Source organism: Glycine soja, chromosome 5, assembly GCF_004193775.1.
Source record: "Glycine soja cultivar W05 chromosome 5, ASM419377v2, whole genome shotgun sequence".
Taxonomy (NCBI): Eukaryota; Viridiplantae; Streptophyta; class Magnoliopsida; order Fabales; family Fabaceae; genus Glycine; species Glycine soja.
The window spans coordinates 34,534,714-34,663,565 of NC_041006.1; the positions used below are offsets into that span (position 1 = coordinate 34,534,714).

At 33.0% G+C, this 128,852-nt stretch overlaps 17 protein-coding genes, 1 non-coding gene and 1 pseudogene across 27 annotated transcripts; 7 read left to right on the forward strand and 12 right to left on the reverse strand.

Moving 5' to 3' along the window:
• Positions 1-3,003: 3,003 nt before the first annotated feature.
• LOC114412694 (E3 ubiquitin-protein ligase UPL1-like) lies at positions 3,004-19,278 on the forward strand. Of its 2 annotated transcripts, none has more exons than XM_028376690.1 (15): positions 3,004-3,228; positions 5,060-5,155; positions 5,242-5,448; positions 5,676-13,610; positions 13,708-14,019; positions 14,234-14,435; positions 14,535-15,108; positions 15,261-16,392; positions 16,582-16,728; positions 17,170-17,250; positions 17,469-17,694; positions 17,775-17,914; positions 18,193-18,299; positions 18,417-18,590; positions 18,882-19,278. In XM_028376690.1, the coding sequence occupies exons 1-14, from the start codon at positions 3,196-3,198 to the stop codon at positions 18,517-18,519; spliced, it is 11,295 nt and encodes a 3,764-aa protein (XP_028232491.1). In that variant the 5' UTR covers positions 3,004-3,195; the 3' UTR covers positions 18,520-18,590; positions 18,882-19,278. The 2 variants fall into 2 exon arrangements, with proteins under 2 accessions (XP_028232491.1, XP_028232492.1); XM_028376691.1 differs by having other exon boundaries at positions 5,679-13,610.
• A 743-nt stretch (positions 19,279-20,021) lies between these two features.
• On the forward strand, positions 20,022-24,087 carry LOC114412695 (RNA N6-adenosine-methyltransferase mettl16-like). Of its 2 annotated transcripts, none has more exons than XM_028376692.1 (8): positions 20,022-20,472; positions 20,688-20,893; positions 21,128-21,563; positions 21,671-21,875; positions 22,821-22,928; positions 23,008-23,154; positions 23,241-23,310; positions 23,721-24,087. In XM_028376692.1, exons 1-8 carry the CDS (start codon positions 20,225-20,227, stop codon positions 23,789-23,791), a joined length of 1,491 nt encoding a protein of 496 aa, XP_028232493.1. In that variant the 5' UTR covers positions 20,022-20,224; the 3' UTR covers positions 23,792-24,087. The 2 variants fall into 2 exon arrangements, with proteins under 2 accessions (XP_028232493.1, XP_028232495.1); XM_028376694.1 differs by having other exon boundaries at positions 20,024-20,448.
• Positions 24,088-27,681: 3,594 nt separating this feature from the next.
• LOC114412696 (glycine-rich RNA-binding protein 4, mitochondrial-like) lies at positions 27,682-31,184 on the forward strand. 2 transcript variants are annotated; one of them, XM_028376695.1, is made up of 5 exons: positions 27,682-27,914; positions 30,341-30,415; positions 30,465-30,466; positions 30,541-30,639; positions 30,738-31,184. In XM_028376695.1, the coding sequence occupies exons 1-5, from the start codon at positions 27,773-27,775 to the stop codon at positions 30,873-30,875; spliced, it is 456 nt and encodes a 151-aa protein (XP_028232496.1). In that variant the 5' UTR covers positions 27,682-27,772; the 3' UTR covers positions 30,876-31,184. The 2 variants fall into 2 exon arrangements, 1 of the variants encoding a protein (XP_028232496.1); XR_003666811.1 differs by lacking the exon at positions 30,465-30,466 and having other exon boundaries at positions 30,341-30,409; positions 30,534-30,639.
• Positions 31,185-33,833: 2,649 nt separating this feature from the next.
• Positions 33,834-40,446, forward strand: LOC114412697 (polygalacturonase At1g48100-like). Its single transcript, XM_028376696.1, has 7 exons — positions 33,834-34,347; positions 37,181-37,717; positions 38,181-38,348; positions 38,624-38,668; positions 38,776-38,983; positions 39,085-39,166; positions 39,641-40,446. The coding sequence occupies exons 2-7, from the start codon at positions 37,253-37,255 to the stop codon at positions 40,143-40,145; spliced, it is 1,473 nt and encodes a 490-aa protein (XP_028232497.1). The 5' UTR covers positions 33,834-34,347; positions 37,181-37,252; the 3' UTR covers positions 40,146-40,446.
• A 2,988-nt stretch (positions 40,447-43,434) lies between these two features.
• On the reverse strand, positions 43,435-44,742 carry LOC114411530 (1-Cys peroxiredoxin). The gene is made up of 4 exons (XM_028375179.1): positions 44,567-44,742; positions 44,290-44,438; positions 44,009-44,152; positions 43,435-43,907 (listed from the first exon to the last, which is right to left on the reverse strand). Exons 1-4 carry the CDS (start codon positions 44,682-44,684, stop codon positions 43,662-43,664), a joined length of 657 nt encoding a protein of 218 aa, XP_028230980.1. The 5' UTR covers positions 44,685-44,742; the 3' UTR covers positions 43,435-43,661.
• Positions 44,743-48,977: 4,235 nt separating this feature from the next.
• LOC114411531 (probable E3 ubiquitin-protein ligase ATL44) lies at positions 48,978-49,874 on the reverse strand. Its single transcript, XM_028375180.1, has 2 exons — positions 49,314-49,874; positions 48,978-49,229 (listed from the first exon to the last, which is right to left on the reverse strand). The coding sequence occupies exons 1-2, from the start codon at positions 49,673-49,675 to the stop codon at positions 49,187-49,189; spliced, it is 405 nt and encodes a 134-aa protein (XP_028230981.1). The 5' UTR covers positions 49,676-49,874; the 3' UTR covers positions 48,978-49,186.
• Positions 49,875-54,543: 4,669 nt separating this feature from the next.
• LOC114412698 (lysM domain-containing GPI-anchored protein 2-like) lies at positions 54,544-57,771 on the forward strand. The gene is made up of 4 exons (XM_028376697.1): positions 54,544-55,401; positions 56,844-56,964; positions 57,073-57,260; positions 57,418-57,771. The coding sequence occupies exons 1-4, from the start codon at positions 54,720-54,722 to the stop codon at positions 57,552-57,554; spliced, it is 1,128 nt and encodes a 375-aa protein (XP_028232498.1). The 5' UTR covers positions 54,544-54,719; the 3' UTR covers positions 57,555-57,771.
• Positions 57,772-60,379: 2,608 nt separating this feature from the next.
• LOC114412699 (polygalacturonase QRT3-like) lies at positions 60,380-65,352 on the reverse strand. The gene is made up of 3 exons (XM_028376698.1): positions 64,882-65,352; positions 64,573-64,800; positions 60,380-61,498 (listed from the first exon to the last, which is right to left on the reverse strand). Exons 1-3 carry the CDS (start codon positions 65,095-65,097, stop codon positions 60,449-60,451), a joined length of 1,494 nt encoding a protein of 497 aa, XP_028232499.1. The 5' UTR covers positions 65,098-65,352; the 3' UTR covers positions 60,380-60,448.
• Positions 65,353-67,733: 2,381 nt separating this feature from the next.
• Positions 67,734-75,642, reverse strand: LOC114411338 (annotated as a pseudogene).
• TRNAG-UCC lies at positions 74,665-74,736 on the reverse strand. The gene has a single exon. It is a non-coding gene; the product is annotated as a tRNA-Gly (tRNA).
• Positions 75,643-75,917: 275 nt separating the features above from the next.
• LOC114412700 lies at positions 75,918-80,351 on the reverse strand. Its single transcript, XM_028376699.1, has 8 exons — positions 79,865-80,351; positions 79,338-79,510; positions 78,583-78,676; positions 78,199-78,309; positions 78,004-78,093; positions 76,699-76,784; positions 76,485-76,549; positions 75,918-76,343 (listed from the first exon to the last, which is right to left on the reverse strand). Exons 1-8 carry the CDS (start codon positions 80,195-80,197, stop codon positions 76,234-76,236), a joined length of 1,062 nt encoding a protein of 353 aa, XP_028232500.1. The 5' UTR covers positions 80,198-80,351; the 3' UTR covers positions 75,918-76,233.
• A 4,810-nt stretch (positions 80,352-85,161) lies between these two features.
• LOC114411532 (protein UNUSUAL FLORAL ORGANS-like) lies at positions 85,162-87,021 on the reverse strand. Its single transcript, XM_028375181.1, has one exon. The coding sequence runs from the start codon at positions 86,597-86,599 to the stop codon at positions 85,307-85,309; it is 1,293 nt and encodes a 430-aa protein (XP_028230982.1). The 5' UTR covers positions 86,600-87,021; the 3' UTR covers positions 85,162-85,306.
• A 7,044-nt stretch (positions 87,022-94,065) lies between these two features.
• On the reverse strand, positions 94,066-95,271 carry LOC114412701. Its single transcript, XM_028376700.1, has 3 exons — positions 95,129-95,271; positions 94,620-94,803; positions 94,066-94,514 (listed from the first exon to the last, which is right to left on the reverse strand). The coding sequence occupies exons 2-3, from the start codon at positions 94,788-94,790 to the stop codon at positions 94,443-94,445; spliced, it is 243 nt and encodes an 80-aa protein (XP_028232501.1). The 5' UTR covers positions 94,791-94,803; positions 95,129-95,271; the 3' UTR covers positions 94,066-94,442.
• A 3,398-nt stretch (positions 95,272-98,669) lies between these two features.
• LOC114412704 lies at positions 98,670-99,797 on the reverse strand. 2 transcript variants are annotated; one of them, XM_028376707.1, is made up of 4 exons: positions 99,666-99,797; positions 99,322-99,510; positions 99,157-99,220; positions 98,670-98,993 (listed from the first exon to the last, which is right to left on the reverse strand). In XM_028376707.1, coding segments are annotated over exons 1-4 (270 nt in total). In that variant the 5' UTR covers positions 99,668-99,797; the 3' UTR covers positions 98,670-98,978. The 2 variants fall into 2 exon arrangements, with proteins under 2 accessions (XP_028232508.1, XP_028232507.1); XM_028376706.1 differs by having other exon boundaries at positions 98,670-99,006.
• Positions 99,798-99,874: 77 nt separating this feature from the next.
• Positions 99,875-104,739, forward strand: LOC114412703 (phosphatidate cytidylyltransferase, mitochondrial-like). 4 transcript variants are annotated; one of them, XM_028376703.1, is made up of 11 exons: positions 99,875-99,969; positions 100,120-100,185; positions 100,327-100,383; positions 100,502-100,564; positions 100,673-100,741; positions 100,942-101,034; positions 101,825-101,929; positions 102,004-102,081; positions 102,587-102,715; positions 103,873-103,966; positions 104,225-104,739. In XM_028376703.1, the coding sequence occupies exons 3-11, from the start codon at positions 100,333-100,335 to the stop codon at positions 104,413-104,415; spliced, it is 873 nt and encodes a 290-aa protein (XP_028232504.1). In that variant the 5' UTR covers positions 99,875-99,969; positions 100,120-100,185; positions 100,327-100,332; the 3' UTR covers positions 104,416-104,739. The 4 variants fall into 4 exon arrangements, with proteins under 4 accessions (XP_028232504.1, XP_028232503.1, XP_028232505.1 ...); XM_028376702.1 differs by having other exon boundaries at positions 99,927-100,049; XM_028376704.1 differs by lacking the exon at positions 99,875-99,969 and having other exon boundaries at positions 100,043-100,185; positions 100,929-101,034.
• A 1,404-nt stretch (positions 104,740-106,143) lies between these two features.
• On the reverse strand, positions 106,144-109,143 carry LOC114412705 (transcription factor bHLH89-like). Its single transcript, XM_028376708.1, has 3 exons — positions 108,083-109,143; positions 106,744-107,136; positions 106,144-106,616 (listed from the first exon to the last, which is right to left on the reverse strand). The coding sequence occupies exons 1-3, from the start codon at positions 109,106-109,108 to the stop codon at positions 106,512-106,514; spliced, it is 1,524 nt and encodes a 507-aa protein (XP_028232509.1). The 5' UTR covers positions 109,109-109,143; the 3' UTR covers positions 106,144-106,511.
• A 5,302-nt stretch (positions 109,144-114,445) lies between these two features.
• LOC114412706 lies at positions 114,446-118,246 on the reverse strand. Of its 3 annotated transcripts, none has more exons than XM_028376710.1 (4): positions 118,136-118,246; positions 117,336-117,603; positions 116,662-116,820; positions 114,446-114,658 (listed from the first exon to the last, which is right to left on the reverse strand). In XM_028376710.1, exons 2-3 carry the CDS (start codon positions 117,532-117,534, stop codon positions 116,678-116,680), a joined length of 342 nt encoding a protein of 113 aa, XP_028232511.1. In that variant the 5' UTR covers positions 117,535-117,603; positions 118,136-118,246; the 3' UTR covers positions 114,446-114,658; positions 116,662-116,677. The 3 variants fall into 3 exon arrangements, with proteins under 3 accessions (XP_028232511.1, XP_028232512.1, XP_028232510.1); XM_028376711.1 differs by lacking the exon at positions 114,446-114,658 and adding an exon at positions 115,989-116,006; XM_028376709.1 differs by lacking the exon at positions 114,446-114,658 and having other exon boundaries at positions 116,425-116,820.
• Positions 118,247-118,766: 520 nt separating this feature from the next.
• LOC114411533 (peptidyl-prolyl cis-trans isomerase FKBP13, chloroplastic-like) lies at positions 118,767-120,576 on the forward strand. Its single transcript, XM_028375182.1, has 4 exons — positions 118,767-118,901; positions 119,226-119,286; positions 119,365-119,433; positions 120,348-120,576. The coding sequence occupies exons 1-4, from the start codon at positions 118,782-118,784 to the stop codon at positions 120,410-120,412; spliced, it is 315 nt and encodes a 104-aa protein (XP_028230983.1). The 5' UTR covers positions 118,767-118,781; the 3' UTR covers positions 120,413-120,576.
• A 51-nt stretch (positions 120,577-120,627) lies between these two features.
• On the reverse strand, positions 120,628-122,537 carry LOC114411339 (CLAVATA3/ESR (CLE)-related protein TDIF-like). Its single transcript, XM_028375047.1, has 2 exons — positions 122,200-122,537; positions 120,628-120,640 (listed from the first exon to the last, which is right to left on the reverse strand). Exons 1-2 carry the CDS (start codon positions 122,535-122,537, stop codon positions 120,628-120,630), a joined length of 351 nt encoding a protein of 116 aa, XP_028230848.1.
• Positions 122,538-128,852: the final 6,315 nt, after the last annotated feature.

Sequence of the window (128,852 nt, forward strand, 5' to 3'; positions counted from 1 at the left end):
TTACAACTCAACTTAAAAAGTGATAACGTTGAGATGCTTTTCAATATTTTAATTAGTTTGGATTTTTCTTCTTCTCGAAAACACTATAAAAGGATTATGGATTTATCTTAAAAGAATAAACCTCAAACATTTTAAAGATGTGGTATTATGTATTGGTTGATAATGTAGCCCTTTTTTATTTTCTAAACTTTTTAAAATTTATGCTTTTATTCTTTGACTTTTTTTGTCTGTTTTTACTTTTTAATTATTTATCTTTTTATTCTTATTTTTATAGTCTTTTAGTTTTTTTCATTATTATTTTTAGTCTTTTTTAAAAGATTAAAAGTATAAATGAAATAAAAATTTAAGAACTAAAAACAATTTTTTAAAAAAAGTTTAGAGACAAAAATAATAATTAATTTTTTTACATTGTTAGTGTATGTCAATTAAAATTATCTTATTTTATCCTTTCTAAAAACAACTTTAAGCTTTTATAGATTATATAAATTCTTTGTGCCAAAAAAAGATTATATAAATTCTTAGCAGGTTGAGGCCAATAAAATAAGGAAAGTAATCAATCAAATAATTTGTTGCCAAATGAATCGTAAAACTGCCTTTTCAGTAAAAGAGTTGAGATAAAGATAACTTTGCTTCCATTAAAGGATGTCATAACTTTCCAAAAACAAATTTATTATTATTTTTACATGTGATATATACACATGTTATTGCCAAAACAATATTGAAAAATATTTTCAACCAAAGAATAAACGGCTTATAAAATGAATAAAAATGCTTATAGAAAAAACGAATGCAAAAAAAAGAAGAAAGAATTGCATTAACGGTATGAAAATTCACTTGCAATAAATATATCTATATTTTTATACTTATTAAAAATATAAATGTAAACTCTTAAAATAAATAAATGTAAAATTCTAAACCGCCTTGAAATAATACAGAAACATTGTTTGGTTCGAGAAAATTAATAGTAGTGGTAATAAATAGTAATTAAGAAAAACTAGTCAACTCGGGTGTTGATGGTTATACATATGGTTGGATTCAAACTAAAAAAAATTATTAATAAAAAGTTATGCATCAGTTCCCACTTCCCACACTTTGGTAATATATTAATATTTTTCCTTTTTAGCTGTTCTGTAAATAATAAAACACCAAACACTAATATATGTTTTTAGTCTAGGCTGATATATTTTTAGTCTCATAATTTTTTTTTTATTTGCTCCTAGTTTTTTAACTTTTATTTTATCTTTATTTTCAGTCTTTTAATTTTTTTTTCTCATCTTTATTTGTAGTCTCTAAAAAGGACTGAAAATAAGGACAAACAAAAAGTTAAGGAAAAAAAAAACAATAAAAATTCTTAGAATTAAAAATAAATATCCTAAAAAATTTAGAAACTAAAAATATAATTAACCTTATATTTTTAAGAGCAAAACTATCTTTTATGGTACACAGTCGGCCCTGTTTAAATGGGTAAGATCACTTTAAATGAAAAAGACTTCAAATATTTAATCAAATGTATTTTCAAGTCTTTAACTTTAGTATATATTTTATTATTGAAAATCACAAACTAAAAACTTCGTAATAGTTAAAACTTTAGTTATTTAATCTTATAGTTTATCAAATAAACTTTTCTAAGGTAATCCATCTAAAAAGTGTTTCACCTGGTAAATTTTACAAAATACAAATATAAGACTTGTTCGTATCACAATCTTTATTTAATATAGAAAATCTTGATTTTATGGTTGCTTGATCAAAATTGTGATAACGAAAATAAATGGGGAAAAACTCTTCTTTATTTGACACTTAGAGTTTTTCTCTACATTATGTCTCAGAAAACTATTTAAAACACTAATTTTATAATTATTAATGTCATAATTGGTAGAAAGGAGATAAATAAAATAAAGAAAATACAAATTATGAATGAAAATAGGTAAAAAATCAAATAAAGCATAAATTAAAGAAGTTTTGTGGAAGAAAAATAAAAAATAGATAATGAGAAAGATATAAAATTATTACACACTAATAATATCCTCACATTAACAATGTAAGTCAAAACTAGATTCTTGTAGCATATACTTATAATTTTTACTAAGCAAATCAACCTTTGTTGTTTTTCTAGGTAGCTAATTTCATATTTGCGTGAGGGTATAGCCTTCTAGGTGAAAATAAAAAATACTTTTTCTAATATTTTATTTTTGATGTATATAATATTTCTCTTAATCTTATTAATACAAAATATCAATTCTCTTACAATATTTTCACACAAATGTATAATCAAAAAATAATTTCACAACAGAAAATATTTATAAAATCAGAAAAACAGGTGTTTTATCACGAAAAACACTAAAAAGGCCAAAAAAATATTGCTGAAAGCCTGGAATCTTAAAAATCATATTCACGATTTGATAGGGCAAATTTAAAAATCAAGCAGAAGAGACGATTTTTTTCTTCACGAAGTAAAAGAACCAACGCTTTGAATTTTATAATATTGTTTTATATAAAAAGTACTTGCAATTTTTTTTTGGTCTTCAGGATATATTCTGGAAACTTAAAAATTAAATACAATTATTTAATTTGCGGTGTCTACAAGATACATATTTAAGAAAAAGGAAAGAATCCACCGTAATAAGAAAAGAGATAACCAGGCAAGGAACATTTCTTAAACAAAATTATGTAATCAATAAATATTTTTCCTTTAAAGTCTTCATCTAATTTTTCAGTCTTAATCTAATAATATATATATATATATTTTCTGAGGTTGCTATTTCTATAAAACTATCAATTGTCCCAATGGAAAACTTGATATTGGTAGGCCGTTGGAAATAATAACTAACTTTGTCGGGATTGTGAGTATAAATAAATTGAATATTTATTTCATAATCAAGAATTAACCTAAATAATATATTATTATTAATCTATAAGTAATAATGATAATAATATTTAATTTAATTGAATTTGTGATAGTTTTTGTTGTGAATATATAGAAGGGTATTGGAATTGTAAACCACGTTATTGTGTGCAGCTTCTTCCCTCAGCTGGGTTTCTTCTCGCTTCCTCTAATCTTCTCTTTCTCTCTCTTCACTTTCACTTCAATTTTCTCATTTCCTTCCTGAATTGGGATCAATTCTCGATTATTGGTCGGGGATTGATCAAATTGTCGAATCTCTTTCTTTTCTTCCCTGCGATGCTCTCAGTTCCCAGATGAAGTTGAAGAGGAAGAGGGCACTTGAAGTGGTTAGTTTTTTTTGTTGATGCTGTTTTCCGATTGTTTATCTATGCCTCGATTTTTCTGTTTGTTGATTAATTTTATGGTTTTTAGTTCCTTCTTTTTAAATTCAGTTTTTTTCTTAATTTATTGTTGGGATTTACAGTGTTTTTTTTCCTTTGATTTTTTTGGGTTGCAACTGTTTTAGATAAATTTTTTATTTTCCATTTTTTGATTAATTTTGCACACTTATTAATGTGCAAATGCGATTTTTCTCGGTTCATTGATCGGGGGGGGGGGGGGGGGGGGTCTTTTGATTGTCACTATTGGGGTTGGGAGGGAAGTGAGGATTTTTTCGACATGAAATTTGACCCTTTTTAAGTTTCGTTGGCTGTGAAAATGTTGAGTACTTGTTGGAATCTTAATCACTTTTCCTTTCACGTTATGTATGATCTCACTTTAGTTGATCAAGTTTAACGGAAGAGTTTTTTCTCATAAAAGGAGATTTTTTTTGTTTGAAATTCGTAAGTGCAGAAAAAAAAAGTGATTGATACTATTACTTGCAATGTAAATATGGTGATGCTTTCGTTGGGTCTGAATTGCTTGATTCTTTTTGCATGGATTCATGGAATTTTGCTCTTGTTAAATTTTGCTTTGAAATTAAAGGGGGAATTGACTTGAAACCAGGAAATAGAATATCACGCAATAGGGATGTTTTAATTTGTATATAAACTATTCTTGTTAAAATGCAACCGTGCATAAACTTTGGGGTGTTGCTTTACTTGTTTTATTAAATGTACTACACTATGTTAACTGATGGCTTTAATATAAGCTAAGTTGCTGGTTGTAACTATTGATGGACCTACATATGCGCAATCATTTAGTTCTTGTTTGCTCAATTCCTGGTTTTCATGTTTTAATGTGAGATGTGATTTTTTTTCTCTTTATCTTTTGCTTCTTCCATCCATATCAAGTCCTTGTTTCACAGTTCCCAATTCATCATACTTGTAGATGTCCTTATTGCAACTTTATGTATATATTGCACATGCACCATTTGAGAAATTGACACTTTGAAAGGTGATCTTTTTGCTAATAAAAATAATCATATACGTTACACTTCCAAAAATAAATTATCTGAATTTTAAACCAAAATGTGTTTTAGAATGAAAGTTATCCTGTTATGCTGGAGTCAAGTCTATACAATAGATCTATTCCCCACATTTTTATGGAGATGGAAATCATAATTTTCTTAAATTTGATTGTAGATGACAATTTTGAAGATGCAACATGTGTTGTTATTACTTTTAAAGATTTTGATTATTTTATCTCAACTTTTGGTTTTGAATTTGGATAGATGCCAATGTCTTTGTTTGATTGATTCAGCTGGCTCTGACCATTGGGTAAGCCTTTGTTGTTGCTATGTGTTCTTATATTATTTTAGTTCATTTTGGCCATATTGACCAAAATTCATATTGTCAATGCAATACAACAATGCCAGTGGATTTAGTCTAATACTTTGAGAAGAGCCTTGCTTTGAGAACTAGAACTCTGCCTTCCATAAGTTTTCTTTATGTAACTTTGCATTTTCACAATTGGAAAAACATTTTGTGTGCGCTGGGTCTTATCACAGTTTTTATTTATCAGCTGCAAATCAGTTTGTGTTTAATATTAGAGTTATGTGCTTAATTCATTGCCATTTGTACTCTTTCATCTTTTACATGGTTATGAGTTTGAAGTTATGTTGTGCACTCTTTTTAAGCTATTTTAATAGTTGATTATGCTAATTTCAATATGAGGTGAACATATTGATAGATCAATTAAAATATTGTATCAACAACCTTTTTTGTTGACTGTTTGCAGCCTCCAAAAATTAGATGTTTCATCGATCGTGTTACTTCAGTTCCACTTGAGAAGATAGAAGAACCTTTAAAGGCTTTTGTTTGGGAGTTTGATAAGGTATCTTTATGGCCTTGTCTGACACAGACACAACACATATTTGTTTTGATGTGCTTGATTCATTGCTATTTCTTTTCTCTGTACAGGGAGATTTTCATCACTGGGTTGATCTTTTTAACCATTTTGATTCATTCTTTGAGAAGTATGTAAAACCAAGGAAGGATCTGCAGATTGATGATGATTTTCTGGACTTGGATCCTTTATTCCCTAGAGAATCTGTTCTTCAAATTCTTCGTGTTATCAGAATAATTTTGGATAATTGCACAAATAAGCATTTCTATAGTTCATATGAGGTATGATATATTTTCCTAAAATCATATTTTCCCACCTTGCTCAGCATAATAAGATAGCTGAGATAGACTTATTGCTTTTGTGTGTATCTAATTTTTGTTGTTCTCTTTTTTGTTGATGACCTGTAATATACTAACATTTATTTTATTCAACTTAATTTACTTTGAAATATGTTACCCTTTCATGCCTCTAGCATTGATATTTTTTTGTATGCTTTGTGTGTCTGCAGCAGCATCTTTCAGCATTGCTTGCTTCTACTGATCCTGATGTGGTTGAGGCTAGCCTGGACACTTTGGCTACCTTTTTGAAGAAAACAGTTGGAAAGTACTCCATAAGAGATGCTTCTTTGAATTCAAAATTGTATGCTCTTGCCCAAGGATGGGGTGGAAAGGAAGAGGGTCTTGGACTGATTGCTTCAGCTGTGCCTAATGGTTGTGACCCTATTGCTTGTGAATTGGGCCGTACCCTTCATTTTGAATTTTATGCAGTAAATGAGTCAGAAAGTGACATCAAAGTTACTGAACCCTTGGTCCAAGGCTTGCAAATTATTCACTTATCTGATGTCAACAAATGTGTGGAAACTGATCTTGAGCTTTTGCATAAGTTAGTTACAGAATATAAGGTACCTTCCAGTTTAAGATTTTCTTTATTGACAAGACTGCGGTTTGCTAGGGCTTTTGGTTCTTTGTCTTCTAGACAACAATATACATGCATTCGCTTGTATGCCTTCATAGTTCTAATTCAAGCAAGTGCTGATGCTGATGACCTGGTTTCGTTCTTCAATGTGGAGCCTGGATTCATCAATGAATTAGTATCATTGCTGAGCTATGAAGATGCAGTTTTGGAAAAAATTCGGATTTTATGTTTGCATTCGTTAGCTGCTCTTTGCCAAGATCGTTCCCGTCAACAGTCAGTACAGACTGCAGTTACATCTGGTGGGCACCGTGGCATTTTATCTAGCCTGATGCAAAAAGCCATTGACTCCGTTACTAGTAATACCTCAAAATGGTCAGTTCATTTTGCAGAAGCACTATTGTCTCTTGTCACTGTGTTGGTTTCGACATCGTCAGGGTGCTCTGCCATGCGGGAAGCAGGATTTATTCCTACTCTGCTACCTCTCCTTAAAGATACAAATCCACAGCACTTGCATTTGGTTGAAAAGGCTGTGCGCATTTTAGAAGCTTTTATGGATTACAGTAATCCGGCTGCTGCTCTGTTCAGAGATTTGGGAGGTTTGGATGATACCATCTCTCGCCTAAAGATTGAAGTCTCCAATGTAGAAAATAGTGGAAAGCAGCCAGATGATAATTCTGAGTCTAGTGCAAGTAGTGTAAATATGGTTAGAAGTTCTTCAACTGGGCCAGATGACACACAACCTTTGTATTCTGAACTGTTAATTTCTTATCACCGTCGGTTGCTGATGAAAGCTTTGTTGCGTGCTATATCCCTGGGAACTTATGCCCCTGGAAATACTGCTCGCATCTATGGATCTGAAGAGAATGTGCTGCCTCATTGCTTATGCATAATTTTTAGGAGAGCAAAAGATTTTGGTGGTGGAGTTTTTTCTCTTGCAGCTACTGTCATGAGTGACTTAATACAAAAGGATCCTACTTGTTTTCCTGTTTTAGATGCAGCTGGTCTTCCGTCTGCCTTCTTGGATGCTATAATGGTTGATGTTCTCAACTCTGCAGAAGCCATTACCTGCATCCCCCAGTGTTTGGATGCCTTATGCTTAAATAGTAATGGCCTGCAAGCTGTGAAAGATAGGAACTCTCTGAGGTGTTTTGTGAAAGTGTTTACTTCTAGAACATATTTGCGTGCTCTTGCAGGAGACACACCTGCATCTTTGTCTAGTGGACTGGATGAATTAATGCGCCATGCTTCCTCATTGCGTGGGCCTGGAGTGGAAATGTTAGTTGAAATTCTGGAAGCTATTTCAAAAATTGGTTCTGCAGTGGATTCCTCATCCTTGAGTCCTGATCCATGCTCTTCAACCTCTGTTCCTATGGAAATGGATGGTGAGGACAAGAATTTGATCTTGCCTAATAACAAGGAGTCATCCAATGCTAATGACACAGAGCAGATTACTGAGCCATCTCATGATGTGCCAATAGTAAATGTAGAGTCATTTCTTCCAGATTGTGTAAACAATATTGCTCGTCTACTTGAGACAATTCTTCAGAATGCCGATACATGTCGAATATTTGTCGAGAAAAAAGGAATTGAAGCTATTCTCCAGTTAGTTACCTTACCTTTAATGCCGCCTTCTGTTTCTGTTGGGCAGAGTATATCTGTTGCCTTCAAGAATTTCTCCCCACAGCATTATGTTTCTCTTGCCCGGGCTGTATGCTCCTTCTTGAGGGAACATCTGAAATCTATCAATGAACTTTTAGATTTGGTGGGAGGAACTCAACTTGCTCTAGTGGAATCTGCAAAGCAAACAAAGGTGTTGAAATATCTTGCCAGCCTTGAAGCTGTCTTAACTCTTTCTGTGTTTTTGTTGAAGGGTTCAACTACTGTTGTCTCTGAACTAAGTACTTTAGATGCTGATGTGTTGAAAGATCTTGGAAAAACATACAAGGAAGTAATTTGGCAAATATCATTGTGTAATGATTCTAAGGCCGAGGGAAAAAAGAATGCTGATCAAGAACCTGAGGTTGCACAGGTACCCCCATCTACTGCTGTTGAAAGAGAGAGTGATGATGATTCAAATATTCAGACAGTAAGATACACAAACCCAGTTTTTGCTAGGAATGGTTCACATTCCCTGTGGAGTGGGGAACGAGAATTCCTTTCTGTTGTTCGTGCTGGAGAAAGTATGCACCGTCGAAGTCGGCATGGGTTATCCCGCATACGAGGTGGAAGGACTGGTCGTCACTTGGAAGCTTTAAACATTGATTCAGAGGCATCTTCTAGTGCACTCGAAGCACCTTTATCCCAAGATCTGAAAAAGAAAAGCCCTGATGTTCTTGTTCTAGAGATTCTTAACAAACTGGCATCAACTTTGCGCTCTTTCTTCACTGCCCTTGTGAAGGGATTCACTTCACCAAATCGTCGCAGAGCTGACTCGGGGTCACTTAGTTCAGCTTCAAAGACTCTTGGAGCTGTTTTAGCTACAAATTTTTTTGAGGCTCTTAGTTTTTCTGGGCATTCTACTTATGCTGGACTTGAAATGTCACTTTCTGTTAAATGTAGATATCTTGGGAAGGTTGTGGATGATATGGCTGCTCTCACATTTGATAGCAGGCGCCGGAGTTGTTATACTGCCATGGTTAATAATTTTTATGTCCATGGAACATTTAAAGAGCTACTCACAACATTTGAAGCTACTAGTCAGTTGCTATGGACACTTCCGTGCTCTCTTCCATCATCAGATATTGATGTTGGAAAAAAAGGGGAAGGAGGTAAACTGTCCCATAACACATGGCTACTTGATACACTACAAAGCTACTGTCGTTTGCTTGAGTATTTTGTAAACTCGTCTCTTCTTTTGTCCCCAACCTCAGCATCTCAGGCAGAGCTTCTTGTTCAGCCAGTTGCAGTTGGTCTCTCAATTGGACTCTTTCCAGTTCCTAGAGACCCAGAAGTTTTTGTCTGTATGTTACAATCTCAGGTTCTGGATGTAATCCTACCAGTCTGGAATCATCCCATGTTTTGTAGTTGTAGTCCTGGTTTCATTGCATCTATTATTTCCCTTGTTACACACGTATATTCTGGTGTTGGAGATGTCAAGCGTAATCGTATTAACATTGTGGGAAGCACAAACCAACGTTTCATGCCCCCTCCACCTGATGAGGCAACCATTGCCACTATTGTTGAGATGGGCTTCTCAAGGGCAAGGGCTGAGGAAGCATTGAGAAGAGTTGAAACAAATAGTGTTGAAATGGCCATGGAGTGGCTGTTTAGTCATGCTGATGATCCTGTCCAGGAGGATGATGAACTTGCACGGGCACTTGCTCTGTCCCTAGGAAGTAGTTCTGAATCTACTAAAGCTGAGAGTGCTGAGAAGACTATAGATGTTCTAACTGAAGAGGGACATGTGAAGAAACCTCCAGTTGATGATATACTTGCTGCATCTGTAAAGTTGTTTCAGAGTAGTGATTCAGTGCCATTTCAGTTGACAGATTTGCTTGTAACACTTTGCAGTCAGAGCAAGGGTGATGATCGTCCAAAGGTAACATCTTATCTTCTGCAGCAGCTAAAACTTTGTCCGTTGGACTTTTCCCAGGATAACTGTGCATTGAGTGTGTTAGCACATATCTTGGCACTGCTTCTTTTTGAGGATGGAAGTACACGGGAAATTGCTGCTCAGAATGGCATTATATCTACCATTATAGATATCTTGACAAACTTCAAAAGTAGGCAGGAGTTGGGGAAAGAACTACCAGTCCCTAAATGCATTAGTGCTTTACTACTTATATTGGATCAAATGGTGCAGTCAAGACCCAAAGTTGAAAATATGGAAGGAACCCAGACTGGTTCCCTGCCTGATTCTTCTGGGGAGCAATTTTCTGATACAGTTTTACCAAAGGAAAAAAATTCAAATGGGATTGAGAAAGAACCTGCAATGGCTTTTGAGAATATACTGGGAAAATCTACTGGTTTTGCAACTATTGATGAGAGTCATAAATTGCTGGATATTGCATGTGATTTGATAAAACAGCATGTTCCTGCTGTTGTCATGCAGGCTGTTCTGCAATTATGTGCTCGGTTAACAAAAACACATGCTTTAGCTTTGCAGTTCCTTGAAAATGGAGGTCTGGCTGCTCTTTTTAATCTTCCAAGGACTTGCCTTTTCCCTGGCTATGACTCAGTTGTGTCAGCTATAGTCCGGCATCTCCTTGAAGATCCTCAAACACTACAAACAGCCATGGAGTTGGAGATACGACAAACTTTAAGTGGAAATCGCCATTCAGGGCGTGTCTCTCCTCGATCATTTTTGACATCATTGGCACCTGTTATCTCTAGGGATCCTATGGTTTTCATGAAAGCTGCAGCAGCAGTTTGTCAGATAGAAACATCAGGGGGAAGGACTGTTGTTGTGTTGTCAAAGGAGAAAGAAAAAGAAAAATCAAAATCATCAAGTGTTGAGGTTGGGTTATCTTCAAATGAATGTGTCCGGATACCTGAAATCAAGTCACATGATGGACTGGGGAAATTTTTGAAAAGCCACAAAAAGGTTCCCGTTAATCTCACTCAAGTAATTGATCAGCTTCTTGAGATTGTGCTTAAGTATCCACTTGTGAAAGGTCAGGAAGATTCTGAGTGTGACTCAACTTTCATGGACATAGATGAACCTACCATGAAGGTGAAGGGTAAATCTAAGGTTGAAGAGGCTGGGATATTAGAGCCTGAATCTGAAAGGTCTACTGGACTGGTGAAGGTGACTTTTGTCCTCAAGTTATTGAGTGACATTCTTCTAATGTATGGGCATGCAGTAGGTGTCATACTCAGACGTGACTCTGAAATGTGTCAATTCCGTGGATCTAATCAGCCATCTGGACATAGTGGTATTATTCATCATGTATTACATCGGTTGTTACCTCTCTCCGTTGATAAATCTGCAGGACCTGATGATTGGAGAGGTAAGTTGTCTGAAAAGGCTTCATGGTTTTTGGTAGTTTTGTGTGGTCGATCTGGTGAAGGGCGCAAACGAGTGACAAATGAACTTGTTAAAGAATTGATGTCTTTTTCACATCTGGAGAGCAATTCAATGAAAAGCAGCTTACTGCCAGATAAAAGGCTATTCACTTTTGTTGATCTAGTGTATTCTATTTTGTCAAAAAATTCGTCATCTGGTAGCCTACCTGGTTCTGGATATTCACCTGATATTGCAAAAAGCATGATAGATGGTGGAATCATTCTGTCTCTAACTAGTATTCTGCAAGTGGTTGATTTGGATCATCCTGATGCACCCAAAATTGTGAATCTTATACTCAAAGGGTTAGAAGGTCTTACAAGAGCTGCTAATGCAAGTGAGCAAATCTTTAAATCTGATGGAACTGAAAAGAAAAGATCCGCTGTTTTAAATGATAGATCTGATGATCAAATAACAGCACCATCTGCAGCTGAAGCAGTGGCACATGATCAGAATGCGGGCAGTCAAGAAGCAAGCAGAGATGCAATGGATAATGCACACAATCAAGGAACTTCTCAAGGTGATGATCGTGCGGATAATCCAGATCAATCAATGGAACATGATATTAGAGTAGAAGAAGGGGGGACAATGGCTCAAAACCAAACAATGGAACTTGGAATGGACTTCATGCGAGAAGAGATGGGAGAGGGTGGTGTCTTGCACAACCCAGATCAAATTGAGATGACTTTTCATGTTGAGAATAGGGCTGATGATGACATGGGTGATGAAGATGATGATATGGGTGGCGATGAGGATGAGGATGAGGATGATGATGAGGGAGAGGATGAGGATGAGGATATAGCAGAAGATGGTGGGGGCATGATGTCCTTGGCAGATACTGATGTGGAGGATCATGATGATGTTGGCTTTGGAGATGAATACAATGATGAGATGATTGACGAAGACGATGATGATTTTCATGAGAATCGGGTCATAGAGGTGAGGTGGAGGGAAGCTCTTGATGGCTTGGATCACTTGCAGATACTTGGCCAACCTGGATTTATAGATGTGGCTGCTGAGCCTTTTGAAGGTGTTAATGTGGATGACCTTTTTCGTCTTCAGAGTTTTGAACGCCGCCGTCAGACTGGTAGGTCTTCCTTTGAGAGATCTGCCACAGAAGTAAATGGTTTTCAACATCCTCTCCTTGTTAGACCACCACCATCTGGTGATTTTGTCTCAATGTGGTCATCGAGTGGTAATTCTGCATCCCGAGATTCAGAAACCCTGTCATCTGGGAATCTTGATGTGGCCCATTTCTACATGTTTGATGCACCTATTCTTCCATATGATCATGTGCCAAGTAGTCTGTTTGGAGACCGTTTGGGTGGTGCTGCACCTCCACCTCTGACAGATTATTCTGTGGGTATGGGCTCATTGCATCTACCTGGAAGAAGAGTGCTAGGTAATGGTAGGTGGACTGATGATGGTCAGCCACAAGGAAGTGCTCAAGCAGCTGCCATTGCACAAGCAGTAGAGGAACAATTCCTAGCTCAATTGTGCAGTGTAGCTCCTGCTAGCAGTCCTGTTGAACGACAGTTACAGAATTCTGGAGAACAAGAGAACAAGTCTGATGCTCTTGCATCACATGATGGTCCAATATTGACTGCAGGAACTGACTCTACTTCTCAGCAGATTGATAGTCAGGAGCAAGAAAATGGTAACGGAACCAGAGCTCAGCAAATCAACGATGGTGGTCATTGTGAGGAAGAGATAAATGTAGACTCTGGTGGTCGAGATACAGCTGAAGACCTGCAAGCTAATGAGCCTATGTCAGTTCAACCAGTTTCACTGAATATCATGCCAAATGGTTTTGATTGCACAGTGATTGAAGGAAATGTCACTCATGATGAGAATGTAGAAATAGCTCAGGCATTTGTCAATTCATCTATTAATTCTGATGCTGCTATACAATGTGAAAGCGGTGCTGATGTACCTACTAGCATCCACAATGTGCCAATTGAGTCCATGGAATTCAATGGATCATCAAATGCTGATGGGCAGCCTCCTAATATTGAGTTAGGGGGCTCTGGTTTTGAAACTCCCAATCCAGGTGATTCCCATGCATCGTCAATTTATGCTAGTGCTGATGTTGATATGGGTGGTACTGATGCCGAAGGAAATCAATCAGAGCAACCAACTGTTTTTGAAGACGGGAGGGGTGAGATGTTATCAACTCAGAACACTGAGGTTGCTCCAGATGCTACTCAGGCTGACCAAGTTAGTGCAAATAATGAAGCTTCTGGTGCTAATACCATTGACCCTACCTTTTTGGAGGCTCTGCCTGAAGATCTACGGGCAGAAGTTCTGGCATCCCAACAAGCTCAGTCTGTTCAACCTCCAGCTTATGCACCACCTTCTGCAGAAGATATTGATCCCGAGTTTTTAGCTGCTCTTCCTCCAGATATTCAAGCAGAAGTTTTGGCCCAACAAAGAGCTCAAATGGTTGCCCAGCAGGCTGAAGGACAGCCAGTTGACATGGATAATGCCTCTATAATTGCTACTTTTCCTGCTGAATTGCGTGAAGAGGTTTAAATCTTTATTTTGTGTTGTGCATTTATTGAGGAAGTTCTATTTTGTGAAAATATGACATGATTTTAATCCTTGTATTTTGCTCTGTACTTAGGTTCTTTTGACTTCTTCTGAAGCTGTTCTGTCAGCACTACCATCCCCATTGCTTGCAGAAGCTCAAATATTGAGGGATCGAGCAATGAGTCATTATCAAGCTCGGAGCCTTTTCGGGAGCAGCCACAGGCTTAACAATCGAAGAAATGGTCTTGGATTTGACCGGCGACCTGTGATGGATCGGGGTGTTGGAGTTACAATTGGGAGGAGATCTGCTCTTACAGATAGCTTGAAGGTGAAGGAGATTGAAGGTGAGCCACTACTTGATGGAAATGCATTAAAAGCTTTGATCCGGCTTCTACGACTGTCACAGGTAACTTGGATCTCTTCATGATGGTAGTAGTCTTAGTTACCAGTCTCATGCTGGATGTGAAAATGCATTCTTTTTTATTCCTAATATTGTGCCTGCTATTTATTCTGTAGACTTTTATTATAGGATTTTCAGTGTGTGGGCAGACATGTTTTAGTTTTGGATGTTTGTATGTGATTATAGTAACTTGCTGTTAATTTTTGTGTCATCTTGTCAGCCCCTTGGAAAAGGCCTTCTGCAGAGGCTCTTGTTAAACTTATGTGCACATAGTGTTACAAGGGCCACTCTTATTTATCTTTTGCTTGACATGATTAAACCTGAAGCTGAAGGCTCTGTAAGCAGACCAGCGACATTAAATTCCCAGAGGCTTTTTGGTTGTCACTCAAACACAGTTTATGGTCGATCTCAATTGTTGGATGGTAACATTTGTACTTTAGTCTGGGAAAGAATCTTTATGTGCTTATTTCAATATTATTGTTTATTTTTTTCTGATCATTCCCATCATGTCTTCATACCAGGTCTTCCTCCTCTTGTGTTCCGCCGAATTCTGGAGATTCTAACTTATTTGGCCACAAATCATTCTGCTGTTGCAAAATTGTTGTTTCACTTTGATCAACCAATTATTCCAGATTCTTCATGTCCAGTTAAGGTGCATATGAATGAGAAAGGGAAAGAGAAGGTTATTGAAGGGAGACCATCACCAAATTCCTCTGGAGCTCAGACAGGGGATGTTCCCCTAGTGCTCTTTTTGAAGCTCTTGAACCGACCCCTGTTTCTACGCAGCAATGCTCATCTTGAGCAGGTCATGGGTCTGATTCAAGTTGTAGTTGATACTGCAGCTTCAAAATTAGAAAGTCAATCACAGTCTGAAAAAGGAATGGCAGATACCCAAAATTTGTCAGCCAGTGAAGCCCCAAGTAATACTGAGAAGGATGCTCCTTCGGTGGAGTCGGACTCTAATCAACAAGATAAGCATGCAGATACAAATCCATGCCATTCTGAAGGGAAGAAGAATGTAGATATGTACAATATCTTCTTGCAGTTGCCACAATCTGATTTGCGAAATTTGTGCAGTCTTCTTGGTCGTGAAGGGTATTACTCATAACCTTTTCATATTTATGCTAATCAGACTATTTATTCTTTCTTTTTCATACTGTCTCACCTGTTGATTCACATTTCCCTCTCTGTTTTTCTAACCCTTTTTAGTTGTGATGAATAAAAGTGACTAATCTGACATTTTTTAGGCTTTCGGATAAAATGTATATGCTTGCTGGTGAGGTGCTGAAGAAGTTGGCTTTCATTGTTTCCTCCCATAGGAAGTTCTTTACTTTAGAGCTTTCAGAATCAGCTCATGCGTTGACAGGTTCAGCCATCAGTGAGCTTGTCACACTCCAGAAGACAAATATGCTTGGTTTGAGTGCTGGTTCTATGGCTGGTGCAGCCATTCTACGTGTGCTGCAAGCTCTTAGTTCACTCACTTCACTTAATACTTTGGGTGATTTGGATATGGAAAATGATGCGGATCAGCATGATGATCAAGCAACTATTTGGAATTTGAATACTGCACTCGAGCCATTGTGGCAAGAACTGAGTAATTGTATAAGTGCAGCTGAGATGCAGCTTGGACAGAGCTCTTTCTCTCCTAACATGTCAAACATAAATGTTGCCGAGAATCTGCAAGGTTCCTCTACTTCACCACCTCTTCCTCCTGGGACACAAAGACTCTTGCCTTTCATTGAGGCTTTCTTTGTTTTGTGTGAAAAGCTACAAGCAAATGAATCCTTCATGCAGCAAGACCATTGCAATGCAACTGCCAGAGAAGTTAAGGAGTCTGCTGGTTGTTCAGCTTCAACAAGTGTTAAAATTGGTGGAGATTCACTGCGGAAATTCGATGGTGCTATCACTTTCACAAGGTTTGCTGAGAAGCATCGCCGACTGTCAAATGCTTTCATTAGGCAGAATCCAGGTTTGTTGGAGAAATCACTTTCCATGATGCTCAAGGCACCAAGGCTGATAGACTTTGATAACAAGAGAGCCTATTTCCGCTCAAGAATAAGGCAACAACATGACCAACACTTGTCTGGGCCATTGCGTATAAGTGTAAGGCGGGCTTACATTTTGGAGGACTCTTATAATCAGCTAAGGATGCGTCCTACTCAGGATCTGAAGGGGCGATTAAATGTGCAATTTCAAGGTGAAGAGGGTATTGATGCTGGTGGTCTCACCAGAGAATGGTATCAGCTGTTGTCGAGGGTCATATTTGATAAAGGTGCTTTACTTTTCACAACAGTGGGCAACAATGCAACTTTCCAACCAAACCCTAATTCAGTATACCAGACTGAACATCTCTCATACTTCAAGTTTGTTGGCCGAGTGGTATGTTCTACAAACATTTTCTGTATGTGGTCTCAGGATAATACAGAACCCCCTTCCCCCCAATCTCCTTCCTTTATTTTGCTGGATTTTAGATGTATAATTAAAGCCACCTATGGCACTGGTGTTACACTCAGGGTTAAAGTTTTGGTAGTTCTGGTTCTTTGACACTTGTTATGATCTTTCATGCAGGTGGGGAAGGCTTTGTTTGATGGGCAACTGCTGGATGTTTACTTTACTCGATCTTTCTATAAGCATATACTTGGTGTTAAGGTTACATACCATGATATTGAAGCGGTTGATCCTGATTACTATAAGAATTTGAAATGGATGCTTGAGGTGAGTATTAATTTACAATTCCTACCACTTTATTGTCTTTTTTTCCTCTTAGACACCATACATCCATCTGTATATAGGGTAAGGCCATATAGGAGTGTCTTTGGGTAGGAAAAGACTGATTGCGGGTGTAGAGAGCGAGAACTATGGAGCTTGGTGTACAGCCTTGTCAGTGAGGTGAGAGGGATGGAAAGTGTTGGCAGTGAGAGCTGAGAGGGACAGAGGGACTTGGGGGAGGCGTGTGTGTTTTAGTAAAGATCCATCTATAAAATGGTGACTTCAGAAACTGTTGACTTATCTAGGGTGGAGACTAATCAATGGATGTAATTGGATAGGATACAAACTTATATGACTGGATGGTAAATGAGCATTCTATTTGTTTTCGAGATATACTTGTTTTCTGCATGTATATTGTCTAATTTTATTTTTGTATGTACTTAACAGAATGATGTGAGTGATATTCCTGACCTGACATTTAGCATGGATGCTGATGAGGAAAAGCACATACTTTACGAGAAGAATGAGGTAAAAGAGCATTTTATTTTGGTTTATTATGTCTTGCCTACGTACAAACTTAAAAGTAAAACAAATACATTTGTTCCATAAAATCTTGTTGAAACTTTAAAGTTTAATCGAAAATTATTTTAGGTAATTTAAAATTTTAAATATATTAACTCCAGACAAATTCTTATGAATTCTCCTTTCAATTGCTTTTGCCATCTCCCAAAATTCTTCTGAAATAGGTCACTGATTATGAGCTTAAACCTGGAGGAAGGAACATAAGGGTCACAGAAGAAACAAAGCATGAGTATGTTGATCTTGTTGCTGAACATCTTTTGACAAACGCCATCCGTCCTCAAATTAATTCCTTTCTAGAAGGTTTTAATGAATTGGTACCACGAGAACTTATATCCATATTTAATGACAAAGAGCTTGAGCTTCTCATAAGTGGTCTTCCAGAAATTGATTGTAAGTTGGTTTCATCATTAATTATGTAGTATATTTTTAATCTACAATGATGCATCTGAATGGTGTTATTCTCCTTAAAGTGGATGACTTGAAGGCCAACACCGAGTATACCGGCTATACAGTGGCATCAAATGTTGTTCAATGGTTCTGGGAGGTGGTCAAAACTTTCAACAAAGAAGACATGGCAAGATTACTGCAATTTGTGACTGGAACGTCAAAGGTGATGTAGTGGAAACATCGAATTTTTATCTAATAAATATAAATATTTCAATGACATGCTAAGGGCACCTGTCCCATATAATAAACGAAAGGCAGAAAAGGAATCACTCACGCAAACGCACACATATAGGGCAAATCAGGAAATCTCTTGAAAATAACAAATGTATTGTCAAAGATTAGTTCTTGTGTAATAGTTCTGATGTGCTCTTATACATGAACGTGCGCATTTAATCTCCTTTGAATTCACTTTGCTAACAGCCTTTCTAACTTATTTTTCAGGTTCCTTTGGAGGGTTTTAAGGCCTTGCAAGGCATCTCTGGTCCACAAAGGTTTCAGATTCACAAGGCATATGGAGCTCCTGATCGACTTCCATCAGCTCATACTTGGTGAGTAAATATTATATATAGTCTGTTCAGGTCCTTACGATTACTGCAAACTAAAATCTCTGCATATTGAGTTTCAGCCATCCTTATTCCTTATCTCTTCTTTCAATTGCTCTTCAGCTTCAATCAACTTGACCTTCCTGAGTATACCTCTAAGGAACAGCTTCAAGAACGTTTGTTACTTGCCATCCATGAGGCTAGTGAAGGGTTTGGTTTTGGTTGACCTGTATTTTGGTGCGATATTTTTTTTGCACTGCTGTTCCACCATTGGTGTCTCCAACTTGTCATTTGGAGGTCAGACATCTCTTTTCTCGTATGTCTGTGTGTATATGCGTGTATAAGTGTCTTCCATATGATAATCAGAGGAAAATTTTCATGTGCTTAATTAGTCAAAACTAATATTCTAATAAATCTCCGAACTTATGCTTTTGTTCAAATACCATTTAGATCCAGATAGAGAGTTTATATTTTTCATCCCCCAAAAAATAAGAGGGACTTCTAATTGTGGCTGTAGTTGTAGAAGATTTGATCAAATTTTTATTTCTTGAAAGAATAATCACTTATGCTTCCCTTCTCTTTGATCAGAAGGAGTTTGTGCTGCTATTCTGTTGTGGGCACTATTGGTAAGCATCCCAATGAGTCGATGAGGCATTCTGATGTTGGTGATCAATTTATTCTGATGTTCTCCCAGAAAAAAATGGCTAGAATGTTTTTTCCCAGATTCTGATGTTGGAGAATCTGCCATGCCTAGTTTGGGAGCTTTCTGACAGCCTTCATACTGTGTCAAGCTTTTGCAGTCTGGTCCAATCTTAATTTATATGTAGTTTCTATGGCCAAACAGCCTTTTATAGTTCTAGAATTTACTAATAAGATTGAGGATGTACATATTCTGGAATACATAATTGATGCTTTTGCTCCCGAAAGAAATTGTTCGAGTATTAGAAACTCTTTTTTAAGTAAAATGAGCATACTTGATATCTAATACTATTTTTTTAAAATTTTTAAAATAGTATTGGTACTTTTTTTTAACATATGAAAATAAATAAAATATCCACCTTAATCACAAAACAAATAATAGATCGTAAATTATTTAATACTTATTAATTATCATGACAAAAATGATGTATTACAATCTTATTTAAAAAAAAACTACACTATAAATACATACTACAATCATAAAAAAATTAAAATAATACTAGTAATGCTATATCCATCAAATAAAATTAACATATTATAATACGTGTTTTGGTTTGATTATATTTTAAGAATCGAAAACTACTGAATCAAATCGAGAAAAAAATATAATTTTGAGAATTTTTATATTTTGTGATCTTTGGTTTAATTGATTATGTAGTTTATAAATAGATTGGTTCAATTTTAAACATCTGTAGTATTATTTTTTTTTTCTTTTATTATCAAATCATATCACGTTTTTTTATAAACTCAATATCTTTTACAAGAAATCATTTTAAGAATCTTGTAGAATTATTATGGACATGCGATTGATTATTGTTTCCACTCTGTTAAATAACTTTTAGAGCTTGCTTGGATGTAGTAAACTACACAGGGTGAAATTACATAAAAGAATTAAAAAAATTATTAAAATAAATAAGAAGGTAAAATATTCAGATTTTTTTGGGGGATAAATTGTGTTTAATTTTTATTTGTATAGATTTATTTTTACAATTTCTTTCTTTCTACTGATCCAAAGACAATTTCTCCGGTTAGAGCTTATTTTGGTTGTTTTGCATCGTCCCATTAGCGTATGCTATTTTGGTTGTTATATCTTTCCTCGTCCCATTAGCGTATTTTTTTTTCCATCCGTGAAACAACAATTTACACCACCAACCTTGTACTTGAAAGTGGAGTTATGGGGTCTTAGTGTTTGAACTTTGGTGTCTTTGAAAGGGTTTGATTAATTTAGAGAGATGGGTGGGAGCAAGAAGAGGAAGAGAAACGAGGGGCAACGAGGAGGCACAGTGTATTCAGAAAACCCACCAGACTTTGCTCTTTTGGCTTCTCTCTACCCTGAATTCCACCCTTTCCTTCAATTCTCGCATCCTCACTCTCGCCCCACCATCGATTGGACCGACTTCAACGCCACTCGCCAACTCACGCGCGTCTTGCTCCATCATCGCCACGCTCTCACCTGGTTTTCTCTCTCTCTCATCACACAGTAATACTAACACTATAGTATTATTGAGTGTATTTGAATTTGATGCATGCCCATCTCCTTGCCAATTGTTTTTCTGTTGTTTGAGCCGTATGGGCACATACCCGGTTTAGAATAGCCACTTTTTATCCATTTTTCCTTGCAAAGCTGTAATTTTTATGCCAAACCTGTGTTATAAAATTTTCCACCCAAGATTACTGATGGAATGCATTTTGTAGGTGGATTCCTGATGGACACCTCTGTCCAACTGTGCCCAACAGGTGCAACTACATTCATTGGCTTCAACATCTTCTCTCATCAAACATCATTCGAAACACCGTTTCAAGTGATGGCAAGTTCAGGGGATTTGACATTGGAACTGGAGCCAGTTGCATTTACCCCCTTCTTGGTGCTTCTCTTCATGGATGGAGTTTTGTAGGATCAGGTATATTGTTTTTCAACAAAACTTAGATGCATCTCTTTGATTGATTCTGGTGTTATTCTCCTATAAGAATTAGAGTTTCTCATAGGTTATCGTTATCAAGATAAAATTTTAATTTTGATCAGAAAACAATATAGAAAAATAATTAAGAACTGTTTGGTAGGCTAATTAATTTCTGCAACTGCTGTTGAAATTGAGATATAGAATTGCTTACAAAATTACAATGACTGACTGCAGATGTGACTGATGTTGCAATTGAGTGGGCGGAGAGAAACGTTAATAGTAATCCACATATTTCTCAACTGATTGAAATCAGAAAGGTTCAAGACAATGCAAGTGCTCCCTGTGTGGAAGTTGAAGAGTCGGTGACTGGTGACAGGATTACTTTGTGCAGGAGTACTGATGTGGAGGTAGCTCCTTTGCCTCTTGATTTGCATTCTTGCAAGAATAGGAATTATCATGGACCTCCCATACTTGTTGGTGTGGTCAGGGGTGATGAGAATTTTGATTTCTGCATGTGCAATCCGCCATTTTTTGAAAGCTTGGAGGAAGCTGGACTCAATCCCAAAACTTCTTGTGGTGGGACTTCTCGGGAAATGGTTTGCCCTGGTGGTGAGAGGGCCTTCATTACTCGTATTATTGAAGATAGTACTCAACTGACGGAGCAATTTCGGTATTACTATTTGCATATCAAATATCATTCCTGTTTTCTTATATTTACATTTTATGTCCTCATTGCTTGCAATAAGTTTGGGCTCATTCATTTTAATTTGTTCATAGGTGGTTCACTTCAATGATAGGTAAAAAATCAAATCTCAAGTACCTTACATCAAAACTTTGGGAGGTTGGAGTTGCCATAGTGAAGACAACTGAATTTGTCCAAGGCAGGACATCCCGGTGGGGGCTTGCTTGGTCTTTCTTAACTCCCATTCAGAAGACACCAATTTCTTTGCCCAACAAGAAAAACACATCCTTCACGCTTGAGGTTAGTAACTTAGTATACTAGTATCTTTTTTTTTTTTTTAACTGTTCTAACAATTGTATTGTTTTTAAGTTGACACAAACACCTATGAACAATTAGGAGTATTCATAGTTCCTAATTCCTCAATTGGACATTATCTGGCATTCTAAGATATTAACCTAGGTAGAATTCTTGAGAACACGATTTATATATATTCTATGCTACAACTTAAAGTGTATTTGGAAAAACCCAAGTTTCACATCGGCTACAGATAGTGCCAAAATACCCCTCACCCTATGAACTCACTTTTGGGGTTGAGTTAGGCCAAACCCCCCATTCTAAGAAAGTCGATATCAGATTAGTAAGAACTAAGAACCTGAAATGCAAAATATGCTTTGAACAACAATCTAACTGACTGGCAACAAGGATAGGGATTCTGATCATCAATTTGTGAAAGGTGGGTTTGTTCTGGGATAATATGTATGGTAATTAACTTGAAGAGACTTCCTGCTAGATGGAAAGACAACTAATAAGTTCAGACTTCAGAAGCTTGTCAACTAATTTAGAACTGGAATGCAATCTTTCCAGCATGATATTTGGGGATATGTGACACCTTATAACGGGAACTATTTTCCCCAATGAGTGAATGTAATGGTTATCCTTTCTTTCCAATCATTAAGTACACAAGAAAATTTTCTGATTTCATGCATACTTGTGGTTGGGTGAGCATTCAGTTCTTGTTAGTGTATTGATCCTTTACAAGGTTGTCAGGTGGGAAACCCAATAGCTGTGTTTCCAATTGAGGCAAAAGCTTGTATTTGATTTCCAGTATGAAAGAGATCTACAATTATATTAATTGCATGTTAAATTGCCTAGAGATAGTCATCAATTGTACTGTAATGTATATTCTTGTATGTTGTCACTTTGGTTTTCTCCTGTTGTGATTTAGGGAACATATCTACTTTTCAGGGCCTTCAACGCCAACATGGTGCCATTAATTTGTTGGAAGCTGTCAATTCTTACTTCTCTTCACATGGCCTATTCTGTACATTGAATACCTCCTCTTTCACAGTGGATGTAAGAACAGTTACTCTAAGTCTCAGATTCTGATTTAATTTCCTTGTGGTGGCTATTAAGCATGATTTCATTATAATAGGTTGCAGCATCAAAAGATGATTGTGATTCAATCTTGAGGAATGAATTACACATCATCAACAAATCCATCAATTGCCAACCTACACAAAAGACATCTAATGGGTCGAGTTTGAATCTCTCTTCTGAGAGATTATGCTTTCGTATATCGGTATGCTTTCATTCTTTGCTGGAATGAAAATTGATTTTGGTTGGCAGAATTGACATTGATTTTGTGTTATTTATTCCATCCTACAGGTTTTTCAGCAAATTCCTGGGACACTGTTGGTGAAAGGTTCATTACAAGACAGGAATTGTGCAGTATCAGGTTTTTCTCCAACCCACTTTTCCAATTTCAATTTTCCTAAATGTCTTTTTTTTTTTTTTTAATTATTTTAGTAGCACTTTGTCTAGAAATAGCTTTGGAGGAATGCGTTCTTTGTCTGTGCTTCAGAGATATCCTTATTGGCTAAATGAAATGATAAACATTATTAATATGGGCTTATTGTGCAATATAAAATAAACACAATCAGTTTGATTAATTGCTGACCACTTTACTGGAAATTACTGTTTTTATTTTTAACTCATGAACGTTGACTCCCCCACATGTCATTGTTTGTACCTTACACATTGGTTCCTGTAGTTGATATGTTGATAATTGCAATGGTTAAGTTCAAGTGGCAGAACCACTGCTAACTAGTGGATAGCTTATTTAGTTATGGGTTGTTCTCTATGCAGGAGCATTCTCGGTGATTTTCCAAAAACTAGAGGAAGCTTTGCGGAATAATTTTTGTACTAAATCAGCGTAGGGGTTTGATTATTTGATTTATTGTTTGGGACAGTGACTGTATATGATATGGGATGTTGAGAAGTTCTTCAGTACTAATCTGTGGATTAATGATTTATACAAAGCAAGTAGTGATGGTGCTGTTTTGGCGTGAAAAGGAAATGAAGGGCAACATGCATTGTTGCTCTTTGGGAAATTTTGGGTAGATTATGTGCATTATTTTGTTCACCAAACCAACAAGAATCATTCAGTTGATTTGTAAATTGTACTTAATGGGGTCTGAATTTAAGAATGTCAGCAGTTTTAGTACTTGCTTGATTGCTCCTAGCCTCATCTGAATCATCTTGTAACACAGTAACCTCAGGTTGTTACGTGAACACATGTTATGGGAAATGTCAAATTTTCCTTCAAAGATCAATTTAAATCTTCATAATAGTCTAAAAAGGAAAGAAAACATTGAACAAAACCTTATTTGTTTTAAATAATTAGTTTAATTGCAGTTTTTATTGTTTTAACTTGTGGTTTAAGTCTCGTTATGTTTTTGAACTAATTAAGTTTTTCTTTTGAAAAGAAATTAAAATTGATCTTTCTCTCAATTTTCCTTTATAAACTCTCAAATTTTTATTTTCCATACAAATATTTTAAGGCTTACGATAGAGTAGGATTTGAAGAGGTTAAAATACAAGATTTCCCCCCCTTCAAATTTGAGTGATATTTGATGTTTTGATTGATGAATTTTGTATGAAAGAAGATTTAAAATGATTTTGATTTTTGAAAATTTTGAAAATAAGAGACTTAATTGCTAAAAAAAATTAAGTGACCAATGTTACATACAATCTAAATCAAACGAGTCAAAAGAATAATTAAGCATAAATAATTAGGATGATTCTATGATTAGGTTTTGTTTTGTTTCTGGTATTACTAGAATTTTCTGTCCTTTATTATTATTATTATTATTATTATATGCTTACAAATCTTCGACTTATCAATCTTGGAACGAAGGCTGATAAAACACGGATACCAATTACTTCCCGAGGTCTGTAGGATCATTGTTCTAAAGGAGTTAAATAGAATATACAATGACAGAATATAATAGTAAAATATTTAAAAATATAAAAATCATCAATATATTTTTAACGCTCAAATCTTGTTTTCCTAAAGAGCTGTGATGTCATCATGGTCATCCATCATCTATCCCTAAGTAACTTGAAAATTTTATAGGATTTTTACATATCTTTTATTGGATAAAGTAATAATTTAAAGACAGTTGCAATCTCGTTTAAATTATTTCATCCTTTAAAGAAAAAAGATAAAGATTTGATTAAATTAATCACTTTATCCAGAGAGGATTTCGAATTCTAATCTTTGAACCAATGTAAATTAGTAACTTAAACCCACAATTTCCAAATTCAGATTCAGATACATTATTTTTTTTTTTTCTAATTCCCATGGGCCATGAATCGTACTGTGATCCTGTGCCTGCTTTTGCTCTTGGTGTTTGCGTCCATGGTTGTTCTAGTTACTGGGTCCCACGTGGATATTTTTTTTTTCTATATTTTTGGGTCGCATGTTGGGAATTTTTTTCGTATGGCTTCTTCAGGTGGCAATGGAGAGGAGAGAATCTCAAAGTACACGAATTGAAGACATTGAGTATGATAACATACAAAATTCTCTACCAACATCTCAGTCTACATGAATTGGAGACATTGAGTCTAATGATACACAAAGTTCTCTCTCAATTACACGAATTAGAGACATTTAGTATGATGATACACAGTTCTCTCATAACGCCAAGGGCTGAAAGGGAACCTTGGTGATTGCAAGAAGTATAACTACTTTCTTTTGCCCCTAAAGCACATTTTGCTATGTGCTTGCTGGGGATGAAATTACAGGATCACAACGTGATTGTGCTATTTCTATAGAAGAATTGAAGAATGAGGAGTTAATTCAATCATTTGGAGTGTGTGTCCTTGAATTTCATTGGTTTTGTATTAATTCTTGATACTTGTCTGGTTTACCTTTACCGCAAGGAATTGTCAATTCCTATCAACTAGAATCACGTTATGGGGCTGGTTTATACAAGATTGATTGAGAAGAAAAATAAATGTTAATTGTTGTATTATTAGTTTTTGTTAGTGAGAGGACTTGACAAGGCATTAGGGCTTCATTTTTTTTACTGTTTGCTATACAAATAATAGAATACTAGCAATTGGCTTCATGGTTTGACATTACAAGTGTTTCCAACTTGCAATGATAATTCCACGTACAGTGTCTTTAATTTGTTGTGACTTACATTTTAACTGTTGGTCAAACTTTTATGCTTTATTGTTGTTGTATTTTTTTTAGGGAAAAAAGTATTAAACCCTTCTAAACTTTATTTCTTTTGTAAATAGACATTTTAAATTTTAATTTTTCCAAATTAATTTTTAAACTTTATATTTTTAGCAAATAGACCGTGAACTTTAAATTTATAATGGTTGATAGTTAAACTTTGATTTTCTTTCTTTTTTTTTAATAGACACTTTGAACTTTAATTGTAATTCAATTTATCTTTAAACGTTAATCATTCATTATTGTTTTTTGTTACAACTCATTTTTTATATTTAAAATATAACAAAGAGTATGAATTTAGGTGTCTATTTGCAAAAAGAGATGCATTTTAAAGATTAATTGAAACAATATTAAAGTTTGTGGTGCTACTTATAAAACAGATAATAAATTTTAAGGATCAATTCACACAAAATTAAAGTTTAGAATGTTAATTGAATACATGTTTTCTATTTCTTTACAAAGATTTTATTGCCTTTCTAAACTTAATGTTACTAGAGTGTTTGGTCCGTGCGATACACGGTTCGCTTTTATTTTTATTAACACAGTAAATTGACGATGACAAGTAAAACTAAAACTAAACGTTAATAAAATAAAATAAAAACGTGTCGTAACCGTGATAAACAGTTATACAAAAATGGTAATTAAAATCCAATAATTTCATAAATCATTCAACTTAAAAAACTGACATATTAAATCTAACGTTTTCAAATAGACTTTGAATTTTAGTTTTAGGTTCAAAATAATCTCAAAAAGAATTTAAATAAATTACAAAGTAAAAATATTGCAAAGTCTATTATTGCACGAGTAGGGAGGATACATGAGCAGATTTGAACTACTAGACATAAGTTCATGCACACAAGTGTTTGAGCCTTTCCAAAAAAAGAGTTCTCGAAAGATTTCTTAAATAAAGAAATTATTTTTTATAATTTCTTTTTTGTTGGAGTAAATTTATGTGACAATAAAAATTTCTTAAAATAAGATATGTATCTTTTATAAGAAATTGTTTCTTACCAATAAAAAATAATATTTATCTAGCACATAATAATATTATAATTAAATCATAATTAAATAAAAAAATTATAAAAGTGAGTTTTTTAAAAATTTTTAAAATTTTTTGCTATTGAAATAAAATTGTGTATGAATTTTTTTATGAGATTCTCGGAATCACAAAAATAATATGGAAAAAAAAACTTAAGAAACTCACTTAAAATTCTCATTAAAGATACTTTTAGTAATCATTTTAAAATCTTTTATCATAAGATAATATATATATATATATATATATATATATATATAACAAAGTGATTTTTAGACCATATGAACCTTTCCCTTACAAATATAACAATTAAGATAATCATGTTTATTTCTCCCAAAATAAGTGTGATTTTAGGTTATTTTACACGTGCAAATAAAAAAATTGTGAAGAGATGGAGTTTGAAAAATATTTTTGATAATATCAAATACTATATATTACAAAAATTTAAAGTTAACTAGAATTTTAGATTCTAAAACTTGATTTTCTTTTTCAAGAGAGGAATACTGCGCAAATAAATACTTTTGAGACTCATGACCCAAGATATTTAGATATTTAGATTTATTTGGAGTTTAGTTTAGAACAGGCTTGTCCTCTCTTAAACGAGGTCGTGTTTGCTTTTGAATTTGAAGTGATTTGATGACGATGGAGATGAATATGCTGGCTTCTTCGTTCACTGGTTATGCAAAACCCTTTGCAAGTGTAAACCCTTCTCTTCTTCCCTTCAGGGCTTCTTCTCTGCGCCATGACTACCCTCTTGCAAGCAAAATTGTTGTTAAAAGTAATATTCCTTTCTCTCCTTCTTACCCTTCAATTCTATTCAATGTAAACGTGTATTTGTGTATTTGTTGCATGCCCTTCTCGTTGTTAATTGTTCTAGTGTTGTTTGAGCCCTGTGAACACATACTCGGTTTAAAGTAGACACTTTTTCCTTGCAAAGTCGCAATTTTTATGCCAACCCTTGTTAATTTTCCACTCAATTTGCTGATATGGGTAATGTGTAGGAGAAAATATATAGAGATTGGTTTATTTGTTGCACTTGTTATATATCATCTCTTTATATAGCTTGTTTTACTTATGGATAAGAATCAATTTAGGTGTCAACAGCTATCTACCATTGCCAGCTTTAGGTAGTTTATGCTTTAAAAGAAATGTAGGCTGCTGAATTTTAGTTCCTTGGTGGGGATATCTAAGGTCAAGGGCATATGAAAATTGGAATATTAAGTGTTGAGTAAAACACCATTTTAGTCTCTAAAATATTTAAGGTCAGAGATGGTCAGTTAGTCCTAAATGATGAAAATCACCATTTTCATTCCTGCAAGATAAAAAAGTTGATCAATTTTCCTCCTTAAGCACAGTGATGGAAATGAAAAATTACATAATGATTGCTGGACGGTATGATAGTAGCCATAGGAAAGTAGTGTTATAATCTTTATAGCATTTAAAAGCCCTATATTGTTCCTAAGTCTGTTACTGTTATTGCCCGAAGTTTTATTATCTAAATGGGAAAAATACATTAGTGTTATACTGATATAAAATGGAGTACAATTCTGGTTGCCAGACATCTTCCTGCTTCTTCTCTCTATTCAATTTTGGGACTTTGGGGATTGAGATGGTCAGGGTTTAAGGTTTTAGGTGTAATTTATCTGCAGGATTGTGGCATCTTTAGATCGTGTAAAGTGTTATATGTTTCAGCATATATTTATGGTTTTCTTCCTAGCCTCTTTGCAAAGGTTCTTTAGTTGTCATGCTTAGGGACTAGAAGCACTATCAATCTGATTTCCATTTTGTTTATTTCTGTCATGAAAATCCTCATCTCCCAAATTTGTACTCTTCACTTTGTTCAGTATTCGTTAATTTACATTTATAAAATTGAACTATGTGCTGCAACATAGAGACAAATATTCATAAGATGTTGATGGGATTTTGACACATGTATATTAGATAAGAAAAAGGAAAAAGAAAAGTGGGCTGGAGAGGGTTTTGCCAAGGGAGTTCATATGCACATATTAGAGGAGAGGGAGGGGTCCTCTGATGAGTAAGAAGGAAATATTGGAGGGAAAGTGTAACAGAAATACAGAATCAGAAAGTACATGTGGCAGCAGGGTATTGGAGAGGGAAATTATGCAATGATGGGAAATAGTAAGAAACACATGAAGAGAAGGGTAAGAAAGGGGGGGTGGGGGATAAAAATACTTTAGGGATTACTTCAGGGGCCTAGGCCAACAGTGGCAGAGATTGTTTTCAGCTCTGATTTTATTTTCTTGCTTCCTTTTCTTCATTTTATTCTTTTTCTTCCCTTGTGATGGAGGTTTCTTCCTTGAGTACCATTTTACAGTGTTAGGAATCATAAGAAAGTGTGAAAATTGACAGTTATGTGAAAAGAGTAGCAACTACAAAGTAATCTATATCTCTCTCCTGTTACACAATCATCTGGAGGATAATAATTTATTCATCTATTCATCTGAGGTCTATCAAGTTAACACCATACTTTTTTTTTAATCGGCCAATGTTAGTTAGAATGCTAGTTTTGTTAGCAAAGGGGATTGAACCCGCGATCTTTTCCCTCTTCCCTTCTCCTTTAACCATCCAACCCACCTTATATCCCCAACACCATACTGATTTTCTGTTCAGAATAATTTTTTATTTAATTAGACGAATTTGACTTTACTTTAGCTGTTATATTATGTGCTTTTGACTTCTAAACATGAGTTCCAGTAACGTACAACATTTTTTTCCAAAGCACTAAGCATCTATCCAGATATCTATAAAAATTAAACGTGTCTTCTGGATTAAGTGATTGATTTAATGTACATCACCAAATTACTGAATGCCTCTTGCCCACATCCTGTCTATCAGGTATAATTTATGCAGCTGCACAGCACAGCAATAACTTTTTCCTGTCAATCTACCCATACTACCATTACATTGCAACAGTTTTCATCTACAGTACCATTTACTGATATTATTAGATGAACTTTAGATTTTGACTTTGCTTTCAATCTGCCTAATTCTGATCTATTGTTGGGTAGAGAATTTTCTTTACCATATGTAGTTCTTTAATTTTATTAGTGATCAATCTGCATGGTTGCACGTTCTTCTATTATTTTTCTCTTCTGATGTCTGCATGCCATGGAGGTGGATTTATATTAGTACCAGCTATTCCTTCATTTATATCAAGTTATACTTGCTCTTTTTTGGAAGCAGATTTACCATATTCTACCGGTGAGACTACTTTGCAGAAGGAATTTTCAAATTTTGGCAAGATAGCTGAAGGTAAATGCATGAATATTCACAATAAGTCACTATTCACTTTAGTATGAGACTTCAGTGGTTTACATAATGGATTTTAGTACCCTAACTCACGCCTCTTGGATCATGTATTTAATGCGTGATGCAGTTAGAAGGTTAAAGATATGAACACAAAAAGATCTAAGGGTATTGCTTTCATTCAATATACATGTCAAGATGATGCCATGCTTGCACTAGAAACCATGGATCAGAAGGTTCAAATTTCCATGATAAGCCTCATCCTTCTACTGTCAACCATGACATTGACAACTGAATGTTCCCTTTTAATTTTCTTTTTGTCCGTTTTGTACAGGATTTTTATGGTCGAACAATTGGCGTGGAAATTGCAAGACTGGGTTGGGATGATTTTGGTGCATCCCCAAGGGCCTCAGGACCCCCAAAGAAGTGGCATTTACCTGAGCAAGGGGAAGTGGTAGATTGCTGGTACTGATCAAATTCATTATTGAGTAAAGCTGTAGAAGAGAAAATGATGGAACAACAAATATCAAGTTATACAAGAATGGCTATACTATAGGATTGATGGAACATTATATTTTAGTAATAATATTGATGCAATACTGTAGTTCATGTGATCTCTCACGGTACTCTTCATTTTGGCACTAAATAAAATGTAGTCCTTCAGGAAATTAACTTTGATCAATCTGTAGAGCTCCTACAATTATAAATTTTACTATACTTGTAAGATTCCGATGATTTTCATTCATTAATTTTGAGTTACTACTCTACATTTGATGCTGTAGTTTGACAAATTGTCGTGTTTTCTTTGGTCTAGAACCTTAAACTAGATTTGCTTCTCGATCAAAAAATGTGACTTCTCATAGAGACGCAGGTAACAAATGGAGCCTCCATTCTCTAAACTTATCAATGCCCTAGGATTTGCATACTAAGCATCTGTAAGATTTGTTCTTTTAAACATAAGTTTGGTGATTTTTATAATAGAATTAAGAATAAGTTTAAAATTCTAAACTATAATTCCGATTATCAATTATAACTTCCTTAGAGTGATATATACTTAATTATTACTATTTTTACATTTTACATGAAAAACAAATTAAAGTATTAAAAAAAATAGCCTATTACCACATTTTACGTATCCATTTTACGTATCCATCTTTTATAATATTTTTTATTTACAATGAATTATTATCATTATGCAAACATGTAACTTTGAAAAATATCAATAGCATACTTTCTAATATGCTTTTTTTTTTATTATTAATTAGTTGAAATTGTATTCAGTATTACAATTTTGTTAGGATCACATGTATCCTCATGTATGGGACAATTCTGTTCAAGCTAGAAACATTCTCAACATGATGGAATTAAGTCTTCCAATGAAGTTTTTTCCTTATTCACATATACCTCAACTCTTAGCTACACCAATTACTTGGCTACACTTTGACTCAAGAATAAAGAAATAAGTATTTTTTTTAAAAGCAAAACACAATAGTGAATTTTTATTATAGATTACATGTATCCTCTATTGAAAATTTAGAGGTAATGTTATTTAAGTTGGATATCATCATTATGGATGACTCTCTCTTTGAGAATTTAATACAATTGTATATCTAAGATTTAAACTCAAAATTTCTAATTAAATTAGAACAATTTCACTCTAGTTACAGTTTGGTGGTTCATAAAAGGGTTATTATTGATTAAAATAGGCAAACTTTTTAATATCATAATTATTTTTTAAGTTTCTCTACTGTATGTCTTTTAATTTGGGTCAGCATAGATTAAATTGAGTACCATATGTCTTAATTAACCAAAGATCGAATGAGTAGGAAAAAGTAAATTAGGTGTGGTCAAATTTCAAAAAGAAATTGAAGTAGTAAAATATTTTGAAAGTGTTAGATTTAGTTTGTCAATATCCTCCATGTGCATGTATTTGTGCTTGAATTGGAATAGGTGCCTGTGAAGCTGGAACACCTAGCAGCTTTCCTTAAACTGGTCCGAGCCAATTCCGGCTGCATGCCTATGTTTGATTGCAACTATGATTAAGACAAATGCAGCAATTATTAAATCAGCTTAAAATAATGGGTTATGAACTATGTCACGGAACCAGACATCTGTTTTATTCCTCATAATTCAACTCATACATACGCTGTCCTCATCACTGTCTCGCTCACATAGAAAAGAATCCCCAAAACAAATTATTAAAAACCCAATTAACGTTTTTAATTATTCCTCTCCCATAGTCCGTGACACACACAAGAACAAGAGACACCAACACGTGAAAGGGTGAAAGAGAATTTTGAGCATCACTTGCCATTGGGGTTGGGGTGATAAATTAAATAAACTAAAAACCATTTTTAATGAGTATGAAAGGTACAACAAATTAATTTTAATCATACTTATATAGGAGATTAAAATTATTTTATTTAAATTTAATTTGTATAATTTATTTCAACTATATAATCAAAATTAATTTATCTCACATTTTTCTTTAATAATACATATGGAATATATCTTGGAGAAAATTTATTTTTACGTAAAATTGAAAATATACTATATTGATCATTAAGTCTTATAGTAAATTATCAAAATTAAAATACGTAATAAAAAGTTACAAGGCTTTTAAATAATAGTGTAACCTTAAATTTTTTTTAATCTTGACTACTTTTCATCATTGTATGGTTTATATTTACTCCTCTATCTAACTCTTACTCTTAGTTTTCTCATGTGTATTTGCTTTCGGTTAACAACGTGTCATGTCGAATAGATTAAAATGACGTATAAAATGCTTGTATCTACTTCAAGTTCCGCACATTTATTTTAAGATAGTGCTAAATCAAACACTCTTACATCACCACACACACATAAATGCACATATAAGACTGTATCAAGAGAGAAGAGAAGACTTGGTTAGATCATATTTAAATGATAAAAATTAAAAAATAAACACGTATATATATATATATATATATATATATATATATATATATATATATATATATATAATAGTTAGTTATTTGATCATTAAATAATTTTTAATTTTAACTATTCATTTAGAACTATATATGACTTATTTTATAATTCTTGTATTCTTAAAATATTAGACATGACACATACACTGACACACATCTCAAAAATACACTCAGAAATGCATGTGACGTGGAATAAATTTATATCATTTATATTTGTTTTTATATATAACACTTTCTAATATTTTTTTCTTTGTCTATCTTTGTTTCTTCATTTATTTCATTACACTTTTTTTTCCTTATTCTTCAAAAATAAAGACTAATAATTTTAATTTTTCTATATCTTCTTTCTCTTGCGATTATTTTTATTTTATTTTCTTTGTATAAAATAGTGTTGTAGCTTCCATAGTCCATACTAGTACATGAATCTCTCTCTAGCTATCTGTCATGATTCATGGTGACACTACTAGGGCCAGGGCTCATGAAGCAAAGAATCAGTAACTTCAAGAGTGAAGCGCGTGCACGTGTGCACATGCCACGTGTCAAATCTGAGAACCACACACTGGCAACTGCTACTGTATCTGTCAGGGCACAAAAGTGTTCACCTTTAGAATCTCTTTGATCACAAACTTTTTCTTCTGTTAAGCTATCCATTTGTGTTTATGTTTGATTTTGGAATTCTCCTTTTTTTCTCTTTATCACACCCGTGAGACTGCACAAGTGACAGGTAGTGACAAACATGGATGCATGCATGCTAACACAATTCCACTTTCTCTCTGTACAAATCTTACCCTCTATAAAACCGTCTTCACACACAACTCAAGTTTCACTGAGCTACTCGATCGATCATTCTTTTTGCACCACAATTTGCTTACATACACTAGTCACATATTGCACGTCAACTCCATTGCCTTTGCATGGTTAGAGAAACTTCCCGAACTCACAAAGTTTGAGGAAAAAACACACTCATATAATCAGGTGAAGTCACAAAGTCCATATTGCTCTTTCAATGTCTCTTAATTATTTTATTTGCTTGAGTTGTCATGCAAGTGATAGATATATAGAACCATAGAATTGAGTGATCATGATATCTAAAATGGGTCAATCCAAGTCATATTTTGGAATCTTTTAAAATTTTAACGTGGTAAAAAATACACACAAATGGAACTAATTATATGTAGTTGCAATTTTTTTACCATATACAGCTATATATAGGACCCTATAAACTAACCTTATCATTACAATTACTAATATAGTTACGTGCCACATGCAATATAATTCAAACCTTACTTTGTATATATCATTCTTTTTATTTGTATTTTCTTTGGACATTTAATCATATACATGACTTGATACCACCCGTGAATGGGTTAAATCGATTGTCGCCCACCTAATATATGCTGCCTACAATTCCTTGGCTACAAGGAGCTAAACAACAACAAAGAGTCACGGGATGGATTGCTTTTACATCAATACCATATTCACCCAATTTGGTACTTATTTTTAAATTCTTTTCTGTGCCAAACTATTAATGAATTATCGTTCTCTCAAACCCTTCTACGTGTTCACTTGTGAGTGGAACTTGATCATGCCACAACAGAACAAGCAAATATTACTATTATAGTATAACAATGTGAATGAGAGTGCAATAAGATAATCCAATTTGACGTGTGTGATGCCTGAATTGCCTTAACACTTCATAGAATGCCCTTAGGATGAGGTCATGTGTGACACATCTTTATTAATCCGCGGAGAGCAAGTTGATTAATTAATTTTGCAAGCAAGAGGAAGTTTCTATTTCATAATATGAAAAGATATGTTTAGTTCAAATTAGAAATTGGTGGTTTTGTGATGCACCAAGAAAAGTTTATAAGTTGTATCATATATATGTCCGTGATGCTTTGTTTTCTTGAATTGCTCACAATCTGCTACTGTGTACTGTAATTTACAGATCTGGTTCTATTAACTTATAGCTAGAATACAAGTGCAATATCTTGTTTACTATTGGTTTCTCAGAATCCGAAGGTGCGTGCAAGTGCAAACAATGGTTTCCTCTTCTCAGGAAAAACTCACAGAAAAACATCTTACATGATTGGACAAATAGATTCAAGACGTACACCGGCCATTTTTTAGAATGACCGGTTTTGCTTAGTTTCTTGGAAAATACAATACTAGGGACATTTGATTCTTTCTCACCTATATATATTATAATCTTACCAACCCAACTGCTCTTATTCCGCTAAAAGAGCAAAGAGAAAAGCCCTCTTATGCCAGAAATTTAATAAAGAATGACTTGTTATTTTTTGTTCAACTTAATGTGAGTTTAGCTTCACCTAAAAAATACGCCTTCTTTTAAAGGGTCAAATATATTTCTCGTCTCTTTATTATAAAATGACCTATCATTCTTTTGGTTTTTACCTATTAATATTCTGTTATGGACTAATTATAGCAGTATCATATCTAAGAATCATAAGAGACAGTTAATTAACTTTTACAAGCAGACAAAGACATCTTTCCACGTCTTTATTTTTGTTTTTATATTTCCTCATTAAAACATCTTTAGTGATAAATTTAAAATTAAAATTTTAGATCACTTTTTAACACACCTCATCATATGTATGTTAGTGTCATCAGGTATCATTGAAGATCTCATAAGATTTTCTTTTCCATTCCCCTTCCTCTTTCTTTTTTTCTTTTTTTCTTTCTCTCTCCAACTTCCCCTTCCTCTTCCTCTTCTCTTCTTTTCCTTTCTCTCTACCAGGTTCGAGTACCCCTTCCTCTTTTTTTTTTTTTTTTTTATTTCTCTCTTTCCTCTTCTCTTATTTTTTCCTTTCTCTCTCTCATGTTCCAGTTCCCCTTCTCCTTTTTTTTTTCTTTCTCCCATTTCTTCCTCTCTCTGTCGCACTTTATCTCTGGTCAGAGATCTTGTGAGTTCTTGTGGAAGAATGAATTGTCCACCTTGGAGATCTTCTTGTTTACTCTAGCCAAAGATCCTCGTTAAAGATGCCCTTCGTCCTCTTTCTACCTCCTAATTAGTGCATGCAACATGTCAGAACTGTCAGTCTATGTAAAAATATTTCATTTCTTTCTTTCACAGCTGAAGCGGGAGAAAATTTAGATGAAAAAATAAAAAAGGAAAAGAAATAGAAGTAAGTATAGTTTATTTTTATGGTTTTTTTAAAGTAAAATATTAAGTTAACATCCTATTATTTTTTTTATAAATATCATATAATTATCTCAAATTAAAAATTAAAAATTTATCCTCATTTCTTTTTTCTCTATACTAGACTAAAACTACTTTACCTAAAAAGTCCAATTTAATTGGTTAAACAAAATACATAAATTATTATAATTTTTTTATACATATTTTCGATTCTTAAGGAAAAAAATAACTCAGCAAAACTACTTTAACTTAATATCGAGATAAAATTTCTATTTTAAGTAAAGAAGAACACAAAAAAGTATATAAAATATTTAATTTATTTTTAAAATTTTATCAGACAAATAAACCCTGCCAGCGTTACTGGACCTCCAAAAGTACCTTTAAAACAGTTTCCTTGACACCCTGGCACTTTTAACCAACATGAACTCAACACGTGGCATCCTTATGCTTTGAGCATTCTCTTGTTCCATATCATACTAGTTTAATTTCCAGTATAAATAAGTGCTAGTCCTTGCTACACCAATTTGCTAAGACTCCTCTGGATATGCATTAGCCCTTACCCATAATATTCTTGCTTCTTCTATTCCACTCTCATCCATTTATCTCCAAAACTATAAATTCTGAACTTGAAGCTTTGTCTATTCACAGAAACAACTTAGAAGCATTTTGTGGTCATTGGCACATACACAAGAGTGAAAAATTCAAGAACTTTAAACCCTCATGGATCTCATTCGTGTCTTTTTCACTCTATGCATCACTGTGATACTTTTGAACCATAATTTTGGAAATGTGGTGGGAAGATACCACCATCATACTAAGCAGAAGAAAGTTTCCACTGCTCCTGCTGATTCTTCAACTGAGCCAGAGAAACCTTCAGTTCCACCCCCTTCTGATTCTCCAAGTGTTCCTTCTGACCCTTCGGCATCACCACCTTCTAATTCTCCAAGTGTTCCTTCTGACCCTTATCCGAAAGATAACCAAACTTCCTCTTCTGACTGTGTTTTCGATGTGAGATCCTTTGGGGCAGTTGGAGATGGCTGTGCTGATGACACACGTGCATTCAGGGCAGCATGGAAAGCAGCATGTGCTGTGGACTCCGGGGTTGTTCTTGCTCCAGAAAACTACATCTTTAAGATCTCTTCAACTATTTTTTCAGGTCCATGCAAACCAGGATTGGTATTCCAAGTAAGAATGTGTGCTTATTGAATGTCCATGTTGATCACATCACTTTAGTTATTTTGTTAGAGACATGAGAGAAGTTAATATTAACCATTCATCCTTATACATAAGGTTAATGGTATATTTGGGTAGATTTCTTATAAGGAAAGAAAATAAGAAGAAAAAGATCAAATGAATTTCTCATAAAATTAAAATTAACTCATGTATAAACTTTTTCATATAGTTTTTTAAAAGATTATTTTTATCTGATGCGCTTATTAAAAAACACATTGTATCTTTTTTTTCTTTTTTTCTCTTACAAGTATTTATGTATAAAAATTAAGATTATTTTTACTTAAATCGAATCTTGGCTGTCTATATACGATTGAATGGTCAAAATTAACTTTTCTCAGTCTGGCGTGGTCCTTGTATAGATATAGATAAAGATAAAATATATTTCACTTTACTAACAAGGTAGAGAAATAACCAGGTGGATGGAACACTAATGGCACCAGACGGGCCAAATTCGTGGCCAGAAGCAGATAGCCGCAATCAATGGCTTGTATTTTATCGACTTGACCAAATGACTCTTAATGGTACAGGAACCATAGAAGGGAATGGAGACAAATGGTGGGATCTCCCCTGCAAACCTCACAGGGTAACCATTTTGTCTTGTCGCTAATACAATCATTGGCACTATAAAAAAATTAAAATTAGTGATCGAATAATTTATATGTAATTTTTTAAAAATCCGTCACTGAAACTTCTGTCATATTAAATTTAGTGATGAAAAAGCAATTTTTGTTACTAAATTTGATCACTAATTCATTGTTTTTCTTTAGTGCATGCCATTTTTCTTTCAATTTTATTGTTTCAGTTATTCAAAGTTGAATGGAACCATACTAAATGCTACTTGAAATATGGCACTTTCAGGGTCCCAGTGGAAAAACTTTGTCAGGGCCATGTGGCAGTCCTGCTGTAAGTAAACTAAACCCAACTATTCTTGTGAACTCGGCTCATGCATTTAGTTATGTATTTATAAATGTCTTACCTTTCTTTTTTTCTTTTTTCTTTGTTGTTTATAGATGATACGGTTCTTCATGAGCTCCAATTTGAAGGTGAATGGGTTGAAAATTCAAAACAGTCCTCAGTTCCACATGATATTCAATGGCTGCCAAGGAGTACTGATCGATAAGCTCTCCATTTCTTCACCAAAACTCAGCCCCAACACCGATGGAATCCATGTAGAGAATTCCAAATATGTTGGGATATATAACTCCATGATAAGCAATGGTAATGACTATATTGCAATGTGCACTTTCCCTGTGTGGTATATTGGTTCTACATTTCACTATTTCTTACTTATGCCAGATATGTTCACATGATTTTAACAGGTGACGATTGCATTTCAATCGGACCCGGGTCCTCAAACGTGGACATTGCTGGTTTAACTTGTGGTCCTAGCCACGGGATTAGGTACATTGTAGAATCTTCTTTATTGATAATTCACAAAAATAACCACCAAGTGATACTTTTTAGTTAGCCATAGTATGAATTTAAAATTTATTTACAATGCAATTAGCTAATAAAAAATCATCATTAGTGTAATTTTTAAAAAATATTATAAAAACCAACAAATTTTATTGTCATGTAAACTTCATTACTATTATACTAAAACAATTTGAGAAGGCAGGTGAATGAAGAGAGAGTTTGAGACTAGTATGAATTTGAACTTACTCTAGTTTTCACTAGAACCATGAAAACATTTTCCATGATTTTCTCTAGTTTTTATTTTCACATGAGTCCAAAGGCTACAAGTTTTTTCCAACATGGTCAAATGCATATTTACAACACAATGAATTGTGAAACAATTGCAACACAAACTTTTCCCCTGATGCTACTAATTTCGGCATGTCTCACTAAGCTTAGTGCATTGTTTTCTTTCTACAGCATAGGAAGCCTTGGAGTGCACAATTCCCAGGCATGTGTGTCCAACTTAACAGTCCGTGACAGCATCATAAGGGAATCAGACAACGGGCTCAGAATCAAGACATGGCAAGGTGGAATGGGATCAGTGTCAAGTCTGAGATTCGAAAACATCCAGATGGAGAACGTTGGAAATTGCATCATAATAGACCAATACTACTGTATGTCAAAGGAATGTCTAAACCAGACTTCAGCTGTGCATGTGAATGATGTGTCCTACAGCAACATAAAGGGCACCTATGATGTGAGAACTGCTCCTATTCACTTTGCTTGCAGTGACACTGTTGCCTGCACAAACATAACACTCTCTGAGGTTGAGCTTTTGCCATTCGAAGGAGCATTGCTGGATGACCCTTTTTGCTGGAATGCTTATGGGACACAAGAGACCTTGACTATACCTCCAATTAATTGCTTAAGGGAAGGTGACCCTGAGACAGTGGGCGATCTTTCAGAATATCAATGCAGTTAATTAAACATCTTGCATTAAATTTGGTGCCATATAGATAGAAATAGAAGATATATTATATACTATCATATATACTACACGTATAGAGTCTAGATATGTATCCATTATTATGTGTTGATCATTGCGGTCCTCTATATTTATCTCTTAGGATTCGTCCCTATTTGGGTGTATTATTCCCATATTGTGCGATGAGATGCAGAAATCAGTCTCTTTTTTGGGCCTACACTGTAATAACTTGATTGAACATTTATATATTTATATGGCTAAAATTATATGCGATTTTTGTCGCTAAATTTCTTTTTTTGCTAAGGATTATAATTTCTACATGGTACCAACATTCACTTCTTAGCATTCGTGGTACATTAAAATGTGTTTTTAGTAACAACAATAATATTCACTCGTCTACACCTTATCGATCTCTTTTTATTTTTTTATTTTTCTTTATATGTTTTTCTTTTTGTCATATCACTAACACTTGTTATATTTTTTTACTTTTCTTTCTTCTTTTCCTATTTCTGGCTAAGTTTATACACCTCCTTTCATTCATGACCTGTGTAACCCATCCGTTCAATGTGGTATCTTGCATTGTTTGTTCTTTTGTTTATTTGTTTGTTTCTTTAAAGATAAGCAATTTTAGGTATTTGGTATTGCTACATATCTTGCGTTGAAGATTGCTCATCGCTTAACTGATTAACCTTACACTCATAATAACGTAACCCCAGCTGGCTCTAAACTATTTGATGGAGAAAAAAAAATAGTCCTGTCGAAATAGAAATGTAACCCACTCTTTGACGACTTGTCTTATCTTTTAATTTGTTCTTTGGCTTTGGTTCCGTTGGCCATCACATGATGTATACATCAGTTTAACTCATGTGGTGATGGAGCTAACTTGAGCCTAAAAGAATATTCATTAGCTATAGTTTATATCATCATATTTTTTTTTATACATTTGCATTTTAATAAAAAAAAATCAAATATTTAAAACAACAATGTTAATGCATTAGTGCCAATTAAATTTATGCATGTAAATTATTTGAAATCAGATTGTGTAAAATCAGAAGAAATTAAATATAAATTCAACATCTATAAAGTTAAGAAAGAAAAAGACGTGAAAGTCAATCCAAGATGAGAGAAGAAGTGGAATACTCCGAAACAAACACATTATTGACCTTTTAGAAATTTTGATTGCAACGAAGTTACTCAATGTTACTATAAGCAGTTTTTAGTTTTGACATTAAATTAGTTGTTCAAAAATCTAAAATGTGGATTTCACTGTGTACACGAGAGAGTTTTTCTTACTAAGCTCTATGTTGACACTATAAACTTGGATATAGAAGTCCTAGTTTTGAAGTTGTCTCTCTTAATAGCATTTAGACAAACCCAAATCTCTAGCAAAATTCATTGATCACTTAATATAATTTCACACATAAACAAATAAACAGAAAAATAAACTAATTAACAGTGTGTGACCTTATAACCTGACACAAAATAAACTTGACCTACTTGTATGATAAGTTAAGCCAAGACCTTTAAAATTGACTAAAAGTATCAAGTAATTATTGGTTAAATTATTCAAATGGTCCTTTATTTTTATTTTATTTTCTGATTTAATCTTTTATTTTTTTAAAAGTTGCAAAATAATCTCATTTATTAAAAGTTATAAAATGGTTCCTTTTATTACATGTTTAACGGATAATTTTACAACTTTTTAATAAATAAATTATTAAGTTATAAAATGGTTCCTTTTATTACATGTTTAACGGATAATTTTACAACTTTTTAATAAATAAATTATTAACTTTTAAAAAATAAAGTACCAAATTACAACCTAAAATAAAGATAAAAGACCAACAAAAGTAATTTAACCTAAATATTTAATTGAAAAACTTGAACTTTAAAAACTAAAATTCATGAGGTGCCACAACTTCCGAGACTAGGGGCCCATCTTCAAGCCTAACTAACAATAAATTAAAGCCCGGTTGTTTTAAAGTTATATAAAATTAATTTTAAATTATTAAACACGACATATATTTAAATTAATCTTAACGAGGAGTTTACATTTAGATGTAAGTTTTTAATTATATAAAAAAATGTGAGCATTAATTTTTGCGGTCCAAAATAATTTAAACTATAAATTTACATTTAAGTGTTTTTTTTTTTACAGAAAGTGTATGTTTTTTCTTAAATAATTCGAAAAATTAATTTAAATTAGGGACCAAATCAATCAATGGCAAACGGGTTAAATCCAGTCATCGAGGTTCTTAAATATACTAGACTATACAAGTTATCTTCATACCCCCACTAATAGCTTACTAGAATTGCAATTCTCAGACCTCCCAAATGTCATGTGATGCAGATGATGATTTGAAACTAGAAAGGTTTGGTTAAAAAAGGATTATTTAAAATATATATATATATATACACACACATTCCAAATCTTTATACTATGGAATGGAAGGGAATGTTTTCTCCAACCCCTTTCAACCTTTTTTTTTATAAAAAAAAAGGTGAAGATGCCAATTCAATTATAGAGTTGATTGCCCCTGCACCTTTGGTAGTGATTTAGGCTACATAGCAGTCACTCTGTAGTGGAATTAATCTGAAAATTTGCAATTAGATGAACTGTGTGCTTTATCACCCCCACCCATTGCTTATAAAAAATTTGGAAGATTTTTAATAGCTTTACGTTGTTGATTCATATCTCACTAGCTAGGCACTCTTTATTATGGAACCATAAAAGCTTTTGCAGCCAAGAGTTTGGAATTCCGAGTCTCGACTCTATAGTCTGGACTCTAAGTGAGTAATTACTTACTAATAAATAAGACTTACCTGTTCATTGCATTTTCTTCTTACTATAATATTTCAAAGCAAAATGCTAAAGGATGCCCTGTTAGAAAAAAATGGAGGTATAAATTAAACCATGAACGAATTGCATAAAATTATTATAATTCCTTTATTGTGATCCGTTCACCATTAATGGAAGCAGCAGTTGATAACACACTAGAGGATCCTCAATGAGAAGTTGTTTATACATTATTCTCTGGCAATCGACCTCTTCTTACAGTATCAATCTGCATGTAAGACCCCTCTTGGTTTATTTTTACTCCCAGTTCAAAAATGATATGTCTTAGCATTTCGCCTGATCAGCCTAGATTGCTAAGGAATTCATGCTTATAACTCCATGTGATAATTCGGTTAGTCACTAATTTACTTTCATACTCTCCACAAAAGGTAAGATTGTAAGAAATTTATGACCCCAAAAAAGTAATTTCACAGTGGAGGAACAAAATAGTTAAAATTAAAACTTATAGTTAAGATTTTTACAGCATGATATAACTGTAGACATGGAGTCCACATCAACAAAAAGATACATTAAACTGTATATTCTTATATATAACAAAACAAGCAGTGCTACAAAATAGTGTACTTTAACAAGACATATATATAGTTTGATTAAGGTTGATTGAACTGAGATTTGGCATAGCTGAAGAAGGTTCTACTACTTGAAAAAGAACATCATCAAACTTTAGTTAAACGCAAATACTCCTTCTTTGATGGAAGATCCACAGTCTCGAAGCCTTTAGGGAACATTTCCTTGGCTTGCTCATTGGTGACACCAGGGGATATGACAACAGGGTCCCCTGGCTTCCAGTTTGCTGGGGTAGCAACCTTGAACTTTGAGGCCTTCTGCAATGACTCTATCACCCTCAGCACCTCATCCATGTTCCTCCCAGTTGTTGCAGGGTACAGAAAACTTAGCTTGATCTTCAACAATCAACCCCCAAATTAAATTAATTAACATGTTAGACCCAAAAAGACAACAACTGCAAAATCATTCATTTACTTAGTCAAAGAATAAGTTGCACCTTCAAATCTGGGCTAACAATATGAAGAGCCCTTGAAGGTAGGTTGCCAACGGAATCTTTCTCATCAGGGTCAACCATGTTGAGTTGCTTGATGATTTCTCTCTTGGGATCAGCAATTATTGGATAGTTCACCTTCGCACCTGGCTGCAACCAAAGGCAAAGATCATAATCTATTCATCTTAGATTTCTTCTTATATAGTTAATTATATGCCCTTTTGATTTGTTCAATTGTCTATAGTTTAGAAACATGAACTATAGTGAAAAGTGAAAAATAAACTCACAGTGTAGGCTTCAATGTCTTTGATCCACTCATTGTGGGATTGTACGTCATCACAAGATAAACCCAATAACTTCACTCCTCGTTGATAAAACTCCTTAGCATACTGAGCCATCTTGCCAAGCTCAGTGGTACAAACCGGGGTGAAATCACCTAAACATACATTTACAAATTACAATCATGCATGCATGAGAAGAAACATAATAGTAAGAAGAAGAAAGTAAGTAGCCAACAAATATAGATATAGAAAGAATAATTAATGTTTAAAAGGCAATGAGAACCTGGGTGAGAGAAAAGGATGGTCCAGCCATCAGCACAGAACTGATGAAGGTTGATTTTTCCTTGGTTAGTTTCAACTTGAAGGTCAGGAATAGTGTCTCCAATGGTAATGCCTGGCATTTTCAACGCAACAGCTGCAGAGAGTTACCTGAATGATATTCAAACCTTGCTTTGTGTCATGGATATTAGATTAGAACGTGTGCAACTGAGATTATAAAGAGAGGAGAGTTGCTTGCATGAAGAGAACGTGGCATGTTCGTGGCTATGGACGTGACTGTGCTGTTGCTTACATGTCATTCAACTCTCACACTATTCTCCACATACACACTACACTACACACTACGACCGTTTTTTGTTCTCACCATTTGATTTTTTAAAATAAATTTCTAAATTTTCTTCTTTCCACTAAATTTTGTTTTTGAGTGATCCCTTGTTTCTGATATAACTATAAGGTTATAATAAGTTGAAAACATATATGTTTGCCTTCCAGATACATATATAGATTGAAGTATTTGGAAGAAAAAAACACTTCATTGAAATTTTTAACTTTAACTTTTTCACTTTGTTGAATTTTATTTTCAACAAATTAATATGACATATTTTATTTTTTATTTTTTAAAAATTACAAATTTTATCCAGCAAAAAAAAAAATAATGTTAAAAAAATATTTCGCTGCCGGAACTTGAACCAGTGTCTCTCGGATGAGAGCCGAATACCTAACCAACTAGACTACAAAGAATTATAATATTTGCTTTCATAAAATACATTTTGTTCTACTAAAACAGAGTCATCACATCACTGCCTCATAAAATTCTTATGCTTTTGGTCTCGTAAAAGTTAAAGTTAAAGTGATTTTACTTATTATGACATCTTTGTCTTACCTTTTGGCTCCGTTGCTTGTGATATCTGCTCATGGTTTTTTGGTTATGCTATGGAATCCTAGCTAGTAGCTAGTTTGTTGGAACCTGATTTTGGGTCTTTGTCATCTGCATTTGGCCATTATGTCAGTTATAGACTTATAGTGTGAGATTGCTTCAATTTCATCATTATTGGTGACTATGGTGGGCTCAACCATTTATCTTATCTAATATGTTTTGATAGAGGTGCTAATTAGTACAGATAACTGTAAATTTAAATTGATTTAAATAGATCCAAATAATTTAGATTGACTTCTTTATGTATTTAGATTAAAATTGAACCGTATCGATCAAAATCGGTAAATATTTTTAGAATTATTTAGTTTGATTTTAAATACTATTAATATTAGGACTCCAAGTATTGAAATTACAAGTGTTGAGACTACTAGTGTTACAATTTTCTAAGGTATTACTTTTAGGTACATTGTTATTTATTTCACTTTTTTCATATTTATTTTTTTTGTCATGTTTATAATATTAATGGATCATATTTTATTCATTTGTTTCAATAAATTTGGTTGTAGTAAATCTAATTACATCAAAACTTATTGCAAGAAATTAGTTTGTAGGAAATAATTGTAATTCAGACTATTATGGTGAATCTCATCAAAGAATATTTTGTGTTAATTTGTATTAGTTTATCTTAGAATATTACGTTGATGGTAGTAAATGAATCAATTTTACTACTGTTGGATATTTGATAATATTGTGTTAATTGTATTGAATATTTAGATAAATCATGATACAAAATAATAATTCTAAAAAAAATATCAAATTTAAATAGATAACTCGTTAACCCAAACCGAACCAAATCATTCATAAATAAATTGAGTTGGATTGGGTTTAAAAAATTATAAAAACTAAATCAAATCAAACTTATTAAATTTAATTGGGTTAGATCTTGAATTTCATCAAAATCGAACTAAAGTAACCCGTACAGACTCTTTTGGACAAAGTAAAAGTAGTTGATAAGTGGCAACTTTTGGTGATTGCCTTTCATCTAATTCGGATGTATATTGAGGATTTTGTTGTTTTTATGCTGAAGTCACCAAATCTTAATCAACACAAAGTGACAGGATCAATAATGTGGCTTTATCACACACTTAGATGTGTCGGAGAGAATATTCAGTTTGAGAGGAATATGTTATGCATCACATGTTTATTTACTTTGAATTTAATTAAAATATATTTGTAGTGTGAAAAGGAATTTATTTTGTTTTCATCATAAAGTATCATTATCATATAACATCAAATAGTTAAATTTTGTATTAATAATTTTAAAGCTTAAAAATATTTTTCATATATGAAAAATAGGTTGTTTTTAATTTATTATCTAAAATTTATTTTTGGTCATCTACGTACATGAAAAAAATTTATATTTCAATATAGTATTTGTTAAGTGATGACGTGATAGACAAAGTGTCACGTCATTAATCCTAATCACTAACACATCAGTATCATGTCATTTTTTCTTATTTAAATTATTTTAAAAAAAATTCTCTTCTCCTTCTTCCCCTTATTATCCTTCTTCCCGTTACCAACAACGAAGTAAAGGTGAGTGTGAGTGAGTTAGTCCATAAACTTGAAGACATTTTCTCTCATAACTAGACCTAATCATGAGATTGATGATTTCTCTAAGGTCCTTAACGGCCTTGGGACGCACCAAATCGATGAACAAGTTGTCATCGAGGCTAACGGCGTAGTTGAGGAAGCAGCTTGAGTCAACCTTGTTGAAGCTTTGAAGGGGGAATCATCGATTGTGGCAGCGCCGTTGTGCGAGCCGAACAAGAGCAAAACCCCCCTGATCAAGTTGTAGCGGCTCATTGCGTTGGGGATCGTGTTGCAAATCAACACTTGTCGAATCTCCTCCTTGAGTCACGCCATCTCGAGCTGAATCACGTTCTTGGTGTGGTCCACGATGACTCGGACAGTGCGTCCCTCGACGGAGGACAATGGTGGCGCGATCAAGAGTTGCACGATCGAGAAGAAGGGGAAGGGGAAGGAGAAAATAATTTTTTAAAATGATTTAAATAATAAAAAATGATGTGACATTGATATATTAGTGATTATACTTGATGAGGTGACATTTCATTTATCACATTATCACTTAATAGAATGAGACTAACGACATGTATTACATTAAAACATAAAATTATTTTTTAAGTACGTAAATGACAAAAAGTGAATTTTAGGTAATAAATTGAAAATGAGATATTTTGAGATATGAAAAATATATTTAAGTCTAATTTTAAAAGTTATATATAAAATAATTTCTAATTAGTTTTTAATTTTTTTTAAAAAATTATTATGACAATGTATCATAATTAAACCCATTTATATTTATATATAAATTAATTAACGTATATATTTCTTTAAAACAAATATTTTATACAAAATTAAAACATATAGTTGTCCATTTTATTTTTTTATATCTTTTAGAATTGCATGAGATAAACTAATATAGTTATAAGAATGAGTTGCTGACAAGTTACCTTAGCCATTTTGTTGCCAATGATGCAAAGCATATATTTGTCCCGTAGTGAACCATTAAAATGGAATCTAAATGGGTGTTTAGTGCGTTCTCATTTGAGATACACATTTAATGTAAAATCACATTAAAATAAAAATAACTATTAATTGCGTTGTAGATCTACTACATCTAGTCATGTCCAACGTGTTCCCAGACACATTATACATCACTTTCTATATATGTAACCCTTAAGCTGGAGAATTCTTGAGATGTGAGGATTTTTCTTAATCAGATTATAAATTATTTTTATTACTAATTGCTTAGTTAAGTGAAAAATACGAATTGATTTCTTGAAACCTTAGAATTATAATAAGGAATGAACAATAAACCAAAATATTGCACAGATTAAGGGGAAAATATTGTAAATTTTCATATGAAAATTAAAGTTACTCAAAAGTAGTTATAGTAAAAAATGAAATGAAAGAAGACTCCAAATGAACTTTATTTACATACTCAAAGATTGAAGTGATTAGTTGACATTTATTTGCAATAATAACAGGCACCCTGTTAGGATCAACTGAAGGAAAACATTCAAAATAGGGTTGTTGTTTCTGTTTAAATTGTCAATAGTTGATATACTAATCCCTCCGAACCAACTAAATTAACATTTTATATAACCGTCGACAACAAGCTAGAGTATTTTGCTTAATCTGATAGTAATAACGTATTCAAAAGCCAAGATTTTATCATATAATATTACAATGAGGTTAATATGATGATATATGGACACGATTCAATTTTTGTCTCGGTGTTTCTGCTCAAATTGAAATTTTACTCAAATTACACCTCAATCTTTTTTACACAAATAAGTTGTGCCATCATAATGATCAATTAAGATAGCTACTAAAATTGAGAAAATTTAAAGGAGAACCAGGTTTATATATATATATATATATATATATATATATATATATATATATATATATATATATATATATATCCTGCATTATAATTTTACATATATACAAGGCTTAGAGATAGATATACTAGAAACAACTAATAACTATTTAAACAATGCCATCACAAAACATTAAACACATAGATCAATTAAGTTAAATTGTTCTAACTTAATCAAAGGTCTTGATTTTAAATTCTAAATATGTAACTGCGTTCTAAATATGTAACTGCCTTGAATATTCAGTGAAAGAGCTTTGTTACCATATAGTAGAGGATGCCTACTGTAAGGAGTGAAGAGAATCATTTGACTTGAGGAGGTGCCTGCAAGTAGGGCAAGAAGAGTGAGAGAGTAGCCACTTGTCAATGCAAACCACATGGAAATAGTGATTGCACTTTGGAAGGAACCTTATAGGGTCCCCATCAGAGAACTCAGCCAAGCAAATGACACAAGTACTAGAATTAGGTGAAGAAGATGGAGAAGAGGCAGCAGAAGAGTGTGTAGTGTAAGTTGAGGTTGGCAAAGCCACCATTTCCTTTCTCTTGAGGCCAGAGTTGAGCCTGCGTGAAGCAATCCATTGGCGAGGCTCTGTGAAGACACGACAAGCACATTGTAACATTGTGTTGAGGCCAAGAGCACACACAAAGGCACATAAAATTGCTGCCAAAAGGACCATCCAATCGAATCCACCAACTTGGCCATCACTTATGATGGGGCCAAAGGGGGGTGAGGGAGACTGAGAGAGAGAGGGAGAGGGAGTTTCAGCCATGGTGATGGAGAAGTGATGAGGAAATTATTAAGAAAGTGGGAGACATGGAGAGGACGACACATAGGTACAAAAATAATACACTAATTAATTAGCACCAAGGGAATGTATGTATTGAGGCCAAAGAAAAATATATGAATGCAAATGTAGATACGGTGGTGTGGCATATATGGACATGTCATATATGCATATGCTTACTTGATAATCCACTGCTATCTCTTCCTTTTGTATGTGCGCTTCAAAGGAATAAAAAAGCAAGTCATATATCTTCATTTTGATTCTCCTTCACTCCTGTCATATCATTCTAATTTTCATATATTTTGTGTCACTGTAATCGAGCTATTGTAACTTTTATTAAAGAGTTTAAGACCATCTCCCACAGAAGTTGCTCTTGAATTAGCACCTTTGACTGCAACTCAAAAAGTAATACAACACCGTTGGAGAGAACTCTACTTTTGTCTCATAGAAAGAACGGTTGTTGTGCAAAGAAACTGCATTTGTTTACTTTTAAATGGTCTTACAAAAATTTTAATCGTGTAAAGTACTAAATAATGGAGCTCACATAAGAATTTGTTTGAGTTGGTGCATTGGAGTAAAAACTTATCTGAGTTGTTTGAAATACTAAAAATGATATGGCATTCCGGAAAAATGTGAGAAATCATAAAAAAAAAATTATTTTTAGCGACCATAAGAGTTATCCCGTTAAAGTTATTCTAATGATAATATATATTGTTGTGTAAAGTGATTTTATATGTCATCCAATAACAATTTATCATATATATATATATATATATATATATATATGATAATTATGTTAATTTGTATAATAAATTACTTTAAAAATTAAACTGATTGTGATTTTTGATTGAATGATAGTCATGCAAAATTATTTTACATGCATCAATATTAAACTCTTTATTAAATTAAGTTTTATAAGATTTTTTTTTATTATTCTAAATAAGAGGGAAGTAGAGAATTTTAAATAAAAATAATTGGTTATATAACAATAGTAATAGATAAGCAGGAAATCATGTGATGTGAATAAATTAATGTATATACATGTGAAAGATAATTTTTATTTTTTAATCTAATTTTTGAATTGAATTAGGTTAATGATTATAGTTGAGCTGATTAAGTTATTCATATATGTCTAATTTTTGGCATCAAGAGATATATTAGAAATCACACGTTAACTAGAGATATGAGAATATATATATATATATATATATATATATTGAGAAAAAAATATACTTAAGTTTTTTAAAAATAATTTATGATTTTTTATTTCTTTTATTAAAAATGAAATAGAAAAATATTTCCTTGTTTTTATTTTTGCTGCTAAATGTGAATTTTATTTTTGTATGCTTAATCAAATTCTTTAATCTTTTATAAGAACAGTTTTTTTAATTATTTTAGAAAAAATAATTTTATTTATTATTTGTCTTAATTTTTTAAGATTAGTCAATAATTTATACTAACACACCAACCTTTTTTTTGACTCAATAGTAAAAGTTAATTGTGATCGAAGAGGATTTTTTTTGGTACATTTGAAAAAAAAATTGGTACATGATCGCTGAGGAATTTACTTATATGTTATGAATTTACTTTATATAATTATTAGCTTATCACCTAAATTTTTCTTGTGATAATTCTTGTTCTTGATTAAAGCAGAAAAAACCATATTATGAAGAAGTTTTGATGTGATGGAAGTGATAATGATTGAGTCCACTAACGCAGTTATCTCTTTATTTTCCTTTCGAGTTGCCGCTAGTTGTGGGGCAAGAAAAATTTTCGTTTGATTGATATCACTTGTCTTTTAAGATAAAGATACTTTTGGATTTTGGCTTAACCTTTTCTTGGAATCATATTAGAAAAATAATTATATATGACTTTTTCGCCGATATTTTTTACATTTTTTTATATTTATTTCTTTACTACATAATTCATTAAAGTCACTTACATAGACGTTTCATTTTTTCTCTCATTATAACATTAATATGAAATATCAATAGATTTCACAATTATTAGTATATGTTGAAAAATCTGACCATATTTTGTGAATTTTTTATTTTAATTACATTTTCCTTTTTTATTCATAAAGTTTGGATTCTAAATTTTATTTAAAAAACTTGAATCTATTTGGACTACCATTAAGTTAATAGAAGTACATTATGCGAGACATCATAAGAGAACTCAAATAAAATATCAAAAAAATCTACAAATATTTATAGATATGTAATTTTTTGACAAAATTGCTTTGATAAAGAGAGAATTAGGACATCTTTATTTTTCTAGTTTTGTTTATTGAAAAAAAAGTGTATTTTAAATAATTATTAGTACTATTTGTACTTACAATTGTTGACAAAAAAAATATACTTACAATTATCGATAAATACACATTTCTAATAAAACAAAAAATTTGAAAGATGTTTTTTCTATTTACTTTTGCAGAAATTCCATAAACTTAAATAAAATTAAATTTTGTGTACAAATTAAAATATTAGTAATGATTAGTATTTTGTTTACAGAAAAAAAATCATATAATTGCATTCATAATAAAAGAGAAAATACATGTTGGAATCAAATTAGAAGCATGTTGACTAATATATAATCTAGACATTCTTGCTAAGACATAATTACATAAGCGACTTAATTAGCTTGTGTGTGAACATACTTAACAAAAAAGTATTAATACTAATACCATTACCATTCTAGTAACAGTATTAGTGTTAAAAATACTATTCCATAAATTGAAACTAGATGATGATTGATGAGTGATGAGTGATAAATGAGTAATAGTTTAAACTATTAGATTGATTATGTTTCTTTGTTGGGCTTTCCAAAACTGAAAAGCCCATGTAATATATTTGAGAAGGTTTTTCTGTTTTCATTTGCTTTTGGGTTTCTGTTCACTCCCTTGTCTAGCACAAAGCACACAATTACATAATGCACCCCATTATTGCTTAATGCATCTCCAAAATTTTTAATATCCCCTTTTGTCCTCCTTCAAGAAAACCCTAGTCACCATTGACGCACCCAAACACCACCAGCATGTTGTCAACACCAGCCTATACAGTACCACATCACCCTAGCCTCGCGGGCTGGACTCTATTACTCTCCCCATGTCTAGACCAAACTCTTGTGAGCACACAACACAACAACAGAAGGCGAAGAATACGATGATGAAAAATAAAAAAAATGATCAACCCTTGATGCTTAATTGGCCTATGAAACTAATTACCAGAAATTTTGTTTGAACACTAACAAATCCGCAATCAAGTCGATTAAAAAATAGAAGATTAGAGAATTAAGAAGGGGTTTAAAATTAAAATCACTAGAAGAGATAGAGAAACTACAATTAGAGGTTGAGGAGGAGGAAGCATGAGAAGACAAAGCTATGTTTCACTATGAACCACTATCAAGATAGTTAGTTTATCCTAACAAAGACCGTAATTTTCATCAGAAACGGAGAAACTCTCCACCTAGATGGCACATGATGTCGTGATTTTACACGTTCTAATTGAAATTTCATGTGATATATAACATTCTCATGACTTGAAATAAAACGAGAATATTAATTTCATTAAATTATAACTCAAATGCGACTTTTGTGTATGTTGTGTTGTGCAGTCTAACATACTAATTTTCTTTGTTTCTGGTTGTCTTTCATTCTTAAATCCTAGGTGAAGGTGACTACCTGACTGGGAAGGCGATGTTTTTAAAATTCAGCAAAAAAAAATAAAATCTGACCGGGAAGGCGTGTTTGAGCAGCAGATGACTCCAGTCAAGTCCCTATCTTGTGAATATATTTTTCTAGAGAAGATTTGAACAGACAAAAATAAATAATATATCATACCTGGTCCACAATCGTACGTGCTTTAGGTTATATTTATCCATTTCAATTTTTCCAAGCATTAAATTACATAACAATACAAAAAAAAAATAAAAATTATCAAAACCCAGCACCAAAGATTTTACAAAACGAATTGTTTTTTTATTTTTTTTATTTTTCCCCGTGCAAATTCGAAATATAGCTCGAACCCATTACTTAACGGGTCTTTACGAATACCCTTACTATTCAGGCACAATGATTCCCTTAATATTCATTCTTACAGTGTAAATTTATGAAAACTTAGACTATATTAAGAGAGGAAAAATCAAAACAGTCAAACCCCCATGTGGCATACAAGTCACCAAAAGGGTTGAGCTAGGGGCGGCGCCCTTGCTTGAGTTTTGACTTTCTAAAGTTAACTTGCGTTTATACCTTATATTTTTTGTATTTTCTTAATGATTCAAATAAATTTATTTTGCAGGACTTTTTTTTCTTCTGTTTTTTTAAACCCATAAGTGAAAATTTAACCTGTTGCACGTTCGTATAATGTTATATGAGGAGGTGTCCATGTAACCATCTATATTTATATTGTGTTTGATTTACAAGATAAAAATAAAAAAACATTTACAAAATTATCATAAAAATTATGTTAATTTATGAAAAATATAATAATTAATTTAAGTTAAGATACGAAAATATTTTATTATTATTTATATAATGACATATAAATAAAATATTTGATGTTTTAATTTTTATTATATATTTTATTTTTTATTTAATATTTTTTAAACAATAAATAAAAATAGGATTAAAATAAAAAAATTAATTCACTTTAAATTATATTAAATTGAATTAAATTAAAATTTTAAATTAAACTGATTAAATAAGAAATTAACAAAATTAAAATAATTAAATTAGATAATTTTTTTCTTAAAAAACAACACATCCGTGACATCCCTAACAGTGATTATTTCTCTCTCCTGCTGAAATTTTCATGTAATGAAATGAAGAGGATCTTTCCTCATTTTCTGCCGCACCACACGACACGACACGACACTTGTGTTCAAACCATGACTTGTATGCAACCAAGACACCCCCAAATTAAAGTCACTGTTTCACAATTCAGTTCATACCAACTCATCACTATAAAAATTGCAAGAGCCCCTCTGTCTCTGTAGCCATTCTTTTCCACCACAAGATAAGAAAAAAGAAAAAATGTTTGCAGGGAAAGGGGCTGTTTGGTTCTCCAGAGCGGTGGCGTTGGCAGCAATCGCGGTGGTAGCTTGCGTTGGGCTTACACAGGCCCAACCCGAGGCCAGGTTCAACTGCAACAGCGCGAACATCCCCACGTGTCGCGCGCTCATAAGCTACTCTCACCCGAACACCACCACCCTCGGCGACATCCAAAAGCTCTTCAACGTGAAACACATCCTCGACATCGTGGGAGCGAACAACCTCCCAAGCAACGCCACAAAAACATACGCGGTGGGCCCCAACGAGGTTGTGAAGGTCCCTTTCCCGTGCAGGTGCAGCAACAACACGGGACTCTCGGACCGTGTTCCGCTGTACAGGATCAAGAAGGGGGACACGCTGTACGGCATCGCGACGACGACGTTCGCGGGTCTGATGAAGTGGCCGCAGATCCAGGTGGCCAATAACATAGCCGACGCGAATAATATCACCACCGGGGACATGCTTTATATTCCGCTGCCGTGTAGCTGCGACGAGGTGGGTGGGAAGAGTGTGGTGCACTATGCGCATCTTGTGGCGCCGCAGAGCACCGTGGAGGGGATTGCGGAGGAGTTTGGTACCACTCAGCAGATACTGCTCAACCTTAATGGGATTTCTGACCCCAAAAATCTTCAGGCAGGGCAGATTCTCGATGTTCCCCTCCAAGGTACTTACCGCTTTCAACTCAATTCCATTCAATTTCTTTCCTTCTTTCTCAAATGCATACTTTATTATTATAATGAGGCCTTTTTCTTAACCTTTGCAGAAGTAATTATTGAAATGTAGGTAAAATAAATTAATGATAATAATATGCTAAAACTAATTTATAAACTTAAGCTTTTTATAAAAGTACTTTTCTTTCAATTTTGGGTTGAATTGTGAATGTATACTTGCTTGAATCATCTTTTAAAAAAAACAAATTACTTGGTTGAATGGACTTGCAAACATCTCTCACAAATGACTCTTATAACACAACTTCAAGAAGCATCAGTCTGTCCCTCGTATGCACCTCTAGCAGTACATGTAAATTGTCTAATTTTTCATAACGGTGATTAGACAAGAGGAATTAATTAAAAAAATACAAGTTCAACTACTTAATTTAAAAAATTAGGACCTGCGTACTAATAATAATAATAACTATTATAATAATACAATTACCTACTTGCTAGGTTAAATCTAAATTGGTAGAAACGATTTTAATTGTTGTTCTTTCGTGTCATGATGATATTAATTAATAGTGTGTTTGCCTTTGCGTTCTCTTAAACGCGACGTAAAAACAACTCTTTCCCTATATTTTTTCCATTCAACATGATTCTAACGCGTTTCCATGCTATAATTCATCAGGTTAGCCTAATCATAGAGAGATTGGGTATAGAAAGTTTGGATAATTTATATGAAAATTTATCAAATCTCATTATCATCATTCTACGCTCAAAGAAAATAAGCACGCCACCTCCTGCTCCATTATGTGTTTTGTCAATGTACCTAGTACCTAATTCAACAGGTCAACAGAAGCTCAGAAAGTTAATCTATTGAAAAGACTTTTTTTTTATTTTTTAATAATTGATATTTTGAAAAAATAATACTCGATTGACCAGATTCTTATATATACTAGATTATCTGGTATAAAAAATTTAAAAAATCATCTCAAACATTTTTCTTTTCTTTTGCAATTTCTGGATTATTATATAATGATTTTTCAACTTTTCATTTTCAAGAATTTTACCATTCTCAAATAAAGAAAATTAGTTGTTGCTCCTTTAAAAAAGTTACATGTATTCTTTAGTACTATTGGTGCACAATATTCTTCGTGTTAAATTACGACTTCTAATCATAAAAAAAAATCTATTATTGTTATATAAAACAAATAAAAAAGACTACTAAAAGGGTGATATAAGAGAACGTAAAATTATTTTAAATCTTTTAATAAAATTATCACCAGTCAGAATATGACTATTTTAAATACCTCTTCTTTGAATAATTCTCTCAATAAAAAATGTTTGGTTCAATCCAATACGAGCAGCGTGGAGCTTTGTGTAATAGCCAAGTGACATAGATGATAGATATATATGAATATGTTGGAGTGATTGAATTTGTTGGTTGTGGCAGCTTGTTCCTCGAATGTGAAAAATGATTCATTGGACTATCCCTTGCTTGTCCCAAATGCTACTTACGCCTATACTGCCCATGAATGCGTCAAATGCAAGTGTGACTCCAGTAACAATTTCATGTGAGTGCCTCCCTTTTTTGTTCACACATGTTAATACTATTATTACCCTTTTAATTTGATTCCTTGTTGGTATTAGTTTTATTGAACATGTATTTGGTTTGTGTTTAGATTACAATGTGAGCCATCCCAACTCAAACCAACCAACTGGTCTGTTTGCCCCTCTATGGAATGCTCAGCCAACGTCTTGATTGGCAAAACCATTTCCTCAGATTCCTGCAATCGCACAACCTGCGCCTATACTGGTTATAGATTCCACAATATCTCTGCAGAAGCTGTAACTGAGAACACTTGTGCTGGTTAGTGACTTAGTGCAAACAATGACTTGAATTTCTTGTTAATTTGTATCAAAATCGAGCGTAAAAATTGGTTCATATGCATATATATATATGGTCAATGACATTACTGACAGACAGCTAATGATATGCTTGGTTGTTTCTGATTGTGTTCAAACAGTGCCGCCGACTCCGAGTGGTTCAGGAGGATCAACTGGTTCTGATTCAGGAGCGTCAAGGACCACCTTGCAAGGCTTGTTTTGGAGTAATCTTTTCATTGTCATTCACTTTGTCCTCTTTCTTGTCTATGTTTTGTAGTAAAATAGAATACCCTGCACTTCCGCAGCTATTTTTTATAATAGATTAGTCCACTCTGTAATTTGCTGAGTTCAGATAGATTGGTTCGTGTTGTGAGTGTTGCAATAACTGAACCTTTTGTGTTTTTCCTTTGCAATATTTGTATCTTAAATAAATAAATATGTTCCGAAGAATAAGAGTGATGTCTAATCTATTTTAATGTGATTAAAATAGTTCAGATATGCTTTTCCTGATTTGTTTTTCTTTTACGATCTATGGAACTTGAATTCAGACTCATCCGATAATGCAATATAATATCAATTAGAATCGTACAGTTCCAAAGTGAATCAAACTAGAAACTAGGATTTGCCTAAAAATAAATCATGTGCGGGCTAAATTTTCCATAAATCTTCTGCATTTGTTGCATATTTTTGTTGCTCCTCATTTTTGTTCAGTACGAGATTGGCCGCGTTACGTATCAGAAAATGGTCTGGCAGCAAAAAAAATTTGCAGTTTGGTTCTGTATAACAATCAAATTACCAAATTTTGTCCGGGCACAAATTACTGAAATTTAAACTAGGAAAAGGCAGGGGGAAATATGGAAAATTGATAAGATATTTTTTTACCAGCTTCTTGTAAGTAAAAATAAAAAATAAAATTCGCTGGTTCTTCTAAGAAAGAAAATCTAAATAGTCAACATATTAATGGCATCCGTGTCAGTCCATTATCAGTTTATCACAGTTTGACTACATTGAATTGCACACTTTTGACTTGAGTGTGTTGATCACAGTTAACCATAATGGAGTGGAGACTTACCTAATATCAAGTTGCTCTTGTTTGAAGTCTTTTTTTCCATTATTATTACCATTTAGTCTCTTACCTTACATTAAGTGTTAGGTGAATATGTTGCCTCAGCGAAACGCTTGATGGGAGGACCTTTAGCTGTCTTTGTTGTTCTTTCTTTCACTATCTATCTTCCCATTCCCCACAACCACAACACAAGCACCATGGCCAAAGGCATTGGCTGTTGCTGTCACACCATCAGAATTATGTTAAACTATAAAAATAATTTTGAACCACTAAGATGGCGGCTCCTCACATGTTGATTCCTTCTGAAGAACTTTTACTCTTAATAAACTAAAATTGAATATGATTAAATATAAATAAAGCATTACGTTTTCCCACTACATAATTGTGGTTGTTCCAAATTTTACGCTATTATTATTATTATATGGATTTATATTATAAATTTTTGTTTTGTACATTAAGATGATTTTTTATATTGACCACATATAAATTCATCAACTAATTATAATTATAAACTAAAAGGTTTATGAGATTATGACTAAAGTACTATCCATCTCTTTTTCTATCTCACGTGTGAAAACGATGGTTGCTGGTGTGGCAGTTCAATCCCTACTGTCTGGGCCATTTGACCAATAACAGATTTTTTTCAAAGCTTAGTAGTGGTCACATATAATGTGAATCCACCTAGATCTACATAATCATGGTTTCAATTCCAGCAATTATTTATGGCACACCTACTAGATTATGCTCATCTTCAAGAAAAATTACGACAATTTGATCTCTTATTCTTCATATCTTTTATTATGGTGATAAGTGAAAAATTTTATTATGGTAATTTTGAAAAGGTGATAAATGAAGAATTTTATTACAGTATTAAGGATAAAAATAAAAAATGATAATAATAATCTATAAGTTATAAACTCTAACACCATAAAAATACCACAAGCTATTAAGATGAATTCATTTATCAAGTATCTGTATTTTATTCAAACAACATTATAATATATGCTGGTCAAATAAAATATAAATGAGTTGAAATAACTTGCCAAAAGACTCGATCTCACTGTTCATTACCAGAAAATAAAATTTATCAGAAATATCCTTTGGAGCATAACCACCTCTTATGGCCAGCACATTCTTTTCAACAGATTAGGGAATCCAATTAGCTAAAACTCTGATCTGGCTGCCCTTCTATTAGTCTGCACCAATGACCAAACAAGTGATGAAGATTTTCAGGGACAAAAGTTGCAAGTAAACTTGCAACCCATTTCCAAATAAAAGAACTAAATATTTTCATTGGAAAATACTAAACACCCCTTCAAAACTAGATTATTGACAAAATCAGATCCATCATCCATACCTATCCGTATGTGCTTCCAACCTCATGACTTTGTATGCACCTATGTTTTCTCAAAATAGTAACATCATATGCAGTTTTACTTCTATTTACTTCAGCTTTAGAAGTGGCCATAAATATCTCTTATAAAGCGAATTAAATCATACTGCTCTCCAGCAGAAATCTATCCAGGAATGACCTAAATAGAAACCAATGAACCTTAAACCCAGACTCAGTCCTTTATCTGGTTAAAAGAATTTGTATTTGTTTGGACATTCCTATTATCACAAACAATCTTCACCTTGTCCTCTGTTTCCAACAAAACTCCACATACCAACTCTTATTGGCCATTTACATTCCCACATATACTAATGCAGACTGAACCATCATGTATCTCCTCCCCTTTCAAGCAACAACTTGTGGATTTTGTTTCAACTTGTATGGTTCAATTTGTATACGGTTAGGCTCCAAAATCACATCGAATGAGGACCAACCACTTAACCTTAAATCACTCATGTTAATTCCCCCCCACCCACATAATTTATAACCACTATACTTGTTCCAGAAGAAAATTACAACCAAGAAAGTCTACTTATTGAGGGTCCAATATTTCTGTTTGTTATGGTTTGTATACTAAAAACCTTTCAGTGAGCGATTTCAGCTGCAATAAGCTATAAAATTGAAGAGAAAGTTATCGGAAAACTTCTGAAACTATTACTATTATTTAATACATTAATTAATGAGTACAAATACAATCACTCTGTCTTCTTTCTTATTGTTCAACTTTGAAGGAGACGAACCCTTTAGCTTCTTTCTCACTCTCCACAACAACAACATTATCTGACACATTGGTCATAGAAAGTGCTACAAATTTAGCCTCATCTTGAGCATAAAATGAATATTGAAAATGACTAATCCTATTAGGAAACACCAAAACTGATGAAAAATCAGCCACCCACTTCGTGCCATTTCCGCTCGCAGTTAACTTCCCAACTGTTGATCTCAAGCTCATGCCATTCACATTGTTGCGATCAATCACCACTTGTTCAATGCTACTAAATTCTCCATCTAGTTTTACAATAGGAACCTTCTTATTGGGGTCACCATTAAACATATTATCAACTATATTTAGGCCAAAAATTTGACCTTTAATAGACTTCAATACAATATTAGCATCCCCTAGAAACAACCCATTAGTGACATGAACTTGCACAGGATCTTCCATGACTATTCCAGTGTAATCCAGATAACAGTTATCAATTCTAGTTAGTGAATTACCTGCCAATTTCACTAATATGCCTATGCCACCAAAATATGTTGCCTTGTTATAACAATGCACCCCAGTTAGAATGTTGGCTTGACCCCTTAGCACAACACCAATTGCTGCTGAGAAAATTGCAACATCTGTGACTGCATTGTCATTACTAGCAAGATCAATGGCAACCCCAGAGAAGTCCTTTTCGCCTTTATCTCCGCCAACGGTGGAGTGTTGCCCAAGAAAACAACTTGATATGAAGGTCTCATGTCCTTGCTGGACCAGAATTCCTTCTGTGGTGAAATGAAGGAAGAAACAATTGTTGATCCGGGTTCTAGCCGAATCAACGATGAATATCCCTCCTCCTCTGTAGGATGAATCGAAAAGGATGTCCCGAAACGTTATGTCTTCATAGTAAATTGCATTGTTTTGAGCTTTGATGCTTTTGAAGACATCAGCGTTCAGAGATTCTTTTGTCTCAAGTTTCCCGGAATTTGATGACCATAACTCAATTAGATGCCGATCACCAGGAAATGTATCAGATGCTCTCAACGTTCCTCCTTTTACCTAATGAAACATACTTTTTGTGGAAGTTCAGAATATATAAAGTGGATATGTGCGGTTAAGATTCAAAAAATTGCATAGTAATGCTCAGGAATAATGAATTAGCAACAAAAAAAAATGCTAGCAACATACTATTGATTGGCATTTCTCTTTGTGAAGAATGCTAGCAATCCACTCTTTCCAGTACGTTCTATTTATTGATAACACGCTCTATTATAAGTTATGTTTGCTTTCAGCAAAAGCAAACATGAGTTATGTTGTAGATTTGTAGTTGCGTTTTATGAAAGTAATCATCGTTGGAAAAAAAAAGTTGTGTATAATCTATCATAATGTCGTTCCAAAAATGTTCAGCCAACATATTCAATTACATTATATTGGTTGTAGCTCACATCGACAACACAAAATTAGAATATTACATTACATTAGATTTTGATTATTCTTGAGGGTATGGCTGTAGCTTTCTAGGGTCGTTCCCTCTATTTGTCTATCAAAAAAGATTAATTTTAATATGGTAAAGATTGGTGGTATACATGAAGAATTGTCACAGACTCGTGCGTTAGGTACATCCCAAACCCTAAAATTCAAATATCAAAGGCTTTAAAAATTTGTCAGTGATTCATGTTGTTTCTTTTAATGCTGATAGAAATAAGACTAAGATGGAGCATATGGTGATACGTATATTTCTTGAGAAATCCTTGTATATATTGGGAGTATCATGTGCGGTCTACTTAAATATGATAACTAAACAGAGTACTAATATAATATTAATCTGTTCTTGTAATGAAAGCTTTAAAAGGAACCGTAGCAAAAAATTGTTACAAACTTTGATGGTACTTAGAGTAGTACAGAAACATCTTTTAGAGAATTTGTTATTGTCGATAGGAAGTAGAAATAGATAATTTATGGCACCTTTAACACTAGATGAATTCAAAAGTGCATCAAAGAGAGACTCCATTTTTTTAATACAATTATTTAAATATCTAACTTCTAATGAATAATTATTTAATAAATAATAAGTTTAACAAAAATAATTATTATTAATTTTAATGTATAAAACTCAAGATATAATCCATTATTAAAAGAAAATTAAATAAATATTAACTCAAAAACTTATTTTTTTCATATATTTTTATACATATTTTTTAATTTCAATTTTTTTCTTATATATAGATAAATGATCAATTTTTTTCTTATATATACATAAATGATCTAGTTTTTTTTTTCTTAATTTTTTTACAGTAAGCACCGATCCAGTTGAAGCAACTGAACTTGGGGATAGAAATCTTTGGCCATGTGCTTTTGCAATTATAGCCTAGAAATCATTAGATCATTAAAATTAAATATTGTTAAATACTAAAATTTAAATTTGAACCCTCGAAAATGTCTCTTATAATAGTACCTTTTACATTTTTCCTTTTTTCTCGTGCGAAAAGTGGGTGTCATATTTATTTTTATTCATTATTTTCGGTTATAATTTTGTTTATACTTAAAATTATATTTTAAAATAAAATAAAATAATAAAATAAAAATACAGTATATAATTTATTTTCAATACTTAAAAAATAAAAACAAAATGAAAATTTTATAATTAAAAATAAAAATACTTTTTTTAAAATAAAATATAAAATTTCCTCAACTTTTTATTTCAGCGTTTACTACTACAATTTTAGGATTTTTTTGCAAAAGACAACACATCTTTTCACTTTTTCTAGCAAAAATTCATTCTTCATACATCATCTATTTGTTTTTATATATATATAATTTTAATCTTCTTTCAGAATAGCATAATAAGAGTACGACTTGTAAGAGAAAAATAAGAAAAAACGTTACACAAAGTCAAAGACGTGTCATTACTTTCGCGTTTGTCGTGGAAAAATCACTGCAAATTAATGTAATGCTTATGACATATTGACATCTGGTTCGTGTCTTTTAATTTAAACTTTTTAAAATAAAAAAAATTAAGAAAATTTATATAATTAACGGTGATAATCAGTAGGAGACATTAATTTTAACATGTAATATGATTTAATAAATTTAACAACTAGTACAATTAAATTCATTAAAAACCAAATTATTAATTAACATTGTAAAATTATTTATAAATAGTTAATGATAGATACAAATTAAAGTTTAATTATAATATTTGTCTCATATGAAAACATAAATGAATTTAATTGAATAAATCTCATTTATTAAGTATCTATACAGATATATAATTACCTACATATATAACATCGTACAAGTTAATGTTACTATTCAACACATGCTTTATTAAATTTGTTTTCGAAAAATAATAATTTAGATTTCAATTTTTACAAAATTTGATAAAAATAAGCTAACATTTTTATAAAAAAAAATAAATCAACCATACAGTTAATTTAGATTATAATGGATCACTTTTTTTTATTGATAAGAATAGAAGATAAATATCGAAAGTATATAATAATTCATTCAACCAACCAAATAAGTTATACCCACCATATATTAATGGATCACTTTAGTTAGAACTTAGAATTAAAAGAGTAATTTCAAGAATGCATAAAAGTAATTTCAAGAGTAATTTCAACCAACTCGCATTGTATTAAGTCAATTTTTAATTTTTTTTCAAAAGAGTAATTTCAAGAATGCATAAAAGTAAAAAAAAAATATAAGTAATTTGTATATAATTATATTTATAAAAGAACATTTTTATTTTGAAATTTTATTATTAGTATAAAATTTTCTATAGAAACTACTTACAATAACTTATCAAATAATTAAGAATCTGATTTTTTTATTTAAGATATATTATTGTCATAATTTTTACAGTAATGATTTATAAAAAATAATACCAACTTAACAATGCAAGAATATTCACACTAACTATTCATAAAAATTATTTTTTATTTATTTTAAAACAACCACTCTAAAATAAATTAAAATAATATTTTTTTAATATAACAATGATTTTTTAAAAGAAGAAGCCGGAACTGCAGGTTCGTTTGCAGAGAAGAAAAACAAGAAGTATAAAATAAGATAGTATTTGATTTCTTTGTATTCTATGGAATGTAACAAAAGAGAGGAAAAGGAATACTAACCACAAGATTGGCACCACCAGATGAAGGGAATGAAATGGGTTTGCTGATTTTGTAGTTTCCACCTTCCAAATCAATCACAACTCCTCCAAGGTCATTCACTCCTCCAACAAACTCAACACCTTTCTGCAACGCAAAAGCATCTTCAACAGCTTTCAAAATGCCATCACTGCTCTCTTCATTCCCTGTTGGGTCTGCACCATATTCACTCACGTACAGCACCCTCCCACTCTAATTAACACTCATCAAAATATCAAAATAGTTAATGAAATCAGTGGAAAAATATGCAATGTGCATGTACCTTAGCCTTACCTTCTTTGTTTCTGATGAAGAAGCAGGTGCTGATAACTTTTGAATCTTTTCATGAACTTTGGTCTTGAATTCTGACAGCTTTTTCTCTTTGTTGAAAGTGAAACATGTGGTTGCTTCTAGTTCTGCCACCACAAATAATAATAAGACAAAATACACCGCTGAGAATCTCATTCTTGACACAATTTTGAAATGGATTAATTTTTGCTTTAATTTCATAAGCAGAAGAACAGAACTGAGTGAATTTCTTCTAGTTCTAGAGGAGACTAGTTGGTGGGCACAAGCACAATGACTTTTGTGTGTGTGTGTGTGTGTTTATGAAGGAGGTCACCTGAAAAAGGGAAAGGGCATGTTGGGTCATTGAATTGGTGGGTTCATCCCTTATAAATGTTAGCCTTAAAGAAGACACGGAAAGCGAAGGTAATTCTGGACTTTTATGTATGTTTTGTGCACCCAATGATACTAATGAAAGAACTAGAAAGGAAACAAGTATGCTGGAAAGAATATATATATATATATATATATATATATTAAAACGTTCAGATTGAAAGAAATAAGAGAAAAACAGAACAACTTTTTTTCCACTCGTTTGTTTGGATAGAAAATAAAGAGAATGAAAACGAATTTTTGTAAAGACATATTTGCCCTTGATAATAATATCAACATTAATATTATATATTATCATAAATAAAATTTAATATAATGTTTTGAATAAAAAGCTAAAAAGAAATAGTATCTCACGAAAAATAACTTGTTTCGAGAATTGCACCTATAAGCTAGATTAAGGAAAACTATTTTCTTAAAATATAAAGATCTAAAATGGAACAAAGCATTTTGGTTTGTTAACAAGGTTAATATAGTAAATTCAAGCAATAATGCTCTTTCTCTTTTGTTTTCCTTTCATTGGAGAAGAGATTTTATTTTTAAGTAAGTCTCACGTTTATTTTTCTTTCTTTTCCGATTCTCTCCCTATTATTTGAATAATGTAAAATTATCTTTTCTTTTCTACTTCTCTCCTCTTATTTGAATTAAAAAATAAATAAAAAAGATAGAAAAATGGGAAGGAAAGAAGTTATGTTAGAAAGTAACTTCCATTCTTATGAAAATATAATGGAGTGTTTATTTACACTTTTATTTCTTGTTTCTATTTTTTGTTTTTATTTTTTAATTACAAAATTACCACCTTATTTTTAATGTGTTTCTTGTTTTTAAAGTTTGTACACAAAATAGATAAAAAAAAATGTTTTCAATGTTTCAAGAATACATAAAAGATTCTAGTAACAATTGATTGAATTTCTTTGAAGTTACTTCTCACCATCAATACAAGACCTTTACCCTAAAACTTTGTTATATTTGATGGCTTAAACATAAAAGATCAAACAGCCCAAGATGATTTCATCATCCTATAAGAAACATAGATAGAAAAAAAATAAAAAATTAGAAAATTAAATGAAATAAAAAATTTCAAGTCCGAATAGAACCGAACTTTAGCCTCAATTAGTTTTGCCTAAAGCAAATAAAAAGAAACGTCGTAAAAGCTATAAAATTCCAAGATGCAAAGGCAGTATATATTCTTCAATGTTGGCTGCAGATTCGATTAGCTTTATTTAGAAAAGAAAAAAAAAATTCCAATTCTCCTTTTTTTTTTCTTTCCAAAAGTACTTTTTCTCCGTAAAGTTTCACGGTATGTTTTAACAAAGATATAAGTGTTATTTATTTATTTTTAAAAAATATTAGAAATACACCTTCTAACACATTAATATAAGCAAAAGTTTTATTAACAAGAAATGTCTAACGCTCTTTGTATTTGGTTGTTAAAATTTATTCAAAATCATAAAATTTTATGAATCTTAAGTCATATTTAATGAATTTCTTTTTTAATTTTATAATTTTTAATAAATTTCAATCAATAGAATACTATATAAAGATTACATTAGAAAATATATTCCTAATACTCTTCTTTATTTTTTGAAAATAAATATGTTTAAACAGTCTTTTAACTTTAAAAATTAATATTAAAAAAAAGTAAACTAAACAAATATGTGTATTTATTTTTTTACCTTTTTAGATTATTATCAAATTTAAGTTATTTAGAAGGAACTTGTGTCTGTTAGATTTCTCTGTTTCCCTATTGTACCTAAAAGGCAAGGTTGTGTATTTGGTCAATTTGATGCACAATACTGTAAGGCATGAGATGTGATCATGTGAACCCAGGGTAGAGCCAACTTTTTCTTTTGATTTAAGGATTAAACAATAGAACCTTGCTTTCTGAGACCAAAATAAGCAAAGAAATGATTTAAACATTATTCAAAACTTACACCAAGTTTGTTGTACTCTTGCACATTGTTTGATCAAGTAATAATATACAGATGACCCTTTATTACATAACTTCTATTAAATGTGTTGTAAAATTAATATAAATATTCACATGACTTAATTGCAAGGATGTAAAGAAATTAATTTTGATCTTGTGACTGAAAATTCTGGAAGACATCAAAGCTCAATTTTTTGTGAACAGTGCTATATTCTTATAACAAAATAGCAAGCGCCCAACTGACAATTGATTTTTGGAAGACATCTTGACGACTTAAGTAATGATAAAGGAATAACAAATTTTGATAAAAATAAAAACTTCAGGCCTTCTCTACCATTTTCTCTTTTAATGAATGTAAGTAATTGAATTCAAGCTCTATTCTCTTGGTTTTCATGGAGAATTTTTTTTATATCTCTGTGTACACTAGATTGTGAATCTTAATCTACTCAAGTAGTAGCTTCACTAAACTGATGCATGGTGAATATCAAGTGCTATCCTCAAGAGCACCAAAAAGGAAATAAAAAATGATAACTGCCTTTTATGAATGGGAAAAAGAACATTGCACACACAAGTGCAACTCCACTGCCTTAGCATTCTACTTCACAATGTTAGAGTACTGGACCAGTTTGCTTGGGCAAGAAAGGATCAATTCTGACCCAAATCAAAGAGAAAATTGATGCTAGAAGAATTGACCAAAGAACAACAATAGTAGGAGTCCTGTTTTGCCTTCCCATGAGACCTTTGAGGAAAGGATATAGGTGGACAATGACCCAAAAGGCAAAGAATAGCTTCCCAAACAAAGGACCCCACGAACCATAGCCATTGTTAATGGCATCAGAGACTCCAGCCACAACTCCCACCATATTCAAGATTATAAGAGTGGTTGGTGGGATGAGAAGTGTTGTCCACTTGAACAGATACAACTCTCCAAATTCAGTATCATATGTTGCTCTGGCTGTGACAGTGAAATTGGCGTCCACTCCTCCAAGAACCTTAAGGAGACCTTGGAATACGACGAAAAGGTGTGCAGAAACACCTCCAATGATCCAAAATTGTTCGTTGCGCCACAAGTCTTCAATGCTAACCCCACTCCACCTAAGCTCTAGGACACTAGTTACAATGATGGAGATGAATAGAGCCATGAACCATACACTAGCAAGGTTGGTCAACTGCATCGAGTAAAACTTGTCAGCAAGGGATAAAACTAATAGAAACACTAGCGATGAAAGTGATCAAAACTAAGGAAAACAAATCATTTTGGACAAAACTTTGATGCAATTTTATAGGTGTTGTTTTTGTTATCCAAAATTGGAGTTTCACCTAAGTATCAACGGTTCTGCGTAATAAAAATTTATTACGTAGATTATCAAGGTACGTAAAACTCTAATTTTGATTATAGAACAGTACAGAAGTACCTAAAGAACTGTGTATAACTTTCTTCCAATTATTTATCCTAGTAAAGTGATAAAAAAAAGTAAGTAATAATTGTGTACTTATAGTAGGGATGATGAACTTTCCAGTAAGAAGGCACACTGCCGGAATTGTGCAGTATACAAGTAGAGCGATGGAAGTGAGTGGATAAACAATGGTATTAGTATAAGCCAACCTCTCTAGCCATTTCAGCTTTCCTCCATAGCCATACCACAATGGACAATGGTGACTAAGGCAAATTTCAACAGAACCAAGAGCCCATCTCAGAACTTGGTGTAACCTATCTGATAGATTTATTGGGGCAAATCCCTTGAAAGCTGGTCTCTTTGGCATGCAGTATGCTGATTTCCATCCTCTACAATGCATTTTGAACCCTGTTAAAATATCTTCTGTGACTGAGCCATAAATCCATCCAATCTGCATGGAAACAAATTTGTTAAGACGACTTGAATATTTTGGTAGAACTTAGTGCATGGCTTTTTGGAGCAAATGAATACCTAATCTGAATCAAATGTAGCACCAAGAAAATCCAAATGTTCCTTCATCTTAAAAGTTTAGGCTCATTGTAATTAATGAGATTGATTACCTCTTTGCCCCATTCAGTCTTTTCTTCATAGCCACAGCTTATAACATGAATAGCTTCCTTGATAAGTGATTGGCTATTGGTGCCTTCAGGAAGTCCACCATTTTCCATCAGAGTGGAAGCAATGAAAACTGGTGACTGCCCAAATCGTTTCTCAAATTGTTTCTGGGACATGAGGGATGATTTCTCTATCCCATCATAGCCTTCAAGCCCTTCTTCAATCTCTTCAAGATCAAACATGGACTCAGACCCTCTCCTAACATAATTCTTCCCCATCATTTTCTTCTTCTTGCTGTATAATCTACTAAATAGACCCCCTCCTCCTCCTCCTGATTTCTTCTTTGACTTGGATTTCCTTGATCCACCACAACAACAGCAACTCCATGAAGGGCAGCAGTCACAAGTCATCTTTGGCCTTTTCTCAGATACTGGTGGATCATATCCATATAATGCCTGCCTATTAAACACACATCCAGTACCGACATAAACCGGACCTTGAATCCCATCAAGGGCTTTCAGATTGATCTGGCATGAAAGCAACATTGAAAACACGCATTAAAGGTCAGTGCAATGTTGTTTGCACATATTATGATATAGTTTAGGTGAACGGCACTTACATCAAAGAACACAAAGTTGCGATTAGCATATCTATCATGCCGATCAATACCATCGAATCTTTGCGGAAATTGGACATAACAGAGCTTATTCCCTAGCTGGGGGTCCATCAGAAAGCACATGGCCTCTCGGATAGCCTTGTTATTGTTGACGTAATGGCCACTGTCCAGATTTAACATGAAAGGTGCATTTGAAAGCACAGCAGAAACTCGAATCTGTTAAGTATAGACAGCAAAGAAAGAGTTATAGACAAGTTTTCTAATATCATAGTCATACATGAAAAAACCAACATAATGTCAAGATTTTGAACCTACCAAAGCATTCATAGCACCAACTTTCTTGTGGTGGTTTGTTACAAACCCAGAAACAGAGGACGCACCAACAGAAGCAGAACATGAGGTTGATATAGCAAAACAGGAGGTACAAGTAGAAGTCAGGCCCAAGAGAAGAATTGTCAAACCTTCTCACCTTAAGGACTACGTCTGAGAAACATCCATGAATCAGCAGAGGCACCTCGAATTAGGAATATCCTTGCTTGATGTTGTTCACCTTTAGGGAGACAACAATAACAAATTCTGTTATTCCAAATATTCTAGAATGAATTTCGGTTATAGGAAGGCTATATATATGTAAATAAACAAAGCAAGGAAGCAATGAGAATTACACCCTTTATTCCTAAGAGTCTTCTCTTTGCGTCTTCTCCCTTTTTCTGGAGGATTCTAGGCCTCTAATCCCAGCTTCTCGGGTGCTCTAACATGGTTATAGCCAGGACGCTTTTCACGTTGAATACCTCGGGCATTTAGTTTCCCGCCGTGGGGTGGAGCCGGTAACATCCAAGATCGCCGTCATTCATCAATGGCCACAACCACGATCCGTTAAAGCCGTTAGAAGCTTTTTGGGGCTCGCCGACTTCTATAGACGATTCATCCAGGGTTACGCTACCATTGCCGCCTCCATGGTCAAAACCACCACCGTTGACCCATTCGTGTGGACTCAACAGGCCCAATTAGCTTTTGAGCAACTGAAACAGGCCCTGTCTTCAGCCCCAGTTTTCACCTTGCCGGATTTCGCATTGCCATTTACGGTGGAGACGGACGCCTCGGGCATTGGTATGGGGGCTGTCTTTTCGCAGGGGGGCCACCCCATAGCATTCTACAGCAAACCTTTCCCTCCAAAGCTTCTTGGTGCCTCCACTTATGTGCGAGAACTTTTCGCCATCACCTCCGCTGTCAAGAAATGGAGACAGTATCTCCTGGGCCGGCGCTTTACAATTCTTACCGATCACCGGAGCCTCAAGGAGCTCCTCACACAGGTTGTCCAGACGCCGGAGCAGCATATGTACCTCGCGCGCTTAATGGGCTTCGACTACCACATCCAATATAGAGCTGGCATTCACAATCAAGCAGCAGATGCTCTGTCTCGCCTACCAGAACCAGAAGCTTCCTTATCCATGGTGTTATCAGTCCCTTCTCTGACGTTTCTTGAAGAACTCCGCCAGCAACTTCACACACCCAGAATACGCCCAGCACCTCCAAGCTATACAAGATGAACCTGATCAGCATCCACGATTTTCAGTTTCCAACAATTTGGTGCTTCACTCAGGCCGCATTTGGCTTCCTCGAGATTTCCCAATCATCTCCACACTGCTCACTGAATTCCATGCGACACCGACTGGTGGCCATGCCGGCATTGCAAAAACAGCTTCGAGAGTTGCAGAAAACTTCTATTGGACTGGTCTCAGGGACGATGTCAAGCGTTTCGTTGCAAATTGCGTTGACTGCCAGGTCACCAAGTATGAAACTCAGAAGGTAGCTGGCCTCCTTTGTCCTCTGCCGGTGCCTTCTCGACCTTGGGAGGACCTATCATTAGACTTTATAGTTGGGTTACCGGCATATCAGGGTCACACCACGATCCTCGTGGTAGTGGATTGCTTTTCCAAAGGTGTTCATTTGGGTACACTGCCGACGGCCCACACAACACACATGGTGGCCACCCTGTTCATCAACATTGTCGTCAAGCTCCATGGAATTCCCAGGAGTCTCGTTTCTGACAGAGACCCTTTATTTGTAAGCAAGTTTTGGCGGGAATTGTTCAAGGCTAGTGGTACACAACTCCGGATGAGTTCAGCTTACCATCCACAGAGTGATGGTCAAACTAAAGCTCTGAACCGCGTAATTGAGCAGTATTACGCGCCTTCGTCCACCGCCGGCCGGGGTTATGGGGGAAACTCTTACCTTGGGTAGAATGGTCTCATAACAGTTCCTGGAACGCGAGCACTGGCAGCACACCTTATAAGATAACCTTCGGCCGTAAACCTTACACTTTTTCGGCCTACATCACGGGATCATCCAATCTCGACGCAGTGGACCAGCTGATGGTAGACCGTGATGAAACCTTTCAGCTTATTCGCAGAAAGCTACTCAAGGCTCAAGCAACAATGAAGAAGCATGCAGACGCTCATCGTCGCGAGGTTACTTACAAAGAGGGAGACTGGGTTCTATTAAAGCTCAAACCACAGAGACAATCAACAGCAAAGGGGCTTCCAACCACCACTGGCAAGCTAACTAAGAGGTTTTTTGGGCCTTTCCAGGTTCTGCAGCGCATTGGCCCAGTTGCATACAAACTGCAACTCCTAGAGACCTCGCGGATACATCCTGTGTTTCATTGCTCCATGATGAAACCATTCCGCGGACCTCCTGATCAGTTACCCAAGCTAGAGTTACCTGCTGATTCGGACGCAGATTCTTCAGTGGTGTTCCCTTTAGCCATTCTCGATTACCGACGCGTGTCCCAGGATGCACCATGGCAAGTACTTGTGCAATGGCATGGTCTCTCACGAGATGATACTTCGTGGAAGGATTGGCCAACATTATGTAGCACATACCACCTTGAGGACAAGGTGGTCTTTAAAGGGGTGAAGGATGTTACGAACCCAGAAGCAGAGGACGCACCAACAGAAGCAGAACATGAGGTTGATATAGCAAAACAGGAGGTACAAGTAGAAGTCAGGCCCAAGAGAAGAATTGTCAAACCTTCTCACCTTAAGGACTACGTCTGAGAAAGATCCATGAGTCAGCATAGGCACCTTGAATTAGGAATATCCTTGCTTGATGTTGTTCACCTTTAGGGAGACAACAATAACAAATTCTGTTATTCCAAATATTCTAGAATGAATTTCGGTTATAGGAAGGCTATATATATGTAAATAAACAAAGCAAGGAAGCAATGAGAATTATACCCTTTATTCCTAAGAGTCTTCTCTCTGCGTTTTCTCCCTCTTTCTGGAGGATTTTGGGCCTCTAATCCCAGCTTCTCGGGTGCTCTAATATGGTTATAGCCAGGACGCTTTTCACGTGAAATATACACAAGTCGTGGCAGTTCCTTGCCTTCTACGTCCAATGCACCACCACTTCCTAAATATACCTGCAAAGGTAAGTCCATGAGCCACATCACCAGAGAACCAGCTACTCCAATCATTAGTTCATTTGTTTATGTTACACTCTTAGGAAAGAAAAATAGTAATGCATGAAGAGGTGCCTAATTTAATAGATATTCAAGTGTTCCTATTATGTTTTGTTTGTTCCTTCATTATAAGATAATAGAGAGTACACAAAACAATAACTAACTAGAGGATGTGAATCATAGCCAAACCTGAATCATTCCTGGATGATCACGAGTGTTGTTCCCAGGCCAAGGGGTGCCATCCTGCATTACCCAACCCTCGTCTGGTTTCTTCTGTGCTTTTTCCACTAAGGCATTAATTTTCACTTTAAATTCTTCATATACTCTTTGCAGTGGAGCAAAAGCAAAAGAATAGCTATAAATATAAATGAAGTAACAAAATACGATAAACTATTACAGCGTCTAGGATCCATGGTCCTGGTTAATTTCTACATGACATGTAATCAACTTTTTTAATTTACAAAAGAGTTAACAAAATTCAGTTACGTGTCACGTGGAGTGGAGATTATCCTAGACCATAATAGTTCCAAACCATGTAATAATTTCTCAGAAGAAAAACACTAAAAAACCTTTTTGTCCTATCTTCATGACCAACCTTCATGGCCCTCCGTTCCTTCACAAAGGTGGGATGCACCTTATCCTTCAGGTGCCCTTGGCTCTATGCTATACTTCTTGCAAAAAGGAACCCATCTTCTTGCAAACTCAGAAGTTTCTGACAGTGTATCAAACAAGTTATTGTTATTGTAAACCGTTATACTTATATTTTGATTCCTACTGATAAAAATAAAAATAACAATTAAACGTGTATTATGATGAATTGAGCTTAGCTACTCTCAGTAAGCTAAAATTTAGTTATGCACTTATAAGTTTTCCTGTTTAACTTCTTTAAAATCAGAAGTGTATACTTTAATTTATCTTACGTGAGAATATCAATTCGTTTTATCCTCTTTACCTATAGGTGCTTATAGAAAAGTTTATTCAATCAGGGCCTATGTGCTTATCATGTAAGCAATTGTAAATAAGTTGTTTTTGTAATTGAAGAATAAAGGGTAAAATTGTTTTCTTATAAGCTATTCTGGGAAACTTGTTGAAATAAACTGGTCATAAATTATTTTTATAAGCTATCCTAAAGATATACACATGTGTTTATGTCTTATAGTAAACTTAAATAAGTTGTTAATAAGTTTTTCAAGACAAACCCTATATTGATTATATGTTATGGCTCCAAAATGTGCTTTCCTTATCTGGTGGGGTGGTTTGAATTCTTTTTACTGTCTTGGAAATGTGAACACATATTTGTTGGCCCAGGTGGTGGTAGTTTCCTTATCTCATGAGTAAAAATTTAAAAAACAATCATATTACGAAAAAGTAAAAGATTAGTTGCGTTTGCCGGGAGTCGAACCCGGGTCTATTGCTTGGAAGGCAATTATCCTAACCGTTGGACTACAAACGCTTTGATGTTGTTAATCACTTCAAAAATATACATCAATCTAAAAAAAGTTTAACTATAACTCAAATTTATGCAACACACGGATTTATGAAATATATGATGTCTATTCTATAATTATATCATTAATTATTTAAATTTTATTATTAATAGTATTAAATATTATTATTTAAACTAATGTATTTCTATAAAATAGAATATTAGTAAAATACTAAATCACTCTCCAGTGTCATAAAATTTGCTTGACATTCATTTGTTCGTTTAAAGATTAACAATATCAAATAAACAGTGAAAATAACGTTAAAATAGTTATCCTATCAAATAACTATATATCAAAATAAAGATTTTTTTTATATCTTAGTATTTCGAAGAATAATTAGTTGATAACACAAATATTTGAAGGACCAAATTAATGTCATATGAACCAAAAGAATAAAGTAATAATTTGATTTTAAAAAATAAAGTGTTAAAATTTGAGTTACACGCACATGATTGATTTTTTTTTAAAAGGCATTAATATGATTTATTAACAAAATAAATTGCATTATATTTTTCACATTATTAATATGATTGATTAACAACATAAGTTTTTTTTCCCTACCTTCATAAAGTAATTAATTCATAACATATACTGTAAACTTTGAAATCTTAAAAAAGATTCAAGTGAAAAAAACGAAAAGTTAATAATATAAAAATAAACACAAGCAATAAATTAAACAATTTAGTCGATGAAAACTCAGATTGGCGAGCCCTATACGGCAGGTCATGTGTGCTCTCGGTTCAATTTTTTTTAAAAAGAAAAATGATAATTAAAAAGATGGCATGACGTGGAATTGGTTGGTCAACTTGGCAAGTTGATATGATCATTAATCAAAATTGCCTTATGTCCATAATGTTTTAGAAAAACCCCATTTTGATATTTAGTTTTTAAATGTACACCAGTTTGACCAATCAGCCTGAGCAACTATAATTCAGACTCCCAAAGTTATTTTTCCTCTTCTATCGTTATCGTTGACTACTAATTTTAAACACCCCTTCTTATTGATTTTGGTACTAAAATTTTTTAATTTTTTTCCCCGAAATTTCAATGTTAATAATTTTAAAGCCAATTCAATTTAAAACTGAAGTATAAATCTCATAAGAGAAGTGATTTTATATAAAATAGCTGAGTGGCAATTACAGGACAGGAGAGTAATATAAGTAACTATTTCCAGCTTGGTCAGCGTTACACAACACATGTCAAATGCTAATTTGAATGTCTAAGATTGGGAGATCCTAACGATGAATTTCTACTATGAAAAATGACTACTTGCTTATTACATCTACTGCACGCATGCAACATGAAAGTGATCAATCAGTGAGTGTTTTAAGACAATTCAATAACTGATCATCCTTATTGACAATGTCAGATATGAAGAAATAGGAAAATGTACACACTAAGGCACCTATGCATTTTCAATATTTAATTAGAGTGAACAACAAAAAGATAAACTCAGGAGTCTGTTACATGCTGCTCTCTAGAAAACGAGCAAAGCTAAGGTACTTGGGCTCCCACCCAACTACCTGGCTGGTTCTTGTGTTATTTAATCTCTTTCCAAGAGGGCCATCAGTTCCTGTAAATGCAAATGCAAAGGCAAAGATAGAAGTCATTAAGCTTTCAGAATCAAAGGAAATATATAAACTACACAGGTAGGTAAACATGATAAAGTAATGATAGTATTATTTCCATATTGTTTTACTATGATAGAACTCACCAGTAAACTTGTCAAATTTTTTACTGAATTTCCCACTTTTATTAACCAGATCCATCATTTCTTGCCTGAAAACACATCAGCAGTGTGAGTGTGAGAATGTTTCTTTTAACCAAAAAGTGAAAGAAAAAAAATCATGACAGTCTGATTGACTGGCAGAAACATCCTGCAAGAATAATCAAGAATAATTTGACAAGTTAAAGAGAAAGCAGCCAACCTAGACAAAGGATGATTATCACAACCCAAGAAAATCTGTCCACGGAAGTTTTTCTTCAAGATTGCAACTGAGAGGGAAGCTGCATCCTGGTGTGGAAGCATGTCAAAATGAGCACCAATTTTATCCCCATCATAAGCACCACTACTAAATACATTAAAGAATGTAAATTGTACTAGAAAAGTATCAAAAGCTTATTAAAAGGAAGATGTGTCTCAGCATGAAATACAAACATCATAAAAAATTGGCAAGTAGGATTAAAATTGACAAAGCAAATAGAGGGGACAACCTCAACTAGAATATATTAGCCAAAGGTTTCTATGGAAGATTCTCAGATAATGTGAACATTTTTTCATTTTTCAAAAGGGTTGACTAGTTTCATTGAGCCAAGCATTTTATATTTAACATTTGCTTAAAACCAAGCAGGCTATCACTTATAATTATAAATAAATAAAAAAAGCTCAAAACAGTTCATGAACCAAAACTAGAACATTCAACAAGCTACAGTAGACTTGATAAGAATGCTCATGTTGAGAGATAAGTCTACTGAGCTACAGTCAAAGTAACACTTTCGACTTTTTCTAGAAATTCCTAGAAGTACGTGATGGGCAAGCTCAAGAGTAAAATTAAGACAATTTAAGCCACAAAACATTGACAACATTACACTAGGTTGCAACCATATCCAACAACTATTTTTATAATGTTATGGGTTTTGTGAGTGAATTGTAACTCGGAGGATTTGAGGTAAACATTCCTAACACCTAGCCTGTAGAGGCTACAGTAGATTAAAATAATATTATTCGACAAATGAAAATCCCAATAGATGATTGGGAATGGATGTAGGTCCCAATTTTGGCCAAAGTAGCACAGAAAAAACTCAAAGAAGTGTTTACACCACTTACTGTAACTGCTGCTTATATTCCAATGCTTATATTTTAGATAATGCTTTAATCCCATGATTGTTTTTGCTTAGAAAAGAGAGGGTAAAAAAGCCAAAAGCTCCCTTTTCAATATTCATAAGCTTTTCCAAACACAAGTTTGCCTCTCTGCATCATAGTTGTTTTCATTCACGCTCAGTTTCACCCAATTCAGCAATCTGCATGTGTCATGTTCTGTTTTATGATTTAAATATATGTAAACCACGAAATGGATGTAATCTGTTTCCTATTGTGATTGATTTCCTGAAGAAATTAGAAAACTAGGCTGACTGAAGTTATACTTCGACAGTTCAATGATATTAAACAGAAGTAATAGGAAAAATAAGGAAAGTAAATACAGAAATAACTAAAGATGAAAGGGCACTCTGACCTCATAATGTATAAGATTCAGGATGTGATCAGGACGACTATCAACAACACCCTTTTCCAAGAAATAATTGTGTGCACCTCTATCTGCTTTGTAAAATTGGTCAAGGTTGCTATTAAATAAAAGCATAGTGGCAATGATCACTCAGGTTAAAACAATTTTTTGTGATCCTAATAATTTGAATCCAACCAAGGATATATATAGTCCCGCCAATCTCACAACACAGCCACCAAACTCCAGTACCACATTTTCAGCTTTTAGAAGGACATCAACTCTGGGGCTCCTCCCAATAGGCACAACCGGAGAATCCTAAAGTGAAGTATATCCCATCAGGATAAATCAACAAACATCTAAACCACATAGAAAGGGAAACTCTGACACTATCAGTTGACCAATGTGAACAAGATACATAGGAATAGAAATGAAGTAATTGCATGTGTGCAATAAAAACAATTTGCATATTATACTATTATTTGGAAAAAAGAAGTCTGTATCTTGGGGTAGACTGGAATTATCTCCTTAATTTAAATCAAAACAGAGAGAACAACAAAAAAAATATGGCAATTTGGATGCATGACCCACCTCATCACATGGTCCATTATCATTACAATCATATGGAGCACTGCTTGATGTAAATAAGAAAGAACCTTCACCGTTCCAGCTTAATGCAGCTAGCCTGATTAGTTGGCAATCCACATCAATACATGAGTTCATCAGACAACTACTACACTATCACAAATTTTCCTTTCATTAAGCCAATATCATTTTTCTCTAACTACATTGTAATTTGTAAATGAACTATGAAGCAGTTATAGAAAATCCAAGTTGATTTGACCAACCAATTCAATATTACTACAGGAACATGATGTAAACAATCAAGCCGAATACTCAAAATGGTAGATATGAGATTGGATGCCCTTGTCCATCCTCTGAACAGGATCGATGTAAACATGAAATCAATCAGTCAACTTGTTCATCAATGTAGTACAATGATATAAATGAAGTAGCGTTCTGTGTTCATTCATGTGATTTTTAGATATAGTACAATGATCATATTAAAAAGATTCACATTGAAAATACAGATTCATGTGCTTAAATTTTATCCATGATATTCAAAAGGAAACATCAAAACCACATATCATATATCAGCACAAAAACAACTTGTAGGAGTTTATAAGACTGATTTCAGAGTAAAGAATACTCAAGAGGTGATCCATTATCCAGTACAACGGTGTGCATTAGCACAACACAAATTGATCAACTAAAAGCCTAGAAATAGCCAAGTCTAGGAACAAATTCATTAGCATGTTTCCATACATACCCTTAAAATTTCTCACCTAATATTACCAGCATAGTCTGGGGTACGAGAGGGTGGAGCACAATAAATGACATTGGGAAATTTGTGAGTAGCTTCTGTCCATTTCAAAGATGGGTTAATACCCATTTGAATCAACTCGTTGTGATGATCAGTGGTCACTGTCTGACCATAAACTTGACTACCCGGAAGTTCCTGCTTGCATATACATAAACAGATAGCTAGAATCTACCGAATATTGAATAATGACAAGAGTATAATTTTCAAGCCTGTGTTGTCAAAATACTCTAACTATGACTTTTTAAAGTAATTATTACAGAATTCAATAATTTTGTCATACATGACAATCTACAGTTATACTACAGTGTAAATTATAATCACAATGCCAATAAATCATGATAAATATAAGGAACAGAAGGTTAAAAAAATAAAAGCTCATACCAATACCATTCTATATAATTGTCCTTATACAATGCTCACGAAACAAATTAGCATGAGCTAACATTGCAATTTACAATAATGAATTGACACAAGAAAATGAAGGAATACCTGACTCCACTTCTGAGCAACCAAACGACCAAGAACCCCGGGACCCACAATGAGCAAGTCATGTTCTCCTATTACCCGAGGAGATGAAGACAGTGATTCTTCCGTGGATGAGAGTGCAGCTTGTGAAACCTTCAAATGGGTTGCCTTGGACATCGAAAAAGATGTCAGCTTTACTCTATTTCCCAACTTAGAGTGAGAGGATCGCAGGTGGGGCGGTTTCGGAGTGAGGAACCTCAGACACCGAAAGTTATCACAGAGGGTAGAGAAATTCCCAGATAAGTTTTGAGGTTTGAGAACAACATTAGTAGTTGGGAAACATGCGGTTCCCATCATAAGGAACTCAAGTCTGCAACTGGAAGAGGTGGTTGAGTTGGTCTCGCTGTCAGTGTTTTTGGGACTTTATGGATTGAAATGCCCACACCGGATTGCACAATGGCAGATTGCAGATAAGAGAGCGTCTCTGTGAAATTAGACAATTAGTTGACAAGGTTGCCTCAGAAAATTACGTCATCTTTCATTTTCACTTTTCAACTGTTACATTTTTTTGTTACCATGTTTGATAGTATATTTTTTTTATCGGTTAAAAATCTGACAAGTAAGAAGGAACAGAGGAAGTAACCTTCTTCCCCTTATATTTAAGATCGAATGGAGTAGTTGTCTAAGCGCTTAAAGAGGAATTACTTTATAGTAGGATGATGCGAAGCGCAACTCCAATTCTTGTAAAAAGCTGGTCCAATAAGATCAATTTTAGCCATTGTGCAACATCCATTAAAATTAGCAAAGGGCAAGACCATCAATATAGAAAGATGCAACCGAATATTGTAACACCTTATTTTTTTAAAAATAAATTAAAAATATTTTATTTAAAAATAAATAAAGAAAAATAATTTTATTAATTAAAATAATAATTTCAAGGTAAATAAAATAAATATATGTTTTTAGAAGAATAAAATATTTTATTGATAGGTAGTAAAATAGAATTTTTTTTATTAAATGATAAAATAAAGAAAAATAAAATAAATAATAGCCCAGAGTACCCTAACTATAAATAGATGCATATTAAGTCATGTTTTACATTTACGATATATACATCTCTTTACATTGTTTCTTCCTCTCAATCTCGTTTTTTCTTCTTTCTCTTCCAAAATTTTTTTTTCCTGCATACATCTAAAATTGTTCCAGTAAAATAACAATCTCGAATTCGTTAATTGTTGGATCGTCGTAAAAATTAAATATCAAATTTGGAACTCATTTACACACATATCCACCATTGGAATTTACAAAATAATGTTTATGGTGAGAGAAATGTCCCTCGGACGTACCTCTTTGTTTTTCCCATATACACACAAACCTATCCCAGTAAAACTACAATCTCAGACTCGTTAACCGTTGAATCATCATGAAATTTGAACACCAGGTTTTGAATGCATTTTCACACATCCCCACCTTTGGGATTTATGAAATAATGTCTGTGGTGAGAAAAATTCTCCTCGCACGTGGACAATGTAATGGAGGCTTCAATCTCTTCTCCTTCTCTTTAACGTTTGAAAACCCTAGTAGAGCAACCAGAGAAAAAACTTAAGAAATCTCAGGGAATCACTAGAGATGTTGCTATCGCTTTCAGACTACACATGTGAGCCCACTTAGAGGTAATGGATGAGTTTATTGCAATTGGGGTTACAATGAACATGTGTAGGGATCCTTATGGGATCAAATTGAGATTTATTTTGGGATGTTTATTGTATTGTAATTCTTCATGTATGATTAAAATTGCGAGATTGTTATATTGGAATCATGAAATTGTGATTGAAATTGTGTGTAAGTGATAAATTGACTATGTGATGAATTGTGAGATAACATGTTACTTTGAGATCATAACATTGTTATTGAGATTGAATATAAGTGCAAAGTTGAACATGTGCTAATTTGTGAGATACATATAATCATGTGATGGTGGATTGTGACATTATGAGATGTTAAATTGTTGACAAGAGATATGGTGGTGAATAAGTATGTGGTTAATACTTGATGTGACAATACTTATGTTGTGAGTTGTGAATTATACAATAACCCAACTAGTATTTACCTTGAGAAAAGTGTTTATGTGCAAAGTGTTAAAGGGAAAGTGTAGAGTTCCAAGTTAGGAACCTAAAGTGTTAAATTCTAGCACAATGTGTTAAATGTGTTTGAAACACAAGTGAGGTCGTGGGTATTGTATAATTCATGAGCAGTGTCTGCATGCAAAAGTTGTTTTAAGGGTTGGACCTGAATCAGAAAGGTGAGACCCTAACGAATTCTTCAGAGTCTAGGCTTTGAGGGTAAAGACACTCAGTTTGAATACTCCTTTAAGCCTATGTTGATCCCATATGGTTGGAGCATTCTCACAAAAAAAAGTGACCTTGATTGTTCATCTTATGATTTTACTTAGTGAGAGTGACCTGACATACTCATTGTGTAGCGTGTCTTATTATGTACTCTTAAGCGTCCCAACGTGGTTTTTCAAAAACATGGTACCACATTGCATGCATATAGGTTTGAGTCTTAGTATAATTGTTGCATAATGCCTGTGAATTATTTATTATGAAATTGGTGAGTGTTGTTATATCTTGACTCGAGTGTGTGATTCATGTATAATGTGATTGGTGATTTCTATGATGAATTTTAAATGATAAAATGGTGAAGTGACGTGGATTGTAGTAAGTTGAGCTATGTTATAAATAATTATATAATGTATTTTGATTATATCTTTGTTTATTTGTATCTTATTTAGAAATGTGATAACTCACTCCTTGTGTGTTGTTTGTGTTTGGATCATGTGATGATCTTGAACCTTGTGTTCGTGGGAGCAGATGATTAGGTGAAAAGAACCTCGTGTTAGAAGACGCTGAGACACAATATTCTGATAGGATGTGACATTAGGACATGACTTTTTTATTTTAATTGCATGATGTTTCAAACATGTATTTTACTTTATTTTATTCTGATGTTTAACTTGAGTTCTTTTGTAAACTTGGACAATTTTTTTGGGCCAAAGATGTTTTTAATAAGTTCTATTTGATAATAGTGAAGTGAATGTGATTATTTTATCTACGCGAATTGGTTTAAATAATTTGAATAAATGAGGAAAAAAATTCAATCCATTGTGTGGTATTTGGAGCCTGCATTGGAAAATGGACAAACATATGTTTTTGAGGGAGGTTACTGATCGAGTTTTGAATGGAGGGAGATCAAATTAATGGTGATGGTATCCTAGGTGTGAGGGAACTTGGTAATGACCTCCGTTTGTCGAGCGATGGCTTGAGAGTAGGTGTTGTCTTCCATGCAAGAGAATCAATGAAAATGCCATGATAGGAGGTCATATTATAGGGGAAAGGATTTATCTTGCTGAATTAGAGGATAGGAAAAGTACCTCCAGAATTAAGGGAGAAAGTAAATTGCGAAGATAATATTTTTCTGCCTCCTTTCCTTTCATTCATCAATATATGAAAACTTGCAAGCATGAGGAAAATATATAATGGTGTCACAAATAAAATAACAAATCTAAAATTGGGAGACAACACAATGCCTACATAACAATATTTTATTGTAGTAAATATGCAAACTTGTTGAAAATACATAGTTAAGAATCTTTTGCTTAATGGGTGAAGTCTTCTCAACCTTGTGAAGATTAGGTCTCTCATAGGCCTGTCATTGTTAGTATTAGGAGCGTCCATTACTACATATTCTTTCGGCCACCATTCATTAGGTCTTGGGCACTATCAGTATTACCTCATGTTCTTTGAGAGGCATCATTCATTGGGTCTTGGGTATTATCATAGTACACTTCTACACCGCATTTGAATTCTTACATCTTTTATTTTGAATCTTACACCCCCCAAAGTAACGCGTGCCGATCATCCATTCCATCCTGTGCCACCCATCACACATCCTCACAAAAATCACAAATCAAAATAGCATCACCGTGTCACACACTATCACACCACACAACACCTAGAAAGGAAATTGCTATAAATTTTTTATTATAAATAATTATTCTGAATTATATATGTATTTTAAAACAATTATTTTATAATAGAAAAATCTCATTTCAGAATAGGTTTTTTTTTAAAAAAAGAATTCTATTATGCAATAGTTGACCCAAACATAAGAATGCCTCTTGTATCCATCTATTTCACACAAAATCTCGAGCACACTAAGGAACTTGCGTCTACGATGATCTCAAACTTCAATCAACTCAAAGGCTCATTTCAACCAACATTAATTGACCAAAACCCAGACCTAAGTAAACAATCATCCTAAGACGCATAAGTCGAGTTTATTTCAAACTTATTAAGTAGAAATTAGAATCAAAATGAGTTTTGGATACCCAAAAACTTATTCTACACCTAAAAGAAAAGAGAAAATATGAGGATAGAAGAATCGAAATAATGAATATTAATGAGATATTTGAAAAAGTACGAAAGTATACAAAAATCATTTCTCAAATCAGAATATCTAGAAGGGCCGAGCCCTCTTTTTGCATGCTTGGTGAATGTATGATCATTATACATAAGCAGTTTTGAAAACTCTGGAGTTTGATTATTTGCATTTCAACCATTATGCCGTTAGTCAAAGCAAAATCCATGTCAACTGTTTGCTGCACATTATTCCATGTCTTATAAGTACTGTGTCTGAGTAATACGTACACTCACTCACTTTGCCTTTCATTTTTTTCTTTTGTTCAACACAACGTCTCATTCTAACTTTTTAATTTAACTCCCTTACATGAAGTATAAGTAGAGGGTAAGTTATAAGGAATACTTGGATTCCACCAAAAAAAAAGAGAAAACTTGGGCCCTCATATTTTCAGGAAAAAACATAAGTAATATATATGTAGAGAGAGATAGTTGCATTGAAGTCACTGTATATAAAACGATCGAGGAACAATTCTTTTAAAAGAAATAGCTTATCTCTTATATATATGCAAAAAATAAAGTCGGAATAATGAGTTCATGAGATTGACTTAGCTAGAAGACATTGAGAGAAGAATGGAAACAGTGGCATCTTTAACGTTCATATCAGTAATAATATATAAACCACTAATTAAATGTTCACCAGGGACCTAATTTTGATAGTTATTAGGAGAGGAAAAATAACATGTAATACACATTATAGCCGCTGCATGTGGAAGCTGACAATTGTAAATAGAAGGCTACAAACTAGCTAGTTGCTTAGATTCCAAACCACACCTAAAAGGTACAATGGTAGAACAGCTAAGTAATTAATCAACTAGTGTAGTAGTGATACGTTAATTAATATTAAAAATACTAAAAAGTCTACAAACCAAATCACTACTGGGACTGCACTTTTCATACTCCTAGCTAGGGTGCGACATGCATTAATTAATCCATACCATCCTCAAATCATCACATAAATATGACAAACTTAATTTTCTCATCTAATCTAAGCATTGAAACTCTGGAAGGGCAGTGCCAATTGATCAAGGAGGCCAGTGACAGGGGTGGCAAGCCTAGGCTCATATGCAAAACCATGCAACTCAAATCCATCATGTGCAATGTAAGGACAAGGTGGAATCCACTGCCACCTCTTCCTGCATATATCAAACAGCAAGGCCTTGTCCGTTCCACGGATCATGATGACAATAAACTCACCATGCCCTACACATTCAAACCCGTTCCCATCTTCCAATTCAGCAAACTGAACATAAAGCTGCTGCGGCATTCTCTCTGACTCCACCCACATTGTCCCACACGCCTGCAAACTCCACACCCTCAAACTCTTTGGCACGTTGAGCTTGCTCTTCTCCACAGCAGCAACAAGAAGAAGCTTCCCCTTGCACTCAACTAGGTTTGGAGACCTTAGAAACCTCCTCATTGGGGCTTGTATTTTGAACCAAGTGTTTGAGGTGATGTCATAAGCCAAAACACTGAAAGGGCTACAATTCATGCAGTAGAATTTTCCTTCAGCATAAACCATTCTTCCAGATTCGAGGCTGCAGAGCCTTGGAAGAGAAGAGGTGGTGCCCCACAAGGAGAAAAAACCTCCTCCATCGATGTGAAAGCTTTCAGATGTCAAGTTCTTCACTGCATAAGGGGATATCATGTCATCACCAGCAACAGTGACATCTATGCAGGTGGGGCTAATGGTTAAGCCAATGGAAGGGAAGAGTCTAGGTCTTAATGTTGGAGGTAGCTGAGTGAGAGAACCGATCAAAGGGTTGCTCAGAAGCATGGTCTTTGGACCAGCCTCATCAGAAACCCAGCAAAGTAAACCGGCAGAAGATGAAGCTGGAGAGAAGCCAGAAGGGACCAAAGCAAAGGAAATGCGGTACCATGCCATCTCATAGGGGTCAAAGAGGTACCCTTCAAACGCACCACCGTGATGTCCACAACCACCACTTGTTCCATTGTTGTTGTTCTTGTAGATGTAGCTCTTGCGGGTCTTGTGGTGCTTGAAGAACAAGAACCAGTGCTGGTGTGGTGAGACTTGAAGGTACAATTCGAGGAAGGTGTTGGAGAAGAGAAGTGCATACCATCTCTTGCAAACACAACGTGCACGAAAGAATGCTGGTGGAGGAAGAAAGGCTATGACACGGTCAAGAAGCCTCTGAGGGAGCTTGCTCCATATTCTGCTGTTCATCCATGGAGTGGAAGTGCTGTAATTGCTAGTACCAGCACCACTGATAGGGAATGTGTACGAAAAAGGAGAGGACATAGAAGGGTGAAAACCTTCCATATATATGTAAGGTTATTTGTGTTTTTGCTTAGTTTAAGTGGAAACTAGGTACAAAGTGAAAACTGGAGGAAATGCTAAATGTTGAGGAGTGTAGTGTAGCATATGATATACTAGCTAGGCTTGCCTTTAATGTTAAAGGAAAGGTTATGCATGGTTTCTTCTTTTGCTGTGTTAATTTTTCCTTAGAAAGAATGTGGGAAATGGTTGTGAAAATGTTTTTAGGGAAGGACCTAAGAGGGGAAAGCAGTAGTGTAGCTTATAGCAATCACCTGAGATGGTTATTGTTGTTAATTTCTGTTCCTCATTTTCAGTGGGGGGAGGTGTTGGAGAATGGAGAGAAGGGAAGACGGTTTTGGAAGTGAAGAAGTGTGATGCAACACAACCAGAAATGGAACAAAGGACGTGAGATTTTGGAAGTTGGTGGTGGCTCTCATGTGAAGAAAGAAATAAAGTATTGGGGGTTGTGTTGTGGCATTGGTGGTGAGTGGGGACAAGTGTATATATAGGATCGAAATGGCTTTGGCCTTATTAAATGCTTAATTTATTAATTGAATTTTCTTTAGTCACCATTTCATAAGTTTGAAGTATATTTATCAGTTTTTATAAGTTTAAAATATTAACTAATTGTTCATAATTATATTTTTATAAAAAAATATAACTAATTATTTTTAATAAGATTTTTTTAATTATATTTTTTTTCATTTGTAATATTTAACAATAATAGTACATGAAATTTTATTATTTTAAATATTTTACTAATATCTATCTTTTTTTAAATCTTTATTCTCATTACATTATATTCCTTGTCATATATATATATATATATATATATATATATATATATATATATATATATATATATATATATATATATATATTCTTTTCTCTTTCTTATTAGGTTTTAGATAACATTGTGAGTATTCGTAGGTATTTTTATTATTTGAATTCCAAATCTTATTTAGTTGTTTGATCTAAAGGAATGAGAAAGATATAAAAGTAAATTAAGATGAAAATAACTGAAATATTTAAATTAAAATAGAATATAGATATGTAAGATTTATATCCATTTTTAAAATTTCCATATCTCAAATGGAACCAAGTGTTATTAAATCAAGAGTATTTATATTTTGATTATCAAAAGTTTTAAATACTCTATCAACAATTCTTCTTTCTTTATATTTCTCTTCTTATCAAATTAAATCATCAATTAAATCAATAAGTTATTTTTCATCTCTTTTCTTCTCTCACGTTGTATACAATTCAAAGATGTTCTAATAAACATTTTTCTTAAATCAAACACTATCAATTTCATTCAAATAAAAGATAATTTATTAATTAATGAGTTCATATATATCTCTCTCTTGGCATCTTTTGGTGGGTGAGAAAGAAAGAGAAAGAAAAGGCAAGTGATTCTGATGAATGCATCTATCATTTCAGTGTTGTTTTGTCAAGGCCGAGGTTGGAAGGACATAGTTGCAGAAAAGTGAGACAGATGCAATTGATGAAAGCGCAACTCCCTGCTAGTACAAACACATGGGGGCATAAGAAAACTGATTATTCAATATTCATCCAAATCCAAAACCTATTTCTCTGAACAGATAAATCTGATGAGTAGCGGTATTTCTTTTTTCTTTTTCTAGTATCTCATGTTCAAACGCAGGTTAATCCCACAAAGGGACAAAATAAAGCCATCAATGAGAAGTACAGTCCATATGTATGTAGATGACAACTCCAGCATGAAAAAGGTGCATGAAAATCTTAATTAGAAGAAAATTCATTACATGATAATATATTTATGGAAAAAAGTCACGAGTCAGTTTGTTTTAATTTTCTTTCATGAAAATTATTATTAAAGTTTTTAGGGTATTTGTTTGAGTTTTAAAAAAAACAACAGTATGGAAAATTAAATTTATAATTATTTAGAGAATTTATATTGAATAACTTTAAAAAAATGAAATTATAATTTTCTTTGAAAATAAAGTATTTCTATACTGTAAATAAATTATTGGCAACAGATTTTAGAAAAATAAATCAAATTCAAAGGTATGTCTTCCATTCCATACATTTAATTTTGGTTTGAATAATGATAATTAAATCCTGCTGATAAAAAAATGATTATTAAATCCTTAAGATTTTTATATTGATTTTTATTATTTGAAATTTTGGTTAATTATGAATCAACATTTTAATGAATTAATATTTTAAATGTCAATTATTCGTTAAAAACAAAGACTAATATTTGAATGAATTCTTTCTATAATGATTAAAATATAAATAAGTACAAAATATAAAAATCTGAGGTTAATAATAGAAATGGAAGTTTGAATAAATGAATATTAATTAGAAAGCAAAATGTTGTAGAAACTTGACAACATTTAATTTGTCTAGACAATACAATCATAAATGACAAAGTTTTTCCTATCATTCTAATGTAGTTGCATTTTTAAGAACTCAACCCAAGATAATCAGTTAAATTAAAATAGCCTTATATTATGTTTTATTTGAGAAATATATTTTTTATTAATAATTACAAAAATATCACTTTTTCTTTAAATTGTATGAAAAATACTTCTACCATTTTCGAATAAATACTTAAAATCATGTCACAAATAACAATAAGTAAATATTTTTATTTAAAAAATAAATAAATAAATTCAAACCAATTAAAACGCTACTCTCTTTTAACTTTCAATTCAACTTGTGTAGATAAGGAAGACTTGTATAGAGCACAAATGCATGAATTGTTGCCTTAAAAAAGTGTATGAATTGGTATTACTATGTATTGCTTGCATTTTTTGTTTTGGTAGAGATTACCATATTGCATTAAATTTTGTCCGTTATATAGTACTATTATATATATATATATATATATATATATGTATGTATATGTTGATATATATGAGTTGGTGCAGAAATGATTATGAATAAAATCAGAATGATACAAAGTCTAGTGTCAGATCATACATGCATACGTCCAATCCCATCCAAACTGATGGGTTTTCTTTACACAGCACAGAGATGAGGCGTGAACTACCAAAAGGAAATAAAGCTTTTGCTGCTGCTTTGGAGGATCAGTAGTAAAGCTAAGATAGCTCAGTGATCAAGCATTCAAGTGTACTCACTACTCATACCACTAAGCTAGTTTGTTCATTCATTCATTCAGTTTATTGCACTCTCTATCTGACTATTCCTTTCTTCTTTCTATGAGTCTTAATATTCCCTTTCTCTTAGCCTATTGGCTTTTGTTTGGTTTTGTTAAGGGAAGCAAATCTCAGTCAGAAAAGCCCCCCTCCCTTCCCCCCCTCTTCTGTCACGCTGTCTTGTTCGTGTCAATCCCCTCCCATTATCATTTGTCCATCTCACCATTCAATTTATGGAAAAAGTGCTCTTGCTCAGGTTTGGAAATGTTTGTGTTCCTTCAAGAAACCTCTATTTTTAGAAAAGGCTAATTAAACATTTTTAGCATATTATGTTCACTCCCAAGCAATCCCTGTATATCAACTCAACCCCCTTTTTTTTTCTTTTCATTTTAAACAAAGTCAAACAATGCAACCGGCCACCTTCCATTTTCATACATCCATAATGTGTAACCTAAGCTAGTTTGATTTGTTTGTTTTTTTAATTTATGATTATATAAAGCATTATAACCATGCATGTTAAATTTCCTTGCTACGTGTATGACTATTTGAATTATTTAATGTCAATTTAAAATTATAGTATGAAAGCGGTTTAATTTGATGCCCATGATTAATTTGCTGTCATGTTCATTTTCCTCATTATAAATTGATGTTAGTTAATTGTTATTGTATAATGTTATAAAGTGCCAAATCTCATGCTGGGGTTATGTCACTATTGATGTGTGTAGCAGTTTTGACACTGACCACAAGTCCACAAGCCCTTGCTGGCCCGTGGCTGTTTGGAATTTTCCCTTGCACAATCGACGCAAACATCAACTTGAAGTAGTGGAAAATAAGAGAGCGCAAACAAAATTTTATAAAAAGATCCAAAGATGATTTCTGAAAGCATCGATTCTGTGCATAGAGATATCAAATTCAAGTACTTCGATGGGATCTTTTCACATCTTCTGCTACCACACATTCATGAGATTAATTTCGAATCAGCAGTGATATCTAGACATTTTATAATTCCAAACTATTCCTCAAGAAATAAATGCTTATCAGGAAATTCAAGAAGAGCATACAAAACACCGAGTAGCACTCACATGATCAACGAGATGAAAGTAAAGAAGTACCATTAATTAGTATTACACTATAAATATAATAAAAAAAAAGGATGACCATATAAGTCAAAATAGTCAAACCAATTAATGTAGTTATATATGTTTGGAGATTTAGGTGCTAAAGTCTACTCTAGTGTTGGGGTAGCTAGCAACTGAAAAACCAAAACTAGAAAGAGCCGACTAGCATAATTAGCTGGTGCATTATTTGGACGTTCTTGAAGCATCAAAGCTTGCATGGTGATGGTGCTCTACCATTATAAGATTATGTTCATTGTACATGCTTGGCTAGGTGCATGATACTCCACTATAAAAAAAAATTGTCAGTAGTTATTATTTACTAACAGTTTAATATTAGATCGCCACTTGTAGTATACTCCCTCCACGTACTCTCGAACATAAGAAAAACAAAGCACACATTATTTTACATTAATTAAAAAAGTTATTGATATATTTAATTTTTATTAGACAAAATTTGTATCAACGGAAGCAGTCTTGACATTAACAATTTTGTACGTTAGCAAATGACAATTTTTTAAAATAAAGATCCAGTTTCAAACATGTTTGTTTGAGTGTAAATAGAGAGGAAAGAAAAATGAAATAAAAGTATAAATAGAGAGGAAAGAAAAATGAAATAAAAGTACAAAGAAAGAAACTTTTCGGACTGCCTTTTTCTTATTTTTATCTATCAAAATAACGTGTCCTTTTTACTCTATTTTTTCCCCTCATTTCATTATTTTTTTTTTCATTTTATTTCTTATCTCTCGATCTATTTCACTTTTATTCTAAATAAAGTATAAAACCAAATGGAACTAAGAAGCCTTCTATGATTGAGTACAGTGCAATAAAAGTTTGGACTCTGGATGAACTGCCAGCTGAGAGTTCCAAACCTAGTTTACTAACACGGCACGAGTGCTACATAGGAACCATTGAACTGACAAAAGTGAAAAGTGGTTCTCAAGTGTTTCTCCATAAGCCCACTCTACCTTGATGACCGAATAAACCTAGCAAGCTATGACATTATTGTGTTTTAACTCCACTTGCATTTGCATGGAGGATCCCACTGGAACAAATCAGGCTAATATAGTGAGATGTTTATGTTGAACTTATTTCTTCCCTGAGCAATATTAAAGTTTTATTTGGTATACAATAATCACACTAAAAGTTAGAATGTGTAACCTTATGCATATATATAATTTCAATCCGCATTATTAGGCCGACCCTAGTGAATTATATATATGAACAAATATTAAAGTTAATTAGGCTCCAATTTATTCGAGCATTTTTATTTTGGACCTTTGTTATGGATGAAACATATTATGGTTATTATTTCATTAGGTAGACATTGAAACTTATGAAGATATCTAAGCTTTCTGCCGACTTAAAACAACAGAACAAATAATTAGATTTATAACTAATTTATAATTTTTTAACGATCCAGTGATATAGATGCATTTGTATTTTGTTTTTCCTTAAATTTTGAGAGAGAGAAATAAGACTATAATATTTTTCACTAAAAATATAAGCTTGTAATGTAAAGCTGGGAAGGGTAAAAAATTGAAATGAATGAAGCCCATGGACACTTCATCAGTTATCACCCCCATTTTCAATTATAGAGCTGCAATTGAAGTTTCAGTTTTAGAGTCAGAGGCTGGAAAGTGAGAAATTGAATCCATTCCACAAGGCATATACCAGTTGTCTGCTGTTATTTCTCCGGAGGAAAAAGAGAACATTGTAATCTTAGAAAATACTTATAGTGTTTGTTACTTACGGATGTTAATTAAGACTTAATGATCATTTCATGAAACATACAATACCTACCAAGAAATTAAGAATGAAACAGCTCTTCAATTTCAAAGATAACATAAACTCATTGATAAAATAAAATAAAAAAAGATAACATAAACTGACCTATACAAACAAAAATGATCTAGTCCTCTCTTGCGCGATAATTGGGCGACACCATTCTTACATTTTGTCTTTTTACACCGAAGAGTAAGGGAGCTCAATAACAAGAGGATTCTAACACAAGAGAAGTAAGGAATCTCACATTGATATAAATGAATCATCCGAGCATAGCAAGTGACAAATATGCTAGGCAAGAAGATAACAAGTTACAAATTCTGTCTTCATAAGACATAATTTTGGGTCGGTTTGTTTATTTTTTTTAAAAAAAATATTCTTAAAAAAATACTTTTAAAAAATGAAATTGAAATTGTTTATTAAGAAAATTTGTTTTTATTAAAAAAAAAAACTTTAACAGGCCTTGTATGTATTCTTAAGAAAACAATTTGTTTATTTTTTGGGGGCTCAAAGGGCATGAAAACACATAAGATGATAAGAACTTGATTCTGATTAAATAAACTTTTTAACAAGTACTTAGAAGGGAAAAAAAAGAATATAACAAATAAATTTTTTCCCAGACACCTTCAACCAGATGACCAGTTTAAAATTTAAGTATCAGAGTTTGAACTGGCTAGCGGATCCACTAGTTTACTTGTGGTGCTCGTGGTGTTTTTTGAGAAATCTGTGTGGCTGTTTGAGCTATGCAGTTCCTCGGTTCACGGTATAAGGGAGAAGTAGTCTGGTATTGTGGTGCATGTACTTTACATAGGGGAATTTATGGCATACTTTTGCTGGTGTCATTTACGATGGTGATTGTCAGTGAGGAAGCCCATAACAACAAGTTTCAACAATAATTGCGTGAAGTTGAGCTGAAAATAACAAGATTTGCGTCTCCATCAACATTACAAGTGAGTATTTGACATCACAATCTAAGTGGAGCTGGACTGAAAGTAAAAGAGTTTGATTTATATATATTCTCAAGAAAAATATCTTTTGCACAGATCATTTAAGATTTGACTTCTTTACCATATCATCATGTTCACATGTGATGATTTTTCTTATTAAAATTTTCTGTAAAGATGTTTTACACTATCTCTATACTCTCTATATATATATTCAACTCGGTAAAATCAATCCATGAAGCACAACATGGTGTAGACAAATAATCGAGGAAGACTTAAATAAACACAACAGTAACTTGAAGCTTGAGCAGAACTTAGAAACTTTGAATAGGAAGCTCATTCGGTGGTTCACACAAATCATCCTCTAAAACAAATACCAACCCCCCACCACCACTGAACAAAAAAATGCAACATAGTCCACCACTTTACTTTCATCAATTGTGAGAGAATGTGTCGCCAATCTTCCAAAACCACATAAAGTAAAGCATCAGATGATCAACTACTATCATTTTCATCAATTATAAAAGAATTTTATCATACAGAGTGTGAAGGGCAACCAATATCACAGAGTGTGATGGTGTCATAAATGATATGTAGCATGTTAAAGCTTTAGTTGATACAAAAAAGAAATTACCTAGGTATTCTTCAACATTATTCCACCATCTCTTTCAACTTAATCAAATGATTTAAACAAACAAAAAATAGAAACTTCATCATCAAGAATTCAAGATACTTCAAGGGAGAATACAAGTTACTGTATGGTCATTTTAGGCTGACATCCAAAGCAGTGCATAACAGGCTAAGCTTCCTAAATATCGGTCTTGAATTGTAAAAGCAATAACATTATGAAAATCTTGAACTACTTCCTTCCTCGGTTAAGCCTCTGCAGTTGATAATTGATACTCCCCCAAGACTTTCTGTTCTTTTTACTCTGAACAAAACAAAATTGAAATGTTTTTTTTTTCTTGTACTACTTAAATTCTCAACTCAAAAGCAACTAAAAGCAGTTTTGATTAAACTAAATCTATATTATTACCTGAGCATCAATACAGACATTTAATAGCTCCTTCTGGCGAGCACAAGCGTCGGTATCGCTATGGTTTGCAGCCATACAACTGAGAAACAATGCCATTTCCTTCATGCAAGGTTTTTGAAGATTACCAAATCTCTTGGGGTTGATGAAAAGCGTACCAGCTTTCCGACCCATTATCCTTCAACAACTTCACATCCATGATCCATCCAGGAAAAAAAAATGTCAATTTTTTATTTTTTAATTTACACAGAAAAATGAACATGCCATAATTGAAATTTTTTATATACTTTTATAAATCATGAGAAAATTATAAATAAACAGTCAACACTAACAACAGTCTAATGCAGTTGCTCATGTGATCAGATCACCAAAACAAAACAAGACATGAACACTCTAAAATGGATTGATAATCCAAATTGAAATCATCATAATCACTCCCTCATTTCTTCAATTTTTTCCTTCATCAATCATATTAGCAAGTGAAATGACACAAACTGAGACTCGGAGATAACCTTGAACGTGGTGGAGAATAGGTCCGGACGCGGCGGAGAAGAGCTCTGGTCGCGGTGGTTGAAGACGAAGCAGTGATGCCACCGAAGAGTGTTTTCTTCGATTCGCAGTGTTAGGGCTACAGAAAGGTTTGTTTTGGGGCTTGGTTTTTATGGGCCTAGGTTGTTAGAAGCCTATGGAAAAAAAGGCAATTGATATTTTCATTTCCTTATTTTACTTGAGCACTCCCCTTCTCATTTGTTTTCCTAATTTACCCTTTAAAATACACTCTCATCTCTTTTTTTGGAAAGCAGAGACCCTTGCCATTTTCTAATCCCATCACCAAAATTCCTAACTTTACAGCATCATATTCTCCATCTTCATCAAGAGTTGAGAGTACCTTGAGACCTGGATCTTGCGTGCTTTAGACCTCAATTTGTTACATTATGCATTTATGCTTATCCTCTTCCTCTTCCTTTCAATCTGGTCTTCCTTTTATAGTAATGCATTAATTGCTCAATTTCCCAGAACTCCAATCTACAAATGGCTTATAATTTTGTTGCATGTCTACTTTTACGACATTTTTATATTCTGTTGGTTGGGAAGAAATGACTACTTTTTGTTCGGTGGGCAGTTGTATATATTGATTTTGGGTGCGTCAAGGAGAGACATAGTAAATAATCATTGTTTAGGTGTGGCATAGAAGCCCCAATTTCATGTTCGACGATGTCAAATTTTGTGTGTGTAATTTGGATTTGGATGTTTTGGGGGATTTTGAGTTTTATGTGGACAAAGGTGGAATGAAGATCTTCTTCATCAACAGAGTCTTTTGCTTCTTGAAGATCAATGACAGTGAAATGAAGATGGAAGAAAGATGATTAGAGACACCACTTCAAGAAGAAGGTGAGTCAAGAAGAAGCTCACCACCATAGGAAGTCATGGATAAGAGCTTGAAGGTAGGAGAAGATGAGTGGAGGGAGATGGAGGAAAGGAGCACGAAATTTTATGTCTCAAATGAGGTCTGAACTTTGAAGTGTAATTCTCAAATGATCAAAGTTGAAAAATACACACACGTGACCTCTATTTATAACCTAAGTGTCACACAAAATTGGAGGAAAATTTGAATTTCTATTCAAATTTCACTTGAATTTGAAATTGAATTTGTGGAGTCGAATTTTGGAGCTAAAATTTCACTAATTATGATTAGTGAATTTTAGTTATGGTTCAACCCACTAATCGAATATTAAGTCCAAGATTTTCCACTAAGTGTGCTTAGGTGTCATGAGGCATGTAAAGCATGAAGGACATGCACAAAGTGTGACTATATGATGTGGCAATAGGATGTAACAAGCAAATGCTCATCTCCCCCTCTAAAATTTAATTGGATTGGGCTTCTCCCAATTCAATTAAATTTATTTCCCAACACACACATCAAATATTCACTTAATGCATGTGAAATTACAAAACTACCACTAATACAAAAACTAGTCTAGGTGCCTTAAAATACAAAGACTGAAAAATCCTACATTTCTAGGATACCCTACCTACATTATGGAACCCTAAATATAAAGCCCAAAAATAATGAAATTCTAATCTAATATGTACAAAGATAAGTGGACTCATACTTAGCCCATGGGCCCAAAATCTACCATAAGGCTCATGAGAACCCTAAGGTCTTCTCTTGCATCTCTGGCCCGATCTTCTTAGAGTTTTTTTATCCAATGCCCTTGGAGGATAAGATTGCATCACTACTCTACCATGAGTTTTCATCATTTCTTTATGCAATTGTTATATTACAAAAAATACGAGAACCTTAACCATTGTGGTTTGTTCCCTTTAATTCTTATAAGGTTTGTTCTTTCAAATGGTATTAGGTTGCATATCAGATAAACCTATTAACCAATTTGTCAAAAAAGTTAACCATTTTCACCAATAGTGTTAACCAACTAACAAATAATATTGTATTGAGAAGGAATCCAAAAGTTTAGCCCAATCAATGTCTTTTCCATGCTTGAGTTAGGATTTGAGAATTATTATTTTGTAGAATCCAAAAATAGTTTAGGTTCATTCCATGCATGTTGAAATTGTAGATTTTACTTTGTGTGTGTTTTATTTTTGTTTTGGTATGACAAACAAGTGCTTAAATATAATTGTATTGTTTTTAAGTCATACATGTGCCATGTATCGTTAATTTGAAGGTTATGGGTGTAATGCTTAATGTTTCTCAATATTTGAGAGTTGTTAATTGTATTGATTCAAGTGGTTAACGATAGTATATAGGGCTAATACATTTAAAGTCCATATCTTGGTTAATTCTCTTATTGCGAATGGTTATTGATGTCATGATATTATTTTGTAGACTAGTATAGTCACTGGGTTAAATATGTTAACCATGATGGTTAAGATTGTTTTATACATGGTTAACAATTTATATATGATCCATGATTACTATAATGCATAATTTTATTTTCATTGTCTTAATGATGTCACATGATGTGCCCAAAGCATTCCCTTTCTTTTCTTTATTAAGAATGTTTTTATGTTCAACTTGTGTTAGTTGTGCTACACTTGTGCTTGATCTAGATTATCAGTGTAAAGTGGGGCCATTAGTAGTATGTTTGTTTCACATCTCAAGATAGTGATGAGCAGAGTCTTATTACTTAAGTGTCTAGTCCCTAGTGATCAATGATCAACAAGTTCTTAATGTTTTTTATGAATGCTTGGATTTTATCCTCCACATCACACTATTGTTAAGTGTTAACTTGATGAAAAACTTTCATCTTCATTTTTGTTAAATGCCTAGTTTGTTGGGATGACTAGTTTTAGCTTGGTCTAACAATCTACAAGTCCTCTTAGCTAAGATTATGGGTTTAGCAGATTATGTTTTTTTTTTGTCATTGGGATAATGTTTAGTGAATGGCCACTTAGTTATGTTAGTTTATGATTTTCGATGACCACTTTATTTAATTGTTGTTATTATATTACAATAAAAAAGGAAGGTCATGCCCATCAATTTCTATACTTAGTTAGTTTTCGTTTCTCATGAACTAGTTTGGTTTTGATTTGCTGCTAAAAAAATACTTTAAATATAAATTTATGATATTATTTTTTATGTACAATTTGGTATGTATGGGTTGCAATATTGGCTACCGTCAAATCTAATTTTCTGGTATCTTCCTTTATGCAACATAATGTTGTATATATCACCTCTATATGGCCAATCCTTGCAATTCTTTTGTTTTCATGATTATCATGTTCATTATTAAAAATACCTTCCTTTCACAATAAATCACTTGCTGCATTAAAATTTTCTATAAGTGGAATAAAATCTTATTTAATGTTTTACTATATCCATATCTTTTATATTGAGACAATAATACAAACATATACCAAACATGAGCAACAAATTTGGACGAGAGTAGTTTTCTGAGTGAAAATGATTAATAAATAATACTACTAGTTGAAGTCACTAATATGAGTACCATAAAATACGATATGTTTCTTCTTGTTTTGTGAGAAGGAAGCAAAAGAAACCAAACCTCCTACAAGGCTACAACACAAGAATCCTTAAGTTTTGTGAGAAGGAACCAAAACAAACTAAAAACTTAAAACCAAGTTACATAATTATAACATCAATTAATACTTGGAAAAAGCAACTTCAGTACAACAACAATACTAAATATTATTCCGTTGGACAAAAAAAAATTGTCTTTCCCAACTCTACATGGTCACATCCCACTTTCTTCAATATAGAGACAAACATAAAGCATTATGCTCTCATAATAGAATTGCTTAGATTGTGTTCAAGATATGTTGATCAAATTTGTCTGGCATTGTTTGAGCAAAGCCTTCATGAATTCTCACCATGATGCTTCATATAGTACTCCTCTGGTCCCATTACCTATATGAAATGATATCCAATTAGAGAGAGACAAACAAAAGACAAAAAAAACAATATAACACAATACCATGTCATGGACCTTTCAGTGGTTCAAGAAGATATGCAAAAGCTAAAAGAGAGCAAAAAAATGAAAACGGAGAAAAATAATACAATTTTTGCTTCATTGGTAGAAGAGTCTTCGTCTATGCACTCAAAAGGTGCAGGAGTTTGGATTCTGCAAAAAAAAAAAAAAAAGACAACAAAGGCATATACAATTCAATCCTACTTTACCAAAATAAAAACTCACGTATTTTAATAAAAATACCAAAATCATACATTCCAATTGGGGCATCTCCAGAAACTACTTCCACGATTATCTTCGCTATTGGAAGTTTGCACGAAAACTCTCTATTCACACAAACACTTCTTCCATATGCTAAAGGAAAAGGATTCATTGTTGCAGAAGATCTCGACGCATCAGATTGGCGACCACACAAGATGAAGATGCCATGCCTCAACCATTGCCTACACAAACACAACCCAACAAATAGAGAAGATGATTTTTGCACTCCTTGAGTTACCCCACCAATTTCAAAGCTAAGAAGAAACAAACCCGTAACTAGTTCCTTTTCCCATTCACGTTAGGGATTTTATTGAAAAAAATAAGAATAAAAACTTACATGTCATTATACACATGTCATTGCCACATGGATTCATAAAACAAAGGTGGTCGTTGCTAACGTGTCTTCTATTTGGCATGTAAGAGAGAAGGTTAGCGAAGTTAATGATATAAGGGTCAACCTTAAAAAAATATAACTAGCACAGGAGAGGGGTTGAAAGCTTGAGAAAAGAACATGGAGAGACGAGTTAAACAGATCGGGCCAGATTGACCTTTGGGCCATGCGTAACCCGTTTTTCTTACTAGTTTACTCAAATGCTCTGTTTCTGACTCCACGCACTTAAACTGTTCGATGAAACTCCCCCGTGAGTTTCTACTCTTTCCTCCTTTTGAAGCTACTAATACTAAAGTTTTGATGACAACACTGTGAACCTCAATGCCCAATGTAAAAATTCACTTGCTGATTTCAAGCAATAGTCATAATGGATAATGCAACATTTCGAAGTTTTCTTCAGGTTCTTCCCCCTGTTGAATTTGCATGCGTCTATGGATCATCTCTTCATCCATCCAACCACGACAAGGTCTTCCTTTGTTTCGTACCCATAATTAATTTTTTTTGCTGTTCCTCTTCTCCATTCAGGGTCTCTTTTTTTTTTTCTTCCATTCACCCTTTAGTTGTTGTTTTAATATTTGTTCTCTGTTCTGTGTTTTTGGGTTTCTAGACAACCATGACAGATTATATTCTTGGCGTGTCTGATCCAAAGCAGTGGCATTCTGAGGTACTAATATGTGATGGTGCTTTGTGTATTTGTGTTATAAGTTGCATAGTATTATTTGACCGCCCCCTACTGATTATTTTTGTTTTTCATTCTATTCTTATTGCTGGCTTCAATCAAGAATCTGAAATTGAACAAGCATCACTATGCGTCATGGATGGTGCACCTTGGTGGCGAGAGCCTGGTACTTGCCCAATTTTTCTTTTCCTTTTGTTTTTGGTCTCTCATGTTTAGCTTGCGTTTTATTAGATGATGATCATATCTCATACCATATCTTGATGTGACATGTAAGATTACTGGAGTTGCTGATAGAATTGGTGTGGGAGTGCATTTCAACCCTTTTGTTACTTGGAATGGAAAGGTATTGATAGCTTATAACTCACTCGGTGGTGTGGTGTGTGAATAAGACCCTTAATTTAGTTTTAGCAAACTCACCTTCCAGAACATTTTATTTAGAATGGTGGGATATTTTTTAGTTTCCATAACATGTTTTGTTGCTGATTTGTTAAATCAAGATTACATTTTTCATGGTTCCTCGTCTCTATAAGCAAATTTATGCAGCTGTTCAAGTATGGGGTTGTACAAATGCATGACTTACTTCAAGATGTACAGTATTGGGAGAAATTCTACTTGTGTGGCCGGTTACAGAAACCAGTATGTTGCCCTCTTTTTCCCTCTTCATGTCTAGAATCATTTGATTCTTGATGTTTCGGGAGCTCTAAGCTAGATTCTTAATTTTCACATATCAATATCATCAAATAATCTCTGAATAAAAGAATTAGATATTTTATTTTTGGCATCTTTGCTAATTTATATTTTCTCGTGTTCAACTAGGACCGTTTATTTAGTAAGTACTTTTAAGCTTTGTGATTCACCTCTTATTCACAGACTGCCGTCATGAACTAGCAGTGAAGGTAGATATGCAGAGGAACACTAGTAACATATAGAGGATGACAGAAAAAAGAAAAAAGGAAAACAGAAAGGCATTGCAATTACAAAGAAGGGGATGGAGGGGGAGGTGGCTGTGTTGGAGGAAAGAGAGAGAAGGTTGAAAAAATAAACCCCTAGTTCTCAGAATCTCAGCATCATTCTGATAGGAAAAATAGTACTAATAAAAGAAATTATGGACCATGACTAGTGTTTTAAAAAAAGCAAAGGAGCCTATTCAATTATTGGAAGTTTATATGTGGTAATCCGGTTGTTGGTTAATTTTGCTCCTAAATAGCCATGTAAATCTATCCCCTGTACCTCATATCAAGAAAAGTCCTGTACTGCATACTTGTATGCATACAACATACCAAAGTATACGATAGTTCATGAAACACTTCTCCAGGGCTAGTGTCACATATCTACTTAGTTTGCCTGTCATCAATTTTCCTGATAATTTGAATCCATAATTGAGGCCTATTTCTTTTCCCTATGTTTTTGGATGTGTTTCGTTTAGGTTCATATTGTTGTCGATAATTTAGATGTCAACAGCACCAATTCTGTTAACTTGAGAGCTGCAGTGTCAGCTGCTCTTCTCCTGCTTCCATCAGAATTCACAGAGGTATGCTTCTTTCTTACTAAATTGTTTACTTTGAGAGTTGGAACAACTGAAATGATTCAACCACACCCTTGCAGGAAGATCTATATGCCAAAGTATGTAGTCTCTCATACACAGGTGATATACGCATGTTATTTGCTGAGGATAAAAACAAGGTATTCCTTTGTTGCTACTTAAGAGGGATGTGGTATGGAAATGTTAATTTCTTTTAAATTCTGATACATATAAATTCTCCGTGTTTACTTGATTCCCATGTGAGGACCACGTGTCTTCAGAGATTATATGTCAGTTTGGTCACAAATTCTGGCTCATGCTTTAGACATTGCTGCCTTTCTGAATTATGAAATATCTCTTTATAGTTTTTTTTTTCATGTTTCTTATAGTGAAGATGTGAAACATTGGATATTTGTCATTTCACTGATATGAACCTTCCCATCCTTGATAGTCAGGTTGAATTTTCACTTAATATGATTAGAATATTTTCTGCATATATTCCTTTCTTCCTTGTATTCCTTTTGTTCTCTTAGGGAAGGGCAGACACCTGTTGGAAAATTGTTTGTGTTTGTGGCATATTCTTTGGGAAGGAAGCCTGATTGATCATATATGTGTCCTATTGCCTTATGTTTTTACTGAGGTTCCTTTTTTTCACAATCTGTCCAGGTGAAAAAGATTGTTACTGGGCAGTTTGATCTATTCCACTCAATGTATAAGCCATTTCTTGAAGAATATGAGGCTAAGAAGTTATTGAGACTTTCATCAACTGCCAATAATCAAATACATGCCACTCAGGTCTTTATTATTTGGTATTGATTTTTGGGAGCATTACAATTTATGATATCTTTACCAACATATTTCCAATTTAGGATGATGAACTAAAAAATGATTGACAACATTAAAAAAAATTGATTACGCATTTATTTGGTTCATTCATTGTAAATTGGAAATATATTAAGTAGTAGTTCTCTCGTTGATTACTTGTTTTATCATGCATTTGAAAGAATTTAGCTTTGTTGTGCCTTGAACTCTATGCTGAAGTATTACCTCTTGAAAATTGAAATATTGCAAACAAACTTGTAGTCCCTCAATTTTTTTTTACCCGAAAAAGAAAAAGAAAAAAGAACTGTATCCTATGAGATGTAATGCATGAACTTGTGATTCCTTCTATTTATGTCCATCCTGTTATTTGGTGCCACTTGATGTTGTCATGAGGAGGAGATTTTTCTTTTTTTCTTTTCTTTCTTTAGTTTCTGTTAAGATGGAGAAATATAAGCAATGTTTTGCTGCTATTCTGTGCTTTTCATCTTCTAGATATTCTAATTTTCACCTTTGGTTGTTATTTAATTGTTCATGACATTCTTGATGTTGTATATCTTGTGGGATACATCATAGCTTTTCTTGCTGTTCTAGAAACTCCCTCCATCCCATTTCTTTAGTTGTTTTAGGCTTCTATTTTTTTCCCAAAATAATTGTTGTTTTAGAGTTTCAAAGTTAATTTAATGTTTTTTCCCTCAAATATACCCTCATTTAATACCTACTATTAGTGGTGCAAGCATCAAAGATCAAGGTATTAAATAAGGACATTTTAGTTCAAATATAACAATATTTTACTTCCATTAAATATTTCTTTATCTATGTGCATTAACCTTAAACAACTAAAGAAATGGGATGGAGGGGGAGTACTTTATACACACACACACACACACACACACACACACACACACACACACACATATATATATATATATATATGTATATATTTTCATCACACTTATTGATAATGTATGGCACTGTCATGTATTAACTCCATGGAAAAGCTTCTTTCCAATGTTTAGTACATAGAAAATTTGTTAGAGTCAAATACCTAGCAAAAGCAGGCAAGTTGTATATAAATGCATCTTTGGAGTCTACATAACAAGTAAAGAAACTTCCTTACTCTTCTAAAACAGGATTGTGACTTATCAGTTGCTTGTGCTCTAGTTTCTGCTCTTCCTCCATCAATCAGAAGCCAGATAAGCAAGAACGGAGAATTAACGGAAACTGGTATGCTTATGATATTGTTAGACTTGTTTCTGAATTATTTCTTTATTTCTTAACGGCTAATATTGTTGAGGTCCAAAATGAATTCTCTTGTTCTCAGAAGTATAGAGGTATAAAAATGGTGACATTATCAGTGAACTGGAATTGATTGATTTTCTTAGATATTTGAATCTTTAGATGGTAGTTCATGGTGGTGAGGTTGTACCTCTGAATAGCATGATGTGTGTCAAATTGTGAAAAAATGGGCTATTGTGATTTCAGGTAGAGTCATACATGATACTAAAGTCAGTGCAAGAGAAGTGGCTGCAAATTGCTTGCAGAGAATTCTGAGGCAAAGAGTAATGGTTTCAAGTGCAAGGCAGGCCATATCTGGCCTTCTGGCTGTTGGTGGGGTAAATGCTACCAGGTATCTTTCTAAGAAAGTTAGCAAAGCCTGGAGATCATGGAGATGATTTTTGCCGTATTGACAATCATAGACATGAAGTTTTCTTGCTGACCTTGGGAAGTTTACAGATAGACTAGTAACCATTTTTCTGTTTTCATTTCTTCCCTTTCCCTTAATACTCCACCACTTTCTCAATCAAAAGGGTTTAGTAACTGGATTTGCTGGCGCCTTATCATTATTCTCTTGTGACCAGAGATACTTGCCAACAAGTATAGGCATGGTGTTTTGATTTGTCAATACATTTTGCAGTTAAATTTAGCTGTGCTTTGTTGGGCAAAGGGAATTTTTGGAAAACCAAGTTTGAATTCTGTAGACTCATATTTGTTTCTTCATCCCCATTTTTTTTTTAAAAAAAATTGAGTTCTTAATTTATTTAGAGGTTAATTTCTCTTGGAATAGACCTGTATTTCGAATTGTAGTCCACAAAAATGTTAATAATACGGTATTATTGTTTTAATACTCTATCAATTTAATCCATTCACTTTATAAACAGAATGTAGACTATTATCGCCGTATCATACACTAAACATTTCTCACCTTCAAGATTTATTATTCATCAAAGTCAATTGCCCTCCTTTTCTTACTATTTCATTCAGTCAATCTGTATTTAGTTATAAGTTAAACTACTTATTTACCCTCCTTTCCTTCTTAATTGTCATCATCTTTTTCAGGGTATAGTTTAATTTCATTTCTTTACCTTTTTATTCATTCTTTTACTTAATCTAAAATCTATACTACATTCTAAAATCATAAGCCACACAATTAATTTGAACTAAAATTTCTCAGTTTTTCTATTACTTTCAACAAGTTGCACTTCTCATTTATATTAGATGTATTTATAATTATAATTTCTATCTTAAATATTATATTTATTATAAAATTATTTATGAAATTTTATATGTATATTGTTAGTCTTTGATTTTAGATAAAAATATTTACATTTAAATATGCAGGCGATAAATTTTTCGTGATGTAATATACTATTCACCAAGAGGTCTATATTTTAATGTTATATCACATTTTTTAATACTCTATAAACTTAATGATATGATATTTTAATGTTATACTTTAGATGAAATGTACCAACCCACTAAACAAAAAAGATAAAGTGTACCAATATTTAAATTATATGGGTAAATTTGTATATCACATTTTCACGTGGCAGGAAAACCTTACATAAAATGTATTGATATATTTCAGGGATACTAATTAGTTCCTCTAAGAGAGAGGAAAACAAAAACAAAAAAAACTAAACTGATAGGTGATAAGTGACATAAGTTGGTCTTGTCCAGGACCTTAATTTCAGGAGCTGATTCCTATAGTTTGTTTTCAATTTTATTTCACTTTATTTTTGTGGTTTTAGCATGACAATGCAGTTTCTCTACTTTTAGCGCTTCATCAGAGATGTTTTTGTATTGATTTGCAGCACAAAGCACAAATAGTATGACAACTGAATATTTTGTAACTGCTGCTTCGGCCCAAATTCGAAATTGCAATAGACGTGAAAACTAGTTAATAAAACTGCTAGGTTGTTGGTACTAATTCTTATTAAAAAAAAAAAAAAAGATTTTCACATAAAGTGTTTTCCTGCAATGAAAATTTTATGTCATTGGCAAATCTCTCGTGGAAACAGAAAACAGTGAAAGTTGAAAGTTGCAACTATAATAAAGTAGTTATTTTCCAAAACCAGAAAAAGCCAAGCATGACTCAACTAACCAATAGTCGTGGCAACAAAATAAAGCATTCAATCATTCATGTCCTTGTTTAGGTACAATGCTAAATTAAAATAGAAAGCCAAAATATACCAAAAAGAGAGGACCTTTTTTTGATAGCACTAACCCAAAATAACCTGTATATTAATCCTCCTCCGAAAAAAGAAAGTTAAACAATAACTTAGTATCATAATTGGAGAAACTATATCATGAATCAGAAAGTCTGAAACTGTTGAACTTGTAAATTTCCCTATTTCCCGAGTGTCTCCGTGAACTTATTAGTTAATACTATATCATTATAACCAGTATTACTATAAGTTACTTTTCAAACATGTCAAAATCAATTAATAGAGACCTTTGGTGGCTGATCTTGACACTATCCTCCCCTTCTCTAATAGCTGTTTGTATGTGGAACTGCTGCTGTGTACTGACTGTCCAGAACATCAATCACCCTGTTGGCTATGGCACTTGCATAGACTGAAGAACCTTCCATTATCTACCTCAGTGAAACAAGTCACAGTTAAACACACAACAACAACAACAATGTGACAATTCTATTCATGCAAGGAATTTATAATTATAACTACCTAGTTAGTTTTTATGTCAAGTGAAATAATACCAACCTTGCTATTGAACAAGAAACTGCAATATTCACCAACATGTCCACCTGCAACATGGTGAAGCTCCAACTGAAGTTCATCCAGAACCTTGGAGACAAACAGCAGGCAGTTAATCTTCTTCCTCTGGAAGAGTTTGATTGTGACATCATCGTCGATGATCCGGACATCAACCTCGCTGTCTTTGGATTTCCTCTGGAGCCATGAGGTCCTTATGCCCCCATCTGGATCACCAAAAGGCTTTATGTTGCAGCTCTCAGCAGCATCTTCTGTTTTTGGCCTCTTGTACCTCTCCTTAGCGTATCTTTTCTTCTCCACCAGTAGTTTGAGCTCATTGACAGTTCTAATCAGCTCTCTTATATAGTCAATGGCATCCCCCACCACAGATGCTCTATCAATCTGTGTTAAACCAAACCCAACCAATAAGCTTCATCAGTTGATCCATAGAAAAAAAAAAGTTAAAATATATTTTTAGTCCATGTAGATAGAACATTGTTCACTTTTAATTCTTCAAAAATAAATCTTTTGGTCTTCCATTTATAGAAGTTATCATATTTTCATAAACAAGAAACCCCAAAAAATAAATTTTTGTGAAGGACAAGGACTCTATCTGACATATTTTCATGAAAGTTATCAAATTCGAGAGTTTACGTAGACTTGTGAGAGTTTCATAAACTTGACTCGTGGACTTGACTCGTAAGAGTCCACTTCGTATAAAATTAATAACAAACTATCTATAAATAACATACCAATTAAATATTTCAACAATATAATAAAACAAAATAGTAAATCATAAATTTCACAATACTTAAATAAACAGTCTAGTAACGCATCACTACTAGATAGTAACTTGTAGATGTTATAGTAGTGATAGATAATTCTCATCGAGGGTTTGATATTAGTAGAGAACAAGAGTTTGATGTTATTAAAGCTGAGAATTTTTTTATTTGAGAATAACACACTAAATGAAAGTATGTTGAACACTAAACAAATAGAAAATAACCCAAAATGACTTATATTTTGGTTTAATTTTTTTAACTTGCTGACTTGTTGACTCGGTGATAAACTCGAGAGTCTACCGAATTTACTTAAAATTTATAAAATCTATCAAGAATCTACTAAAAAAAGAGTTTACTCACGGGTCAACTCAAAGAGGGTAAATGAACTTGTAAACTCGAGAGTTTGATAACAATGTTTTCATGAATAAGAGATCAAAAGAAGACAATTTGTTAGAAACTAAAAAGGGAAAGTGTTCTATTAGGGATTAAAAACATAATGAACCAGAAAAAAAAGATGTAGCATGTTATTTGTTAGTTAGAAAAATCATAGAATAGATGGTGTATACCTTTGTGGGGCTTGGGATGAGATTCCTCAAGATTTTGTATTTTCCATTGAGTTGTTCTCTTCTTTGTTTCTCAGTTGCAAAGTGTTTGGTAGCTTTGCCTCCCCTTCCTTTGCCTACAGAAGGTGTGACCCTGTTGAATTCCAGCACTCCCATGTCAAGCTGGCTCCCATCACCCTCCATCTCATCCCCTCCAGCAAAGAGTGAGCCATTCCTTGAGTTGGTTGGCAAGCTATAGCCGCGGGGGAGAGACTGAAACAGCTCTCTGAGTGCTGGAGGCTGTGGAGGCAGGTTCAGATGGAATAGAGGATCATACAAAACTGAGGATGCACTTGTGTTTTCTGATCCTATTGTAAGGTCTCCAAGAAAGGCCATTGGATTCTGAAAGTTTGGTGTGTTCTGAGTTGGGTTTGTGAGGCAAATGGAGGGATTGGTGAGCAAAGATGAGGCTGAGCATCTTGGCATGTGGAGAAGGTTTAGGAGATCTGGTGAAGGGTAAGGAGGGTCTAGTATGGAAGAAGGGTTGTTGTAACTTTGGCTGCAGTTTTGAGTCTCAATTTGCTGAAATTGTTGTTCATTTTGTTGTTGTTGTTGTTGTTGTTCTGTGTGATTAGCATAGGCTATGTCTTGTAATTCCTGAACAGTAGCAGGGTCCCAAGTGGACAGCTGATAGGGATAGGCATCAATGACCTCTTGCACCAAATGGTTATCCATGTTGTTGTTGTTGTTGATGTAGGAGTTTCCCATGTTCAAACCTAGATGTTGTGGATGTGGGATTTCAATAGATGTGGCAGTTACTCCACTTACATAGGTGGAGACATGATCTTCTTGGTGTTGTGGGTAGTGATGGTTATAGGAGAGCTCCTCCACAGAAAGCCTGAGATTCTGTTCAAGACTATTATTGTTGCTGTTTGTGGTGTTTCCTACAACTATAGGTGATGGAGGTAGAGTTTGAGGAAAGTTATCCTTTAGAAAGGGTATACTTTCTCCCATTGTGTTGGGATCAAAGCAACCGGTTTGCTCATGCATTTTTGGCCTGTCTCCTCCTGTACTCGTTAGTCTATCTGCAGTAGTAGTTGACACAAATCAACAGAATCAGATATTTAAAATTAAACAAAAAGAACATACTATGTGAGTGAATACAAAAAATATCACCCAAGAAAGAGAAAAGGAAAAGAAAAACAAAGGAAAAAGACATAACAGAATTTGAACATTCACTGAAAAATATGTTTGAGATTTGATCATTTGAATCTTGTTTTGCTGTAGGTGGTTCTAGCTAGCACCAAATTAAAAATTTGAGGCCATTGAATCAAGAAAGTAATTACTTGTAAATTACCTATACTAGAAGGAAATAAAATTAAACAATATGAAGAGTAGGAAACAGTAGTTTCATATAGACAATGTGGGACAGAGGGATTTGGAATTCTTTCCTTTCTTTTTCTAAGATAGAGTTTGTTGTGAGAAAGGATGAGACAAAGTAGAAGGTGGTAGGAACGATGGGGGTACTTAAAAATGGCAAATATCTCAATGTATAGTTTAATCTATTTTTAGGCATCGGAATTGGAAGAAAAAGGGGTCGTTCAGTTACAAGCAATTCAGTCAGATTCTTGCTTCCAGGGGCCCACATGCTCAGTTTCACGATAAATTTTTAATTACCATTTATAGTTTTTTAGAGGAATTACCATTTATAGTTGAGACACATTTGATTAAACTTGGTTAAAATGAGATTTTAGGTAGTAAGGTTTGATTTAATAGTCTCATTCAGAAAAAACAAAAAAATTATCGTGTTGAAATAAGTTGAAATATATTTATGGAAGAATAATAAATCACTCATGTAAGTTTTTCACAACCATGTTCTTAAATTACAGGCAAAACAATTTATTAATTTATTGCGAAGATAAAGCTGTTTAATCCGGCATAAATTTGTAAGTTAATCTTGATTGCAGGCATGAAAAAGAAAAACACTTCATTAAAAGAAAAAATGCATTCTAATAATTTCTGAAATTCTATCGAATTACTGTTCTAACATTAATGCTCATAAAACAAAGTATTTACTATTTAATAAGATAAGCTATAAATGTCTACAAAATGTTCCATCTGCATCCCCTTTGCCATCTGCTTTGGTAAATGCAAGTAATTAGCAAATGCATCATAAACCCATTACACAAGTTTTACGTGATTCGATTAAATAACTATATTTACGGATGAAAATATTATTATCAAAACAAAATTACAGAATAATATTTGTAAACATTTTTAAACTCCTCTGTGCCACAATTCTCCATAATTACTTACCTTTACTAATAATCTCTTAATTTCCCCTTTCTCATACATTAAATAACTTCTTAATTCAAGTAAGTACAAATCCTTTTTTTTTTTGGTGTGGGGGTATATTGGTACTTACAGATTATGAAGAGTTGCTTTACAATACATTACGCATTTTATAATAAAAAAAATCTCCCATATTTTATAATTTCTTACATATCATCACCACAGTACCCAAGGTTAACCTCACTTCATCTATCAGGATTTCTGATGAAAAAACAAACCCATTTCTTACCTAACATATGCATGATACTAATTAAACATATAAATTTGTAAATAAAAGAAAACTTTCATTTGTAATCTTCAAATTATAAATTTGAATCAAATTCACAATATATAATTATTCGTGCCGGTGAATTGAATTTAAAATATTCTAATAAAATAGAGTTTAGATTACATTCACCTATAAATTGATATTATTATATATTCTCCATAATTTTCCATATTCAATGCTGCCAATCTTTTTTGTACAGCAGTGCCCTATGCCTCCCGGGCATCCAGTTTTGTAACTGCCTCTTTAGAATTCTTCTATGAGAGATGGACAAATACATTTCTTTCCTAAACAATGTCCTAAACTCATACGTTGTCCTGTCTCCTACTTCAACTGTAACGTGTAACAGATGGCTAAAAATATTATATATTATTTAATACGTTTGGGGCATGGAAAGGAAATATGGATATTGAAAATTGAGTAATGTTATTATTTATAATAGGAAAGGAGAGAAGAGAAGAGAAAAAAATGAGTGATGTGTGTTATAACATATTCAGATAAAAGAACTCGCCTTATTACTGAAACTAATGTGTCTGTATGTAAACACATACACAGGAGCTGCAACTAACTATTCTCTGCGTTCCTTTTTAACTATCTTTTAAAGTTTCTACGTAGAAATTAAAAATTACAATAAATTTTACTAATTTTAATAAAATAGTAATGAAATTTCCTATTTTATTCATTTTTAGTTCCAAATTCTATGCATATTTTTTGTTGCAAATATGATTGTGCGTATTTTTTGTTCCAATTGTAATTGTTGTTGGTTGAATTTTATATGTTTTTATCCATGTTTTGGTTATCTAATTTTGTTTGTCTAGCCACAAATAAATAAAAAAAAACGAAATGCTGCCACATGGTTGTCACAACGATGGATAAGAAAGAGGAAGATGAAGGGTGATTATAGAGCCAGGAGTGAGGAGAGAGAAAACAAATGGTAAAACAAGAAAAAGTGAGAAAGCAAATAAGAAAAGAAAATCTTGACCATTAATTTAAAAAACAGAGAGATCAACAGTGTAAAATCTTCTTTCACGGTACAAGAGTAACCTCATTGATGCACTTAAGCCTTCTTTATAATCATCATAAAACAACAAATATCATAATGTAATTTTACATTATTAGTACATATAATCTTTTTCTCTTCCCTTATTTACTTTTATTTTGATTTGATTTTACATGCTTTATTTTCATTATCTATTTTGATTACTGCTTACCTCCTTTTCAATTTCTTTCTTTTGAATTAGTTCATCGTATTCACTTTAATTAATTTTACATTTCTTTATCAAGTCCCTTCATTGATTTATTCGTTAATTTTGCGCAATTTGATTTTCTTCAAGTTAATCGAATAATATCAATGTTTTGCTTCAAATTCTTGTAAATATTCAATCTTGCCAAGTTATTTTATTATGACATTCATATTTTATTTTTTTTGTTACAAGGCATTCATATTGTTTATAACCAAATTAAAGTGGGTTATTCATACTTATAAGCAAATTAATATCTCAGTTATTAAATTGAAGAATTAAGATTTTGACTCATATATATGTCATTAACTGAAAATTAAATTCTGCCGGCTACGAAGTTCAAAGAGTATTTAATTCTATGTCTTCATGCTACCATTTAGAATCAACCAGTGAAACCATTTCATAAGATTTTGAACAACGTACATCATCAAATAAAAAATAATTTTGGAAACAAATTTTACTGTCAATAAATTGAAACACCCGATGGGACTCTAAAATTTTAAAACCAATTTGATAGTAGATGCTATTAAGAAGTGATATAATGATTATCATGACAAAATAAATCATAAAAAAGTTTTGAAAAAGCCTCAGGTCAAAATAACCCTGCAAGTAAGCCAGACAACAACAATATTGCAAATTTTGGAGAAAATATTCAACCTTAAATTATGAATGTTGAACCAATTGTTACTTGAACTTAACCATAATTAAACACAGAACGAATATAAATCGAGTTGTCATTACCTCTTAACTTATTCTAGAAATTAACAGTAATTGGAGTTGAATAATTAAAAAAAAAAGCCTTAACATTATATCAGTAATTAGAAATGGATTCTCTCTCCCCCACCCCAAAAAATTGAAAAAGTGATAATATATGATCACTTACGGAATTAGAGGGCAGGCAAGAGTCCTAACCCCTCTTATAGTGCTTCTTATGTATATACATTAATACATATGTATTTTTTAAGTTAGTTAGTTTAATCGTGTAAAATTAATTTTATATGGTACCAAACAGTGACTGTTAATGTTAGATACCGTAAAAAGTTACTTGTGTTTGTTGTTATTATAACAATAGTTTAGGTGATAATTAATGTAAAATTGTGTAAAATTAATATATATTTTCAAAATATTATTTATTAGAAGTTAAATATTTAAAAAATCATAAAGAAAGAAAGAAAAAATCCAACTAATAGATTCCTGGATTCGTCCGTATGTACAATATATATATATATATAAATAAGTGTGTGTCATGTGAAAAGTGAAAGATTTTTTTTTAATATAAAATAAATTATACATTTTATATGTAGTAACGATATATATATATATATATATATATATATATATATATATATATATATAATCTATATTAATTGTTTTTACACTTTTAGGTAGTAAAAAAATATACATTCTAAAATATTTCTTTCTATTTTTTCTAAGCAAGTATAAACATGATTTAAAAATATTAAAATGAAAATGTTGTTTTTGTTTTCTTCATTGATAACATATCTTAGAGGAGAGAGAAAAAATAAAAATTAAGTTGCCAATTACGCAGAAGCAATGACGAGGTGCAAGAAAAGGAAAAAGAAAGAATACCACAGCTCACACAAAAGGTGATTGCAGAAGAAAGCGCGTTAGCTTGAATTCTAAAATGTATAATTAACGGCACTTGTGGTCCCTCACAACAGCAAGAAATTCCTCTCCATGCAGGTTGGTAAGTTAAACCAACTTATAGGAATGCCTTATTCTCCTTTTTCTAATAACAATTTGATTTTTAGTGTTTTCTGTTTCTTAATTTTTGGGTGTTTCTTATATTTCTCCATCCCTTTTATGTTTCCTGGTTGAAAAATGAAAACAAGTAATGAGGTTTTTTTTATGGATCAAGTAATATGAGTTAATCTATCTAATTTTTGGTGCAATAATTTTCTATAGATGAAAAAAATGATAAGTTTGTCATTTACTAGAAAATTCAATAATATTCGAAGTAAATTGTGACATTGATAAACTCTACAAATAATATTAATATTCTATCTTTTCGAATTATGTCTCTAACTTGTTATTATATTGACTGATTTAGAGACCAAAAATATTGACTTGTCATAGATATTAATTTGGAAACTGATGTAGAGACTAAATATTAAAGTATCTAAATTGGTCATTATGGCACAAAATTGAGTTTTAATTAGAGACCGATTTTTCAGTGGCTAATTGTTTTAAAAGTTGTATTTATTTAATCAGAGACCGAACATTTTAGTTTCTAATTGAAATATAAATAGAGACTGATTTTACAATTGCTATTAACTCATTTTACAAATTGAATTTTCAGTTGCAATTAATTCATTTTAGATACTGATTTTCAGTCTCTAATTGCAAAAGAATTAAAAACCTATATTTCAGCATTTGATTACTATTGAATTTCTCTACTGCTTGGTAACATAACTAGTTCTTTTTGGGTTTGATATCTGATTTCTATCCATTGTTATTATCTTGATAGGGTATGCTTGCCTTTAAATGTGTTCATGAATCTTATACTGCTAATCACAAAAGTTTATTGAAGAAAAAGAGAGAAAAAAAGAAAACAAGGTGGGGGACAAAGAAACATTAACAGAAGCAATAATTAAGAAGGTCTACTCTATCTCTAAAGAAAGGCTCATGAAGCTAAGGCTAGTGGGCAAAGAATTCCACCAAGTAAAACCCAGGTGCATGAATCCTAAGTTAGCCAACTTATCTGCGCATACGTTTTCCTCCCTGTATATGTGAGATACAATAAAATTCATACATTGCGTAATTTCAATACAAATATTCCATCTATATATTCTGCCAAGGAACAATTAGATGAGGATTGTGAAAGGCCAGAGTTATTAAAATATATTCTTTATTAAAATAACTTTATTAAATAAATTTATATAAAAAACATTTGGAAAAGAAAACCGAACAAAACTAATTTTAATTTTTTTTACAAATAGTAATTAATTTATTTAATTATGACGTTTTACTTGGTTGAAATATTATCAGGGCTTACTATCATATTAGGTTTTGAATTATCATATCATTCAGAATATATTTATCCTGTTAAAAATTAGCTAGTATATTAAACGTATGCAGTACGTGAGCATAATTAGATAATAAATTATAATAACCTATCGTATTATGAGTAATTGATAAAGAGAATAAGTGCTAGTGTGTTCACGTTATAAAACATTGTTATGTATTATAATTATCATTACATTATAACATAATATAATAATTATATAGGTATAAAATGTCCGATTGTTATATATAGGTATAAACCATTTGTTCTAGGCACCTAAGCTCCTAGACACCACTGTGTTCAACATAATCTTTTTATTATTTTGTTTTCTTAATTAAAATCACTTTTTGCTGATATGATTTTGAGATGATGTGTCGCTACAATTTATGCTTTTGACAGGAAGTTTTTAGGAATGTAATTAATTTGTTGAATTTTAAAGGAAATATTAGGTAAATTTTTAATATATTATTTATCTCTTTATTTAATAACTCATTTACTCCTCTTATACACTACTTCCGCGAAGTATTCATTGAGAATAATCTTAGAAAAAAGTATCTAATGTAACATTAATTTTGTAAAGTGATATATATTTTGAAACAATTTTTTTCTCTAAAATATCATTTAATTCTATTGATTAGTTGAACATTTATTAGAAAGTGTGTTTTAAATGCATATTTATTATTACGTATTAGGGGAAGGATAATGGGTTTTAATGAAAGACATATGAATGCATACATTAAATAGTTGGATATTATGCATTTAGCATTCTTTTATTATATTTATGAATCTGATTTTTTTAAAAACATCATACCAGAATAAAGTATGACATCTGATGTTATTAATGTATACCGCAATTTTTTTTTTTTAAAAATTCTATACATTAATTCCTTAATCATTATCCTAAGGAAAGTGGTTAACAAAACCAATATACACAATTACACACATAGAGGACAGAATCGACTGATACCAGCTATCAAACTTGGTAAAACGACATCTTTGATAGCTTTTCACAGAAGCCAGAAGATAAATTTTATTAATTCAATAACTGAATCATGTTATATTGTCCTGCCGATCATGTATACAAAATTTTAGATAATTTGGACAAATTTATATGTAATATAATAATAGAAATTTACTTATATCAATATTATATTACATGTTAAAGTAAGGAAATAAAGTATTTTTAATCTTTAAATTGAATAAAATTTTATAGATTTTTGTTGAATCAATAAAATTTAACTCTTGTCAAAAGGTATTAAAGGTATCAATTAACAAAATTTAATACTTGGTGTAATTTGATCTTATCCTTGAACTATTTTTAAAAAATTAAAAAATTTCCGTATACTTTAAAAGTTTATAATTGGGTCCTTAGGTAAACTGCAAAGATAAATTTAAAAATCACAAATAGTTAAAGGAACTATAAAATAATAAAAAAAACTATTTGAAAATTTTCAAATAGGTCGCTATTTAAGACAATCGGGAATAAAAAATATTCAACATGCTTCAGATGAAAATAAATTCAGGGACCTACTTACAAACTTTTAAACAGATCAATCTAATCTAGTTAAATATAATGTTAAATATTAAAAACTTGATAATTGAATAACTAGAGTTCCTCAAAATACAAATCTGATGGCTATATTTTTAAATAAAAAACTAATTGTGCAATGGAAAGATATAATGTAAGAATTCATGTTGGACATAAATGAGGTATCCTTACCATTCTTTACTTGGAGTCAAATCTTACGGTTTCTCCTGATCTTTCCATTACCACGGCGTTTCTTTTTAGCCAATTTCAATTTATTTTTGGATTTCTTCCCTATTCCACCAACAGGCTTTAAGGAAGCCATGCTTTGACTGCCATCAGCCATCTCCACATCTGGCAAATTTAAAAACAAATAGGGGATATTAGATTGTTCTTGCGAGGCAATCAGATACCAAAAGAAAATGATAAACAAAAAAAGGTAAGAATTGTGGATTTATCTTTAACAAAATATTTTATTTTGCAACATAGCTTTCACAAACATATAGTAGATGCTATGAAAGATCACAAATGATAAGCAGGATAAAGCAAGCAACAACATATCTTAAACACAGTTCCAATCGGCACAAATGGCCATTTACCGATTAGCTTAGCTCTTTGGCATTTAGAAGAAAAGAACCCACCGATTAAATTCTTAGCTTATTGATGGGGAGCATAGTAACAAATAGTACAAGATCAATTTCACTCTGTTTAATGCATTTTGACACATATACAAATACCATTCTTTCACAAAAATCAACATATGATCAAAATTACTCAGGAAATTCATATTAATCCACACATTTCGCATAAACAAAGCAGAGAGAAGGAGTAAAGTCATAAACTATGAAGTAAAAGAAGCGATGAGGTACCCATGTTGGTGTTGTTAGTGGAAGTGGACGCTTCCATGGCAGTATTTGGTTTCGAAGGAACCTCCAGCTTAGGTGCGGCAAGGGCGGCCTCTTGGGCAGCGAGCTTAGCAGCTTCTTTCTTGTCATAGAAAGGTTCAACAATCTCCCTCCGAATAGCCCTCAGCCTCTTCTCCCTCTTTGATCTCAATGACTTCGCCATTCTCTTGTACTTGACTACTTCCTTTCACCTAGCTATACTTCAATTTCGTTTTCACTGTACTACTTGGGCCTGTTTGGAATGGAATTCATTTTTTTGATTAATGTTTGGAATCAAACTCATTAGTAATTAGTAATTCAACTCAATTTTTTATTTACTTAATTCTAATGTTGGGATCAAATAGTAAAATTAATTTAAATAAACTCCATTGTTTCAGATATGTTTAGAATTTATTTTAATTTCTTATTTTTTCAATAACATCTGGCGACAAATGAACTCCACGAGAAACCAGCATCCATATCAAGCAGATAAAAAAGAAACAGCAAGAATGAATCCAGCATTATGAATTTATCAAAGTTCTTTTGGATGAACAAAATTCTGCATTTTATGTTTTTAACTTCGAGAAAGGTCACATATAATTGATCAAACTAAATATATAGGTAGCCAGAATATATTAATCTGGAAGTGAACTGGAACTAACAGAGGAAAAACCCTAAAATCATAATACTTAAACAAACCCAACAATTTTTTTATTTTTCAAGAAAAACTGAAAATGAAGCATAATATAAAGAGCAAGAACGTAAGAATAAGTGGGTTCGAATACCTGGTTTGGTTTGTGGAGGCAACAGAACAGAGTTCAAGCGAATGCAAACGGCGTATGCGGACTCTGCTTTACGAAAGAGGCGGTGTTTTGCTGTGCAGCTTTGGTAGGTTATATGAGAAGGGAAATTGCATGAGGACAGAATAGTCTTTTAACCCAAAAGAATTATAAATGGGCCTATCTTAGATTGTAAAATTGGGATGGGTTATTAAACTGGAATGGGCTATCGGGGACAGCCCTTCATGTTTTTCAAGCTATATTACATTTATTATATTGTTTTCGTCAAAAAATAAAATCTACTAATTTAGGAAATAATTTTCGAAAATAAAATTAAAAGAATTTTTTTTAAAAAAAATAAGGAGAATAAAATTATTCTTTTACTGAGATTATTTCTTGTTAATATGTCAGCTAAAATACTTTTGGTTCCTGTATAGTTTGGTTTTTCAAATTTTTTTTGATCCATTTTGGTCTAAAGAAAACCTTGTTTGTGTCATGTGTGTATGATACATCCAACTTAATTAATATTCATGATGGCATGGTGAGACAAAATGTCGTGTGGTAGTGAAGGAGTTCACACTCAACTTATGTTGAGCTTGGACATTTTTGTCATTTACTCACACAATATCCACTTTGGGTAAAGTCCTATGTTATGTTTGACCAATATACTTGCTTCCAGGCGCATTATGTGGGGAGATTGGAGAATGGGAAAGTTTTCGATAGCAGCTACAATCGTGGCAAGCCACTATGCTTTCGCGTCGGTGTTGGAGAGGTATGTATGATAGTTAATGTGTTATGTTGTTTGTAACTAAAAGCAGCAATATACAACATTGGCAACAAATCTTATTGAGTTTAATGGTGTCAATGTAAAAGTTTTAACACTGAACCAATAAGAGATTATGTATTATATAGTATGATTTTTAAGATAGTTATTAGCAAAGTCAATAAATTTTCCTTCTTGGATTGTTAATGAAAACCATAGAGTAAATTTCCATGTTTATTTAATGAGCGCCACCAGTCATAAGTAGTCATATTATAAAGTACCCTTTATGTACAGTCATGTTCTGGAATTAAAAGTTGTCCATTAATCAAATAGGTCATTAAAGGTTGGGATGAAGGCATTATAGGAGGTGATGGAGTTCCTCCCATGCTTGCAGGTACCTTTCTTATTATCTGTGTAAATTCAATGTTTTATGACATGCCAAGGTAAAATTGTTTACTTTTTCCTAACATAGGAGGGAAACGTACACGGAAGATTCCTCCAGAACTTGGATATGGCTCAAGAGAGGCTGGTGGTAGAGGAGGCAAGTACTCTTTTCCTTTAGCTCTGTGCTGCTAAACAATACTTTTTCTTTGACATTATATTTATGTGGAAAATAAAGATGAAAATTTGTTTGCTGTTGGTTGGTTTGCACTTTGTGAAACTTGGACGATTAAAGATTATGTTATTATTTATCTTTAATTGGTATTAATTTATAGTGTTACTCTAAAGGAAAGTACTGGTTACTTTAGGGTCTGCTTAATTTTAAATAAACAAGAGCTTAGGGTGATGATTGTGGCACTCAGGCAAGTGGCATAACAATGCAGAATAAAAGAATGGACTCAATGGCAGCTCTATTTCTGTTTTTTTTCCTGTTCACTTAGTAGTCCAGGAGAATAAATAAGAAAAATGCACACTTGGTGTTAAGAAAATGATATTTTGTTGGGAATTTTTTCTTCTAATAGTGACATTGCTTTATATTACAAGCTAGTCGCTGCTAACATATCTCTGTTAAACTTACATGGACTTGTTAAATATACAATTTCCAGGAGCTATTTCTCATTAATAGAGAACCATTAAATTAAATTAAGTTCTTAAGGAAAAACCATGCCAAGACATATCACTGTGACTCTGTAGAAAGTTTTTTTTGGGGGGGGTGAATATATCTCTGTAGAAAGATGTTTATAAAACTAGTGAAAACATATGTACAGCAAATTCCGTAGAGAAACTTGAACCAAGGAAAGCATGTCAAGCTGTTGTAGGCTACCAATGTTCTGTTTTATTAATGAATCTAAATTGGTACTAGGTTTAGCGGTTGATTAGAATAGTGGTAATCTTAAGAATTATGCATTGCCTTATACACACGGAACACTTTCACGTATTCTTTTTCTGCATGAATTTTTCTCTTACCATTTTTCTTAGCCAAGCAAAAACTTATGCCTAGCTAGTTTGATGCAGGTTCATGTATCATTCCTCCTGATTCGGTATTATTGTTTGACGTGGAGTTCGTTAGCAAAGCATGATTTACAAAGCCGTGAGCTGGCAAATTGCGCCCTTCTTTTTGTTCGAAGTTTGGAGCTTAGATTTCATATAGGAGAAATTTTACAATTAATATTATTGTTAAACTAAAAATTACTTGATAAATGCTTGACTAAGTAATAAACGTGCTATGTTATTGACTATACAGCTTTGATTTCATTAGTATAGAAATTGTCCCCAAATGTTGAACAGTTATGAGCTACTGTTCAGCACTGAAAAACCACTTCAAAGTTCAAACAAAGAGGGGAAATAATGCTGAAGAAAATAGAAATAACCAAAGAAAGAAAACAGTCGGTAAAAGGAAAGCTGTCAAAGCACTTTGATTGCTTTTGGCAAAGCAAGCAACCAGTTCTTTTTATCTCTTTTTTTGTATGACAAACACTATCCTGAGTCCTAGTGTTACAAAGCAGTTAAATTGATTCCTAATAACTTATTAAAGTGACAAGACCCCCTGCAATCAAAAGTGAAGGCCAAATCATGTCTCATTGCCTAAAGATATCTAACATACCTCCTCTTACTAGCTAGCTATGTACTTAAATTTGAAACTTATATTTGTTTCCTATTTTCTGAAGTTTATATAATAAAAAGTGAAAACAAAAAATAAGAACAGAAAACAACAAAAAGTTGGTTTTACTTTTACCATTTCTTATACACACTTTTGAATAATATTAAACAAAATGAAAATAGAAAACCTTTACTCGAACTAAACAACATCTAAATTTTGAGTTTAATGTTTTTATGAGATGGAATGCGGTCGAAAATGTCCCTCCATGCATTGCTTCTATTACATTTAGCATCGAATTCAGTAAACTTCTGACAAATTGTTTGAAATGTGGACGTATTTCATCCCACAGAATGTAAAAGGACAGCTTATGATGCTTATCACTTTGGAATCTTGGTAGCTTTATCCCAACTTTTGAAATCATGATTCAAGTGTACCGATATAGCTACCAAAAACACAATACACACCATTTAGACAAGGAAAAACAACTAAAATTAACCAGTAATTTTTTCCAATTAAGTTTGTCAGATTCTAATGATTGATGAACAAGATAGGTATGTGTATGTACTATGCTACCACTATCGAACAAGAAAGAGACACTGGATGGAGATGTAAGAGTTGAGACAGCTTGCCATGTTTTGCTTCAATTTTTAAAGGAATGGGACAAAGGGTACCAAGGCAGTTCCAGAGAAAGTGGTGAGGATATTTCGGGATATTGAGGAAGAAAGATATTGACCCTTTATACGCTACTTTGGATGCCAAATCCATGTAAACTTTTTCACGCAAAACAATGGTGGTTGAGGGAGGTTTCTTGCTCTTTTCCTTCATTTCTCCTTTCACTATAGCGTGCAATGAGCAACCTCCTCGTCATAAACAAAAGCACCCAAAACCATTACAAATTTGAACCATCATGTGATTCATGTCCCTTCCCTCGTTGCTTTTTGTCCAATAACATAACATAATGAAGCCAACAAGTATATAATATAATCTCATATACACATCCTCTCATGTTTAAATCATTGGTACATGATCATGCTTTCAGTTTCAGAACAACAATGTGAGCAAGACTTCACTGATATCAAACTACTTTGAAGCCTTAGAAATCCAAATTAATCCTTTGCAAATGGACAAAAACAAAACCCAAAAAAGGGGGAAAAAGAAAAGGTAAAAGAAAAAAAATTAAAAGCCATACACCTCTAGGTTGGTAATAATACTTTTTTTTTTCTCTTTTTCTTTTTTTGATCTTCTTTCTTCTACTAATGAACTTACCTGTTTGAAATGGGGTTTGGACCACTGGGGACTTCATGTGCACTTGCATTGAAGATCCTATTTGGAGATTGAGAGTGTTGAGAGTGCTCTCTCTTTGGAACATGAATGCTGCCTTTGCTAGTTTCTCCTAGTGCCATATCCTTCTTGGAATTTTGTTCACTTTCTTCTCTTACTGAAGCAACTACTTTGGTGTTCCTCTTCTTGACACCCTCTTTGTTAGATGTTGAAGGAGAAAAGATATTGTGTTCTAGTATGGCCATAGTGAAGTGAGAAAGTAGGAGCAAAGAGAAGAAGAGGGCCATGCAAGTGGAGAAGGAAGATGCTGTATCACCAGCCATGCAAAAAAATAAGTGCCTTATGAAAATCATCCAACAAGAAGCATAGCTAGCATTGTGATCATCAACAAAGAAAAAGGGATAAGGTTGGGTATGTGAATATGAAAATATGGTGAAATTTTCTTTGGAGCTCAAGGAGACAAGGTGACAAAGAGAAGGTAGATAATTGTTCTGGCGAAGATGGTGGGAGTTAATGTTATATAATGATAAAGAAGGTTTAGGTACATACAAAAGAGAGAAAGAGAAAGTCTACTGAATATCTATGAAAAGGGAAAGCGGGGATTGATGAAAATTTCTGGATGGTCATATTCAACTTCTTTGTGATGAGTGCCAATGTGATTGCAACAATGACATTGTTATGATGGCATCCAAATCTAAAGTAAACAAACTACACACACAGGTGGCACGATAAAGCAAGTGCCAATTTAGTCACTGAAAATATAAAAAGTGGAACAAAAAATATATTCGACCGTTAACTTTCGTCCGTCACTGTTAATAAAATAACATACGTGACACAGAGAAACGAAGAGAAACGAATTTGTCACTGAAATAGAAAATGTTAATAAGATATCATTTTTGGATATAGATGTCAGTAATTATTTATTAGAGAAAAATGTCGGTAACTTTTTTTTAACTTAAATATCAATACGTTCCATTGGACCAAAATGTCAATAAGTTATCATTATTGGACGAAAATATCAGTAATTTTTTATTGGGCCTAAATATCACTATTTTTGTATTAGACTAATTTGTTAGACCCGAAATTTTTTTTCATTTAAGGGTAAAATACAATTTTAGGATAAAATTTTGCCTTTTTATCATTACAAACATAACATTACAATAATCACTTAAAAAATATATTGACAAACATAATTTAAAATAAACATAATAATAACGATAATATTGATTATCAACCATAATTTGTCTGTCACAATAGAAATTATCCAAAATAAACATTGTACCAGTTTACCAAAATAAACATCGTAATAGTATACCAATCATTACAAAATTTTCCAAATTATAATAATTAGTCACGATCAACTACAAATAAAAGATAAATATATCTCATATTTCACTTCTTCAAATCTTGACTATTTTATTAAGTATGACGGACGAAAGTTAACAATAAGATATATTTATTGTACTTTTTATACTTTTAGGACTAAATTTTGTATTTTCATTTTTTAAGGATGTATTTGTGTGAATTACACATGACAAAAATAACTATTTATCCTATTTCTATTCCCCGAGAATGGAAAGACGAAAAATCAATAAAATATTATATGATAAATATGTCACCTCTTCTTTGCTTTCATCCTTTCCTTCTCTTTTATTCACCTATAACACACACATGTGGGTTTGAGGGCCAAGTGTGAGAGAAAGACTTGGAGAGAAGTCAGGTTTGAGAGTTGGAGGAAGATGATGGTGGCAGCGTGATTGGCCATGCCAATGGTGGCCAATGGTTGGGTTGGTGGTAATCTTTGAGAAGGGAGAACAAGAGGAAACAACCATGGAAGCAAGGGTTTGCGGAAAGAGCTCGCGATAAATATGTTCCTATCTTGATAAGTAGAGATACTCACGTTGGTAATCATTTTGACAAATTCATCCCTCTATGTCAGGTAGGTTATTTTATTGAGGGTGACGAACAAAGTTAACGGTCGTATATATTTGTCGCATTTTTTATATTTTCATAAATTAAATTTTATATTTTCATATTTTAAGAATGCATTTCTGAGTGAATTATACTTTCAAGAATAAAATTGTCTATTTACCCAAAAAAAAATATTTTTTATTACCTATTTAACATGTCATTAAAGTGAGAGACAATAATGACCCGCGTAATTAACGCGGTAGGCATTAAATTACATGAAATAAGAACTTTTCTTAATTAATCCAAAATCATTAATTAATAAATAACAAAAATAAGACGCTAAAAAATCGTGAGGTGTCCCACAAAATATAGGACGGTACGATCGACTCACGATTCTGCTGAGCCACTAATTTCTTTCTGACTTTATAATAATTTTTATTTTCCCTACCGTAACTTGAATTTCACCTTTTAATTTAAATAAACTATCACTCAAATTTCTAAGTTCTAATTACGATACCAAACATTTATTCTTACTCCAGTAAAAGAGTAAAAAGTGGAACAACTTCAAGCATTAATTTAGTAATCATGATAAAAGGAAATAGGACAGAGAACCAAGCACAAATTATAAATTGTTGGAAGCAGAGAAACAAAGAAATATCAATAAACATTGACAAAATTGTATTTGGTCCTAATTTCCCCTTCATTCTGGTCCATGAGAACTTCAATGTTGCCAAGCTTTGCCATGAACTGATCTGTGGATAACAACCCCCTTTTTTTCTTCTTGAGTTTCGTGTAGTACACAGGATCAAAGACCCGTGGGGTTTTAGCATCAAGATCCACAAATTCTGCAGCCTATCTACGCTTTCTTTGCAAGAAGTTGAAGGTGCTTGGGATCTATGCATGGGTCTGGTTTCCCGGCCCCTTAATATGGAATGGATCCACATGAAGCACTTTTTTTTTTTTTATAAATAGATATTAATTGTTAGTTTTTATTAGTGGAGAGATTTAAACTCTCGACTTATTTCTTTCTTTTTTACTTTTTATTAATAAGTCAACCTTATGTCTTTCCCTGCAACACTTCCTAAATAATATGAGCCCTTATGATCATGTTACATTCAGTAGGTTAGTAACAATTTCGATGTATAGGAAATTGGAGCCAATGTATGTAACAGTATGTAATAAATTCTTGATTTAGATTAAGGATTGGAGAAACTCAACCAATATGGATCATCCAAGTGGTATCCCTCGAACACGTTAGAATGCAGCACAAGATACTACTGTCTTGGGGGCAATGCTTCTCCATCTTTGCCAGGATATGGCCAATCACTGATTCAAACTCTCAGCGTCTTGCTTGCTTGTGTTGTCCTCTCACTTCCATGATTCCATCCCTGTATTACTATTGCCAATATGATGAGTAGTACTACAACAGAGAATAAAAACTAATGACATTTTTTTATATGAGAGCTGAATATTGTTATTTAATTTATCCTGACAGAGCAATGGTGGAAATGTAGCCTTAGGAGACTAGTAGCTGAAGGTCACCAAAAAAAGGAGACTAGTAGCAGAAGTGTATTCCTTTTGAATCCTCTCGTTCACTTTTCCGTGTAGGATGGATTCAAATTGTTCAGGTGTTACTCTTAAGGGAAATGGCCTCATGGTTCTAAGTTTGTGATTGCGATCAAGTTACGGCATGGCAGAAAATTTTTATATTATGAATAATTATGAAAAAATATAATGTGATCGAAGAGTGTCAAAATACTTTAATATTACCACTGCAATTGTGATTGTGAACCGTAATTTAAAATCATTCCATTGACCACAGTTTGTGGAAAATTGCCTTAGGTTAAAAAAAAAATATTAGCCCAGAATTAAATAACTCAGTTTTTGACCTGGTGTAAAATATAGTGGTTTCTCATGAGCTAACCCAAATGGGCTAAACTGACCCAAATTTACAACTCTACTTTTAGGTAAACTATTGGATATAAAAATGATATCTACCATTTTAGTGTAATAATGTAGACGTTTTAAGTTGAATTGATTATTTTTTTGTAAGTAGCTAGAATACTTACACGGAGAACTATGGAACCAGCTATAATAAAGCTAAATTTCATATGCAACTGGTTAGTATGTTCAATTGGATATTTAGTATTTATGATCACAAAGGAAATGTCCCGAAAGAAATAGGAACAGGGAAAGAGAAACTTTATTTATTTTAGTTGAGATTTGAGACCTTTATGAGGTCAGATAATTGATGTCCAGCATTATTCTAAAAAATATGAAAAGCATTAATTATTTGTGTATTGGGTACCAAAGGGTCAAAGTGTTTATGTAAGTTAATTGTTTGTTTATATTCTGTTCTCTTTTTAACTTCAAAGGATTTGTCATATTCTCTTGGATAAGCATCTCTACAACGTACGTACAGTTAGTTGTGGTGAATCATTATTAATAGCCAATCGTGGATTTATAGTCAAATTTCTCTTATTCTAAGCTTTTTCGTGAGAGCTCAAGAGTCGGCGTTATCCTCCTTTTTTAATATAACATTCTCTCTTTTTTTTTTCTAGTATTTTTAAAATTACTTTTTCTATAGTATCCTTGATTATGATGAGTATTAGATGGAAGAAACATTGAGGACTATCCAAGAGATTGCCCAAGCTATAACTAATGGCTGAATCAGATGACGCAGAAACCTTCAAAGCATCAGAATTTCCCTGCACAGCAAGAAAGAAAACTAGAGTAAAGAGGAGTAATGGAAGGTGCGCTTCACTAAAGTGTTGAGTTCTCTTTTACAATCACTTATCACCCATTTCAATGTTTTCTAGTTCATAGGATGAGGTGAAGTGTCAAGTAATAAAATTAATTAATGACTTGACAATTATGTGAGCAAGGTTATCAAACTCGAAAGTTTACGCAGACTCGTGAGAGTTTTATAGACTCGACTCATAAGAGTCTACTTCATATAAAAATAATAACAAAATATCTATAAATAACATACTAATTAAACATTTCAACAATTTAATAAAGCAAACCAGTAAATCATAAAGTTTAAAATATTTAAATAACCAAGTCTAATAATAATACATCACCACTAAACAATAACTTGTAGAGGTTATAGTAGTGATAGATTATTCTCATCAAGAGTTTGATTTTATTAGAGAACAAGAGTTTAATATTATTAAAGGTGAGAATTTTGTATTTGAGAATAACATATTAAAAGTTATGTTGAATGTTAAACAGACAGAAAACAATAAAAAATGACTTACATTTTTGTCTAATTTTTTTAACTTGCTAACTCGTTGACTCGGTGGTAAACTCGAGAGTCTACCGAATTTACTTAGAGTTTATAGAGTTTACCTAGAGTCTACTAAAAAAAGAGTTTATTCAAGAGTCGACAAATGGACGCGTAAACTTGTAAGAGTTAGCGAATTAACTCGAGAGTTTGATAATCATGCATGTGAGTCTAGTGAAGAAGTCAGTATAATTATATTTTTAATTTTTTATTAATTAGTATGAAATTAAAATCATATATTGTCTAAAAAAATTTAACATGATTATTCTAATGAATTTATTGATAACAGGACAAGTCACTCATATCATCAATTAATATTATTATTTAATAATAAAAATTAAAACTACTAAAAAAGAATAAAGATAAATAACACTAAAAAAAATTGTTTAGAAAAAAAACATAATTAACTCTAAAATTTATGACATTATAGTCTGCGTCATAAGCAAAAACTTATTAAACAAACATCTAATTAGAACTTATTTGTTGTCTATCACGGGTGAAGATCTTGGGGAGTGATTTGATCAGCCAAAAATATTCCTATTTGCTTCTTAAATGAAACCAAGCCTAACCAACCTCCCAAGTTCCAAACCTCATCCTTTTTCAGTTTTCCTTTGAAATACTATAATAATATGGAATTAGAATGGTGAACCATACTTGAAAAGACTAAATATATTTGGAGAACTACTTTATTACAGTTAAGATATTAAAGGGTTATACAACATAGTTTCAGAAGGGAGGGGCAAACTAGGAAATAGAAAAGGTTCGCATGCATTAAGCGGATGGCAGATACTCATACACAGAAGTGAGGCGGTGCTATATAATCCCAAATGTTAAAGAGGATAAATACGAACATAAGGCCATGCAGGCTATGAAACAAAACAAAAAGAAGTAAAAATAAAGAACATGGTGTACTAGCAGTCAATGTACGGTTATTATTATTATTATTATTATTATTATTATTATTATTATTATTATTATTATTATTATTATTATTATTACCCGTGAACTATATTGGATAAGTTTTGAAGACCATTGGGCTACATGTTTTGTAGCACTATAGGCTTGCCAAGTTGCCATCCCCCAATTGACTTCTTTTAATATATCATCATAATCATAATTTGAGTGTGCTTTGCTCATGTTCATTTTAGTAGAATGGAATAAAACGACAGATGCATCTACTTAACGATAAGACCTGATGAGTGTTTTTCAGAGTTATTTCAACATTATTTCCTTTAAATTTGTATTTATTTTCTTTTTTGGCTTATATGGTTAAACTTGATTATGTATTATTAGATTATCCATTATAAGGCTTAATCTCCAACATAATTGAAGCCAAAGAACACATTACACATATATCATCTACAAAAGTGTTATACACTCAAATAACAAATTCGAAATTCATCAATAGGCAGATACATTCCAAGAGGTAGCAATATAAATG

Coding starts and splice junctions, on each gene's coding strand:
- LOC114412695 (XM_028376692.1), top strand. CDS start 20,225: ATGGGTGGGAGCAAGAAGAGGAAGAGAAACGAGGGGCAACGAGGAGGC. Junction 20,473..20,687: donor TCTCTCTCTCTCATCACACA/GTAATACTAACA, acceptor TGCATTTTGTAG/GTGGATTCCTGATGGACACC. Junction 21,564..21,670: donor CAACTGACGGAGCAATTTCG/GTATTACTATTT, acceptor ATTTGTTCATAG/GTGGTTCACTTCAATGATAG.
- LOC114412706 (XM_028376710.1), bottom strand. CDS start 117,534: ATGGCGAAGTCATTGAGATCAAAGAGGGAGAAGAGGCTGAGGGCTATT. Junction 116,821..117,335: donor CACTAACAACACCAACATGG/GTACCTCATCGC, acceptor TAAATTTGCCAG/ATGTGGAGATGGCTGATGGC.
- LOC114412701 (XM_028376700.1), bottom strand. CDS start 94,790: ATGGGTCGGAAAGCTGGTACGCTTTTCATCAACCCCAAGAGATTTGGT. Junction 94,515..94,619: donor ATGTCTGTATTGATGCTCAG/GTAATAATATAG, acceptor TGTTTTGTTCAG/AGTAAAAAGAACAGAAAGTC.
- LOC114412704 (XM_028376706.1), bottom strand. Junction 99,221..99,321: donor GGAGATGCCCCAATTGGAAT/GTATGATTTTGG, acceptor TTTTTTTTGCAG/AATCCAAACTCCTGCACCTT. Junction 99,007..99,156: donor CTACCAATGAAGCAAAAATT/GTATTATTTTTC, acceptor CATTTCATATAG/GTAATGGGACCAGAGGAGTA.
- LOC114412697 (XM_028376696.1), top strand. CDS start 37,253: ATGGATCTCATTCGTGTCTTTTTCACTCTATGCATCACTGTGATACTT. Junction 38,984..39,084: donor TAACTCCATGATAAGCAATG/GTAATGACTATA, acceptor TGATTTTAACAG/GTGACGATTGCATTTCAATC. Junction 39,167..39,640: donor GGTCCTAGCCACGGGATTAG/GTACATTGTAGA, acceptor TTCTTTCTACAG/CATAGGAAGCCTTGGAGTGC.
- LOC114411339 (XM_028375047.1), bottom strand. CDS start 122,537: ATGGCTGGTGATACAGCATCTTCCTTCTCCACTTGCATGGCCCTCTTC.
- LOC114412703 (XM_028376701.1), top strand. CDS start 100,087: ATGGATAATGCAACATTTCGAAGTTTTCTTCAGGTTCTTCCCCCTGTT. Junction 100,384..100,501: donor CAAAGCAGTGGCATTCTGAG/GTACTAATATGT, acceptor GCTTCAATCAAG/AATCTGAAATTGAACAAGCA. Junction 100,742..100,941: donor TTGTTACTTGGAATGGAAAG/GTATTGATAGCT, acceptor AAATTTATGCAG/CTGTTCAAGTATGGGGTTGT.
- LOC114412700 (XM_028376699.1), bottom strand. CDS start 80,197: ATGATGGGAACCGCATGTTTCCCAACTACTAATGTTGTTCTCAAACCT. Junction 76,785..78,003: donor TGAATCTTATACATTATGAG/GTCAGAGTGCCC, acceptor CTTCCACACCAG/GATGCAGCTTCCCTCTCAGT. Junction 76,550..76,698: donor GATAATCATCCTTTGTCTAG/GTTGGCTGCTTT, acceptor ATGTGTTTTCAG/GCAAGAAATGATGGATCTGG.
- LOC114411532 (XM_028375181.1), bottom strand. CDS start 86,599: ATGGAAGGTTTTCACCCTTCTATGTCCTCTCCTTTTTCGTACACATTC.
- LOC114412698 (XM_028376697.1), top strand. CDS start 54,720: ATGTTTGCAGGGAAAGGGGCTGTTTGGTTCTCCAGAGCGGTGGCGTTG. Junction 55,402..56,843: donor TCTCGATGTTCCCCTCCAAG/GTACTTACCGCT, acceptor TGGTTGTGGCAG/CTTGTTCCTCGAATGTGAAA. Junction 57,261..57,417: donor AACTGAGAACACTTGTGCTG/GTTAGTGACTTA, acceptor GTGTTCAAACAG/TGCCGCCGACTCCGAGTGGT.
- LOC114411531 (XM_028375180.1), bottom strand. CDS start 49,675: ATGGCTGAAACTCCCTCTCCCTCTCTCTCTCAGTCTCCCTCACCCCCC. Junction 49,230..49,313: donor TCTGATGGGGACCCTATAAG/GTTCCTTCCAAA, acceptor CCCTACTTGCAG/GCACCTCCTCAAGTCAAATG.
- LOC114412694 (XM_028376690.1), top strand. CDS start 3,196: ATGAAGTTGAAGAGGAAGAGGGCACTTGAAGTG. Junction 5,156..5,241: donor TTGTTTGGGAGTTTGATAAG/GTATCTTTATGG, acceptor TTCTCTGTACAG/GGAGATTTTCATCACTGGGT. Junction 18,300..18,416: donor CTTCCATCAGCTCATACTTG/GTGAGTAAATAT, acceptor ATTGCTCTTCAG/CTTCAATCAACTTGACCTTC.
- LOC114411533 (XM_028375182.1), top strand. CDS start 118,782: ATGTTTGACCAATATACTTGCTTCCAGGCGCATTATGTGGGGAGATTG. Junction 119,287..119,364: donor AGTTCCTCCCATGCTTGCAG/GTACCTTTCTTA, acceptor TTCCTAACATAG/GAGGGAAACGTACACGGAAG. Junction 119,434..120,347: donor AGAGGCTGGTGGTAGAGGAG/GCAAGTACTCTT, acceptor AGTTTGATGCAG/GTTCATGTATCATTCCTCCT.
- LOC114412705 (XM_028376708.1), bottom strand. CDS start 109,108: ATGCATGAGCAAACCGGTTGCTTTGATCCCAACACAATGGGAGAAAGT. Junction 107,137..108,082: donor TCATCCCAAGCCCCACAAAG/GTATACACCATC, acceptor GGTTTAACACAG/ATTGATAGAGCATCTGTGGT. Junction 106,617..106,743: donor GTTTCTTGTTCAATAGCAAG/GTTGGTATTATT, acceptor TCACTGAGGTAG/ATAATGGAAGGTTCTTCAGT.
- LOC114411530 (XM_028375179.1), bottom strand. CDS start 44,684: ATGCCAGGCATTACCATTGGAGACACTATTCCTGACCTTCAAGTTGAA. Junction 44,439..44,566: donor CATCCTTTTCTCTCACCCAG/GTTCTCATTGCC, acceptor ATGTATGTTTAG/GTGATTTCACCCCGGTTTGT. Junction 43,908..44,008: donor TTGTTAGCCCAGATTTGAAG/GTGCAACTTATT, acceptor TGATTGTTGAAG/ATCAAGCTAAGTTTTCTGTA.
- LOC114412696 (XM_028376695.1), top strand. CDS start 27,773: ATGACGATGGAGATGAATATGCTGGCTTCTTCGTTCACTGGTTATGCA. Junction 27,915..30,340: donor AAGCAAAATTGTTGTTAAAA/GTAATATTCCTT, acceptor TTTTGGAAGCAG/ATTTACCATATTCTACCGGT. Junction 30,640..30,737: donor TAGAAACCATGGATCAGAAG/GTTCAAATTTCC, acceptor CGTTTTGTACAG/GATTTTTATGGTCGAACAAT.
- LOC114412699 (XM_028376698.1), bottom strand. CDS start 65,097: ATGAAATTAAAGCAAAAATTAATCCATTTCAAAATTGTGTCAAGAATG. Junction 64,801..64,881: donor CTTCATCAGAAACAAAGAAG/GTAAGGCTAAGG, acceptor AGTGTTAATTAG/AGTGGGAGGGTGCTGTACGT. Junction 61,499..64,572: donor CTGGTGGTGCCAATCTTGTG/GTTAGTATTCCT, acceptor ATGTTTCATTAG/GTAAAAGGAGGAACGTTGAG.